Source organism: Hesperophylax consimilis, chromosome 26 (genome assembly GCF_061612785.1).
Source record: "Hesperophylax consimilis isolate HC1 chromosome 26, BYU_Hcon_1.0, whole genome shotgun sequence".
NCBI lineage: Eukaryota > Metazoa > Arthropoda > Insecta > Trichoptera > Limnephilidae > Hesperophylax > Hesperophylax consimilis.
Genome location: NC_142861.1, coordinates 15,238,362 through 15,382,540, shown reverse-complemented (window position 1 = coordinate 15,382,540; position 144,179 = coordinate 15,238,362). Strand labels below are relative to the sequence as shown.

Sequence of the window (144,179 nt, the reverse complement as noted above, 5' to 3'; positions counted from 1 at the left end):
CAAGACGGCGCTACGTGCCACACAATCAATGAAACCATTGATCTTTTAGGATTGAATATCAAAATAACACCTCTTATTGGAAAACCCTGTATTATCATTTAACTCAAATTTAGTGTATTTGGAGATGTCTGACTGATGAACTGGACGATCAATGTATGCAAGTTTTCGTCTACTTAATAATGATTTTAGTTGAATTTATCAGACCTTTTGGTGAACTTTCGTCAACTGCCTCTACTACTGAATCCAAAATAATCTTGCTTTTTCCTTTTCGAGAATTTTTTTTTTTGATTTTTGTTTTCTTCTGTAAATTTTTTTTAACTGAAAAATAGTTCAAAATGTATCGATGAAGACTTGAATAATATTAAGTAAATTTTATAGAAACATCGGAAGCCAGTGGGGCTATGATATCCCCAATGTAGGATGAGACAGGGAAGAGGAAAGTGAGGCTTCTGGGGGGGTCACGTGGAAGCGATTTTATTTATTTATTACTAAAAGGAGTAAAGGATTACTTTAAATGTTTTAAAAATGCTGGGTTAGACAAATAAAGACAGTTAAAAAAATGAAGATATCAGTTTTTTGAGTGTTCTGGTTGTTTCTTACCTCCTCCTTCCTCCTTGAGGACGTGGTGAGATCCGATGGAACGGGAGCTATTGGAGGCCGTTCGGATGGTGGAGTAGAGCATGCAGAGGATCCAGATGATGAGGCCGATGATGGCCTCCTTGCCAAAGGACACCTGGCTCTGTGTGGCCAGGTCCCGCTTGTCGATCATATCCACAAAGGCCGAGTTGCATTCGTGTCCTAAACACAACACAACAATTTTTACATTAGAAAAGGTTTGAACTGGCGACATTTTAAGCTAGGCATGCTAGATAGTAGTACTGGGCGCTGACGACAATTTTAAAAATCGCCAATGCCGCTATCGCTGGAGATTGTCAACTGTTGAATGTAACCGTTGACGGGAACACAACAAAAATAATAAATAACAATCTTAATACAGTAGAACCCCGTTATTTCGAAAAAACGCATATTTAGAAATTTTCACCAAAAAAATATTCTGAGAAAATTTATTTCATACAAAATGGTTTTTTAATTCAAATTCGTTAATACTTAATTTAAAATTTATTTTTGTCCGCGCACACAAATTTGTTCATGTAATTCGAAATAAATTCGATTTTTGCAAAATTAAATCATAAAATGTCGTAAATCGGAATCTAAAAGACAGCCGTCGTGGTAAAATGCCGAAAAATGTATTTTTACGAGGTTATACATGGTATTAATTAATATTATTATTTTTTAAATACATAATTTATTTCAATTAGGCGGAGATTTACGAATTTATACCAAATATCTGAATTTAAAGGGTCGGCCGCGACGGAAATCTGCCGAGAAAATTTGAATGACGACGGAAATATATAATATTTTTACGAATACCAAATATTTTAATTTACAGGTCGGCACCGAAATCGGCCGCGAGATTTCGATGCAAATATGTATATGTGAAAGCATTCCGACTTTATCCCTATTATTGTATATATATTTATTATTTTTGTTTTTGTATTACAATATGTATTACCATTTGTATAACAATATACGTACAACATTGTATTATTGTTTTTATATTTTATTATTTTTGTTACCACCATAATAAGGGCATTTGCCTAGTTTGGGGTGTTAATAATAAATAAATAAAAATTTTACAAATTTATTTTGAATATCTGAATTTTACGATAATCGGCCGCGAAAATTTAATTTATGCAGAAATGTGTGGTATTTTTACGAATTTTCTTTGAATAACAGAAATTGAAGTTTACTCCAAAGATACTACCTGAATTTGAAGGGGCGGCCGAGGAACTCGATTTTCAGAATCTTTTTGTTTTTTTCGTAAACTTTCGAATTATGTGCTTGGTAATTTGAATTCGAAATTTGATTTTTGATGTCCCGTGAATTTCGAATTAACGAGGTTCTACTGTAATATTAAGAAAACCCTAACATGAGGAATTTACAACTGTTGGGACATTGAGATTGTTATAACAGCTACATGTATTTTACTTGCCACCAGCAAAATCGCTATCACCATGCTATGACTGTACTATGCTATGACTAAACTATGCTATGCTGTGACTATACTATGTATACTACATTACGATGTGTTGAATTACATTCGCTTAATTACAGGTGCTAAAGAAGGTACCAAAAAAAGTCAATTTTCTTAGAAGAAATAAACTAAATGGAAACACTACAGAGCTCATTTGTAAAACTATAGTTGCTCCACATTTAGATTATTGCTCAACTATGTTATATTTGGCCAATGAAGGGAATTCAAACAAACTAGATGTTATACAGAATAGAGCTAAGAGATGTATACTGGGAAAAGGCAAATACGCAAGCATTAATCAAATGAGAGAGCAGCTAAATTGGATTCCAATAAAAAAGAGATTAATGTGTTAATTTTTGTGCATAAAGTCATGAACAACCAAATGCCAAATTATTTGGATGAAATTGTTTTTATAGAGATTTTCATAATTACGAAACCAGAAATGTAAATAGAATTAGATTGCCACATATGAAGAAATCAAAATCACAGAACTGCCTAATGTACAAAGGACTAAAGATGTATGATGAAATGCCTGAAAGTCTGAAGAATGAAGGCAGAATGAATGTATTTAAAAAGAAATGTTATGTTTATTGTACAAATATTTATAGTTACAAAATGAAATATTATCTTGTTTATACATATTAGTTTATATTCAAATGTTGTATAAACTAACTAAATAAATAAAAAATCTACCAATATTATCGACTGTTGATGAAAATTTTCATCAATCGCATTGCACGTTGACAACATCCAGCTATTATTTGTAACGGTTAGTTATATTTGTATAAAGTGCACAGAGATATAATAAAGGTTGGATTAATGATCATACCCGAGTTGCTGAGCGCCGACCAGGTGAGGAAGATGATGTAGACACTGACCACCGAGGACTGCAGCAGGCCGCTGCGGGGAAGCTGCTCCTGCACCGCCGGGAGGATGGACAATCCGCTGATGATGACGCAGAAGATCAGGTTGATGGAGATGAAGAACTTGCTCAGGTCACAGCCGTCCGACTGATAAACAAATAATTAAAAATTTCATTCATAAATCCCCATCTTAAATGTGTGAGTAGCAGGTGTTTCGTGATGGCCTGTTGGTATGATTTGTTCTGTACGATGACAGAGCTTCCTAACTCTAGACCCCGGTCAACTCCGTACTTGAAGTGTTCTGTCGCCACCTGCATTCTGTTTTAAATTACCTTTGGTTCTGTAGCAACCTTGCTAAGTTGCTCAGTTCGACGAAGGGACAGAATCTTAGAAGGCCTTCCCTCCGAGCCGCCATAATTTAAGCCTCTCGACAAAATAGAGACGAACTATCTTCTATCTATACAGGGTGTATCGGCAAATACCCGACAAACTTTAACAAGCTATTCCTCAGCACATTTGGAGTAAAAAATGTTATGGGCGCTTTGCTGTCCGGTAACATTTTTTTTCCATTAAAAACAAAAAATAAATAAAAAATCCACACTCCGTCACTGTCATTTGAATTGTTTTTCGTGTTCAACAGCTGTTATTAGCAAGTGGGTCAAAAAGTGTCCTCGCTCTTTCGTACACACTAAATAATAATAGTTGAAAATGAGACAAATGGTGCCGTGCCATTTCGTTGTGCTTGTAAAAGCGCGCTAACGTAGGTACGTACGTACATTATTCAACGAAACTCGAACAAAATATTGCCAGACGGGTTTTCAAACTTTGACAAAGGATAAAACATTGGTGACATGTGGTGAAAATATGAATAAATTTTTTATTAAAAAAAAATGTAACCAGACAGCAAGGTGCCAATAACATTTTTTACTCCAAATGTGCTAAGGAATAGCTGGTTAAAGTTTGTCGGGTACGTGCCGATACACCCTGTATAAATAAAAATGTAAATGTTCGTTGGTTCAAAATCTTACCGATTGCTTTGAAATTTTGACACAACGTTGCGTCCGAATACGCATGTGTTTTTATGTACCTATATTATCATCGGTCGGTGGCCGAGTTACATCGCGCTTGGGTCCCACTCAGGCGTAGTGTGTTCAATTCCTCGGCTGGCTAAGTCCTCCATCACAACACAAGCAACATTTTCAGCTTACTGTGGTGGGTGGTAGTAGGAGATTTTCAAATATTGTCAGGTTATTCATAACCCGGGAATGTTTGTCTTTCTTTAAAAAAATGTCACCTGTGACAGGTAAAAACATCCATAGCAAGCGCCATCTGTTGGATAAACATGCTTTTTATGAAAAACAGCGCCATCTGTTGGACGTAAAAGCAACATGCGCTATTGTTTCTCTATCTGCACAGACCAAAGATATTAGAAGAACGAGATGTGCTATGAGCAGTTCATACTGTGTGGAATTGTTTTGCCCAGTGTCGCCGGTTTTGTTCACCAATACTACTGCACACCTTCTCTTACGCTAAGGTATCCGCACTAATACATAGAACAGATTTCTGTGCGTACACGTCCCGATAGTATTCAAAGTACCCTAATTAGGTAGTACTCCGCCTACGGTCCGGCGGCCAACATAGCATATCTCGTTCTTCTAATATCTTTGGCACAGACAGACTGAGCAACAGCTATGCATTGCAGGGTACAACTAGTATTAAATATAAAAAGGTAGTGTTATTTTTACTAGATCAACAAATTCAGGTCATGTTCGCACAATAATGAATTTAGTTGCTGAGGTCAGTTTCAGTGAAAATAGCTTTGGATGGTATAGGTTAAGAAGTGCCTGTGATCCTTTACCAACAGTTGTTATGGTTCAAGTCAACTATACGAGTGTAGGGCTCTACCGAATGCATTATAGACTTTCTTCGGAGAAGTACACTTTCTAGTGTAATGCTCTCATTTTTGTGTGGGACATTTAAGTTTGTATCGCTATTTAAAGAGAGGAGAAAGGATTCCTTCTCTCTGAACCAAGGTAATCACGTCATCTTACAGCATGAGTTACAAAATGGGATCAAATATGAAGCAACGAAGTAGGAGTTAATATGTCACCTTAGTATAGTAGACGAAAAGTAGGACTACTCCCGTTATGGAGAGGGCGTAGTTCACGAAGGTTGCCATCATCAGGGCCACGTACCAGCTCTTCGATTCGGACTCCTCATAGTTACCTGGAACAATAAGAAAAGATATCAACAAAGGTTTTATTAGCTGATATACCTGGAGAATGCATATGGAACCAGGAGGAGTGGCGGCCGGTGGTCAAAATATGTGGGCGCTCACCAGAGTATAGCATTACATATCTATTTATAAAGAAACTCTACTCTCCGCTCCTTTTGCCTCGTGATAATCTCTATGATCCTCTTATTGATATATGGCCATTCCCTTTATCCCATGAAAATTCAAAACCCAGATCTGGGGACTTTTCCCTAGACCATCACCGCGAACTAATCACTCATATCATAATGACTTGTTGGATTTTGTGTCGAAGAAAGCTGTAACCGGAACATTGATTGAACAAGAGTAGATGTTAAATTGAAGACACGGTATCGACAACAATATGACACACACGCATTCCCATTAAACACGCTACCGAACAAATCATGCCTTCCGATATGGTGGTAAAAGTTCGGACAATTGGGTAACAATTGTATGAATCCACACTTTTGACTATTCATAGAATGTTAAAAAAGTGATGCTCACTGCCATGTAGTGTCCAACCTAGTAGATAAAACAGGCCCTATTTTTCGCACCTGCTGGTAAAGTGATAAACGCTACTGGCCGATAAAACAGATTCCATGTTCATACCAATTGTATGAGACCTTTGTGAGCATCGAGCTGAGTTTTGTATTGTCGGTGCAATGTTACAAGTGCTCGGGAGCAATTATTAACTAGCCGCTACTGACCAGGAGACATAGCCAAATATCTGGACAGAGTCGTGGAACCAGGAGACGGCCAAATACTCAATAACAATCTGATGATCTTCTTCGTCAAGACTGACTGGTTGATGTTATAATTATAAAGGAGCTAATAGTAACTGGCAGAATTTAGCAAGAGAAGTAGAGGAAGATCACCGATGAGTTGGACTGAAGTGTCACAGGAATCTGGAACGTGTCCACGACACTCCGTGCAGCGCCACGCCGCTTAATATTTACAAGGTGGTGAGAGTTGATGTCTTAATTTTTTTTTTTAATTAAATTAATAAAGAAAGATTCCTTACTGATCCAGGACTCAGCCCAGGTGAAGGCAAAGTCCACAATCTGCACCAACTGGATGAGAATGAAGAGAAAGCCGCCGATCATCCCGAAGTACATCCAGGTCACCCCGAAGTCTCCCTCGGGGATGAAGAAGGCTCCAATCACACCGCCAATCACAATCAGGTATTTCAGACCCCAGAAACTGGAAATAGTAAATTTTCATTATTTAAAAGTTTGGGGAATAGTCATCTAACACGCTGGGTCCATATTCTTCGAATGATCTGCCATGTAGTCTGAGGTGGAGACATTGAGAACTTTAATAATAAATCGAAAACATATTTATTTAGATAATATGTTATCTAAATATCTTATATTAACCCTTTGCACGCGGCCGTATCAACTGTTGTTACGGCAAAAAGTCCACACTCAGACGCGGCTGTATCAACAGTTGATACGGAAACTTTGAATGCCGATATTCCAGCGGTCTTTTGACATAAATTTATTTCCCGCTCGCTTGAACATTCGTAGAACTATCACGATGCTGACATCTACAAGAATTTCTCGAAAATAAAATTGTATTTCATTAAAAAACATCGATAATCAAGTGAGCCTCTTTGCGCCTTCGAGTGCCATAGTTTACAATTTTGTCAACGGATGACGTTAGTTTAATTTTGTTTTTATATTAAGTGACATAAAATTTAAGTGTCCAGTTTTAGAAAAAGTTTTCATAACAAAAAATGGTAAGTGCTCATGGTGTCCCTCTTGTGTCTATCAACGCAGTGGCCTAAGTACACACACGCCGAGTGAGTGGCGGGAACACATTCAAAAGATACGGTACGTCTTTGTATGAAATTTTATGTTTTTGTTTTTATAAACATCCAAGAGTGTTGACACACGAGGATTTGTTATCATATTGTGGAGAATAATCTGTTCTGTCTATATAGTCCAATAAATCATGCCAGAATGCTATAATTTGACATTTAATTGCGTGCATAGGTATTTGAAAATATGTACCGCGTACGGGTATAGATAAAACGGAGCAAATTAACGCGTTCAAAAGGTTAAGGCGACAATATGTTATCTCGTACACCGCTCATAAAATAAGACATCCACCGTGTGAGGCTCTATTTGATATTCTTTATGTATTTGTGTTTCAAGTGCAAGCGATCCTGTTAAAAAAAAATTATGCACTTTTCTCATGGCATACAGGTTTAAATCGCATATCAAAAAATTCCAGTTACGGCAAAATTACCAGCAGCGCATGAATGGTTTGTCGGCGGGAAAAAAATTCTTGTCACTGGCGCATGAGCGGTTTTCCAAAGGTTAATGTATAAATGACCACAAAACGCATTAAAACGCAAGCTTCACAATCTTGGTGATACACTGTGAAGGAGTAAAATAAAAAAAGTACACGAAAAAACAAATAAAAATAAACTAAAGTTCTTTTAATGTACATAACATACCCATTTTGGATTCCCGCTCTCCCATCTTTAGAAGATTTCACTCCAATTGTGAGTATGGCCATTAGTGCAAAGAATAAAAACAATATGAGGTAGATTCTGCAAGAAAGAAAAAATACATTTATCAACATCCTGGCTCGAAATATCATTTGAAAAATAGCTAATTATAGTACTCCCAGAGAGAGGTCGTAGGAACATCATTGACAAAAAATCTTCTTTCTCAAAATGATATAAAATAAAAACAAACAAAAAAACAGAAGATACTAAAACGATGATGTCACTTAACATGTATTTAATTTTAAGAAAAAAATTCCATTCATGTTTGAATAACACGATACAGGTAAGTTTTTGACGAACCTGTAAACAGCTAAGTATCCCACGGCACCCTGGCAGTCAAAAGTCGCGGAACTAGGAACAAACCCATTCTTCGTGCTGTTTGCACAAAACGGCAACTGAAAAAATAGTGAGAATTAAAAAAATATTATTAAGAATGACTAAAGTGAAATGTTAAAATCACCAAACCGTTCTACTTCTAAAAAACTGAAAAGAAATAGGAATTTTCTCCTTGTGCAGCTTGTTCTCGAAGGTTTTAGCTTATGAAGTACGCTTTGCAAAGAATCTTATATTGAATACTGCATCTTTCGCAACATATATCTAACTGCATACTGTTCTTCACCCCATCAAGGGGGTGGACTAGACCCAGTCCCGGCATTAACCGAGGACATTAACCTTATTCAGCATGCAGTAGTAGCAATCTTACTGTACTGTGTTAGGTACCATTGCTTATGAAACATGTTGTGCAAAATAATCTTATAGTATTAGTATGCACTGAATGTTTCGCTAGAAATCCTTACCTTGTGCAGGGTGTCCTGCAATCCGGGAGACAAGGAGATGCAGGCGACGGCGGTGGCCACCAGCAGCATGATGGCGTACATGAGGTGAGTGGAGGTGGAATTGCGGCATGATGGGCACGCCTTGCAGCAGAGCGAGCACGCCGCGGTACCGCAGCAGCATGCCAGCTGAAAATACAATAATTTTTTTTAATCATTGTCACACCAGGCAGTCTACGCCTAATATTATAACGCAGAAAAATCTAAATTTTGAGGACTTTGACGAACCAACAGAAAATACAGAAAGCTAAAGGATATATTGGGCAACATAACAATAACCTAGCAGTCGAAATCATTGTAAATATTAAACATAATTTCGACTGCTAGGTCTAACCGCCGCACTTTTAATAGGCACAGATTATGGAAATTACACTTTGTTTCAATTACTACAAGAAACGACTATTTACTCCGGGAGAGATGGTAAAAGATACATTTTATTTATGGTTTTTATCCATTTTGAATAAATGATTTTATTCAAAGTTCAAAATTTCCCTTGTAAAATGATCTTATGCCGCCATTTTGTTTTTTTAGTACAGAGTGACGTTTGCGAAAGGTTTAAGAAAGAAATAACCCAAACTAAGAACCTAGTAACCTTTTCTGTGCGTGCCCCTCGACGTAAATAGTTATTTCATGTACTAAATGCATTGAAATGAAGTGTAATTTCCATAATCTGTGGCTATTTAAAGTGCAGCGGAAGTAAATATTTACCAAAATCATTATAGTATGTCTGTTTAATGTCTCACATTATACCATGAATTTGATGGCGGAATAATAGTCAATATACTAACTAACCCAAAGTATTGTAACAGGTAATTAAGAAGAGACAATGGACAACCGTTCACACTCTTTTATACTTTTATAGACCTTCCTTCTCGCTCTCTTATGCTGTCCTTTTTCATACTAGATTTGGAGGATTGTTAATTATCGCCAATTTAAACAGATTGTTGGATGGATGATTCTGTGGTTCTCCGATCCGCAGAACCCAAGGCTGCGTAGTTACTCTCGTTGTGTAAAATCAGAATTCGAATATTTTAAATTTAATTATATTTTAACAAACTCACGTTACAATAATTTTATGAACAAAAGTAGATCGCGTACGTTAGAGGGGATTTAGGGCTTAACCGGCGGCTGAGACCACTGGAGAGAATGAAATATTTGCCGCGCGAGTTTACAATGATACCAGTCTCACATAAATGTAGGGAAAAGTAAACGTTGTTATTATTTTCGAGAAATGTAAACTCACTATAATTTACCCTACAAGACGTCAGTCAAACGGTAATTACAATTATTGTATTTGTTACTTGTGAAAACAACATAAAATGCAGTTAATTCTAACAAAAGTTAAACAAATATTTGATTGAAATAAAATGAACAAAAGATTAAGATTGGAAGACAGCAAATAAAATATTTTTGAATTATTTATAAACGTATCTCCTTCAACAATCGTTTACGCAGTTTCCAACATGTTTGTAATTCTTACCCTTAGGTGAAACTAGCAATTAAGTAATCTTCATGTAATGTGAAATTTCTGATAGATACTAAGGTCGTACAATGTAAATAAATAACAGAGGACATTGATAGGACGAAAAAATACATTTTTTGGTATTTTCGCAAGCCTAATCTTATTTACACAATACGACTACATAAGCTTTGCATTAACGCCATGTTATTGTCGTGTCCTGAGTGGTTTTCTATTTACAGGGCTAACTGCGCAATGAGTCATAGAATATCAATATTTTTTAGCACACAAAGGGCATTGAGAAATTGGGAAAACATTTAAATTTAAATTACCTGGGCCGCTGAACACACGCCCAATACTGCTCCCATGTTTGTTAAAGCTAATTACTGTATTTACTAATCAGGAGACCTCCAAATAAAAGATTTATACTGATAATGATGATAACGATTTATAGACACTAGGCGATCCTCCGTCTTCTACTGTCAGTGAAATTTTGTGATTTGTGATTTTTGTGAATTAGCGTAGAAAAGTATACATAGACAATTTTACTTAAAACAAAGATTTTATTATTGTCGATGCTCAGTAGCTAAAAACATAATGGGACATGGACACGGTCAAGCGGCTTGATCGCAAGCACGTAGTTTATTGTCTATGGCACTTTGTGTCAAGCATTTTGACCGTGTACCGAAGCTGGCTTGCAAGCATTGCGCAATTCTACGTGCTTGCGGCGAGGCTTGATGCGAATTTATGGGACTGGGACACGGTCAAGCGGCTTGATCGCAAGCACGTAGTTTTTTTGTCTATTGTTGTCTATTGTTGTCTATTATTGTCTATGCTTAGCGGCTTGACAGCCCGCATCAAGCCTCTCCGTCAAGCATGGCCACGCCTTCCTGTGATTTCGTGGTGGTCTATGTATATGTACTTCTATGCCTTCCTGTCATTTCGTGACTCGCGGCAAAATGGAATCTGTCAAAGACAAAGCGTTCTTGGCTCTTACGTTAGCTTTATGTTTGAATAAAATAATAAAAAGAAACGAATTTGGTGTCAAGAATGGTACAAGTTAAGGTACCGCTTTACCCATGAGCATTTGCAAAGTGTATTACAGGCTACAGCTATTTTTTGTATGAATATCTTGTGCGGTATTCATACAAAAAATATGTTTTCTCCATTGAAAATTCAGAAAATTATTTATTCTACAGTTTGATTATTAATGACCTTGAAAACCGCTGTCATAATTATTAAAAAATACTAAAATACTTCCAGAATTTTTAAATTAGATGGATTTCTACAAATTGAACACAAAAACAATAACTAAGTACCTATTTTATAACAATTTTATTCAATTTATATCATTGTTTATGATACGTGATATTTATTTGTCTATTGTCGTTTGTCTATTCCCACAAAAATATAAATTCGCATCAAGCCTCGCCGCAAGCACGTAGAATTGCGCAATGCTTGCAAGCCAGCTTCGGTACACGGTCAAAATGCTTGACACAAAGTGCCATAGACAATAAACTACGTGCTTGCGATCAAGCCGCTTGACCGTGTCCAAGTCCCATTATATTTTTGTGGGAATAGACAAACGACAATAGACAAATAAATATCACGTATCATAAACAATGATATAAATTGAATAAAATTGTTATAAAATAGGTACTTAGTTATTGTTTTTGTGTTCAATTTGTAGAAATCCATCTAATTTAAAATTTTTGGAAGTATTTTAGTATTTTTTAATAATTATGACAGCGGTTTTCAAGGTCATTAATAATCAAACTGTAGAATAAATAATTTTCTGAATTTTCAATGGAGAAAACATATTTTTTGTATGAATACCGCACAAGATATTCATACAAAAAATAGCTGTAGCCTGTAATACACTTTGCAAATGCTCATGGGTAAAGCGGTACCTTAACTTGTACCATTCTTGACACCAAATTCGTTTCTTTTTATTATTTTATTCAAACATAAAGCTAACGTAAGAGCCAAGAACGCGTCTTTGACAGATTCCATTTTGCCGCGAGTCACGAAATGACAGGAAGGCATAGAAGTACATATACATAGACCACCACGAAATCACAGGAAGGCGTGGCCATGCTTGACGGAGAGGCTTGATGCGGGCTGTCAAGCCGCTAAGCATAGACAATAATAGACAACAATAGACAAAAAAACTACGTGCTTGCGATCAAGCCGCTTGACCGTGTCCACGTCCCTTAACATTACAAGTAGACAAAAAAATAAATTAAGTGAACGTCTCACAAAAGTTCCAACTAGCATGTGCTTACTGTTGTGAGGCTGAGCAAGTGGGGATGAGAAGGAGAATAATTCAGGAGCAGATTTTGGTTCTTTATGGTTGTCTTACACCATTGAGATACAAAGTGTGTCTACTACTCAAATATACCTTACATTAAATGTGAAAATCCTTCTTTATTCGAGCATTTTGTCAACATTGAACAGATCACAAAGGTCACTTAGTTTCTTTAATTCCTACATTTATTAAAAATTGGTCCTCCTTTGACTATTTTCAAACCGTGTTGTTTTTAATTTTTGTGATGTTTACGGTATTTTTTTATAAAATCTTGCAAAATGAAAGATTGTCTTAGAACAATTTTTTTTCAAAAAACCTTACTGCTCTTTTTGTTTTATTTTCCATAAGTCGGCCACGAACCATAATGTTATTTGTAATTCTGTTGATATTTGACTCTAAAATAACAGATGTTTTGTCGCTAATACTGGCAGCACTGGTACTGTTACCATTCTGGAAACAATTCAACACAACGTCAAATAGCTAGCAAGGTGTGGGAAATGGATGACGGATGTCAGTTTGCGTGGTGAAAGTCATATTTTTTTCTTGAAAACAGTGTCAGCCAGTTTATTTCTCCGCCTAAACGGGTGGTTTTCTAAACATTGTTTTGTTTGTTCAATATCAAGTGCATTCTCACAAGTTTCATTTTTGCGAACGATGTTCGAGTTATATGTGTCAACTTTTGATGTCATCCTAAATAAATATTTCGTTCGGTATTTTTCCGAATAATTTGCGTGGACATGAAGGACAGGATGCCGGGAGAGAGTCGGCCCAGCCTGTTGCTGGCCCGGGAGGAAAACGATTTTATTTTCAAACTAATCGGACCAAGATGTGTCGTAAGTGGAAATAAACAATTAAAACGAATCTAAACTAACATCGTCAATAAAAAAACTATTTTAACAATATCATGTGAAAATAAGTCACCAAACAGGCTTTTGTTTCCATCAAATAACTTTCAAGTGTTTCCTTTTAAGTACCTATTTACTTTCATATTCATTTTCTCGTGCGATATTATATCTATTTCTGTAAATACTTAGTGAACTTGAAACTACTTTCCAATCTTATTTGTTGTGTTCAAAACCACATTTCAGGTTCAGGATGTACACCATTATAATTGCGTTAATTTTCTCCGAATTAATTTCAACAATTCAATTGACTTTATTATTGTAAAGCTAATGTTTGTTGCTTGTAATTCTTTATTGACATAACTGGTTTTTTGTTATTTTTAATTAGTATGCCAACTAATTAAAGCGTTTTTGCCATGAAATGAGGCATTGCTCGGAATAAGTCAATTTAATAAACGCCATTAAAGAGGGGACAAAAAATATGTGAAAGAGTGAAAGGACTATTAAATTAATCTCGCCAAGATAAAGAAAGTTAACGACTCTTTTTTAAACTTAAATGTTACGAGTTCAGAGTGATAGATATCCACCTGGTAAAAGAGTACCATTCAGAATCAAAACGTTGCTTGAAATGGCTTTAGCCTTGTTTAGTGACCAGATTTGAATAGCCAAGTACTTCTTAAGACCCCATCTCCTTCCCCTCCACTCCTGTCAGGTTCTCAACATATTCAGTTGGGGATTCTATTGTCATACTGGCCCAGACATTTGGACTCTAGTGCAGTTTTTACATAAAATCACAACCATGTAGGATGTTTTTCAATGTGGGATAAATCCTAAAAAAATTGTGTTAGAAAGAGCTACCCACTCTTTTGAGACGTCCTCGTGGAATATACCACACAAATAACTTTAACACCCACAATAAAATTGTTTATAACTTATTAAATTTCTTATTCAATTTTTCTGTAGGCCTTTTTAAGATATACAATATGTAGAACATTATTTTGATGTATCTCATAAGGTTTAGCCAGTTTTAGCTATGAAAGCTCCCAAAAATATTTTTTTTACTACTTGATTACAAAATATCGACTCTTCTCTATTTTCTATAAATATGATATGCATGTATTATACATATATAAACCTTTCGGAAGAAATTGTCAAAATGATACCAAAAATCCTATCAAAGTAGGAGCGTAGTTTAAAAGAACTAATTTATTTATTTATTGGATAATTTGCATAACGCCGCTTTTGTGAGATATCACCTCAGGGGCGCTTTACAGTTGACGCAGGTATTACAAAAAATATAAATATTACAAAAATGAAAGAAATTAAGTTAAATAAAATGAAGTACAGGAACAGGTGACACGAAGATAGAAGATGGAGACTCTGCAGCAAGAATCCTAGGTGGTGAGGAAACTGGACCAGCTGCTGCAGCGAAAGAGTGCACCGCGTCCACCAACAGTGCCAGCACGAGGTTCGTCATCCGTCCAGGTATGTGTCTGCTGCTAATTAAGCGCTGACACAGTATCCTCAGATAGATAACAGACCTTGGCAGCACCACTGTGACATTCGACGAAAAAATTAAGTTCACAAACAGACAGACGCATTTATATTTTCTATCTATACATCTATCTATCCATATAAATGAAAATGTTAATATTCGTTTGTTCAAAATCTTAAATCTCCGAAAGTTCTTCATTGATTGCTTTCAAATTTCGACACAACGTTGCATTCAAATACGCGTGTGTTTTTTTGTATATCTATATTATATAGGGTGACCCACAGACATAGGAATTAATAGACGAGAAGATAATGGCGAGGGGTAAAATCAACTGTTGAAGAACGAAGGGAGTGAAGCTGACTGTGATTCGTCAATAAATCAATCTGACAGTAAATAGGCATCTCGCATTATAATATCACCATTTAGTTCTTAAAAGTAAAATCTGCTTTTGAATGAATAGACATTTTTACATTGGAGCGCAAATTACTCGCCACGTTATGAACTAATTTGCGAAGTCCAAATTCGGCAAAGTAAATTTCTTCTGTTTGCAGAGTCGTAGTTAGTTTCAGAGTATTTAGTTAAGACACTTTTACAAATGTTTCATAATTTACTTACCCCAGTAAACAACGATGAGCACACTTGAGAATCGCTACATTGTGATGTGATAGTATATGTTTCTAAAACTGATCCATATAATACGGTGTGAATAAGCTTAAAATAAAGTAAAATAATGCTTACTTATGGAATGTAATACGACAATTGGGTTTATTCTCTTTTTCACATCTATTTTTACAAGTTTTCATAGCACAAGTCAACATTTTGCCGTGTTATTTCGTAAAATGAACCGATGATGCCTCGACCATAGTTCGCACAAGAATGATGACGTCACGTTTTCAAATTTCACTTGAGGCCATACGCGAGCACAGCCGGCTCCAATGGAACCAGTATGGGGAGTGTGGATAATACGCTTTTAATCACTTAGGGCAGGTCTACTAATATTCATATGTCTATGGGGTGACCGGATAAATCATCACAATGATAATTCATCACATCTTTAAAAAGTTATATAAAGTCATGGAAAGTGATGAAACAAAAACTTTATTAACTGGGCTTAGTAGTTTAGGTTAGGTTAATTTTTTTTTTTCATCGTTTCTAAACACTTTATATCACTTTTTAAAAGTGTCTTTTTAAAATTGTCACTGTGTTGAGTTATCATGGAACCATTATACAGGGTGTATCGGCAAGTAACCGACAAACTTTAACCAGCTATTCCTTAGCACATTTGGAGTACAAAATGTTATGGGCACTTTGCTGTCCGGTAACATTTTTTTTCCATTAAAAACAATAATAAATACAAAATCCACACTCCGTCACTGTCATTTGCATTGTTTCTCGTGTTCAACAGCTGTCATTAGCAAGTGTCCTCGCTCTTTCGTACACACTAAATAATAATAGTTAAAAATGAGACGAATGGTGCCGTGCCATTTCGTTGTGATTGTAAAAGTGCGCCAACGTAGGTACGTATGTACATTATTCAACGAAACTCGAACAAAATATTGCCAGACGGGTTTTCAAACTTTGACAAAGGATAAAACATTGGTGACATGTGGTGAAAATACGAATAATACATTTTTTATTAAAAAAAAATGTTATCGAACAGCAAAGTGCCCTTAACATTTTGTACTCCAAATGTGCTAAGGAATAGCTGGTTAAAGTTTGTCGGGTACGTGCCGATACACCCTGTATAGATGTCACCTGTGACAAGTAAAAACATGCTTTTTAAAAAAAAAATGCATCATCTGTAGGATGTAAAAGCAATACGCGCTATTGTTTATCTTTCAGCATAGACAATCTGAGACACAGAAACGCGTGGCGGGGTACAGCTAGTCTATCTATATTAATAAATATAATCTATCTGCACAGATTGACTGAGCCGCAGCAACGCGTGACGTGGTACAGCTAGTTATTATGATAAAGTTGTCGAATTCCGCCTCACGCTGAATCAAGCGGGCGAAAATAGGTTCTCGTTCGTGTATTTTGCTTTAATCTGCTATACCTATGAAAATAATGCATTTATCAAATACATTTGAATGATATATTTTTTTCTTAGTAGTTACCAAACCCCAACTATAACTGTACTTTATATCCAATTCAAAACTGAAGTTAAAGTCAGTTTGGGCTATTTAGTGATATTTTTTGTGTAAAAAAATGTATGTATCACAGACATAGGAATTAATAGACGAGAAGATAATGGCGAGGGGTAAAATCAACTGTTGAAGAACGAAGGGGGTTAAGCTGACTGTGATTCGTCAATAAATCAATCTGACAGTAAATAGGCATCTCGCATTATAATATCACCATTTAGTTCTTAAAAGTAAAATCTGCTTTTGAATGAATAGACATTTTTACATGAGAGCGCAAATTACTCGCCACGTTATGAACTAATTTGCGAAGTCCAAATTCGGCAAAGTAAATTTCTTCTGTTTGCAGAGTCGTAGTTAGTTTCAGAGTATTTAGTTAAGACACTTTTACAAATGTTTCATAATTTACTTACCCCAGTAAACAATGATGAGCACACTTGAGAATCGCTACATTGTGATGTGATAGTATATGTTTCTAAAACTGATCCATATAATACGGTGTGAATAAGCTTAAAATAAAGTAAAATAATGCTTACTTATGGAATGTAATACGACAATTGGGTTTATTCTCTTTTTCACATCTATTTTTACAAGTTTTCATAGTACAAGTCAACATTTTGCCGTGTTATTTCGTAAAATGAACCGATGATGCCTCGACCATAGTTCGCACAAGAATGATGACGTCACGTTTTCAAATTTCACTTGAGGCCATACGCGAGCCCAGCCGGCTCCAATGGAACCGGTATGGGGAGTGGGGATAATACGCTTTTAATCACTTAGGGCAGGTCTACTAATATTCATATGTCTATGGTATGTATTTTATTACATTTAAAAAAAAATAGTTTTCACTTTCGCACAAATAATTACATAAAAATAATGATTTCCGAATCTCCAGTGCTTCAAGTGCAAGGATTTATTACCCATTCTACAGGTTTAGTAGTTTCTTTTTGATTTAATATTCTCACATTTTTTATACATATACATATTTATAGTTGGGACCTGCACAAAAACATTGGTATACAATAGTCACATAGAATTATCGGACAGCAACAAGTAGGACCGGGGTAAAAGGTAGAACTACCCTTCCCTTAGGAAGTGGTTTCAACTTAATTATTACAAGAAACAACTATTTATGTGGGGGAAGATAGTAAAAGATGGATTAAAGTTCCATTCTTTCTTAAAGTTAGAAAGTTTGAAGGTTAGGAAAAATGCATAAATTATTAAAATAACCCAATCTAAGAACCTAAAACCTATTTTGTGCGTGTTTTACATCTCCCCCAACTTAAATAGTTGTTTCCATTAGTAATTAACACACTTTGGACGGGAAAGGTATTTCTACCCGTTTGGTCGATTGTTGCGGACGGGAAGGGTATTTTTACCTTTTGCGCCGGCTTCATTTCAATGGCAGAAAAGAATAAATTATCCAATGTTTTTGTTTGAATATTATATGCCAATCTCTTTCTAAAAGTCCCAACTATATGTACATAATTATCAAATCGCAATACAATTCTTCTCTTTATATTTATATTCGAGTCTTTCGTGTACATCGGTATTTCAACAAAGTGACCTTTTATTATTGAATACCTGATACTTGATAAGCAATGCGTTTGAAGATTGACGAAATAAGTAATTTTATAGCTTGGGTATGCTGAGTTAGTATGTAGAAATTTTTATTAAAATATTTTCAGTATTTTTAATAAAATAGTGATTTCAAAAAAATTAAAATAATTCGCACGGGACCTTTATTTTCGCCCTTCGCCAGCGGGCGGCCGGCGCAAAAGATACCCGCCTGAAGTGTGTTAAGTTGAAATTGAATGTTATTTTTTTTTTTCATTGCGTGCCTGAGGCGGAATTTGGCATTACTGTTACTAATATAAAAAAGAGAGCCTGTGGGATGGGGTTTTTTTAAATACAAATCTTCAGTTTTATTCCAAAATGTTACCTTAACCAAAACAAGAGGAAGATCACTGTCTACATGAAATTTTTTGTAAAACCACCCCATCCCCTTTTCACACCCCTAAAAACAGAATAAAACCCAGTTACTGGTTTAGTGAATACTTCAGTTAGTCTAATTTATAATTTGGATTGTTTTCGGAATTTATTGGCTATTGATAACAATTGTTTATTGATGCTTTCCCTGTTTATATATACATAATATAATCTTCCATCCATCACCATTTTAAATAACGTGACTGACAAATGATTATATTGTTTTATTGGAAGTTTCTTGAATTCGGTTGACTCTGGAGTAACTGCAAATGACATAGACAGTGGAAACAAAGAGACAAATGGCATGGAAGCTTGCTTGACTGTGGCCAACTGCACAAACTGTCAAATCTGCAGAACCAATGAAAGTTACGTGTTTGGTGTGTATTTACAAACAACGGCGTGGTGCCGCTGTGCGTAGGTTAGAGGTGAGGCGTATTTATCGTACCCAGTAAAAGTACCGGGTATTTCCATGCGATACTTTGTACTTGTGACAGATCTCTAAAATACCTGGTTCCAAAATACTCACAAGTATTTTATACCGAGACTAAATATTTTTAATAGGTACTTTTACCAGGTATTTTTGGTAGGTATTTTTGACAAGTATTTTTAATAGGTATTTTTGATGGGTATTTTTAGTAGGTATTTTTGATGGGTATTTTCAGTAGGTATTTTTGATAGGTATTTTCGATGGGTATTTTCAGTAGGTATTTAGGATGGGTATTTTTGATGGGTATTTTTGAGGATATTTTTAGTAGGTATTTCTGATAGGTATTTTCGATGGGTATTTTTAGTAGGTTAATTTCTTGGGTAGTATTTGTGTCTGGTATTTGATCTGATAGCAAAAATGTGGGGAATTTTTTTGAAACGGAATTCCGTAGCTACCCCCCCCCCCCATGGATTTCAAACTTTTGTGGGGAGTACTTATTTGAAATTTTTTTGTGGGGAATTATGGATCACAGAAATTCTTTTCGAGTATTTTGTCACCGGTATTTTATTGTACCTGTACTCATTGTACCCAGTAACGAAAAGTACTCACATAGGACCCACCTCTAGCGTAGGTTCGTTTTGAAGTTGTATGGGTGAACGATGTTGGCGACACTTTTATGCCCGCAGTTTCATGGCCCATCTCTCGGCATTCTGAATAGCGTTCTTTCATTTGTGGCAAGCGAATTTTTATCCCCTTCAACGAGCGAAGAGTCAGACACATTTGTCGGGCTCACCAATTAATAGGTGTTAAAGTTGTTTGTAAATATAAATTATATAATAGGATAGCTATATAAAATTATTTGTTTTATAAACAATCTTTAACACCTGTACATTGTTTGGTTGATTTCAGAACTCTATTGTGGACTGCCAGTAGCCTCTCTTCCTTTCACAACTTTTATTATTGGCACAGGTCCGCCTGATTGAATTTCCTGTATTCACCCTTCTGTTAATGTCCTTATTGGCCTTCCCGTCTCTACTGAACGTCCTAAATATAAAAACGTTATGTTTTCTCATTTGATTTTCTATCACTTGAGCGGAATCGACTGTATTATGTATCATGATTTGGATTTGCACAAACATACTTACACTTATATATAACATACATTTTTTGTGTTGTATCTTTTATTTTTACCTCAAATCATTCCTTAGCATGTACGAGGCATATCCAGAAAGTAAGTGTACTGAGGCTCTCACGACCGAATGAATTTTATTTTCGATATGTTGGACTCTTCCCCTCCGCAACGAGACCTGTTCAAGGTCAGTACGTTGAGAAGTGTCAACGCGACAACGTGAAAAATGTCAATCCAATCTCCCGCCAAATGCGAAATACGCGGCGTCATCCGTTATCTCGTTTGGAAGGAAAAACCACCGTTTGAGGTTTATAATGAGGTTAAAACTGCATATGGTGATAAAGCTATGAATTGTACGAGTGTGTACAAGTGGTATCGCGAGTTTAAAAACGGTTCTCACCTCTTCACCCTCCACCAAAAAGTTCAAAACCACAATTTCATCCAAGAAAATCGTGGCATCCGTGTTTTGGGACTGTCAAGGCATAATTTTGATTGAATATCTGCCTCAAGTGGAGACCATCAACTCTGCAAGATACTGTGAGACCCTAAAAAAATTGCGGAAGGTGATTCATAACAAGAGGAGAGGCATGCTGACAAAGGGAGTCAGCCTGCTGCACGACAATGCCAGACCACACACGGCCAACGCCACGAAGGAACTGCTTGCTTCGTTTAAATGGGATATCCTGAACCACCCCGCGCATTCCCTTAACCTAGCACCTTCAGATTATTATCTCTTTACCTCCCTGAAGCTGTACATGGGTGGAAAAAGGTTTTTAACCGACGAGGAGGTAAAGGAGGAGGTGGAAAAGTGGACGAAGGTGTTGGCGGGAAACTACTTCGAGGAAGGCATCAAAAAGTTGATCCCCCGCTTCACCACCTGCATTGAGAGGAATGGCGACTATGTCGAAAAATAGCTTACATATGTACTACGGTAACCATGTAATTTTTTTGTTTCAATAAAAAGATTTGTAACCTACAAAAATTCAGTACACTTACTTTCTGGATATGCCTCGTACTAACCCCGCCTGGTAAAATGTATGTAATCAATCACCAGGTATTTCATAGAGACAAGTCACTGTTACCGTTCCTTGTAATAATTTGTAAAACCTTGTAATCTGTTAACCACTCATTTTAATTATGTACAATTTGTTTCTAAAATAATAAAATTTCTGCATTAATCATAATTTAATAATGGCGTAGCAAAATGGTCGGAATAACTAGCCATTACTTTAGTACTTTTAGTGTATTGCGTAACTCAATTGATAGCTCATTCCTCAAGAAGTGCTGTGACTTATACGCGCCTGAAATCTTCGGCCGTAGTCGTCACCACAACTTGTTCAAGATTCCACTCTGCGGAACAGACGTTCACAGAACAATTGAAATTATGAATGAAAATCATAAAGTAGATATTATTAATTACTCTTTAACTTATCGTGTGCCGAAACAAAATTTTTTCAGCGAGTCAGCTGATTATTTATTTTTTTTTTTAGTTAACCCCAAAAAGATAACTTACGCTGCAGAAGTGCCCGCCAAAATAAAATATCGCTGTCTCTCGCGTGTATGCTTCTATACTTGTGCTTCTCAGCCAACTCAGTCGTCGGTTAGTACTCTCACGGGACGACCGTGTTGATGCGGCAGGTACACTGGTTTCGCTGTTATGACGAGCTGCACTCAAGAAACCTAAACTAAAATATCGTTTTATAATTGCTCATTATAGCCGTGAACTCGCTATTTTCATGATCGTTATAACCAGGTTGGACTGTATATATAAAATGAGTATATAATTTACCATAAGTAGTTACCCCAGAATAAGAGGGAAATAAATATAAATATTGCGCGGCGCACAAAAGGTTAAATAACTTTTTTATATATCTATCTTCCCAAATGTTAAGAATATTAAAATAAGAAATTTTGTACTGGGATGATTAATCTGTCGTACAATCATTTAAATTAAATAAAAATTGAAGCAAAATCATTATGCTTTTTGATGAAATTGTGCATTAGTGTTATTCAACTGGATTCATTAACTTTTGTCAAAAAGTCCTCGGTAAGACAGGATTTGAATTAAATGATTTTGATAATTTTCGATTGACGTGTAGTATGGAAGAGAGAGTGAGGAAAGGACTAAAAAAGAGTGTAACCGATTGTCCAAAGTCTCTTCTTCATTACTTGTTACTCGAGATAACAGCTTATGCGTTAATTACATCACTCGTTGATCCTTGTTAAATGACGGGGGACTGATGACTGACTGACTGACTGCTCGCTGCGTCGGGCTTATTTATACTGTACAGCCGGCGGCAACAGTAGGTAGGTGGAATTGCAAATAAATCGGAGCCACTCGCTCAGTCTGGGCCTTTCGGGAACTTTCGGCGGCGCTGCAATTATGCATAGGCGATAGGCTCGAACCTTCTAGCGAGTTGGCGTAATGTGCCAGACCGATTGCGACGTATTGTCGTAGGTAGGCCGCGTTGTTTACGATTTGTTCTTGTTAGTAATTTGCAAGTACCTAAGTAGGTCGAGCTGTTTACTATTAATGAGTTAGTCTGGATTCTTCTCTCAACGCCACACATTTTATTGACTACTACTACACCCTCCTGATTCATAGTATATATCAATGTTTGGATGTGTTATATGTTGCAGAGTCTGGCGACGGCCGTGGTGCAATTGTTCACAACGGAGGGGCCGACGCACAACCAGTGGATCAAGCGCGACACGGGCATCCTATGCCTGGTCAAGGACAACCAGAAGCGCTCCTACTTCTTCCGCATCTACTGCATGCAGCGGCGTGCCGTCATCTGGGAGCATGAGGTCTACAATCAGATACAGTACAAGACTCCCTGTCCGTTCCTGCACACATTTGAAGCTGAGGTAAATATACAAAATCATATATAGATGTCAGTGAGCCTCCTCAGACATGGTTGGGAGAAACAACTCGGAAGTTGTGCAAGGAGAGGTTGGTCCTGCTATGTGCGGAGGCTGCTGAAGTAGCGCAAGTAGCCTGGAGGCCCCTTTCAATCGACAAGGGGAAGAAGATATATATACGAGGGTTGTGTTGGGCTATAAATAAAATACCTTAACAGATACAAATAATTTATTACATTCCTTTTAAAAGTATTACAAACTGTGATGAAATAGATTTCCCCCAAAAGAAAATGGATTGAAGGAAAGTTAAACCTCAATTACGTAGAAATCATTACACTAGAGACACCTAGCGAATATTATTGAACTAACTACAGGAAACTGTAATTAGAAAAAGGGGCGTTTTAGTGGGATGTGTCTATCCAGATTTATGATTAAAATTAACCAATCATGGAGGGCTTTTGACAGGACAAAGGAGTAAGCTACGTTATTTATTACATGTGGACCGGGTAGGTGGTATTTCCACTCCCCACCCAAGCTCACGTTCGAAGCCTTCTAAAAACCTCAAAAGAAGATAAAAGATTTATATACACCAAAAAAGATGAAACATTACAAAATCCAAGCACAAGTCCATAGTGTTTTACCAATTTGCAAATTCCTGCTGCATAGAACAAATTCCCTTTGCAAGTAAAATCATTATTTGAAGATTCAGTCAAAATGCCAATGTTTTTTGTACTGATTTCGAAAAATTACTTCTGCGTTTTTGAAGGTTATTGGCTTACTAAGGCTATTAAGGCTATTGCCCTTTACAACCGAGATGACATCTTGACAGAAAATAAATCTATTTTTGGGAACGGAACCGGTGTCAATCGGTACCTTCACGACAATGTGTTCAACCGGTAAGTTGCCCAAATCTATGAGATCATAACCAAGAGCTAGTGTGGCCCGTTACATTTCATAGTTTTTTTTACGGGTTGCAAAGGGATAGACAAATAGTAAACAGTAATAGCAATTAGGTATTACAAAATAAAATAATTCATTAATAAAATAGGTCGGTAGTTTTAAAGTATGGTCATGTTACTTATCTGTACCTACATGACTGTAAGATCCAGATTCTTCGAGGTCGGTACTGAATTTCGTGGGCCCATGTGGTTCCCGTCACAATCCCTCGAGCCACGTTGCGTCTTTATTTATTTATTAGGAGCTTTTTCATATGAATAGTAAACATTATACAATATTTTTTTAATCAATAACTAAACTGCCTCAGTAACATCTTTTGTATTTATTTAGTGATAAATTAATGATGTCCACTGACTCAGTATAATTATTTTCCTCCGTAAGTATTCTGGGCAATGAGGAATACATATGGTAGTTAGTCCCAGAATTTCTGCACTGAAATAAATCCCGACTTCTAGTATTACTTAATTTGGTAGGCGGGAATGGGTACCGCCGCCCTGGGAACCATTTATTGGATGACCAACACCTCTGCCACAGGTCACCCCAAGTGGTTCGCTACGTTTGGTGACTTAGCAGGGGTGCCCGGGTTCATGGGTTAAGGTTTGCCCAGGTCTTGGTGGCGGGTGCGTCGGCCCACCTTCTGCGTGGCGGGCCGGTTGGGAGATGCTGGTTGAGGGAGACCCTTTACAACCGGTTACCGCTGTCCGGGCCGCTCGATAGTACAGGGGCCCGACCCTCAGGCTCACGACTAAGGGTGGGCTGCCCCATCAGCGAGTGAAAAAACCCTGCCACTGCTGTTGTGCCGGTTCGTGACCGGAGGGGACCCAGCAGCAGCGTTTGGGGCGCATTGGATGCCCTCTCCAGCCGGACTCTCCCAGCCTATCGCCTAGCACCGCAGTGAGTGGGCTGGAACCAAACGCTCATCACTCCTGGACAGCCTGATCCCCAGATTCCTACCCACCCCTCATACCTTTCCATTCCAGACCTTCCTTTCCCCTCATACCCTTAAAAAAGAAAATATTAAAATCATGAATATACAAAAAACCAAACTTAACATCATTACAGCGGCGAGTAGCAGGCGTCCCCGGTGCGGGCCAAAACTGTTGGTAAATTTTGCCAACATTCGCGGCCTGCACACAAATTTAAATTCCGTCCATCACCATCTTTTGTCCCAACGTCCCAACCTTCTTTTCCTATCCAAAACTCAGATAGCCGAGCCGCCAGACTCCTCCTATCTGGACTGCCCGGGCTTTACCCTCGCAAGCAAATTTCGACTCAAAAGAGGAGTCTGCCTCTATAGTCGAGCTGACGTCAACTGTGTACGACTATTGAGTCTGGAAAATTCCAGATTCGACGTAATGTGGGTGCGCGTCAATCTTGCCAGTACGGCAAGATTCTACGCATGTTTATACCGCTCACCGAACCAAAGCGAATCAGACACTTCCGAGCTCTTCAAACATTTGAGCGATACTATTGATGATCTCTTGCCCCGCTACCCTTCGGCCGAGTTTGTTGTTCTGGGGGACTTCAATGTTCATAACGAACCATGGTTGAAGTTCTCAGGCCCAACGGACTCGGCTGGCCGACAGGCGGAATCCTTTGCCATTTGCTACGGATTAGAGCAATTAGTTCAGGAGCCTACAAGGGTTCCTGATGTCCAGACTCACCGCTCCAATCTGTTAGACCTATTCTTAACTACTGTGCCACACGGTTATAAGATTGACGTCACAGCGCCTCTGGGATCATCTGACCACTGCCTAGTGACGACATCAATCCCTGTTAGCTTCAGACCAACCAATGAGAGACTGAGGAGAAAAGTGTGGCACTATAGGTCAGCAGATTGGTTCGGTATGCGGGCCCATTTCAACGCTTTTCCGTGGTCAGCTGTTTGTTTTCGGACTTCGGACCCTTCAAGATGTGCCCAGGAGATTGGTGAAGTCATCAAATCGGCGATGGATGGCTTCATTCAATCGACTACTAAAGAAACTGGTGTGGGCTCAAAGCCGTGGTTCAGTCGACAATGCTCCGAAGCAGTTCGACGAAAAAACGCGGCTTACCGAGCCTACAACACATCTCGAACGCCCGAAAGCAGATTAGCATACAACAAATCGGCAAAGGAATGCAAGAGAATCATTAATAGGTCAAAATTCGAACACGACCTGCAGACCAGCAAAAAGCTGGCTGCCTGCCCGCATGGCAGCAGAGCATTCTGGTCGCTTGCGGGCTCAATAGGTCGAAATTTTTGCAAACCCAGTTTGCCACCTCTTACCAGACCTGACGGCTCACTAGCAAACACCGCCACCGAAAAGGCTAACTTATTAGGGAAAATGTTTGCGGAAAACTCGACCCTCGACGACGGGGGTGCTGTTCCGCCGTCGGTTCCTCACTGCGGCTTCTATATGAAGAAGCTGAGGATCCGGCATCGGGATGTACTCCACGTCATACGGGGGCTCGATGTTAACAAAGCTAGTGGACCTGATGGAATACCTGCCCTGGTATTGCAGAGGTGTGCTGCGGAAATAGTTCCGGTTTTGACAAAGCTCTTCAAAATGTCCCTGAAGTGTGGCACTGTGCCCTCTGGTTGGAAAAAAGCGGTAATTCACCCTATTCCCAAGAAAGGTGACCGCTCCAACCCGGCCAACTACCGCCCCATAGCGATCACATCAGTTCTGTCCAAAGTGATGGAACGTGTGATCAACGACAAACTGCTCACATACCTCGAGAAGAACAAAATTATCAACGACCGTCAATACGGATTCCGGCGGAACCGCTCGTGCGGTGATCTTCTCGCGTATGTGACGCATGTTTGGGGGCGGTGCCTGGAACGTCACGGTGAGACCCAAACGGTCGCACTAGACATATCCAAGGCCTTTGACCGGGTCTGGCACCGAGGACTTGTCAACAAATTGCATTCTTACGGACTTCCCGCATCCCTGTGTACGTGGATTGCTAACTTTTTAAGGGATAGGTCGATTCAGGCGGTTGCTGACGGTTTCACCTCTTCCTCGCACTCCATAAATGCTGGCGTCCCACAGGGATCGGTTCTGTCTCCGACTTTGTTTTTGTTGCACATCAATGACCTTTTGACATGTGCACCGATTCATTGTTACGCGGATGACAGTACAGTTCATGATAGCTTTTTGTTTGATAAGCCCCCAAAGGGCACACAAACTCCAACGGCTCGGAGGGCTTTGAAGCAGAGAATGGACGGTTATCTCGAGAGTATTTCCTCCTGGGGTAAAAATAATCTCGTCGAATTTAATGTTTCAAAGACCCAATCCTGTCTGATTACGTCTAAAAGGGATCCAAATGATAATCTAGTCTCCTTCAACGGAAGCAATCTTCCGAACAGGCCTTCCATTGATATGCTTGGTGTAACTATAAGTGACCAGCTCAGGTACGGGGGCTCCATCGAAGCCAGAGTAAAGTTGGCCTCTCAGAAGCTGGGCGTACTGTACAGGGCCCGCAGATACTTTAATAGTACACAACTGCTCACCCTGTACAAATCGCAAGTGCGCCCTACGGTCGAATTTGGCAGCCATCTCTGGTCTGGAGCCCCTAAATACCTGAAAAAAACCCTTGACTCTGTGCAGAAACGGGAGGTCCGTTTGATAGATTCCCCAATCTTAACAAACGGACTGCAATCTTTAGAGCACAGGCGTCAGGTAGGTATGCTGTCCTTGTTCTATCGGTATTACAATGGAAGATGCTCTGAGGAACTAGCGTCATTGATCCCTTCGGCACCGGTGCGTAGTCGGGATACACGCCAAACGCGCGCCCAACATTTGTACACAGTTGACACTTGTCACATGAGAACGGGTCGCTTCTACGATTCGTTCTTAAGTTCAACAGCTCGGCTGTGGAACGAACTGCCGGCCTCTGTGTTTCCTCCCTCCTACAACATGGGACTCTTCAAGACCCATGTTCACTCCTTCCTCTCCACAAAAAGACCCTCCACACAGCATCCCCAAAGATGACATAGGCCCTGAGGGAAATTATTTTCTTCAGGGCCTCCTGTGTGGAGTAAATATAAAAAAAAAAAAAAAAATTACAAAATGGAATCCGAGAGCTTATTCTTGACTATCAAATGAATCATTTAGAATAAATTTTATATAGAAATACCAAGTCAGTGAAAATCCTTCGGTCTGATAATTTAAGCATATTCAGATCATTTAAAATTGTACCGTAGTTCAACAAAATTAAGCGACTGGGATTAAGGATACTGTTCACTGACGATAACCAGTGCGGTAAAACGCAATTGCATAAAGTTACCGCCTTTTTTTTTAGAATAGTGCGGTTAATTTTCCTCGCACGCGCATGCCCGAGGTTTATTAAAGTTTACCAGGATTGTCATTGGCTGATAAAATACAAGTCGTGAAGGATGCACTAAAATACATGGCCCATTTGTATACTTTCTTTAAAGACTACCGGATCTTAGTGGAAGAAGATACCTCAGATAACCAGCATCCTTTATCTCTTACATCACATCTTAAACTGAATACCTACTCTTTCTTCTCTCGTAATAGCGTTATCAGTGAAAACAAACAAAATGTAAGGAGATCACGCAAAAGATTATGACGCAAGCACAACTTTGTTTACTCTTTGAATAAGGCAAACTTATATTATCTTTGCGACATTTGGCAAATGTGATTTCAGTCTCGCGGAATTATTTATGTCTAAAACTGGGAATGCAAAAGTTTTCGTTACCAAGTTACATGTGATCTTGTGATGGGGGGATGTTTTTCAAGAAAAGTAATTAAAAAAATTGTGTTTTAAAGTTACATTATAATTCACGTAACAAAGTTGGTCAAACTCAAAAGTGACATTTGATATTTTTACAAAGTTATGATTTGAAATTTTCACGGCCAATAGTATTATAGTGATTTATTTTTGGGGTATCATGCCGTGTTGCGCAACCTCCTTCTTTAGCCGACGTTTCCGACAGCATTACAGTTAACATCATCATCATCAGAGGTGGCTCTAGGAGTCCAGGAGTAGAAGGTCAATCGAAAAAAAAAAAAAGAATATGAAACGTTGATACATATTGCTAATGCGTATTGAATATTATAAACAAGCCAATGTATGTAATTAATTTACCGGTTTTCACATATTCAGAAGCCGGTAGTACAATATTCACTGATTTAAGGTTATTTATCTAATTATTTGCACATATAACTAATTTATTTATTTTTTCTTTTGAAAGTTCTTTTCCTCCTAAAAGAATTTAAATCTTTTATTTTTCGTAATAACTTTATTGAGTAAAACCTCAAATTGTAATATTGAAGACAATATTAGCGATTTCTAAACGAAAATTTGAAACAGAAAAATCAGAAAAGGATACGGTCACATCTAGGACTCAAACCCAGGCCCCTTGTCTTTCCGGGACACCGCTCTACCAACTGAGCTAATGGGACCCTATTCCCCTCGGTCACTTTTAACTGTATCATACTTCGAATAAGAACTACCAACATTGTCTTCATTTTTTCACCGCACATTTTTATTGGCAACTATCTTTATGTATGATCGCAAGATTCAACCCGAACTAAATGCAATCTAGACAATTCTCTTTAGATAAATCTATCTTATTTTTTATTTTTAATGTGCGACATCTATTGACTTTTCTGCAAGTCTAGAATAAATATTTTATTTTTCGTGATAACTTTATGACCGTATCCTTTTCTGATTTTTCTGTTTCAGATTTTCGTTTAGAAATCGCTAATATTGTCTTCAATAATTAGAATTTAAATCACTAACTCCCACCTAAGTCCATTGTTTATAAGTAGATTTAAAAAGTAAACATTGAAAGCAAAAGTACTTATACATCATTTTATTGCACCCGCAAAACCACTGACAAAAATTATAACTTTTCGTTTTAAAATATAAAATATTTAACCTCTTTATTTTTCTCTCTTGTAACATAACCTAATTGTCACTTTATTTGAAAATGTTTGTCATGATACAATGAATTGTTTGCGATTTATTTCAATACGATATCCGCAGAATTTAAATTATTCCATGCAAATTACGTCAACTTACAAAAAAATTGTCAAATTAAACCGTTTATCACACAAAAAACATTCGACTGACATTTTTTCACATCTCCTCTAATACCTTAACCTTTAAATGCATGATTTATTTATTTTTCTGAAAAAAAAATATTTTTCTGATATTTACATGCATATGCAAGGAAATATAAAGAATTTTATTTTTTTGTAATTTTTTAATGATATTTGATTAAAAAAAAATTGTTGCAGGTTTACAACACCATGTATTTAATAAAAATTAATATGAATAATTTACGTATGAAAAAAAAAAATAAAAAATCTAAAAAAAATTTTCAAAACTAATAAGAGTACCGGAAAAATATGAGTTATTACATATAAGTATTGTATTATTGTATCTACTTACCTAAGAAAATCAAAATAATAACAGCAAAACTAAACTGTAATTCTAACCTCCAACCAATTTTCGAGAATCTTCACTTTGTTAAAGAAAAAGTGACATTTGACATTCGCGAAAGAAAAATAAGGTGATGCCACTCGATAAAATATATTACCGTGAACTTGATAATTCTAAAACGGCATGCATTAAGTATACACCAAAGAGTTAAAGGTGGTTTGAACGGTATGTTGCCGTTTTGCAACAGTATGCATTTATGGGATAATAATCCTAGGTCGTAGATATTTCTATCTCACCGCGGTCATGTCCGAAATCACCTTAAAAATAAATTTTGTACAATACTAAGCATACGTCAGACATGATAGTGTTTACCTCCTTTGTCTCTATAGCTAAGAGATAGAAAGGAGATTGGTTTGGGACAAATTTTAAAGTGACCCACTCTAGGTAGGACATGCAATAGCTTCTCATTTGGATGCTAGATTGCACTGGAACGAATCGAAAAAACGTAAAAATCTGCACAAATAAAAACTAAATTAATAATCGGGTAGTTTGTTAAATCCTTTTTTTGTATTAATACTATTGTAGCATATTTTTACGAGGTCACTGCCCAAATCACCTTCTTAGAAGAGTAGAGAAAAAGGTAGTGTAACACGGCATAATACCCCAAAAATAAATCACTATTTATTAAAGTTCTTCTTATTAAATGCTAAGAATTCAAACATTTTCCCATACGTGTCAATAGTGTTTAATTAACTTTAAAATTGAACTTCTAACCATAAAATTATGAGAATTTTATATATTAGAACTAACTTATAATATATTGAACTCAATAAAATTTGAACAGATTTTTTTTCTTATCAAGTCAGGTAACAAAGTGCTAGATGAAATTTTAAATTAGTTGACTGAGCGTAGAAGTACTTTTAACTCTACCATTTTGCATTTCGTCTGTCTGTAAATTTGTTTGTATGTTCCATTTCCGGTTCAAGATGGCGAACGTTTTAATTCTAATTCATTAGGGGTTCTTTTTTTCAAATGCGAAATCGTCTCATTTATTTGGACACTTTTCAATATTATTTATTGTACCTACCTGAAGAAAGTTTGAAAAAAGAATTACGTCATTGGGATTGTGATGTTTCTTTGAACAAATTTTATAATTTTCCTTATTTGAAAATTTTTATTTTTTTTACATAAAATATACACGGTGTCCGGAAACTCGTAGTACAAGCGGGAAACTGGAGAATCTACACCACATGGGGAACCCAAAAAAACATAAAGTTTTTTGATTTGAGCATTTTCAAAAAAAAAAAAAAACCAAAAAAAATATTTTTCGGCTATTTTAGGGTTAAAGTTTTTTCTGGTGTTTAGGGTTGAATAACAGATGTTTTAACCCTGCAGAGCAGAAATATTTTATGATTACACCGGGTTAAATGAAAGGTGATTTCAAAATAATGCTTCAAATCCGAGTTTCTTCATTTGTTTTACTTTCAAATAGTTTTAATTAGATTTTTTAGATTTAATTAATTTTTTGATCTTCAGTAATAATTTATAAGAATTTGAGAAAAAAAAAAAAAAAAATCAACTTCAAACTCGATTTACTCGATAACGAAAGCTCAAATAAAAAAAAAAATATACTACAAAATCGACCAAATGTGATGTAGATTCACCAGTTTCCCGCTTGTACTACGAGTTTCCGGACACCCTGTATAGTTTATAATATTTAAAGTACCTACTTACAAATCTTATGATTTCAGAGGAAATTTTGTATTTGATTTATTAATAAGAGAACATACTTTTTTGGATGTGAGGTTTACTGTTCACAGAACTACTACTGCGTTGCATTGAATTATATTCATATTATGTATGTAGTTACTGACACATTTTATCAATTTTATCCGACTCTAGAGGCAAAATTTCGTATCTAGTATTTTATGTTTTCATATCCTGTCGAGTGACAAAGTATATTTTCGCTAGGCAATTAACTTTATTAGAAATTAGAAACATGCATGCATTTGGTCAACATAATGATTACTGATTTCATTCAATGATGATGATTGAAAAGTACGCAACCTGTTAGTGGGTTAACTGATGTTGTGTGAAATGTCATTAGGTTTTTGTTATGACTTAAACCCCCTACAGATGACTTGACGTAGTTGGTTCGACCGTTGTTTGTCAACCGTTGAGTATTGGGTACAGACGATGTGATGGTTGGTTCGATTTGATTACCAGGATGATCCTTTCGTATAGTGATGTCCAGCGGGCCCGCACTTGCGAGGTCATTTTTATAGATGAATTGATGCACGCACAATCGGCGATCATGTGCTGCGAATAATTATATTTAACGGCGGTATCTTTCGGCGGTTTAATATCTGTAGGTACATCATATTGGGATGAGTTTTACGGCGATATATCTAATTCACGTATAGAGGAGACGGAAGTTGATCAATAACACATTTAAAACACTTCACAATAGAATTAATCATTGCCTCAAACGGCGGACGATTAATGGATTTTACAGTGTTTTACTGCGGTTTTCTCTCCGGTAAATAACTCTTCGATCTTGAGTCGATGACGGTTGATTCCTTACTTCGCTAGCTTCGTTCAGTTGCATGTACAAAAATCAAGCGAGGAGTTTGAATTTCTGCTCTATTGTTGTCGGGAGCATAACAAAGCTAATAATGTAGTGTAGTCTGAAAAATGACTAACGTCGTAACGGAACATACCTCCCACCAAAATACAGTAGTGTATTTTTTTTAATAACTATAACCTTAACCAAGTATGCAATACTGAAACGTTGCTTGAATGAAGAAAAACTAAAACAACATACATTAAATAGGAAGTGACTCTATCTTAGAATGACATTAGGGAAACGTAGTTAGATCATTATGATCCTTATTATTCCCTAGCTGGTTGCATATCTGCACGTTTTGGTATGTTCTAAAATGGTATGTATACGTCCTTTTTAAATATTGACCTTCGACACCTCATATCTCAGAACAGGGTAAAGTGAAGTTAGAACCCTGTGCAACCGAGGTGATGACATGCAGCAATATTTAAAATATAAATAAAAAAAGCAATATTTAAAATATTGCTTTGGTTTTAATCGTTGCATCCGTTTCAATACATGAACTGCTCCAAAAGATTCGTTCCTGGCGTCTCTATCAGAGTACATCTTGCTTGTAGTAAATTATGTTAATCCTTACATAGTGCCAAAAAATCCATTCAAACTTCACGTTCATTTGTCCTGCCTGGCATTATATTTATCTTTATTAGTTAAATGTTCGCTCGTACACAACTACGCAGACCTAGCAAAGTTAGTTCAACGCTTCAACCGCGCTTTAGACGCTTCAACTCGGTGCTCTGACTGTATAACCATTCAAATTGGTAGCCATGCCTCAATACATATAACACACCTCCACACGGTTCAATTCATCCAGATTGATACAACTGCTCAATCAAATTGAGTTGTCTGTAGGGGCCATTAACCACTTAATGCTAGGGTTTTTTAACAATTATTATTTTTTTTTTTTAAATCAAAAAGTATTTAAAATAATTCAAAAATGTTTTATTCAAAGTATAAAACAATATAGTAGAAACGAAATAAGCAGCTCAAAAACACGACCGACCTCAACTGCAGGCAAATTCAAACTGAGTAAAATGCTTAATTTCACGAGCGTTACTCGTGTTAGCTAAAAATAGAACGCTGCAAGTCGAACTCGGGCTAGCAGAAATTGGAACGCATTAAGCGCGCGAGTGTGGCTCATTTAAAAGCATGATGTGGTTAATGTCATTCAATTATGTAGATGCATTAGAAAAGTGAGTTAAATGAACATATTAAAACTTCCGTATTTCCATCACTTTTGTACAGTTTGCAATGTTTCAAATGCGCTATATGTTATATTTGTAGGTTTCTTCAGTTAGAATATTTGTTGTTTGAAGACACTGATTTATTTTATAAAATGTTACAATATATTCACTTGCAAATTTTAATATATTTACTACCCGGTTCAAATAGATTCCCCCAGATTATCACAGAACTTGCTGTTTTATTAAATTTGGTTAAGAATGACTCGCAATAACAAAAACATGCATTTATATAAAAGGCCAACTGACACAAGCAACAAAAATGACCCCCTCCTGAGCCTTCTGTCAGCGAATTTGGGTAACAGGGAATCTACTTCACCGACTGTCAGTGTTGCCAGAAAATAAAAACTAATTACCTCAGTAAATAATTACTTGAAAAATAAACACTATATACATCTTATTTTTTTACTTTCCATTATAACTAATACTGTTTTAGAAACTAGATGATATTATCTTTCCGCTGTATGCATTTAAAACAAACATTATTATTTGTAAATTATAAAATTTTAATATCAAACGTGAAAAATTTTACTTAAATTTTTACTCCAATCATAGAAAAATTGAAAGACCTCGATATTTCGAAAACACATTCATTTTGTTTGGGGAATTTGTAAGAAATCTGTAACTTCACCTTTATCTCGTTCATATAATAAAAAATGATTTTTAAAGTCAAACCGATTGTTACGATAGCGGCGCAAAATATGATTTTTTTTTTTTATATTAACTCCACACAGGAGGCCCTGAAAAAAATAATTTCCCTCAGGGCCTATGTCATCTTTGGGGATGCTTTGTGGAGGGTCTTTTTGTGGAGAGGAAGGAGTGAACATGGGTCTTGAAGAGTCCCATATTGTAGGAGGGAGGAAACGCAGAGGCCGGCAGCTTGTTCCACAGCCGAGCTGTTGAACTTAAGAATGAATCGTAGAAGCGGGAATACAAGAAGGCGCTGCAAAAAAGCGCAATACCTCCACACGAAGATGTCGTCTCCCACCCGGCATGCCGCTTGAAGTCCCGAAAGCCCTTCTGGGCGGAAGGAGAGAGGCTCCTCCGACTACCTCTCACCCCAGAAGATAGGTGGAAACTTGAGCGGCAAACGGCCAACGTGGAAAATGCCCATCTCATACAGGACCCCACCGAGAGACAGCCTGGGTTCTCACTGCCTCGCAAAACCTGGTCCGCCATCAATAGGTTAAGGCGCTCCCATAGCCGCTGTGCCCACATGATGCACAGATGGGGCCTTAAAGAGTCGGCGATGTGTGAATGTGGTGCGGTGCAGACTACCGAACATGTGGTCAACGAATGCCCGCTCCATTCATTCCCCGGCGGGATTGATGAGGTCCACATGGCGACGCCTGAGGCCCTAAAATGGCTCGCAGATCTAGATGTCCCCCTCTGACCCCCCACCATACGAAAGAAGAAGAAGAATCGTAGAAGCGACCCGTTCTCATGTGACAAATGTGATTTATTAATTTTGGCTATTTTTAGGATTTTATTAAAGGATTCCAGTATAAATATTGGAGGCAAACTGGAAAGAATTATTATTTCTCTTTCTAACGTCAAAAAGTATTTCCGCATGATAGAAAAAAAGATAAAAATATTTTTATAAAATATGGACACTGCCCGGTCATATGTGACCCTCAAATGCTAGAGGGGTTAAAAGAGAAAAGTTTGCACATTTGATTAGAAAATGTGACAATTTATTGCTTGCTAATATAACATTTTTATAAATTAAAATCTCATTTTTTCATTCTGATAAGATTTTCGTGCAATTCACTATCCACTTATTCCACTATGCTATTTTCAGTATATATTGGGAGTATGGCAGGAAATGAACAATTGAATGATAAACACTCCATTAAGTTCATTGTATTCCTATTACTAATTATCCGCCATTACTCATAATGGTTAAATATTATTTTTTTAGCAACAATTATTGATTGTACCATTTGTTTTTGATGACTATCGATAGTTACGGTGAAATGATTCACAAAATTCAATGTAATTTATTTATAAATTTTCGGGAAATCGACAGTTTACATTTATTTCAGTCTGTACATAAGTACAGGGTTTTCCAATAAGAGGTGTTATTTTGAATAGCCTGCTATTTCAGTAGATGTTACTTTTGAAGCTAAGTAGAAACTACTCCATTAATACAAATGGAACGATACACGCTTCAAAAACGCATTAAAATTATTAAAATTCACTTGAGTGAATCAAATGCAAATCATCTTGAGTGATGAGGCCCATTTCTACCTCGGTGGCTTCGTCAACAAGCAAAATTGTCGCATCTGGGGCTCGGAAAACCCAAGAGTTATTGTTGAAAAGCCTCTCTATCCTCAACGTGTGACTGTTTGGTGCGGTTTATGATCCGGCGGAGTAATTCGACCTTACTTTATTTTTTTGAAAATGAGGCTGGAGCTACAGTTACGGTGAATGGATTGCGCTATCGAGAGATGATTAATGATTTTTTATGGCCGGAATTGGATGGTATTGATCTGGACAACGTTTACTTTCAACAAGACGGCGCTAGGTGCCACACAAGCAACGAAACCATTGATCTTTTACGATTGAATATCAAAATAACACCTCTTATTGGAAAACCCTGTATTATATAGCCAAAATAAAACCAATTATGGATTTCCTCCTTGTGACTTTACCTTTTACTATTTAGTTCTGTAAGGTCATGTTTAGGTATTTAATAAACTAATGGTATGTATGACGTGGAAGTAAATGGTGGAAGAAGTTGGTAACGTCCAAAGAATCAAATACTCGAGTCAGACCATGTAAGAGTCAAGCAAGGTTCTGAGTACCTAGTGTGATGGTTAATTAGTTACTGTATCGCTCTTGTAAAAGATAAATTATTTCTCTTTGAAGTGGCTTTAGCTATGTTCAGTAAGCGAATGTTTAGTTGCCAGATTCTCCCAATCTTCCTCTTTCATAGTAATGTTTCCCAATATTGGGGTTGGCATAATGTAATTTCGTAAGTGAAATATAATTTTAATGTGATTTATATTAAAATGTAATAAGCGATTACTTAATAATGAAAGTAAATAAAGGGTTATAGACCACACGTCAGGTTTGAAATAAACAAATGAAAGAAAAAAAATGGTTTCCTAAACAAAATGTTTAAGAATTTTTTTCAAATTATTGTCTTTACTGTTAGTGATCTGTTTGTCTATTTGCTCTCAAACAGCAAAACTATGAACAGTGAGCTCTGGCGTCATGAATCTTACACAGCTTCTCTGTTAAAATTTTCTAAATCAACGCAATCATATCAATTTGAGAAGTGTTCCGTCATGAGATATGCATTTATTACATATATCATACACAAGCAAATGCTTTCAAAGGAAGAGTAGTAAAAAGACCCAAGATGTAAAATGAATTATGTAAGTACCATGTGAACATATTATTAAAAATAAAAAATAATTTATAAAAAAAATTAAAAAAAAATTTGACAAAAAATAAAATTAGTTAACTCAGGCAAAGGTAAATTAACAGTTTCAAGAGCTTAAATTTCTGTTGTTGTTGTTCCCAAGGTCCGGATGCAAAGCCTAACCTAACCTAACCTGGAAATTGTTTAGTATTTCTATTACCTCTCATTTGTTATCTTATCAGAACTGTATCAACAAAAGGGTCCCATCAATATTAATTAACCTCTCTTGGAATGTGCAGTCAGGAAGGCAATATAATAGCACTGTATGGATAATACACACTAGAAATGCATTCCATCTTCCAGATTTGAATGGAAGCCAATTTCGCCACTGATTTGACCTTTTTGATCCTAGCCTATTCAGCATGCGCTGTCTTTCTTACACTTGCCTGACATTGTATATCACTGTCCCATTTGAATTTTATGATGATGAAACACAGTTTTGTATTAAAAATCTAAGGCCTGATTGACCAGACTTTGTATAACGAAACACGTCCACATTGCATTTTTTTCATTTGTGATTTGAAAAAATGTATTGGGACAAGGAATCTGTAGATCTGCCGACAGAGTAATCAAGCCAAGAGCCTTGTAAGCAGTGGCAGCCCGTGACTTTTGAGTGTGATAGAGTGCTAAGTTTGAAAACTTCGACAATGTTGTTTAGTCCAAAACTTTTTTTTCACTGATTTGCTGAAAATGTACATACAAAAAAAAAACAAATGAAAATTAAAAAAAACGTTTTAGGGTTCAACAACATCAATAATGCCATTTTAAAAATAAATTTTTAATAAATGCAAAACTGCGTTTAATTTTTTTTTTTTTAAATTTAAATGCACTTGTACCAGACGGTGTGTACCGCTCCCGGCGGCCGCCATTTCATAACGGTCGAACAACCGAGCGGGAGCGTGTTTTTAGAACTTACGTGGGGCTTCGATACCTCGAGTCCCGCTCGCCCCCGCATCGCTTCCCCTCACCGCAAGCGCCCGGCCGGCCCAGGCGACCGCCCGGGACCAATCAACGCGCCCCTAAGCAACGCTGTACGGGGAAATATTTTGAATTGACGATGTATTGAAATGTTTAGACTAAGTTTGAGAGAGTTCGGCCGTAGATATTACGAAATAAAAGACATTGATAAAACGGCCGGACTCTCCTTAGCATAATTAGTTAATAGAAATTAGAATTAAGAAAATTAAATAAGATTTCCCCTGAATATGTTGGGGACCCCCACGCTGAATGAATGTATGTACAACTGATTGATAAATAAAAATGGTAGAGATGAGTGGTTAGGATCGATTAAAAGAGCATAAAGAGTAGAGTAGTTCTAAAGGTTGTGACCTCCGCTAATTAAATCTTAGCGGACGTCACAGCCCGCGGACCATCAACAATCCGCGAATGAAGGCAGCGCGTCGACCCCGCCCTCCCCAAAGTCGGGAGAGGTTGATTGCCCAATAAATACGGCGCGTCAGCCTTCAGCTCGCTCTCTCTGCCTTGGACCGCCACCAGCTACTCTACTCTGCTCTTCCTGACTGCTTCTCTCTGGATCTCAACTTGGATCTTCTTTGACCTGGCTTCCCCCTGGATTCCTGCCTCTTCTGCCTCCTCCCGCACCGAGGATAAAGCAGATTTCAGCCCCAAACTGAGCAAGGATAAAAACAGATTCCTGTACCGACCGGAGCAAGGATAAAAGTAGATTCCTTTACCGACCCGAGCAAGGGTAAAGCAGATTTCTACCCAGACCTAGCGGCTAACTACGGACTGACCAGCCCCCTATCATACAGTCTGTGTAAAAGACCTAGCTGGTCGATTACAGCACTCTAGTACACTCGAAATTCACATGCCGCCACTGCTTGTAAGAGCATATACAAATTTGGTTATAGTAGCAAGCTATAGTTATTTGGTTATAGTAACAAGCTGCTACAAGCAGTAGCAAGGACGGTGATAAGTAGCAACTAAATCATTTAGTTAACTGTCCGCGTGTGGAGTCGCCTCGATTGGAATCTTTTCTATTATTTCAGTTAACCGTTTCAATGCCAGCTAATCCCTAGCGGATATCCAAAATTTGTACCCGTGGAGTTCCGACGTATCCCTAACGGATATGCTAGCCGCTCGACCGCTCTTGACTCTGTTTTTTATGTTATTTTGAACCTCGATGCTCCTGGCATATATTTTATTCGCTTGGTAAGGAAATTATATTTCTTAATCTATTTTCTATGTGGAAGCAATTTGCGAATTGGCGAAACGCTATGACAAGTGCTTGAATTCAAATGGCAACTAAGTAAAACTAACAGTGGAAAGCATTATTTTAACCCCTAGTGCGCCAAGAGTCCATAGTGGGTTAGCTAATAGCTCACCAAACTTGCCTCGATTTTATGCTATTTTGAACCTTAAAACTGCTCCAAGACTACTGAAATATATATTGTATTCGCTTGACAGGGAAATAATGTATCTTAATATTATTCTAACTTGTAGTTTCGTCACTTGCAAACAATGTTTATTTTATCTTTATTTTCAAAAGTCTTAGTACTGTATTTATTCACAGGAAAGCCTTGTATGTTTAAAAGCCTGTACTTATTTTTATTGTTAAGAACGCTTATTTAGCTGGAAAATATAATAAAAGTACGTCTTCATTATATGATATTTTTTTATAACTTTAGAGAGAGAAAAAAAAAACATTTCTCTGAATATAAGTAGCTATCCTGGAGAAACTACATTGGAAATATGTAAAAAAAAAATTATAAATATTTAAATACGATATTTAATTTATAAAAACATCATCACAAGTTACGATAATAGTGTCAGTCAGGCGTACGGCAGGCGATCGGCATTTTACCCCTTGCATTCTAAGGGTTAAGAGATGCGTAATAAAATATTTGTTTCTATGCGTATTTTTATTTATAGCTAAACCGCAATTACATTCTGAACAGCCCTCTTAATATGTATTTATTATAAAACATTTGACTGGCTTGAAATTTCAGTAAGTATGTATTTGAAATAATAATATTTAGTTACATTTCTCTTTTCAGGAATACATGACAGCCTTCAACTTTGCGAGTGAAGAAGAGGCGGTTATTCTCAAGGATAACCTCTTTGAGAAGATAGAGTTGAAGAAACAGAGAAGAGAAGGTTTGTTTTCATCCCTAATAAATCTCATTTGCAAATATTCTTAAGGGTATTTCACCACCTTCAAGTAAAGTTTAGAGGTGCTTAACACAGATGGCACTTATAGCGGTAAAGTAGAACTGTTGCTATTCACGGTCGTGAGCTCAGAATTATTTATACCGCCTGCTAATTTAGGACATTGGCCTACTGGTTGTCCAAGCTTCGTTTATTGTCTTTCAAACAGCATTGAAGAGTAGACCTGACTCCAAAAGTTATTTTTAATCCTTTATTTTTTTATTTTTTATATTAACTCCACACAGGAGGCCCTGAAGAAAATAATTTCCCTCAGGGCCTATGTCGTCTTTGGGGATGCTGTGTGGAGGGTCTTTTTGTGGAGAGGAAGGAGTGAACATGGGTCTTGAAGAGTCCCATGTTGTAGGAGGGAGGAAACACAGAGGCCGGCAGTTCGTTCCACAGCCGAGCTGTTGAACTTAAGAACGAATCGTAGAAGCGACCCGTTCTCATGTGACAAATGTCAACCGTGTAGAAATGTTGGGCGCGCGTTTGGCGTGTATCCCGACTACGCACCGGTGCCGAAGGGATCAATGACGCTAGTTCCTCAGAGCATCTTCCATTGTAATACCGATAGAACAAGGACAGCATACCTACCTGACGCCTGTGCTCTAAAGATTGCAGTCCATTTGTTAAAAAAAAAGGGGAAAAAAATAGATTGAAAAATAAACAAAAAAAATTGGGATCTCTATGTGATGTTAGTCATAACTTTCCCGTATATTTTGTTATTTGCATGTAATGTATAGTAAATAATTTGTATACAAAATATGTTGTTTTGTAAGTCTGTATAGAAGCGATGTAATGACATATCTGTTGACAAACTACCATGAAAGATATTTATGATACGTAAATCAAGATTGTTCAGGATACTTCAGCAATCAAATAGAAATTTTGTATTTCCAGAGCGCCGTCAGAAGGCGCTACAGCTCAACAACCGCAACTCGACGAGCAACGATGTGTCGCGGGGCTCTTCGCTCTCGGGCAAGGCGGCGGCAGGTCCGGCGCGCCATCATCACCACCACCACCAGCCCACCGCCCCCCTGCCCGCCACGCCGCAAGCCCCCCTCCCTGCCACGCCCACCGTCAACGGTGGACAGAAAGTGCCGCCTATGAATAGTAAGTTTGATACAAATACATTCAAACTCTTTAAAATAATTTGCCTGTACTTCTTCTTAACCAATAAATGTTCTTTTGCTCACCGGTGAGTGTCTTTTTTTAACGATCGTGCATTCTGATACCATCCGTGCTGTAATTTTTAGGGATGCGATTTTAACCTTTAGGCTTTGAAAACTGTATGGAGGACAGTATCAGAATTGCTTGCGCTAATAATAACTGTAGTTGCTTTCTTGTTTCATGAATGTAGCCTCTCTGACTATTCGTCTAGGAAAGATTTTATCTATGCATGTCATAATTCATTTTCATTCAACATCGTCCCAAAAATTAATATATTTGAATTTTAAAGTAGGTATAAAGGACATTATTTATTTGAAAACACCTTTTGATTATTGTTTTTCTTGTAAGAAATGTGTTCAGGTTTATGTAGAAATAATAAAACCATTTTATATGTTTGTATAAATTTAGTTTTTTTGACAGTTGCTTCTGGGGAAATATATTACGATATTAACATGAAACATATATGAACATATATTATCTGGTTAAAAGAAAACAATCGTAAAAAAATACTTTACACAAGATTGACCTCACAATCAGAAATTGTTAAAATATGAGAATTCGTCTTTGCAAACTTTGACACCTCAAAACAAAAGACGAAGTTAGAACCGTAGTCAACCAAAGTGATGAACTACACGGCGCCTCGTAAAAATGATCAACTCTCAGATACAAATAAAATGGCGATTGCAAAAGGTTCAAAGTGATGTTAGAACCTTGTTAAATAAATGGAATCTTGATGTTAGAACGTTGTTGTACAAGTATCTTCAGAAATACAAAACAGATGGCTCTGAAAATTATTTTGGTTATTATGGAAATGAGCAGTGGCGGTTCTTCCCTTAGGTCAATTGGTGTTTGGCCTGTCAAAATTATAAGACAACAATAATAATCAATTACGAAATGAGTACAAGAAATGATGTTGCATTCAAAGGTAATTTTTGAAAAAATGTTAGTTAGAACTTTGTCCAATCAAGGTGATGTATTGTGGATGTCTAGCTCTTTCAGAATGGATACATTTTTGAGTCTGGCTGTACACAGTACCCTGATCTTTTTTTTGCTGTAATATATACTTGTGTTGATCATAGTCTATTGATTATCATTCCGCCATCCCAATATCGTTTCAAACTTCTACCAAAAGGGTCATTTAGAAGTGGCAAAGAAATTACACTTGCCCATTGCAAAAATTTACAATTTCTTGTCCGCAATATGAAATAATTGAAATTCTCTCTTTCAGATTCAAATTCTGCAAATTCTAAATACCCCGCCAAGAAAAACAAGTCAAGAAAGTTGACTAAAGCGGACATTGGTCTGCCGCAAGACTTCAAACATGTCTCCCACGTTGGTTGGGATGCTAATAAAGGTAATTCACTTTAATATCATTGCAAATAGAGTAGTAGTGGATGCATGGAACAAACTTCCACAACATGTCATCGATGCTACAAATATAAATTTTAAGCCCGATTCTTATTTGGCGAGAAGAAACAGGCTAGGTAAGGCTAGACACGTTTTGCAAAGTAACGAGAATGCAACGCCCTCTGTAATCTGTGTCTAGTTCTCTTTCCATCTGCTGCATCGTCATCATCATCACGGCACTACATCTCGGGGTAGGATTTGACCTCAACAAATGTTCTCCACTGACCCTGTCTTTCCAGTTCTGCTCCAATCCTCTTCCACGAAGTTTATCCATCTCTTCCTGGACCTGCCTCTGGGTCGCTTCACCTGTAATGAGGTTGTCTCGTACAACGAAATTTCATGTTTTTTACAAAAGTATCATATTAGCATGCTGAGGACAGAACTTTTAGAATAAGCTGTTAAAAGTTTATTTTTTAAGCTGACTGGAAAGCATGTGACTTCACGGGACACCATTGCATGTAAGCGTTCGAAAATATATTTTTACGACTTCATTACAAAACATCGACTTTTCTCTACTTTCTTACAAACATAATTTACATGTATTATATATATAAACCTTTCGGAAGAAATTCTCTAAAGGATAGTGAAAATCCTATCAAAATCCGTTGCGTAGTTTAGAAGAACTAAGTGCACAAAGAGAGAGACAAACATATAGAGCGACTTTATTTTATACTATTTAGAGATTTTCATAAAAAGAATTAGGAAACAACTTCATTATAAAATCTGTAGGTTCTTCTTGCATCGTTCTAAATAATGTGTTCTTCTAATACGTGTTGCAGGGTTCGATATCGATATTGACAACCTCCCTGAGAAGGTGATGAAGGAGTTCTTCACACAGGCGGGCGTGTCGGAGACGCAGCTGCGGGACAAGGACACGCGCGAGTTCATCTACGACTTCATCAACAGCCACGGGGGTGTAGACGCCGTCAAGGAGGCGCTTGTGGAGACGGATGACGTGGACGTACCCAACGCTCCCAGATGTAAGTCCCAACCAGTAGTGTAATGTTAAATAAAACTTCAAAAATAACCACTTTAGCGAAAGTGTATTTAAAAAAAAGGCCTTAACCACTCAGAACATTAGAACGTCAAAAGACGTAAATATGATAATAGCGGTCAAGACATTAGAACGTCTTTTCACGTAAACGCGCGAGATTTTACAAAAATCGATTTATTTCCATCACTAGTATACGGATTGCCATGATTTAAAAAACAGAGTATCGATAATGATTAACGCTACGCGTCTGTATTCAAGAATATCTATGGAATGTAGAGGTGCATTATCTAAGTCGATTGGATCTGTCATCTTGTTCGTTCATAATTTATTGCGTTTCTAAATAATTTATTAAAAATATTTTAGTTTGGACGGTTAATATTTTGAGGTGACTAATAGTTTCTAATTATATTTCTTCAATATATAAAGTGTTATTTCTTTATGATACTCAGAAAAAAGTACATTTTTCACAGCTTTGAAATAATGGTAAGCGATTTTTAGATATTTTTGACGTTTTCATAAAATGTATATTTAGAAACGCAAATATTTACGTATTACAACACAATGCCATAGTGAATTTCATAATCTTTCCAAAACATTTTTTAGAATGAGGCTACGTTTCCCAAAACGTGAGTTATGAAGCTTTTAGCAAAACTCGTAAATAACACAAAAATTATCACGTTTTGACAGTTCGCAAAGGAACACATAGTAAATAAAAGTCTTTGTCTGAGAGGTTAAGCATTAAATTTCTCGGTGTTCTGTTTTGTTTTCGGTTTTGAAATCAAACCTCGGAATATTATTACCGAAATATGTAAACTGCTTACTGTGGTTGAAAGCTAATGAATCCATCTACATTTCACCATTTATCCCATGTTTTTATGGAAGAAAATTTATAAATGCGTGAATTCTGTATGTACTTACCAAAATTGTCCTAACATTTACTTAATTGGCGCAATATGGATTATTACTATTACTATATGTTGTCTATGGTCTACTAGAAATGTCTATAGTTACAAACATTAAAAAAAGCAATTTTTGATACGCAGACTACACGATACAAAATATTATTTAGAATATTCTATTATTAAACTTTTGTGACATCTTTTGTTATTCGATAGAAACACTAAACATATTAGCTGACGGCCGTATATACATATTTGACGGCCGGCATAGTCCAGTGGTAACGCATTGGACTGCCATTCCAAAGGTCGCGGGTTCGAACCCGGCGTGCGCAAATAAATTTTATTTGATTAATTTGTGTTATTTCACAATTAATTAATTAAAATAATATATAGTATATTTGCGGCACGTTCCAGAGTGGAAGATACTACCAGTATCGCCCTGGTGTAAGACCACCATTCAGAATTGAAACGTTGCTCCAAATGGCTTTAGCCGTGTTTAGTGACTAGATCTGAATAGCCAGGTACTTCCCCACCTTCCTCTTTCCCTTCCCCACTTACCTTCAGCCTCACAACATCCCCCAATTGGGGATGCCATAGTCTCACTGGCTCCAGACGGGAGCAGTTGGGACTCTTGTGAGGTATTCACTATAAAAAAAAAATAAAAAATAAAAAAAAACTGATACCGGGAACTTAAGAATAAATAAATTTTAATTCATAACAATCGCCTACCTATAGCTTTCGCTCGAGTGGATACGTTCCCTACTCCGAAAGGTCCCTATTAAATGCAGATTCTAGATTCGTTTCTCAGAAGAAAAGCACAGCCATCGTGTTCTGATGCTTATCAGTTGATCACAATTTAATAGAGAGCTGAAACGAACCCAAAATCTGCGTTTAACGGGGGTCGAAAAAAAAAGATGGTGTTTGATGATAATACTTACTACATTTTAATTTCTGCCATACACCCCAAAGAAGCATTTTATTGTTGAATGATATGAATATTAGTTTAATTATTTTGTTTGTTTTTGACCCAGCACTGAATCTGGCCCTGATTAACCGAGCGCAGATGCCACCGCCAGTACCCGCTAGAACTCCTGTGCCCCTGGTCACTAATCCCCTTACTGCAGGTAAATTTCATTATTACCTTTATATCTCATTATTCAAATATTATTTACGTCCCAACGACAATGTCGGATGTGTAAATTGGTAACTAGCTTTGCATTAGACCTGTTAAAAGTTTCATATCATTTTTATATTAACTCCGGTTGTGGGGAGGTTCTTTTTGAGCAAAGGAAGTAGTGAACCTAGGTCTTGAAAACATCAATGTTGAAGGAGGAAGGAAACACAGAGGCTGAATAATCAGTCCGCAACCGAGCTGTTGAACACAATAACACGTCATAGAAGCGACCCGTTCCCATGTGACAAATGTCAACTTTGTACAAGTGCTTGGCACACATTTGGTGTGTTTCCCGTCTGTGCACCGGTTGGATCTATAGCGCTTGTTACTCGGAGCATCTTCCATTGAAATACCAGTAGAATTCCCACCGGACAGCCTGTGCCAAAAGATTGCAATTTGTTTTTTTTAAGATAGGGGAATCTCTCGCCCGTTTCTGTGTAGGATCGAGGATTTAAAAAAAAAAAAAAAAATTTACCACTACTATGAACAAAAAGTCATAATAGTACATAAAATAAATATATTTTGGCACTTGCGTCAATTAACGCTGTCGGTCTCCCAATCGGGCAATAACAGTAAAAAAATCTTCTGTTAGACGTCATATATAATATACATGGTGTCCGGAAACTCGTAGTACAAGCGGGAAACTGGAGAATCTACACCACATGGGGAACCCAAAAAAACATAAAGTTTTTTGATTTGAGCATTTTCAAAAAAAAAAAAAAAAAACCAAAAAAAAAAATTTTTCGGCTATTTTAGGGTTAAAGTTTTTTCTGGTGTTTAGGGTTGAATAACAGATGTTTTAACCCTGCAGAGCAGAAATATTTTATGATTACACCGGGTTAAATGAAGGGTGATTTCAAAATAATGCTTCAAATCCGAGTTTCTTCATTTGTTTTACTTTCAAATAGTTTTAATTAGTTGGGTACTTTGATCTTCAGTAATAATTTATAAGAATTTGATTAAAAAAAAAAAAAAAAAATCAACTTCAAACTCGATTTACTCGATAACGAAAGCTCAAATAAAAAAAAAATATACTACAAAATCGACTCCAAATGTGATGTAGATTCACCAGTTTCCCGCTTGTACTACGAGTTTCCGGACACCCTGTATAGCTGTCGTATAGGTGATTCATCAGCGACTATCCCCGTACACGGATGTCGCGAATGTGATCTATGAATTAATAAATTTAATAAAACACGTACAACTGTGTCAAAACGTGCTGCATGATGTGGTAGAATGCAGAGAAAAAACCTGCTTGTAAAAGTAAAATTTGTATTTACTCTGCTTAAGTTTAATTAAACTTTTATGTTTTATTTATTTTCCAGCGCTTGCCGTGAGAGAGACCCGTCTAGCACCCCCTCCCCCCGCACGAGCCCCGCCACCCCCGCCTCCCCCTCCACTAAGGACAATGCCCGCCCCACAGCTACAGCAAGGTTAGTCATCACACCATACTACCATAATTAGTTGTCATAACCATCGATAGTTGAAACAAGGGAGATGGGCCATGAACCATTATTAGTATGAAACTGCGTGCTTTGATAGTTTGTTCGGTTTTGTCATAGCAACAACAGTCGACACGCTTCCATGTCGTATCTCCATGTGTTTCTATTATCCATGATTTGAACACATAGAAGTATTCTTAACCTTTTTAAGTAATTGTATGACTGTTCGGTAGTTATCGTCAAATTTTATTTTGTTTCTAAGATAAATTAATATAAGAGTAATAATATTGAATATTTAGCTAATTTATATAGCGCCGTTTTCGTGAGAAATCACCTCAAAGGCGCTGGAGTGATTAAACATATTTACTGTTGAAATTTCATGTTATCATGTGTGTCAGCTGATGTGTGCCTAACATGTATAATACCAAGGTTTAAATTAAAATTGTAATTATGCATTTTTCTATTCCCGCATGCGTAGCAGCCAGTGCAGCGCCCCCACCGCCTCCGCCCCCTCCCCCTGCGCCACCTGCCCCGCCCCCGCCGCCCGCTATGGAGCCCTGCGCCACCCAGGCGCCTCCCGCTTCACAGTTGGGGGCTCAGAGGACCCCCAGCAATGCGGGTGGTGCCCCCGACATGAGATCCGCCCTCATGGAGAGCATCAGAGGCGGGGCTTCTACTTTGAAGGTGAGAACTTATCTTTATACTGATTCAGATATGATTTGGATATGTAATTTATGTTTTTTTTATAATCTCGTCAGTCTCACTCTTTAACCTTTCCGGGAGTAAGTTACGTAATGCTGGCCGTGCTCTGGGGAGTGAGTTTTTTTTTCATAAATAAAAATATATATTTTTTGATTAAATGTGTGCTTTATGCAAAATAAACAACGTCCGATATCTCTGTCGATAATGATGTCAAATGTTTAAAATTGGTGTAAAGTTACAGGAATATGCCCATAGATTGCAATACAATGCATATTTACAGAATCGAGGTGCGAAATTTAACTATGCGACGTCTGTCGTCCATAGCCGTCCATACTCCTTTGGCGAAAGTGTGTACCGTCGTTCATTAGCGTCCATACTCCTGGAAAGGTTAATGTAATTGATTATTTTATTCCTTAGGGTCAACACTAACAGTGTTAACTTCTACAACAAATGATTAACAATTTATACCAACGTAAATTCTGTAAGGGTACTTTATTTTTTATTAATTACAAAGTATAGTAGATCATTCGCAGTCCTCCTCGCTAGGTATATCTGTACCGAGGTGGACTGTAGGTTGTTGTATGGGTGCTATGTAATAGGTATCTGAATGAGTAAAGAGCTGTAGCGCAATGTTAATGGTCAGCCAGATGCAAATCGCAATGCGCACGAGGACCATCGATCCAGCTCGTCAGTGCTACGTCGTCAGTCGACCGACACACTTACTATCAGTATGAGAGCTTTCAGTGTGGCGCTGATCATATTATCTGATGAGCGTGCATGTGTACAATCTTATATAATAAATATTAGAACTGAGCGGGTTATTACCGAGGTGCATCTTCGCCCTCCTATCCCAGTACTTTTTATACAAATCTGTTATTTATACAAAGAACTGGATGCTAAGCCAACATGTTGGCTTGAAGTATGTGAGGCATTGTTTCGAGAGTTTGATGAATACGATATTAATAACAGTTCTTACATTAATATAACCAGTGGGTATATCAACTATACTAGTAATAATAGAGCTTGCCTTTTAAAGGCAGCTTCATTGATGCTAAAAATGTCGAATTCCGGCATGACCATTGGCAAGTTAGTCCTGCAGGCTGGGAGATAGAATAGTCTATGTAGACAGACGGTGACGGAGATAACCATCGGGAACATAGAAAAGAATGCTCTCCATGATGACAAAGTTTTCAAACCATCCACGAATCAGTCTGAAGATCCCTCCTGACCCGTAGATGGTTCATTCCGAGCATACCCAAAAGAAAGTCGGTAGCATAGAGCACGGGTAGTAGCCATACTTCCTCATGTAGAGAAATCTCAATAATTTCTTCTGAACCCTCTCCAACATGAGAGAATACTTTACCTGGTGTGGACTCCAAATTACCGACCCACTTTCAAGTCTATTCCTTACTAAGGAATTAAATAAAACTATAAGAGCCCGGGTTATATTATTATGTATAAAAAGTCTTGACATACATATTTCTGATTAATTGTGTTTATTTATCAATTAATTATCTGTTTGTTTTATTTTCTAGCATGTTGAAGTGGAAAGAAAGCCCTCAGTAGAAGGCAAAAGAGGAAATCTACTGCAGGAGATCAGACAAGGGATCGAACTACGATCAGTAAGTCAAAACATTTTTTAATTAACTTTTTAAATTTTTTTTTGACCCGCTGACAACCTTGTTTCTTTTTTAATAAAATAATATGTCCCAACCATCTCCTTCTGCTTATCCAATAAGAGCAGCGCGACAGTCCCACTGTGGATCTTGGACCCTCGTTTGGTGTCACATCATCAAACATACTAATTTAGGTTGTGGGTCTCTCTCTGAGTTATTGTAATTCTGGTTCCATGAACTCGGATTTGTTTTGAATTTATGTTTAATTCAGACAAGTGATGAAGTACTTATAATATGATATTTTAACTTTGGTCGAGTGCTTTACCCCTCAACCACATCAAGTGATTTAATCACCTCAACGGCACTTTACATTGGTTTGTACACAACAGAAACAAGGGAGATGGGCCAAGAACCATTATTAGTATGAAACAGCGCGCACAACACGTGTCGTCGACATCGCTCAACCAAACTACTTTTTTATTGAAAGACAAACATTCCCGGGTTACGAATAACCTGACAATATTTGAAAATCTCCTACTACCACCACAGTAAGCTGAAAATGTTGCTTGTGTTGTGATGGAGGACTTAGCCAGCCGAGGAATTGAACACACTACGCCTGGGTGGGCCCAAACGCGATGTCAACTCGGCCACCGACCAGTCAACACTGAATGCATAACTTTCGTTACGTAGCCGCTTTGTCCGTGCAGCTTGGTCGTAGCCCAGCTGACAATTGATACGCTTCCATGCCATATCTCCTCTTCTAATCTCAGATTAAATGGCAGGTCATTGCAAGATGATGTCTAAGTGCTCTGTAATTGCATAACCTTTTTTTTAATGAATGTGGTTTGTTTTCTTCAGGTACCGGTGAATGCAAACCCAGAGAACCGAGTGTCCGTGAACCAAGCAGGCCTGGCGGGAGCGCTGGCACGCGCCCTCGAAGAGCGCTCCAAAGCCATGCACTCTGACTCCTCGGACTCGGAGCAGGACGACACCACCAGCGACGGCGAAGAGTGGGAGGAATAACAATCTTCATTCTCGTCTGAGAAGACCAACTGAATCTTAAGTTATTGTGATTTCTGGAGCTAAACGTTGATCCATTGGTGTCCAACTCTGAAAATGAAGCAAAATGTTTTTTTTTAATGTGAAACCACACAAGAGTCTGCTCCTAACCATCTGGAGCTAGTGAGACTATCCCCAATTGGGGTATGTTGTGAGGCTGAAGATAGTGGAGATGGGAAGGATATAGGAAAGAGGAAGGTGGAGAAGTACCTGGCTAATCAGATCTGGTCACCAAACACGGCCAAACCATTTCAAGCAACGTTTCAATTCTGATTGGAATTTAGAAGCAGTAGAAATTATTATGCTGTTCAAATATTGAAACAATTTTCCACAGAAAACAATATGTTCTGTCTGTACAGACATGGATTTAAAGCAGCTATAAAAAAGTGATGATTTACCTATCTTTTGTCTTTACAATTCTACCCTCTTCGACCAGGGGTTCTACCACAGTGAGATCGATAACTGTACAATATTAGATCGATATGGAAAACTACTAATAATTTTATACCGATTTCCCAAGCGCGGTCGCGCTGTTGATATCCAGACCGATATTGATAATGCAATAAATACGAAACCGACATACGCTGGCAATACTAGCGCATCTGTCTATGAATTGACATTCCTAAACGTCAAATAGCTACATAAAATATAAAAATACTAATAAATTGACGATGTCGAATTGAAATATTAACTTTAATATAAGTTGGCAGTCCGCGTATACTTTTTGACACTAAAAAGGGAATTAATTAGTTAATGAGGTCTTTAGTCATAACTAACAACTTTTGTTTCTCCAAGTTAGAACTCAATCAATTGATAGCATTTTAGATGAATTAATTAAGTCTTTGGATTGTGTATATGATTTATTTTATTTCTAAGAGCTTAGTTAGTTCAACTCCATTCATTAATAATCCAGTTATTTTGTCAATAATTTATTTTTTCTTGCGACAAATATTTTTTAAATCAATATTAATATTACTCTTGGTTAGAATAAATTTTAGTGGAGATGTTTTAAACTGAATAAATCTCTGTCTCTTTCCGTTCTCCCATTTCACCTAACAACATTCCCCAACTTTGGGGGATAGCACCCCCAATATTGAATATTGGGAGGTATATGGTCAAAAGGTGAAAGGATTTGGGAAAAAAAATTAATGAATGTGAATTAAGCAAATGTTGTGCATCAGAATCTCTGCATTTTTCCACTCTGCCTACCCTAGCTAATATGGTACAACAGTATTGAAGAATCTATTTAAGCAACTTTAATAAATAAAAATAAAATTTTGTTAAAGCAAACCCGTAGACAAAACCAAACTTGATAAAGTAAAAAAAAATTATTTGTCTTTAACTAACCTAGTAGAGATAATATTCTAAAGCAAAATTAATGTCCAAGGTCAACACTGCATTTGCAGTGCTTCGTACCGTGGGTACGATTTTTCAACACTGCAAATGCAGGTGTCCGACCCCTAAGGGTTACATATGCCTTACGAGTTTAGGAGGAACAAAGATCTGTGGCTTTTATCATAATATTGCTTCGTACTTATTCTGTAACTAGCTGACGTGTACCCGGTGTTGCTCCACTTTTCTCACCTTTCAATAAATATAATATCCATGTACAGTAGAACCCCGATAATTCGAAAAAACGCGTAATTCGAAATTTTCGCCAAAAAAATTTCCGCAGAAAAATTTTTTTATACAAAAATTTTTTTAATTCGAAATTCGTTAATTCCTTATTCGAAATTTATTTTTGTCCCGCACGAAAATTTGTTTGTGTAATTCAAAAAAATTTGATTTTTGCGAAAATAAATCATAATATTTCGTAAATCTGAATCTAAAAGTCAGCCGTGGCGGTAAAACGCCGAAAAATGTATTTTTACGTGGTTATACATCGTCCTAATAAGTATTATTATTTTGTAAATCTGAATCGATTTACACTGGAATGTCGTACTTTTTCAAATTTATTTCGAATATCCGAGTTTGAAGGGCCGAGAAAATACATTTTACGCGGATATATGTCGTAGTTTTACGAGTTTACACCAAATATCTAAATTTAAAGGGTCGGCCGCGACGAAACTCAGCCGCGAAATTTCGATTTACACGTAAATGTATCGTATATTTACGAATTTATTTCGTATATTTGAATTTAAATGGCACGCTGCGACGGAAATCGGCCGCGAAATCTCGATTTACGCGTAAATATATAGCATTTTTACGAATTTATTGCGAATATCTGAATTTAAAGGGCCCGCCGCTATGGTAATCGGTCGCGAAAATAAAGAAATAATTGGTATTAATACGAATTTACAACTAAAATACCACCCGGATTTAAAGAGGCGGCCGAGAAAATCGATTTTCGGGGTATTTTTTTATTTTATTTTTACATAAAATTTCGAATTACGTGGGAATTTGTTAATTCGAAATTTGATTTTTGATGTCCCGTGGATTTCGAATTAACGAGGTTCTACTGTATTATGTATATAAATCTTCCGGAAGGAATTCTCTAAATGCTAGTGAAAACCCTGTCAAAATCCGTTGCGTAGTAGTACTAAGCGCACAGGCAAACGCTGATAGCGTTATTGTTTTATACTATTTATAGACTAGCTGAAGTTCCCGGCGTTGCCCGGGCTTTACACAGTTTTTCGAAATCCCATGTAGACCTTGAGAAAGTTCACAAAACAAAGCACGACAATATCTATTAATTCTCCAGCGCTGCGAATATAGCCAGCCGTCCTCTAGGCCCGAATTCTCCAGGCTGCAAATGTAGCCAGCCGCACAATAGGAGTTAAGTTCTTTAAATTATGCTCGGAAAACATTTAAATATTTGTGTCTGAATTTCACAAAATAAAACAGGCGATAAGCGGATAATTTCAACTGCGTCGCCTTCCGCGTAAGGAATATGTGATTTTGTCCGAGTCCGAATGTTGAACATCGAGGTGAAACGCCTTAAGTTTCACTAAAAAGCATATTTTGTGTCAAACGTGCCGTGCGGTGGGATTGATTACATTGAAACGGCCAGTTTAATAAATTTAACATTTCGATAAACATTGATTTTTTATGTGCCAAAAAGAATTTCAACTATGTATTAAGTTTTCTAAATGGAATAAGCTCACGTTTATTGCTCTTTGTTAAAATTTTCAATGATTGCTCCATTTTTTAATCTATATATAGGTACTATTTTACACACCACCCAAATTCCTTCTGTCAAAGTCCTCGCATGACTTTTTATGAAAAGCCAACGTTTGTGCAGCTTGACAATAATATGTAATAACTTTGCAACATAATGGCTACAAAATAATTTGTGAATTTTAAAAAGTTTGATCGTTAGTTCCTCCGTTGGCCACCTGCTAAGTGAAGTGTGTCAAGCAGGGGGGGTATAACTCCGATCGAAAATTGGAACCGTGAATATTGTGATGTCATATTGTTGCCTAACTATATCCACCAATGAAAAACTCTGAAAGTCTATGGAATGTACTTTCAGAGTATTTCATTGGTGTAGAGCAGAATAAGTAGGCTCCGAATGAAAATTGTACTGTTTATATATTGGCATTTCTGTGGTTTTGTAGGACCAATTTGTTTCATACAAAAAGCCCGAAGATCTAGTGAGTGGTTTATTTATTGTGTCAAGCTGTACAAGTATTTGAAGACAGGACAAAGTCTGCAACACAAATTAAAAGCTCTTTTCTGCTCAATTAATACTTGCTTATAGTGTTGCTAGAATGAAAAATAGTAGGTACTATTTAGAGGTCCCTACCCAATGTTTAAGGTTTTTTTTTTTTACAATTTCATTTCCCCCTAAAGGGCACTAGAGAGTTTGAATATCTCACTGAACTGATTGTAGAAGAAATAATAGTGTAATTTGATACTAAATATAGCAGGATGTTTGTATTTTTTCATTAATTGACACTCATTATTTTACTTAAACTGAATTATTGAATCTTATTTTACAAGAGCTAGTTTTATCACATTGTTGGTTGATTGTTTTTTCCTTCTCATCACAGAAAATAGATTTATTTTTTTAATATTTTATTTAACGGATGACAAAATGAGTACGCCATGAAAAAGCATTTTTATTTATTTCACCTACAAATTATTATAATGTGCTGATAATTTATTATTGAATAAGTAATAATCATAATCGTAATGATTTGGTCATAATTTATGTTTGCAAGTTAAGATTTATTTAAAAATTATACTACTGAACTAATTCCTCTCACACTGCATTATTTTTAGGATGTATTTAAATATTTAATTAAAAACAAATTCGTTAATAACTTACCCCTTGTTTAATAATTCTCATATTATTACTAATGGCAACACTTGTTAGAATTCGAATTTTAAATGTTTTTCTTGTGTTGCTGCACCGCCATCTTTAAAGATTGCGGTGGTTGCTGTCATAACTTTTATATAAAATCTCACAAATAATGTAACGTATTTAACACCCCTCCCAGCTTTTACAAATAATGTTATCAATATTGTTAATAAATACTTACTTTGTTATTATGTATTACCTAATTGTATATTTACACAAAAGACAGTTATGTATGTTAAACAATAAATTTAATATTAAATGATTTGCTTTGTTATTAAGTTCATTAGAGCTATAAATACTCCTTATTCTAACTGCTTTTTAAAATGTTTTTGGTAAACTTGTTGAATTCCGCTGCACGCTTCATACACAAAAGAAATTATAAGCAGCACTTGGTTTCAACTTAATTACTACAAGAAATAACTATTTATGTGGTGAGAGATGGTAAAAGATGCATTTAAGTTCAATTTTTTCTCAATCAAAGTTATATTTGAAGGTTAGGAAATATGCATAAATTATTAAAATAACCCAAACAACCTATTTTGGGCATATTTACTTATACCCCTGACTTAATGGTTGTTGTCTCCATTAGATATTTAAGTTGAAATCAAGTGTTGTTTTTTTAAAAAGTCTATTGACTAGTTTGCCACCATCTTTTTAGTTGAATACCACTCGAGAGTCCCAACTAAGGCGTCCCATATCGGGTATGTTGTAAAACTAAACGAAGTAGGAAGATGCTGCAGATTTGGTCATCACAGGTAAAGCTGATGGACACTAATGCTGTCCGAAACATACCCATTACATACCCTAAGCGAAACGGCACTTGGCGCAAGTAAAATTTTAGTGCCCCTTGTCAAAATCAGAAAACTCCTAGCACTGTATCAATAATATTCGGATGATTTGTATTTGTATGTAGCGCTGTTTTTATGAAAAATAATCTCAAGGGCGATGTGTTACGACTGTTAGGTATTATCAGCGCCTTTGCAATTCGGCGCCCGTAGCGGACTGCTCCAATTGGCCGGCCCTGATTACGTAAGTAAAAAAATGTCTCGGTAATATCGTCTGGGATAAAAATTATTGTTCTTAACCTTTTAAATGCCAGTAGGTAGAAGTGTAGATGTGCACAGCAGGCCAAGAATGCGAGTTAACTCGCTCTTGGCACAGAAGCGGTTAATCCTTACCAATGATGTCGGTATGAGTAATAATAACAAAAAATACTAAATAGGAAGAAAGTGTGAGGAGAGATGAAGAGAATTTTTTTTTAATTAATAAGTACGCTGAACTCACAAATTGTAACCAACTTTTAATAAAAGTTTATTGAAAAATGAAGTGCAAATTGTTTCAAAATTATTTACACCACAGGCTAATTTGTTCGCTTTTGGGAACAACTCACATGGTCTCACAGAAACCGTTGTCTCCCTTACTGTTGTGGTGATAAATATGATCTAAACAGTGTTAGAAAGAGAAAACATCACGCTTTATATATAAATCCAGAAGTTAACCACAGATAATTAAAATGTGCACATTTATGAAACCAAATGTTCCAACTGCAATTTGAAAAAAACTTATGAGACTGATTTTTGTATTAATTATTATTATATAAAATGACAAAAAAGTGATATGACATTAGTAAAGTGAGCATTAAAAATTTTAACATTTCAAAAAATATGTTTATTTCAAATAATATAATTTGAAAGCATATTTCATCTACTTTTAAAAACAGTTATCATTAAATATTCCATTTATTTGGATTTTATGACAATGCGGAAATATTCCAACCTTCTGACAGAATAGGCCTGGGGCCTGAGGAGACAACAAATTGGTTTAATATGTTAGCAAACAAAGGGTAGCAATTGTTTGCAGTGAGTATAAGTTGTGATCATGCAAGTAATATGTGAGTTATCTGCTGCATTAGTGTTGTTGGCTTCTATAAGAAAAAGAACAGTGTGTCTGGTACATTTAAATTGATTAATTTACCTGGTACTCGTCGGAACATTTAAACCAATGACAGACAGCAATTGGGGACTATTAATTTTATTATTTAGTAAATTATCTAGAAACAATAGATCTGACAATGTACACATTTTTTGTAAAGTTGACATATCATCTGTATTTGTATACTAGCTGACGTGTTCCCAGCGTTGCTCGACTTTTCTCTACTTTCCATAAATATAATATGCATGTATTATATATATAAACCTTTCGGAAGAAATTCTCTAAATGATGGTGAAAACCATATCAAAATCCGTTGTGTAGTTTAAAAGAACTAAGCGCACAAACAGACAGACGAAAATTGTGACTTTATTTTATACTATTTCGAGATTATCAAACCACTGAAAAGAAACATTCCCAAAAAATTTGGCTTGAAGAGTTTTACCAATTTACAGTCGAAATGTAATTGTCTGGCTCGTGGGTGTCAAATAATCATCAATATTTTTTATTAACCTTTTGAACGCGTTAATTTGCTCCGTTTTATCTATACCCGTACGCGGTACATATTTTCAAATACCTATGCACGCAATTAAATGTCAAATTGTTGCATTCTGGCATGATTTATTGGACTATATAGACAGAACAGATTATTCTCCACAATATGATAACAAATCCTTGTGTGTCAACACTCTTAGATGTTTATAAAAACAAAAACATAAAATTTCATACAAAGACGTACCGTATCTTTTGAATGTGGTCCCGCCATTCAATCGGCGTGTGTGTACTTAGGTGATAGACACAAGTGGGACACCATGATCACTTATCATTTTTAGTTATGAAAACTGAACACTTAAATTTTATGTCACTTAATATGATAACAAAATTGAACTAACGCCATCCGTTGACAAAATTGTAAACCATAGCACTCGAAGGCGCAAAGAGGCTCACTTGATTATCGATGTTTTTTAATGAAATACAATTTTATTTTCGAGAAATTCTTGTAGATGTCAGCATCGTGATAGTTCTACGAATGTTCAAGCGAGCGGGAAATAAATTTATCTCGAAAGACCGCTGGAATATCGGCATTCAAAGTTTCCGTATCAACAGTTGATACAGCCGCGTGTGAGTATGGACTTTTTGCCGTAACAACAGTTGATACGGCCGCGTGCAAAGAGTTAAAGACTTATTCGTATCGATATTGGCTTTTTCAGTGTGGATTCCAACTAGTTACTTACAATAGTCTTCTATAAGAGAATAATAAAATCAGGATTAAATAACACACTTTATTTTACAAATCTATTAACAATTTATACATCGCTTGAATTGACATCATAATACACAGATATTTAAATAATACAGCCATATATTTATTTCAATGAGAAAATAATGACAAAGACAGACAATCAGTTATGCAAATCAGTCATTTTTCTTTATTTCAGTTCTTAACCTTATCTGCGTGGCTGTCACATATGTGACTCTTCTATCCCTGTATGCGGATGTCGCATATTTGATCCATGACGTTTCACTAAAGCACGTGGGTACATTGTGTCATAACGTGCCGCGTGGTGGGATATAAAAGACCAGCATGTTGTAAAGAGTAACTGACTGGCTTTCGTTCATCATAGAAAAATTAAATGCTGTTTGGAAGAGTTAGCCAAGTGAATTCTTGATTCCGTGTCAGTGGCAGTGCTTTAGGATTCCTGCGGGGTGGTTCCTCCATCGACGCGTGCCAAGAATGCATAATTATCGCCTTTGCGGAAAAACTTGCATTTTGTTATTGAGATATCTTTGCACCTGGAAAAAAAAGTTCTTATTAAAAAAAACACCCTTCATAAATGTCCCGCCCTAATGGGAACAAGGCTCAGCTATCTGGGAAAATACATTGTGGAACTAGTAGAGCCTGGTGAAATTTATCAAAGACCGCACTTCTGTCAAAGGAATGAAGTAAAATGGGAGATATAATAACATAATGGGTGTATTGCCTGAGTGCTCACAGAAACTATGTAAACCGTCTCCGTTTTATTAAAATAATAATAAATTACACTAGTTCTTGCATAAGAGCACCTTCCTGCATTCCTGCAAAATATCAGTAGAAGAAACACAGCATTCCCACCCGAATGTTTCAAAGATTTCGATCGGTTGGTTAAAATATGAGAATCTATATAGAAGAGTTTTTTCTGGTTATAATACATATGGGAGCTCCCGTAGAGTAAAGAATAAAACGAGAAGTGCCTTTTGAGCGTGTTTCGTGATACAAGTATAAGCCCAATTTGGGCCTGTAATCCCACACAAAACTGTGTTTCACCACGTTTACGAAATTCAAATGGGATAGCGATATACAATGTCAGGAATGTGTAAGAGAGACAGACCGCATGCTTAACAGTCTAGAACCAAAAGGTACTAAGTCAGTGGCACATTTGTTTCCATTGTTAATTATATGAATGGCGCTTCTGGTTTTCTTCTTTACTCTGAGGAGCTTCATATCAGAAATAGGATTACCTGTTCCATTTTTATTTGTTTAAAAGTGGAATAGGGTTACAGTTCCAGCAAGTAGGATTACCTAACTGCAATATTTAAAAATCAAATTTCAGTGAATATAACTTTTAGTTTGATATTTCATGATAACAATCATAGATACTAAAAACGAGGAAAATGGACCATAAACCATTATTATTATGAAACAGCGTGTACAAAAGTTTTGCTAACATCGTTCACCCAAACTACTGCTGCCAGCAACTACGCACAGCGGCTCCCCACCTTTGCTTTTACCTACACACCAAATGCATAACTTTCATTGACTCCGCCACTTTCATCGTCCGTGCAGTTTGGTCGTAGCTCGGCGAGAGTCAGCATGCTTTCATACTTTCTCCTTTTGTTTCTCTATGATTACAATAAAAAAATAATATAATTATTTACCCCAGCAGCGAGTTGTTTCCCTCGCCAACTGGGTCCAGTTCGCCGCTGGTCTCGTAGATGATGGCCGCCTGCGCAAACTCCTTGATGCGGCAGCGCACCAGCGACACAGTGGCGCCCTCATACACTTGCAGCGCCACGCTGCAACCCGTCAGCGTGCAGTCTTCCAGGCGAACCTGCAAAGTTACATCACAATCATCAATTTGTCATACAGGCTGACATAATTAGGGCCAGAAATTCAAATCGATCAAATTCAAACGCCGATTGTAGGTGTGTTTCAGATTTCTATCAATTATATGATAGTTGTTCCCTTCTGCTGATCACAAATTGTTCAACCTTTCAACTGTCAAAAAAAACAAAATGGCTATTTGATAACTTTATCATCCGTGAATTTCTGCAAAAAACTGGGTCCTAGATTGGATCAGAAATTCAAACGTAATGTTGTTGCCCGGTCTCGGGTCCCGGCCAATCATAGCCATCTTCTTTTTTCGACATTTGAAAGGTCCCCGTTAAAAGCCAATTCTAGATCCATTTTAGCTTTTTTGTGATCAGCTGATAAGCACAACACAATGTAACAGTTGTACAGTATTCATGACAGTATTTTATTCACTTGGTCGTGCCATGTCTTCTTCTACCATTAACTTTTGTGTCATATATATTATCCCTGCACTTCAGTCTTTGTTTATTCTTTCCACATGTCAAACCATCTAAGAGTCCCTTTCTTGATGTTGTTCACCAAGCTTTCTTCAGCCCTGCGTTCTTTCCAAAAATCAACATTGTAACCTGTTTTCACCACACATATGCCATAGGGATCTCATTTCATTGGGATTCAGTCTACTTTCATCCTTCTTCCGCTAGTTCCATGCCTAACTACCATACATCAGGGTTAGCATCAGCACTCCATTGTGGACTGCTAGCCTCCATGTTTTAGCTAAGCCTAGCTAGGTTTTTTTTCTCTGTGCTAATGGTGAGACATGCATCAATATTCAATTTATTATTTTAAAACATTACAAAATTTTAATGGGTTTTTAAATATATTTGTAAAGGATAATTATATAAATACAAAAAATGTGTATCAACTATACTAGCATCAACAGCGCTTGCCTTTTAAAGGCAGCTTCATTGACCGTAGGCAAGTTAGTCCTGCAGACTGGGAGATAGAACAGTTTATGCTGTCGGTGATGGAGATAACCATCGGGAACATAGAAATGAATGCTCTGCATGATAGTCGAGTTTTCAAACCATCCAAAAATGGCTGCTTTTAAAATTCCCACGGCAACGGCACAGCGACAGCAATGGCATGCGGCATCTCATTTCCTGATTACGTGTAAGAGAGTAATGAAGTATTATTGTATAATTCTAGTATGTTTATTGCCTTTTTTGTGCCGTTGCCGTCAAATCACTCTTAAGAAATGTGTACATCACTTCTGACCTGTAGATGTTTCATTCAGAACATACCCAAAAAAAGGCGATAAGGTTGATCCACGGGTAATAGCAATACTCCCCCATGTAGAGAAAGCTCCGAAATTTCTTCTGAACTATGTCCAACATGAGGAAATACTTTACCTGGTGTGGACTCTAAATGAGAACTCGGATATCTCTAAAATTCCTTGCAGTGCGTAGAACAAGGCCCAGCATAATAAAGTGTTACAAGCCATCACAATAAAAGCTTGAAATGTCAGCCTACTATTAGTCTAGGATCCCGAAACCTCAAACCCCACATCATCAAGTACACAGATGAAACTACTTATTAGTGAGAATAGACATTTAGTAAGCCTTGAAAAAGTTGGTCTGGCGGTGCGCCTCTTGGAGGATTCCGCGCAGTCTTTTAACTTTTTTAAGGCAGACATTTGCAATCTACGTACTCGATGACGTAGGGTTTGTTGTACCGGAACCCTAGGCTATATCAAACATGATATACACTCACATTGCTTCCTGCGTGCGCAATGATGCCAGTAGAGAATCCTCCAATAGTGCAATTCTTCAGCACAATCTCCGTGTCGTCATAAACTACCACGGCCTGCGCTTGGACTTTGGTCTTGGCCGCTTCCGCTACGAAGAGACAGAAGTTGGCCTCCACGCTGCCCGAGATCACGGAGAGCGCCGTGCTGCACTTGGAGCTGTCGAAGGTCACGCTGTAGAGCACCTGGTTGCCCGTGGCTGCCAGTGTGGATCGGGGACTGGAGCATGTGAAGGTGGCGTCGCCCTTCGGAGATACTATCTAAAAGATGAGCCTTTATCAGATGCAATTACTATTAAACAAAATAATATATACTATAAACATTAACTAAAAATACTCTCACTGACTTCATATACCTAAACTTGTCTACAAGTGACAAAGGAGGCTGTGAATCAGAAGTGAAAAGAAGGATTTGCATGACAAAAGAAGTCATGAGCAAAATGCAAAAAACATGGAGTGACAGAGGCATAAAGAAGACCACCAAGATGTGACTCATCCGGGTGTCCATTTTTCCCATATTTTTATACGGTGTAGTACAAACATGAATACTTAGAGCCAGCTAAAGGTAGCAGATAGACGGATAGTGGAGAAAAATGCTCAGGATGGACGGCCATATGCACAAATTTGTCCACTCTGGAAGAGCTTGGCATCCACAATAGACTTTCAACTGTCTGCCTACAACGTAAATTAAGATTCTTTGGATGCATTGCTCGACAAAGTGAGGACTCCAACTTGGAGAAACTCATAGTCACTGGCAAAGTATTTAGCAGGAGAAGCAGAGGAAGTTCACCATAAGCTGGAGTGATCGAGTATCACTAACTTCCGGTACGTTGGTGTCCTTAGCTCACGCAGCGCAGAACCGCAAGGAGTGGAGGAACTTTGTCCCCCGTGGAAATTGGAGTGGGGGTCACAATCCTCAGCAGTTAGGGACCAACTTAAGATGAAGAACCATTAATATTTAATTTATTTTTGGGTGTAAATTTATTGAGTTAACCCTCAAATTGTAATATTTAATTATTGAAGACAATATTAGCGATTTCTAAACGAAAATCTGAAACAGAAAAATCAGAAAAGGATACGGTCACGTCTAGGATATAAATCTGTTAGAGAGAGTACAGAGACGTTTCACTAAAATACCAAGAGCTCTGAAAGATCTACGATACGAAGATAGACTCAAGGAACTAAGATTACCAACCTTACAAGAAAGAAGAGAAAGGGGTGACTTGATCGAGACTTTCAAAATTTTATCTGGACATTACAGTTGCCCTAGCCAGAGGCGGATTTGCAGTCTTGGCCGCCCGAGGCCCCAGACCATGTAGCCGCCCCTTTCTCAGTACCCATCATATTGACCAGGAGTATCCAAACTTTTAAGTAAGTTCCTAGGGTCAAAACCGTTTTAATTTTCCTGCCATTATCATTCATGGTTCACGGGGTGAGATTTGTCCAGGTCTTGGCGGCGGATACGTCTGCCCACCTGCTGCGTGGCGGGCCGGATCGAGAGAGACTGGGTGAGGGAGGCCTTTTGACCTTTCCAGCCGGACTATCTTGACCCATCGCCTTGCACCGCAGTTGGAGGGATGTATTCATACGTATGTCACTCCTGGACACACTAATCCCCAGATTCCTACCCACCCCTCATACATTTTCCTTTTCAGAACTTCCTATCCTTCCTTCGCTTCGCTGTGTGCTGTGTGTGAACACGCTCTTGCATATCGCTATTTCGTACGTAGAATATTTAGGTACTTAGGAAGTAATTTCTTGTTATCATCTGTGACTTTTTTGTCACGATTGGCCGCCCCTAATATCTGGCCACCCTAGGCCCGGGCCTACATAGGCCTAAGGGCAAATCCGCCTCTGGCTCTAGCATCCAAGAAATCTTCACTACTAATAAAAATATAAATCTCCGTGGACACTCAAAAAAAATTACCAAAACGCCTTTTGCATCTAATCCTAGAAAACACTTCCTTGCAAATAGAGTAGTGGATGCTTGGAACAAACTCCCACAACATGTCATCGATGCAACAAATATAAATCAATTCAAAGCTCTATTGGATTCACATTTGGAGAGAAGAAAGGACTTAGTTCAAACTTAAAACAACTCAATTACTGTCAAACTTGTTGCGAAATCAGATATGAGCGCATCAGCAGAATGCTGCCTGCTCATTACATAATAATAATAATAAAAAATAACAAATAACACACAGGGCAGTGTTAACCCTCAATCCGATTGATGTAGATATAATTTTAATAAAAAGACAAATAACTTTGTTTACATCACTTTATTTGTACACAATCAACATGTTTCGTGAACAATGTTCACTTCTTCAAGATCAAATGTATACTAAACTTAAATAATAATAATAATTGTTCATTTATTCCGCCAATAGGAAGCTAGTTACATTTTCTACGCTTCACAAAATTTGGAGATGAAACTTAACAAGCAAACTTCATTCACAACTCTTTTGTACAACGTACAGCGCAAAAACAATCGTTGAGCGTGAATGACAAAACTACTATTGTTACATGAATACATTCACACACAACAGTGCCTTTTTTTGTTTTGAGGAAATTTAACACTTTAACAATGCATCTTTTCGAGACACAAATTTTCTTGTTACCATTATTGCACATAACATAGTATTATTAGGTGCATATTTCGTAAATCTAATATCTTTCCACCTGTGTAGAACGGATGTAATCGGCTTATGTAAGTTACAAAATGTTAACTGAATAGTCACCGTTCATCTGAGCGACTGCACAATAAGCATTATGTTACATAGACGTCCATAGATAATAGAAATAAAGGGAGATATGGAATGTTGCTGACCAAACTACACAGACTGTGATCAAAGCAGCATAGCCAATGAAACTTATATATTTGGTTTGTAGTTAGAAACAAAGGCAGAGGCGCTGTTGTACGAAGAAGCGATTTCCAGATACTTTAGTATGCTTTAATAATGCTTCATGGCTCATCTCCTTTGTGTCTATTATCAATGATATAATTATCCTATACAGCAGTGATGACTAATCTTTTTAACCGGAGGGCTAATTTTCAATTTATTTGCAGGCCACAGGGAATAAATAGGGTACATACAGCTTGACAAGATGAACTTTGCAGTCGGTGTTGTCGCAAACCTATTTATATTTTCAAAAAGCGTAATGTTTTAATAAAACAACGCGTCGCAGGCGAAAACGCCATATCTCCAAAGCCAAACTAATAAAAAGTACTCTCAAATTGCAAGTAACAATTTTGGACGGCTGATTCATAATATAATAATTGAAAGACAAAAGTTTGTGGTGAAATCCTTTTTGAAAACGTCAAATATTTGGTCATAGCACACAAAAAGTGCAGCAAATAGCACAGAAAAATCAAAACTATCTTCTGTTATTTGCCTACATCATTCACGCACTATATAAATGGTCTTGAGGGCTGCATCGAGTGTTTCTCATCACTGCTATAGAAGAAGAGTAGGAATACACAATTATCAAAAAATCTCTCACCGTATAATCATCGCTGATTCCCATATCATGTGGCACCTCATGCGGCCCGGGGCAGAGGAATATCTTGGTATACCGCTTGTACTTCTTGTAATCGAGCACGGAGGTAAGGGAGGAAGCCACGTGCACTACGGGGTTGGTGCTGTTCAGGTAGTCGCCCACCAGCTTCAGGTGGGACATAAGAGCATTGGTGTTGCCGCCTGTCCATACTATCACATTCTGGAAAAGAATTATGTTAGGTAAGCTTTTCAATAGTAGTGCAGGTAGGTAACACTGCGCAGAGTTATGAATTGTTGAGTTTTAATAGATAATAGATGTTTTCCACCAGCTGCGTGGCAGGTCGGATCAAGAGGCCGGTTGAGGGAAAGATCCTTTGTCTCCAGCCGGACCCTCTTGACATACTAAGTCTCCCCGAGACACACTGAACCACAGTTTCCTAACCCATCATATCTTTTTAATTCCCAGAACTTCCTCTTCTTCCTTAAAAACTTTCTCTCCGTCTCTTAAAAAGGAGTCCAGGAGGCCAGGAGGCCCTGAGGGAAATGCAGTCCTGTGTGGAGTTTATTTGTAACAAAACCTTCGCCGAGCTATGAGAAAACCGCACAAACTATGAAAGCGGCGGAGCCAATGAAAGTTATGCGTTTGGTGTGTAGGTAGAGATCGTAGAAAGTCGGGGCACCGCTGTGTGCAGATGCGATATGCAGTAGTATGCATGAGTGATGTTGACAACACTTTTGTAAGCATAGTTTGATACTAATAATGGTTCATGTCCATCTCCCTTATTTTTTATTATCTGCGGAAACGATCCAACACCAACATTACTATGAAAGGGTATTTGTGTAAACTGATTTATAATTTGTTTTTATACTGTATACTGACCTCAGGATCATTTGATGCATTGTTACTAAAGATATTAATCAGTTCCAGACCCTTGATTGCCTTTTCCAGTTGCTTTTCATCTTCCAAATTATCGTTTTCTTCATTGATAGTCGCTTCAGCAATTTTTTCATTGATTTTTCCAAGACTATACCTAAACATGCACAATAATAACAATTTATACAGAGCCTTTTAGTCATAACCTCAAACGCTTTACTCTAAATAGCTTAACCAGGCTATCTAGCATGGTCGTTCGATAAAGGATTTATCGATAATGTCGATAACTTGTCAACTTTACCAAGCACGACTGCAGATCGCTAACAAACAAATAACAGTACACGTCAAATGAATTAAGACTACATTGTTTGTTCGTTGGCGACCTTCAGCCAAGCTTGGGAACGATGACAAGTTACCGACATTATCGATAAAACCTTTATCAATCGAACGCGCTAGCTACCCTGTATCGATAATGATCAATGATACAGTCAATTCTGTTTTTACACAGTCCCGTGCTTTCAATATCTTAGTTTTAGTACTAAACTGTCACTCGTCTCGCAAATCTAACTATCTCTTCCATCTAACTTTAACTAAATTGCATGAAAAGTGTCAAAATGCCCTTGTGTGTGATGAGAAAGTGTTTGCATCACTCGACAAACACTAGACTTGAGCGAACGCTTGTCACATTGTACCAAATTGGTAGAACCTAAAAACGTGGGATAAACGATGAAATCTAGTTGGATTCATTAGCTTTAAATTGCAGTAAGCAATGTTAATATGTTTCCCTATTAATTGCCAAATCGAAAACCAAACACCCATCACTCGAGTAGCAACACATAACAAGGAAAGATAACCAACTAGCAGCAGGTCATCTCATACAATATTTGTCTTAGTGAAAGCGAGTAAGCATATCTTGTCATCTCAGTCATGCATGTGATGTAGAATTTAGTATCCACGCAACTTATAAATACAAAAACGCTACCCGGTAATATTGTTTATTTCGTTAGTACATACAAATTTTTTGTCACACATGATAACTTTTGAATTAAAAATTTACTGGAAATGTTGAGTGTTTATTACTTGCCACATTTGTCTTAATATTGTGAGACATTAATAAGGACGGGTTGTTTCAGAGAATTTGAACAATTCTTCAAATATCAAAGTTAATTTTCAAGTTCTGTGAAAGTTCTTTTCAATTTCTGTTATTACTCGAGTTCTGTCAAGTAACTGGCCTACAATAATATAATACCAGAACTTGAATAGAACATTCACAGAACCCGAAAATGAATGTTGAATTTTGATGAATTATTCAAATTCTATGAATCAAACCTTCCTCAGGACAGGTTGTTTCGGAGAATCTAAACAATTCAAATTTCAACGTTCATTTTCGGGTTCTGTGAAAGACTTATTCAAGTTCTGTTTTTGTATCATTGTAAGGCTAGTTGCTTGACAAATCTGAAATAAAAAGAGAACTTGAAAAAATCTTTCACAGAACTTGAAAATGAACGTTGAAATTTGATGAATTGTTCAGATTCTCCGAAACAACCCGTCCTTTTTTTATTTTTATAGTGAATACCTCACAAGAGTCCCAACTGCTCCCGTCTGGAGCCAGTGAGACTATGGCATCCCCAATTGGGGGATGTTGTGAGGCTGAAGGTAAGTGGGTAAGGGAAAGAGGAAGGTGGGGAAGGCGTCCTTAGTCTAGTTGTATTGTAACGTCAGTGATGCATTCATTATCTGACAATGACTTATACATTATACAATGCAATATAGAAATGAATTGTTTATCAATAATAATCAACGATTAATACTCCGTCATATAAAAAGGAATTAAATATTACATTCCTTCATTTATTTGGGAAATTTAAATAAATATAAACATCAACTATGTTATGTTATCTGTCAATTTTTACTATCAGAAGATACCAAATTTTATGAAAATTAAAAATTCTTAGATCAATATCTTATATCAATAAAAGTGAGCAGAAATTTCAATAATGGCCTGATGTTTTTTTGTTGATTTTATGCAATATTGGGCTTAGTTATGTCATCATCAAAGGAACGAAGCAATCGCAATACACAGAATTAGGAGTCAGGTATTATCAGCACCTTGGCTCCTTGGTAAGTTGGAGCACGGAGCAGACTGCTCCAATTGGGCATATACAGGGCCGGCCCTGCTTCTACTCCATGTTCCTTAACTCTTGGTGTGCCGATGCTAAATTTTATTCTGATTCTATTTTGTTGTTTTTTTCAAAATGATGTTTAGTAAATTGTATTGTCTAAACTGATAATCTGTTTATATAGAGTTTTCCAATAAGAGGTGTTATTTTGAATATTAATTAAGGAATTAATGATTTTTTATGGCCGGAATTGGATGGTATTGATCTGGACAACGTTTACTTTCAACAAGACGGCGCTACGTGCCACACAAGCAACAAAACCATTGATCTTTTACGATTGAATATCAAAATAACACCTCTTATTGGAAAACCCTATATTTAGAGATAAAAAATTGAATATAATCATAAATTAAATTAAAAAATAAAGATGCTATCCGCATCTGTCTGTTTGTGCGCTTAGTTCTTCTAAACTAAGCAACGGATTTTGATACGGTTTTCACAATCATTAAGAGAATTTCTTCCGGAAGGTTACATATATGATAGATGCATATTATATTTACAAAAAGCAGAGAAAAGGTGATGTTTTATAATCGAGTCGAAAAATTATATTTCAGGCACTATATTGCTAACGCTGGCTAAACCTTATGAGATACATCAAAATAATGTACTACGGAATTGTATATCTAAAAAGGTCTAATTTTTTTATTCATCTATTAACTTTTTAATACGCTCAGGGAGCTTTTAAATTGGGTACATGAAATGTTTTGCAATTTTTTTACACAAGGGTTAGTAAAAAATTTGACATGGTTTTAACCATCAGCTCCACAGAAGCGTATGTGTATTACTTACTTACATAATAACGAAATGTCATTGTTTTCCAAAGAATTCATAATCAGATTATGCCTATCAATTAACTTACAGATAAAAAAATTATTGTTTAAGAAATTGCTAAATATAGAAATTAAAATTTGAATTATATTGATTATATATTTTATTTTGCTTTAGAATATGCATTAAATCAGAATTCTATAACAATTAAAATATTAATACTATTTTATCATTTATCAAAACTCCCAAATAGAGAGCCAAGGCATCATCAAATTTGCGCATGTTTTTGAAATTATGTGGTCAAAACAATGATCATGTATTTAACTCGCAACTTCATTTCCATTACGAGCTATAAAGAGAAATATGCATTTAACTATCGAAAGATATAAGACAAGATGACATATTGTGTATTCCATATTTTTCTATTGTTCAATAAGAAAAAATATTTTGAAGTCAATTAAATTGATACTGAATAAGAAATATGTATATTTAAATTAAAATAAAATAGTGACTTTGAAATAAGACGATTCTGATATGACAATGGTCAAAACATCCATTATGATGTCCAAAGCTAATAACAGATGGCGTTAATGTCACATTCATCAAGGCATACACTCCATTTTAACATAATACATACATATGTTTACATCTCTCATTTACAATTATAATTTGACTTGTTTCAAAAATAATGTTGTGTTATGTTACCTTCTAGGGACTATTTTCTTTGGAGTCGATCCGTTCGAAGCTGTCGAAACAGTCAAACTAGTCGATTTTGATAATCCTGACGAAGCTGTCGAAACAGTCAAACTAGTCGATTTTGATAATCCTGACGAAGCTGTCGAACTAGTCGATTTTGATAATCCTGACGAAGCTGTCGAAACAGTCGAACTAGTCGATTTTGATAATCCTGACGAAGCTGTCGAACTAGTCGATTTTGATAATCCTGACGAAGCTGTCGAAACAGTCGAACTAGTCGATTTTGATAATCCTGACGAACTCAAAGATTTCTTCATATTTTTCTTTTCATCACTATTTTTTGAAACTACCTTAAAGGACAACTCGTCTTCACCGAATGTAGATTTTTCTGTATTGAATACTATCCGTCAAAGATAAGGGGACTTATCTGTTATTATTCTATGATAAAAGATAACAAGCTTTATCACAATTCAATTATTTGTAACTTTGTTTTGATAAAAATGTCTTAGATTATTTAATTGGATTAAGCAAAATGCAGTCAAATCTGGGCTTAATTTAAATTTTGTTTTTTAAATACAACAAATATTCCCGTATTACGAAAAACCTAACAATATTTTAAAATCTCCTGCTACCATCATTATATGCGGAAAATATTGCTTGTGCAATGATGAAGGACTTAGGTAGCAGAGCATTGAACCCGTGACACCTAAGTGGGAACTCAACTCCTCTGACCGCTCGCAATGGTCTATTAACCACTCAGAACATTAGAACGTCAAAAAACGTAAATATGATAATAGCGGTCAAGACATTAGAACGTCTTTTCACGTAAACGCGCGAGATTTTACAAAAATCGATTTATTTCCATCACTAGTATACGGATTGCCATGATTTAAAAAACAGAATATCGATAATGAATAACGCTACGCGTCTGTATTCAAGAATATCTATGGAACGTAGAAGTGCATTATCTAAGCCGATTGGATCTGTCATCTTGTTCGTTCATAATTTATTGCGTTTCTAAATAATTTATTAAAAATATTTTAGTTTGGACGGTTAATATTTTGAGGTGACTAATAGTTTTTAATTATATTTCTTCAATATATAAAGTGTTATTTATTTATGATACTCAGAAAAAAGTACATTTTTCACGGCTTTGAAATAATGGTCAGCGATATGATTTAAGATTTTCACGGCCAAAAGAATTTTTGTTATTTGTTTTTGCGGTATTATGCCGTGTTGCGGTAACTCCTTCTTTAGCCAACGTTTCGGACAGCATTGCAGTGTCCATCATCAGGGCAGATGTGTTATTTGTAATTTGTTATTTGTAAATAACACATCTGCCCTGATGATGGACACTGCAATGCTGTCCGAAACGTTGGCTAAAGAAGGAGTTAGCGCAACACGGCATAATACCCCAAAAACAAATAACAAAAATGGTCAGCGATTTTTACATATTTTTGACGTTTTCATAAAATGTATATTTAGAAACGCAAATATTTACGTACAACAACACAATACGATAGTGAATTTCATAATCTTTCCAAAACATTTTTTAGAATGAGGCTACGTTTCCCAAAACGTGAGTTATGAAGCTTTTAGCAAAACTCCTAAATAACACAAAAATTTTCATGTTTTGACAGTTCTCAAAGGAACACACAGTAAATAAAAGTCTTTGTCTGAGAGGTTAAGGTACTAGATTTTTTTTTAATGTGTCATCTCACAAGAGCGCCCCTGTCTATACAGTGTGAAAGGAGGGCAGCTGTGATGCTACCCGGTTGGGCAGCGTTGTGAGGTGGGTTAAGGCAGCGGTAGTAGGAAGGGATTTATTAATGCGGGTCTTAAGGATTGAATGAACGAGGAAAACCATATGCAGGTAGCTCGTTCCACATACGAGCCGTCTTACTCAAAAACGAGTCGAAGAAGCGACCCGTTCTCATGAAACAAAATCAAATTTGAACGGGTGTTCCGCTCGTGTACGTTAAGTTTCACGCGCTCCTTAGAGCAGACTCCATTAAAATACCTGTAGAACAGACTCAACTTGCCCACATTGCGTCTGTGCATTAGAGATGGCAATCCATCATTATGATTGGGCAAGATGGATTGTCAATCAGACGGAATGAAACCTTTGCACAGAATCAAGTAGGTATATCACGAATTTTGTGGCTCCAGCCCAGAGGTGGCTCCCAAATTGAATTGTTGGGCGCACTCGAGATTAGCAGCAACTTTATCACTTTTATGGATATGATTTTCAGAGGAGATGAATAATAATTGTACATAATAATACTCTAAATTCTGTTTGAGTTTTGTATCTGTCTCAGGTCATTTGGGGAGATTGATATTCTAGTAAAAAGTTTAAAAAAGTTCAATGACACATATTATTATTTTATAATGCATATATTTATTTATCTCGTTTATAAATTATCTTTTAGTATCATAACAAACTACAACTAAACAAGTAATATTAATCTTTGTATATTTACATTAGAACTAAATTAAGATAAGTATTTAATGCCCAGACCTCAGAACAGAAACGGGCTAGAAGTCTCATGTGGAAATATCTGTCTGATATTGCTTTTGAATGAGCAATATGTATTCAATATAACTTTTCACATACCAACAAAACTTACTACTAGTGTAAACACGCTGCAATGCGTTATAAAAAATAAAATAAAAAATAAATTTCCCAATTTATAACAATTGACAAAAAATTATTATGTAGTATCACTTGTACTAACATGGCTGATAAATTATATTCCAACAGAAAAAAAAAAATTAATTGGAGAAAAAATTAATAATAATCTAGATAAGGTTAGACATAGATAATAGAAACAAGGAAGATGGGTTGTGAATCACATTAGTATGAAACCGCAAACACAAATGTTACCAACTTTACCAGATGTTAACAGCAGCAGGTCGAGGCTTAGGTGAAGGTTGCAGTTTCAAATCCCGGCGGGCATGAGTAAATTTTATTTAATTATTTCGTATTATTTAACAAATTACTCATTTAAAATAATATAGAGTACGTTTGCGGCACATTCCAGAGTGGGAGATACTCTCAGTATCGCCCTGCTGTAAGACCACCATTCGGAATTGAAAAGTTGCTTGAAATGGCTTTGGCCGTGTCTGGTCAACATATCTGAATAGCCAGGTATTTCCCTTTCTCTTCCCTTTCCCATTACCGTCAGCCTCTCAATATACACCCAATTGGGGATGCCGTAGTCCCACTGGCTCTTAACACATTGTAGTCGGGCGCTTCAAACAATAGACTCTAGCCTATAGCGGGTTTTTTTCGCGATTAGCGCATAAATATATCGCTTTCCTAAAATTGACACAATTTCTAAGCCAAATAATATTTTCAATTGAAATTTTCAAAGAAATCATATATGACATTTGATCATAAAAATAAATTATAATTGCTTTGATTACATCATAATTTCACCACATTGCAAAGCTGAATATAAAAACCTGATATTAATTCAGTAAATAGCATTCAATATTCAATATTTGAAAATTCCAAGTAAAAGATTAATAATAATAATTGAAAAAAAAAAAAATTAAAAAAATTAATTAATTTTTATAAAAAAAAAAAATTTAATTTTTAAAATTTTTTTTTAATTATTTTTAATTTTTTTTTTTTTTTTAAAGAAAGACAAACATTCTCGGGTTACGAATAACCCAACAATGTTTGAAAATCTCCTACTACCACCACAGAAAGCCGAAATTGTGATGGAGGACTTAGCCAGCCGAGGAATCGAACACGCGACGCTCGGGTGAGACCCAAGCGCTATGCCCACTCAACCACTGACCGGTCAAGATAACATGTTTATTCATATCATATAGTTATATAATAAATAATAATATATATTTGCCATGCCCGCAATTTTACAATCGCTGGATGTGTGAAATCTGATCGCGTAAATTGAACAGTGTCGCCTAAGGCCGAAGGCGAACACTCAATAACTCATAAGTTTAATTGCTTCTTGTCAAAAAAGAGTCTTTAAAAGACATGCGGTTGCCTCGCCTAATTAAAGAGCCCATTCCACTTATGAATCATAGTTTTTCACGCTGATAAAAAACCCGTATAGTGCCGTTTCCCGCCAAAAACCGACAGTCGACAAAAACGGCATTTGTTAACTTATAAATTGCAGGCAGAACCCTGTGTTCTTCAATTCTAAATTCTACCCATATATGAGAATCTTTCTTTCCCGCCTTACTCTTCCCCCCACACTGCCTTCAGCCTCGTAACATACTATATCGATTGGGGATGTCATAGTCTCACTGGCTCCAGATGGTTGGAAGCAGTTAGGACTCTTGTGCAGTTTTACATAAACCAAACGGATAACTTTAATTGGCTCCACCGCTTTAGTAGTCGACTCGTTTCCATGCCATATCTCCCTTTGTTTCTATTATCTGAGGTTAGGTCTATATTAACGTGGAGATGGTTTGGTCTAGTTAGTAGCGACGTCTCCCTCCCATTCGGGGCAGGCATTTTCGTCCAGGCGGGCTATAAACACTTCGTTCACTCCGTTATTGAAGAACTTGCACTCGGTCAAGGTGATGTCGGAATATCTGCAAAAATAGTAAAGGAACCAATCACTTTTAACATTTTTTTATCTTCAAGTAAAACCCAAAATTATTTTAATGCCTTTTAAATAATAATCTTTTACATTTAACCCTTTGGGTTAATTTGTTTGGTTTTGGGAACAGTAACCGGATGACTCAATTAGTGATAAAATAAAAACTAGGTTAAGGCGATGCCATACGTAGTAATGCAAAATCATGTGTTTTTGGTTCAAAAATTTGGTCGCCTAGAAATGTTTCAGATGCTTTAATTAAATACTGCGAGTAGAATACATCTTGGCCTTTGAAATAATCGAGTAATTTTTAGATAAGTCTTTTTATAAGCCCAGAAAAAAATAATGTATAGGCCTATGAAAACTGCTTTAAAGTTAAAAATCTCCTACTTATGAACCCATTTTTGGTTATGATTTTATTGTATAATGTGGCAAATTAAGTTATTTATAAAATTATAGTAAAAAAATTAAATATTTATGCCTGAACATCCACAAAATAAAATAAAAGGCACTTTTTGGCCATGTTTTTTTCTTGCATAAATCAAAACAGGCGGATGGTGTTAAGCGAGAATTTAAACCTTATCGCCATCTACGTAAGGGTTGTTATTGATAGCGGCTCAATTTAAAATGTTACACGACGTAGTGCATCGCCTTAAATAGGTTAGGTTAATCATTTTTAATAGCTTTATATCACTTTTTAAAGGTGTGTTGAATCGTCATTGTGGTGATTTATCATGTAACCTTTGGAAACAGCTCATATGGTCTCACAGAAATCGTTGCATCTCCCTTAATTTTGTGGTGATAAATATGATATAAACGGTGTTAGAAAGAGAAAACACCACACTTTATATTCAAATCTAGAAGTCAACCACAGAATAATTGAAATGTGCACATTTATGAAATATTTTATGAATAATTTCCCTAAATTTGTAAGTGCAAATATCTCGAAAACTAGCGACTTTTTATTGTGGTCATATTTAGATATTCTGATGGCGTCGAATTTTGGGACACGTTGTATACATTGAAAACTCAATATTGTTTGTCTAGAAAAATTAACTTACAAGTATGGCCACTCAAGGTGGGAAATGGTGCTAATGTCCAAAGCTAATAAAATACTAAGTGGAGAAATTTATTGCATGATCTACAAGCTGTCATGTAGGATTTCTTATGGTAATGCGTAGATGAGAAGATGGATGGTTTTAGAATATTATTATTACCTGTGAAGCAGATTACTGCCTCCCCCCTCGGAAGCGTCAATTCCGCTGGTCTCGTATCGAATGGCCGCCTCCGCGTATTCTTTAAACACGCAGCGAACCAGCGTCACAGAGGCGCCCGCGTACACCTGCAGGGCCACACCACAGCCTGTGAGCGTGCAGTCCTCCAAACGCACCTGAAATTTTATTTATTTATTTATTTATACATTACTATAGATAAGTCGAACAAAAGAGTATTATAATAGGTGTATAGTACATGACATATTGAGCAGGCAGCATTTTTCTGATGTGCTCATGTCATGTATGATTTTGCGATAAGTATAACAGTTGAGTTATTTTAAAATAAGTTAATCCTTTCTTCTTTTCAAATACAAATCCAATCGAGGTTTAAATTGGTATCTAAGTATGACATATTGTGGAAGTTTATTCCATACAACTCTTACGGTCTTTTTAATTGATAAACGACCGTATATGTGAAACCTCACTAATTAAAACATCAAATCGAAACTAACATAAAATAGTTCATGGAAAAATACGTAAGATATATACATTGCTTATTGCTCACAGGGAGTTGTTTATCTGTCGTGTAAACTTGAAATAATGATAATTTCTCATTGAATTGCCAAGGTATTTTAAATGTACTATATATTTCTTCATCTTGAAGATGTCGTAAAAACGAATACCATTTTAGAAACTAGATAAAATTACCTATTAGATTTTTGTATTCGAAATATACTTTAATAATTAAAAAGTGTAATATTTTAATAATCAAACATGAAAAAATAAGTCACTTCCCACAAACATTTTTGATCAAAACGTCGCAAAATTTCAGAGAAATCAAAATTTATAAAGTCATTTTATTTAGGAAGTTTGCAAGAAAGCCGTTACCTCACTTTTCATCTCGTTCATACAAAAAACAATATTTAAAAAATTTTGAACTTGCTTTTAATTTCCTGGAAACAAAAAGCTGAAATGTTTTAACGCATTGCTTGTACATTTTAAAAGGTTTATTTCTTCGATACATGGTTACCAACATATGCATTAGACATTTATGTTATAAAAAAACATCACTTTAAATAAGTTCTTGTAAAATATAGACCATGAAATTCAATTTGAATAATGGCATAACCGTTTTAACCTAACCTTATGACATAACATTTACAAATATTATATTATTATAGAATTACTTCTAAAATAAAACAAATAGGTTGTAAATATGTTGAATAACACAAATATAATAGTAAATTGATTATTTTATGAACAAAATACGATCTGTGAAGATACTTCAATGGACATAAAAACAACTGTCAACCGTGGCTTTCGCGCTTGAAGAATATTTTAATGCGTATACGTGAAATCGCAAAAAAAATTGTTGGGAAATTTAAAAAACCGAGTTAAAGATATTTTTAATTGGTACCAACTCGAATCTTAACTATCACATTCTTTATACACTGTGTAACAAAAACACCGTTTAAAGAATGTGAAGTGGTTTTTCTTTCTGCATGTATCTTATTATGCAGGAGAATGTAAAATAATAGTCTGTATATCTGTATATAACCGTTTATTCGTGACTCAAACACAAGTTGACATAACTCGCAGTTCAGTTATAAGTTTTCTTCCTCAATGGATAGGCGGAAGTACCGTTGCCATAACAACCATAAACCCTACCTCGTCTTATATATTTGCTAGGCTGCTAATTGCGCCCCATTGCTTGCCATGCACAAATAAATGGGCGTTACAGTATATTATGTATAAACGTAACGTATATCATGAATTTATTTACAGCTTGGCAGGCCGCAGTTTGAGTATGACTGGCATAGATTGTTTTATCTCCCGGCCTGCAAGACACATAATATAAAATCACTTCGGATATGATATATTTACCATCAATGCAGCACAGTATAATCGGCAAACTTTTCATGCTTTTCTTCTTCTTATATATCTTTAAAAATGATTTGAAATTTAATTTTGAAATATTTTTTAAAAGATTTAAGTGAATAACATTGTGACTAACCTTGCTGCCAGCATGCGCCACGATCCCCGTAAAGAACCCTTCGACGCTGCAGTTACTCAGCAGCAACGACGTGCCGCTGTAGACCACGGCAGCCTGAACGTCCGTGTGGCGCGGCGAGGGACACAACAGGCGACAGCGTTGCGCCTCGGTCCGGCCGGCACGCACTGCAAGCGCGGTGCTGCAGCGGGCCGCCTCCAGCGTCAAGTGCGATAGGCGGGTGTTGCCGGTGACAGCCAGTGCGGTGGTGCGCTGTTCGGGGCAGGTGAGGGAGGCGTCGCCTTCTACGGACGCCAGCTGAAATCATTCATTGATTCATGATGATAATTTCAATGCGTTGTTGAAGCGTGTATCGTTCCATTTTTATTAATGGCGTAGTTTCTACTTGTCAAATGTCAAAAAATGACAGCTTCAAAAGTAACATCTACCGAAATAGCGGGCTATTTGAAATAACACCTCTTATTGGAAAACCCTATATTGTAGGGAACTTGCATTTTATCTAGGCTTCCGAAGCGAGGCATCAGAATTCAACGGGAGTTGTATTTTGAAATATCTATTAGGTGGTTTTATTTTTCAATTGGAATTATGTATAAGAGGGCTAATCGATTGTTATTATACATCGATGGCAAAAAGGCACAAAAATACACAAGGGGTAAAAAACGAATGCTTCATTGTGCAAATATTCATAGCAATCTAGGCAGTATGTTCTACAGCCTTTAGTGCAAACAGTATGCGGATTCATGGCTTTGAATTATGTTACCGTATAGTCATCTCCTATGGTCATGTCATGGGGCACATGGTGCTCGCCGGGGCAGAGGATGAGAATGGAGTGGGGCGGGGGCCGCGCCTGGAGGGCATCCCCGAGGGAAGGGGACACATGCACCACCGCATTGCCGGACTTCAGCCACTCCTCCGTCATCTTCAAGTGCGACATCAGCGAGTTGGTGCTGCCGCCCATCCATATTATTATGTTCTGGAACAAAAACATTTATATTGTAACCGTCAACGAGTAAACTATCCAAACAAGCGAAGCAGCAGTACACAAGGGAGTTTTGATACCAATGCTTATGTATGGCAGTGAGGCATGAACTGACAGAGGAAGGATGAGGGTAGATCAATTTCTGTACAAATGAGTGGTAAAACTATGCATGACCTTATCATGATTTATTTTTGGGGTATTTTGCCATGTTCCGCTTACCTCCATATTTAGTCAACATTTTGGATAACGTTACAGTGTTCATCATCACGGCAGAAGTGTGATTGAAGATGTTGCCTGCAATGTATGTAGATGCAATACCGTGTTGCGCACTCCGTATTTTCAAGGGATAAAGTGATTAGGATGCGCTCTTGGGAATAGTGTTTCGGTATAATTAGTTAATTTAGAATGGTTTTCAACGTTTAGTTTTGAGCAGAGATGTACTTTATTTCAAATAAATCCATTTCAAATGGAAATGCAAAATGCAAAATGGGTTCAATGCATTTTCCATTTTAAATGCTTTTTTGCAACATTCTTCCTACTATCTCCACTCATCTTTTTTTCATAAGGCCCAAATATCAGTCGGTCCTCAACCTCGCTATGAGAGATAATTTACATTTGTCAAGTTGCTCCCTGGTAGGAGACCTGGCATTGAGTGATACCATTACAAAAAATACTGATTCAAATACTGAACATGGAGCCATGACGCTGTAATATTAAATGTTAGATAGCAGTTTCTATGTTTTTACTTTGGCAAAATTTGTCCCGCGCAAATTTTTTGTGGTTCATAATCCGTAGTCGTGGCATTTTTGATTTACCATCATGTAATATGTTTGTTCTACATTAATGTAAATTATTAAATGACAAAACTGTTTAAAAATTCTATGATTATTTTAATTGTTTGACCTGAGAAACCATTTTGCCTTTTCAACGCATTTTGAAAATAGGTATTTTGCATTTTGCATTTGAAATGCTTTTCTAAAAACCATTTTGCATTTTCAAATGGAAAAGTTTTGACCCATTTCCATTTCAAATGGTTTTGGGTACCCATTTTGCACATCTCTGGTTTTGAGGTAGCCATCAAGCATCGGATACGAAGAACTATTAAGCTTAGCCCTATCGCTCTATTAATATTAATAGGTTTTGTGGATTTCAATCGCCTCAGAAATTAGGCGTTCTCGATGCGTTTCGAGTCTTCCCACAATTTCAAGAATAAATCCATGTAACACCCCAAAATAAATCACGATAATACTTTTGGGCCGTGAAAATCTCATATCATAATGATCGTGTTAAAGATGTGGAGATTTGGCAATAAAGCAAGGCTGATGAAAGTGTAACGAATATGAATAAGAAAGGGACGCTACCTTAGGCGGCAGGTTGTCTTCAGACTGAGGAGCGGCCCTCATGGCGGGGTTCTGCAGGGCCTCCCATTGGGAGCGCACATGAAGGAGGCGGCTGTGCAGCATCACCAGCTCCGACATCTGCTCTCCAGAACAATCTGCACAGGCAAAATAATGTGTCACTAAAGAGATCTGCAAAGAACGTCTAAATAATAACGATCAAGAACTTATGTATTTCTATTCCGTATTCATCATCATATTCACATTGGGTGGGATTTGGACTTTGGGACTTCTTCCACAAATACTCTCTACTGGCTCTAGTTCTTTGTCACTCGCCAAGACCTTTAAATTAACTCCATACAGGAGACCCTGAGAGAAATCATTTCCATTCTATGTCATATTACATGCAGTGGCGGCCGGTGGTCCAAATATGTGGGGTTCACCAAAGTACAGCATTGCATGTCTGCATATAAAGAAACTCTACTCCCCGCTCCTTTTGTCTTGCAAAAACCTCTATTACCCTCTTAAGGATATATGGCCATTGTACAAAATATATGACAATACTATAGCTCAAAATATATGATTATAAAAGTCCCTTTATCCCTTTAAAATACAAACACCCAGATCTGGGGACTTCTCCCTAGACATAGCTTCACTGCAAACTAATCACTCATATCATAATGACATGTTGGATTTTGTTTCGAAGAAAGCTGTAACCGGAACATTGGTTGAACAAGAGTAGATGTTAAATTGAAGACACAGGGGATATTTCACTATCTCTGATTATGTTCTGACCAAGCACTAAACCGCGGATTAGTCATTTTTCGTTTTCACTATATCTGAATAACGCTAACGCTCGGGTTAAAGTTAGATTTGACTAATCAGTGCTCGAACTTCACGTTAGGCGCTATTCCTCGAATCAAAGATGGCGTCAAAACATTCCGAGTTTAACAGCTGAGAAGTGAGTCGAATTTTGTAGAATGAATTTGAATGCTCGTATGATCCATCCTGAATTATTTGATTGTGTTCAAAATAAGAAACAATGTATTAATTCGACACGAATCTATCTAAAATGACCTGATAATCAACATAACATAACCAAAAAAATGCACACTTCGCGGTGTGTGGACTGTGACGCATGACAGCCGTGGCAGTAGATGGACTAACTGCAAACATTTTGCGATGTTGCCAGACTATTTCGAGTGTTATCTATCTGGAAGCTCGAAACAATGGTGAAACGGTCGCCGTTGAATAACGGAGTTATTCTGATCTTTAAAGCCAGCCAACGGATAGCTAGTCAGATATTTAGCCCGATATAGTGAAATACCCCCACAGTATGGACAACAATATGACACATACGTGTTCCCATTAAACATGCTACTGAACAAATCGTTCCTTCCGATGTGGTGGTAAAAGTTCGGACGCTGTCTGTGATATGCTAATATTGAGAAAGAATTGTATGTACCCACGCTTTCGAATGCTCACAGAATAGGCAAACAAAGTAGTAAAATTCTGGATCGCAATCGAAAACGAACTGGCACAGTCGCTCTGCAAGTTATGCACGCTTAGTAGGCACCTATTATATGAGATCTTTGTGAAATGTTATAACCGAACTGAGTTGCTTATTGTGGTTAGCCATGATGGAAATTTTGTAGGTTGTTCAGCACTAGGGAGCACTTATTAACTGGCCGCTACTGATTCAATGCTGTGTTGAGGGTTTCTTTGAGGAACGGAAAGAGCGAACCAGTGTAAATAACGTTTTAGTCTGCCTCAAAACAAGATGTACCCACACAATAAAATAAAGAATAATAAACCAAACCAATCCAAAAGCAATATCATTTATGTACATAACATATATAATTCTGGGAGTTGATGCTAGAAAAGTGTCAGTTTTGGTAATTTGATTTAGGTACCAGAAAGTACTCTAAAAGTCCATTATTTGAATCCTGGAAGAATAATATGTATAGAGAGATAGCTAAATAAATTACCAAACATTAGTGAAATTTCTCTTTCTCCAAGGAATTCACGCAGTATTCTGTAAGAGCGATAGAGCTGACAAAATGTTTCAAACAACCGCCTGTGGAAACCATGGTTTGAAGGCAGTTTTCAAATTGGAAACTAACTTCATTTTGGGCGTTAATGTCAACTGTCAGTGAAAGTGTCAGAATAATTTCTTTCGTCTCAGGTTTTGAAACATTTGCAGTGTTATTATACAAAAAAAAATTATCCGACAATATGGTTCATATGATATACTCACTTTAAAAATCGTTTAAATGCCATTCGGATAATCAACATTTACTTGAAATCAGGTATAAAAAAATTAACTGTTTAAATTCAAATTAGTATTCTCATTAGCTGATATAAAAATCAAAATCATCTTATTGAATAACAAAAATACGCCACCATCTGAAATGTTTAAGATGGTGACGGGCTTGGAGGAAATTATTCCTGCAAGGACACAAGTCCCGCACAGTCTCAACTATTGCTTTAAAAATGCCTTCAATTTTAGCAATAGGACTCCCTCCATGCATACATTTCCTCAAAAATTTTAATGCTATGAAAACCTTTGCCAGGTGCTCAAGATTGATTGAATTGATGAAATCGATAAACAGTCTTCATTCCTGGGCGATTTACATATTTGCACTTCTAGCATTGAGCCCCAGAATTAATATCTGTATTTTGTTGTAATTCAGGGTTGCTCTAGTTACCTAGGGAGTTGTCCTCCGCGTCGCTGGGTAGCTCCTGCTCCATGCGCGTTATCCTGCGCGCCAACAGGGCGGCCTCCTCGCGAAGGGCCTTGAGGGCGGAGGCAGCGGGAGCACCTGGCGCGCGCCCCAGTGCCCCTGCCCACAGCGCGCAGCGAACCGGCACGTTGCGCTCGAACCAGCCGCACTCCTCGTCTGAGTCCAGGTCCCAGGGCATCCAGATAAGGGTGTAGAAGTGTCTGCAGAGGAATGTTAGAAAAAATATATTTCATGAAATTGAAAATCACTGCATTCAAAATCGTTGCTTTTGGCAAAGTCATTTTTTTCTTCATATTTGCAGAATCTCAAAAATGTGTGTTGCGATTTGGTGACTTTCGCCTGAACCATGATGATATAATGTTATTTGAATTTAGATCCGAAGTAAAAGATCTTAACCATTCAACCACGGAGGTCATCGGGCTACTATCAAGGGAGTAAGGTGGAATATGGCATATGAATATGGCCTGAGGAGTTAAGAAGATTGTCTCTTCATCGATAATAATAATTAGTAGAACAAGCGAGACATTGGGACTGACTGACCTGTACAAGTCAATAAACTGCGCCGTGGGGCGGACGTGCATGGCGCTGTTGGGCTGAGCCCGCAGCGGCCACAGCTGCTCAAGAGGCACGCGCTGGTGATGCGCCGGCAGGTGCACGCCATCGTCCTGCACGCCCAGCACCTCCAGCGAGGCACAGAGGCCGCCTCCCGCTTCTGCCTCGCCGCCGCCCTCCAGGTCCAGCCCGTCCACAGTCACGTAGACGACGAGCGGGAAACGCACGCCTGGGGAAATGATAACATACAGATTTCAAGGCTTCTAGTGTTTTCAGCAATTCCATTACTTAACAAAACATTGAAGAAACAAGAAAAAAAATGATATTCAGGATGTAACAAGACGTACCTGAAAGACTTAGACAGAATCATGAGCATGTGAGCTCTTCAAAAAAATTTATATTCTTGATGTTCGACAAAAACTACATAAAAAGGGTTATTATCCACGTATACAAAACCCTAGAAAATCTTAATAAAATTGATCATAAATATATTACAAGAAGTCACACCAGAAAGGATCTCACGGTCCCAAGGAGTTATACGGCCAAGTATCAAAAAACATATACATATCTGGTATCGAAATTATATAATAAAACCCTTCCAGAATGCCAAATGTCCAACAACAGCGGTTCAATAATAACTAAATGGTTGATTGGTTTGGATAGAGGGGAGTCAGAGAAACTGTTAAATAATGTCACTTAAAATTACACATTGCTACAAAAACTGGATAGTTTTAATAAAAACAATATTTTTTCAAGCATTTGGTTTTTTAGAACAGGCAATCTGCCTAGATGAGATCTTATATCGACCTGACAAGATGCAATAACACTTGAACATGTTTAATTAAAATAAAATAATAAATATGGTGATAGAACACAGCAAGTAGAAATTAATAAAATGTTAAGCAATATTAAATCATCTCCTTTGGAGTCCCACAAGGTAGTGTGCTCGGACCAATATTATTTCTAATTTATCTAAACCATTTATGCGGTCTAAAAATTCCAGGTAACATTGTTAGTTTTGCAGATGACCCTGCCTTAATGTTTGAAGGTTAAACTTGGAGTGAAACTTTAAAAAAAATGTGATACAGGTTTAAGAATAATTAATATCTTATCTGAGTAATAATATTCTAACTTTAAATACACAAAAACCAAATACATCACTTGTAGCATTTCTTATAAAGTCAGCCATCTATCTACCTCTCATGACTTGATTATTCGCAATTGTGTGCAAACGTGTAACTGCAACCCATTAGAAAATGTAGACAACATCAAATACCTAGGGGTAAAAATAGATAAATTTTTGAGATGGAATGATCATGTTGGTAAATAATATTAGGAGACTTTTCTATATTTTTAAAGATCTCAAACGTGTACTAGACAAGGACAAATTAAAAACAGTTTATTTTGCAATAATTCAGTGTCTACTTTTGTATAATATAGTGTGCTGGGGTTCCTGCCTGAAGACTAATAGAACCACTTAATATTGCCCAAAGTTATTATTATTATTATTATGTAATGAGCAGGCAGCATTCTGCTGATGCGCTCATATCTGATTTCACAACAAGTTTGACAGTAATTGAGTTGTTTTAAGTTTGAACTAAGTCCTTTCTTCTCTCCAAATGTGAATCCAATAGAGCTTTGAATTGATTTATATTTGTTGCATCGATGACATGTTGTGGGAGTTTGTTCCAAGCATCCACTACTCTATTTGCAAGGAAGTGTTTTCTAGGATTAGATGCAAAAGGCGTTTTGGTAATTTTTTTTGAGTGTCCACGGAGATTTATATTTTTATTAGTAGTGAAGATTTCTTGGATGCTAGGGCAACTGTAATGTCCAGATAAAATTTTGAAAGTCTCGATCAAGTCACCCCTTTCTCTTCTTTCTTGTAAGGTTGGTAATCTTAGTTCCTTGAGTCTATCTTCGTATCGTAGATCTTTCAGAGCTCTTGGTATTTTAGTGAAACGTCTCTGTACTCTCTCTAACAGATTTATATCCTTTGCGAAGTAAGGACTCCATATTTGGAAAGCATGTACAAGATGTTATGTACAAGAAGAAATTCAGATATCCTACACAGTTACTTTATAAGGAATGTAATATCATGAATTTAAAACAACTATTTATCACACAAACGCTTTGCAGATTTTTTAACAATATTAGTTTTGCGAAAAAAATGCAGCAAATTCGCACTACAAGAATTGGCTCTGGTCTGAACTTTATGGCAATTCACATTAAATCTTCATTTGGGCAAAGACATTATTTGTATCGGGCTCCACTTCTATTTAATAGCCTTCCAGAACACATTAGTCGACTAATTCCTTGTGCACTTTTAAAAAGAATATTAAATTATTCGTGCTAGCCGAGGATTGCCAACATTTCATCTTCTCATCTTTGTCCTTTTAAATTAATGGCATAATATGTTTATATGTTTATTTTTTCATCCTTTTCCTTTTATAATATAATTCTTTTTTTTCTTCTTTCTTTTTTAACCTTTACCTTACTGTGCTAAAAAAATCAATGCGTTCCGGTGCTGTGTAGTCAATACAGATCTCAAAATAAGCAATTTAATATCATAAAAATATGAATATTCATAGCAAATCGCTTATGTTTATTATATTTTAAAACTATGTAAAAATTTTATATTTTAATTCAGTGCATAAATGTATAACGGAGGAATACCTAAAATCTGAACCCAGAATTTATTATATTTATAGAGTTATTAAAGTTATTAGAAGCAATGTGTAGTAAATACACACCACAGATAAGGAAAGGTTAAAATAATAGTTTACTATAATTTTTTGCATGTTTACTACATTACACTGTAATGAATTGGTTGAAATTAGCTTATTAGGTACCATGTAGGTACTAAATTCGTAGAAACATTAATGTAACAATATTGTTCTCTCAATATATAAGCTTTATGTTATTTTTATTATTTTGTAAAATTATTAACCTCAACACAGACTTGTCCTAGTGAGGTTAAAAATTCCAATGAAAAAAAAAGATAAAAAAAAAAAAATAAAAAAAAAATAAAACGCATTGTGCACTTTATTGAAAAATTGTATCTTTGAAGTGAAAAGTTAGAAAGATTCATATTTACCATTCTCTATATAGTCTCACACTAATCAGGGCTGAACTACACCGTAACTATAAAAACTGTGTATTTCATCAAAAACTATATTCAGAAATCATAATTTTTTTTTTTTTTTTTTTTTAAAAGAAAGACAAACATTCCCAGGTTACGAATAACCCAACAATGTTTGAAAATCTCCTACTACCACCACAGAAAGCCGAAAATGTTGCTTGTGTTGTGATGGAGGACTTAGCCAGCCGAGGAATCGAACACGCGACGCTCGGGTGAGACCCAAGCGCTATGCCCACTCAACCACTGACCGGTCTCTATTATAATATTAATGATTTTTTGGTGTAATCTGTCATTGCTTAATTCAGGTGTAGCTAGGTACCTACATTCTTTTCAATTAAAAATTACCAGGGTAAGTTATATGGGTATAGTAGCCTTGGTTTCGGAATTCATCCCACTCGCGTTGGCAGCATCCCGCCAGCGGGAAAGAAGCATTTTAATGGGATCTCGCTCACAAGAATATATGGGTGTCTACAGATGCGGTTCCGATGACAGCGTGGCACGTCGACTGCATGCAAGAGACACACCATACCACCGATGTGCCACGCTCATCTCGTCCCGCTGTGCAGTCGCTAGTTGATACCTGCATGTTGCGGTGAAAGCAGGTTGCAACGAATTCCCTATATTCAAAATTTGTTAATAATTTATGCTGTGTAGAGTAATGAAAGGGGAAACAAGAATAAGATTGCAAAAGAGAATGGATGCATTGCATGGATGGAAATATTTTTTCAATAGATGTCAAAAACTGTTGGACGGAACTGGAATGAAGCAGATGGCACGGCCAAATCTTAAAACGTCCAAAAATTCCCGTGGGAAGTAATTCACGTTAGCGTGAGCTAGATGAATTCCGAACCAAGGCTTTAGAATGCACACGCAATTTAAGTAATTTAGAAACAATTTTTCTCTAAAAGAACCCACCCAATGCTTGACAAGTCTCCCTCGGCAATCTCCACAGGGCATCCCAACCGGCGGGCTCCAACAGTAATTGGGCCCTGTAAGCCCACTCCCCCCGCACTTGAGAAGCCCTGATGTCATCATCCCGCTGGATTATGTCTCTTAATTCCTCGATAGTCTCCTGCACGGTGCGTTCGAACCTCCAAACAGCTTGAGACATTTTGTTTTAAACTGAAAACAAAATAATTCTACGCTGAAAATATATTTTTATTTGGAAGTTGGTGAATAAAATACTATTTACGGATTAAAAATAGTCAGAAATCCATAAATATTAGAGCTCAATAGTATTTTCAAAACAAAAAATATTGACAATATTATTAATTGTGTCTAGGAATTGCCTGGTAAATTTTTTTCCAGTTGAAAACGAAAGCCATGAAAGTTGGTTTGAAAGTGCTGTGTAAACTTCTAAGGCTTATTTTTTTACTAAAACTAATTACTTTCATTCATATTTATATCCAGCCATCCTCGCAAGAACAAAAAAGTTGGGTTTTCTGAAATCAGCAATCATCAGAATCGTATTGAGGATTCTTACAAGAATTTGGCGAAAAAGATATGACGAATTGGTATTTTTTCGGTAATAATATTAAACTATGAAGTTCCACGACTATGATTGCATGTTTTAAATTTACACATTCTTTGTCAAGAATGTGTTATAATCTTTGATAATTTCTGGAATGGATTTATGCAAATCGGAATCCCAACACCCTACAACAGCCTTCGGACGTGACATTTGATAAATTGTGCAAAACTCGTAAACAACACGACTTACTAAGAATAGAAACTGATATTATTAGAAATATACGTAATACACTTACAATATAGATGAAGATGGGATAATCACAAAAAAATAAAGCAAATTCAGAAAATTCTCGCCGACTGACTTTACGGATCTTTATTTTGAAATTCAAAATTACGGATTTTTCTATACGCTATAATGTAAAATAGTTGGTGGCCAGCTTAATAGCACAAGTAGTATTTCTCGTAATTGCTGTTTTTGATTTCGGTTAAATTGAAACAAACTACGGACTATCGAAAAAACATAAATATTTTTGTCAGAAACCAAGTTTTCAATAACTAACTAACTCAGTTGATTATTTTTCCAATTTATTAACTCTTTAAAGTAAGAACTGTTTCACTTTTGAAATATATTTTCAATAGCGGCCACACTAAATATCTCAACGAATGACTAGAAGTTACCTCCATATTGTAAACTTGCAAAAATAAGCTTTAGAGTAAAGAAGAGGAAAGCTTGTTTTGCACATTTTTAATCGTTTTATTTTTAATAAAATATTTCCATTTTTGCAAATCCTTATTAGGAGACAGTCCCTTGTTAAACTTCATGTAAATATGGCGGCTTTTACACGTATGTCAATGTAGAACTGTCATCAATATATCGATAACATTCAGATTTAAGATAGTAGAAATGTTTAAAAAACTCAAAGATAAAATTGCGGAAGAAGTCAAGTCTTCTCCGCAGAGAATCCAACAATTTGCCCAGGCTGCTCAGGTAACATCTGTATAATTTTTAAGATAAATATTCCGTAAAGAGGTGTGTCGAAACATTAACTAGGGCATATTAATACTAAGAATCAGAACAATAAGTCATTGTCATCACTAAAAAGAATAATACACAAGTATTTTTTTATTCGCTTTCTCAATTTAGAGGTTAATTATCTTGTCTGTAAGAATTCTATGAACTTTGCAGCTCGAAGCCATTCATAGTTGTTAAACTCGTATTATTTCTTATCTATGTTTGTAATGTATACGCTATCTCTTAATCTATTATCTAAACTGGGGTATAAAAAAGTTATGTTAGATTCCTTCTAAATAATATGGCCTAATTAAAGTTTGATAGAGTAGTGTCTTATAATCAGTTTGATAGTACATGATTTAATTAAATTAGGCCCATTGCTTACTTTATGATACATTTAAATCAAATGTCTCGGTACTCCACTCAAAGGTTGACCATTAATTTGCTATATTCTGTTTTCACGCAATATACAGGGTGTCCCAGGGTAAAGTGCGCCAACTTCAGGGGGTGATTCAACGTGATTTTGGAAATAGAAAAGACACACAACTTTTTTCAAAATTCTAACGTTTCAAGGTAGTTTTCAGGTAAAAAAGTTGAATTGTTTGTATGGGGATAGTAAATATTTTTCTAGGAAAAATATGTGCTAATTATTTGGGATCGCTGGCCACACTTAATACGATTTTTTTTTAAATAAAACCTTTTGATTCATCTTAATTACTATAAAAGGAAAATATCTGCATTTGGGAAATTTTTAATTTTCTTAGTTTTCTTTACTTTTGGTTATGTTTGGTTGGGTTAGGTTAGGTCAGATCAGATCAGGTCAGGAGAGGTTAGGTTAGGTTAAGTTAGGTTTTTTTTCATACAAAAATATTGAAAACTTGCTAAAACCCTAATTTTATTTTATTTTATATCCAGTGTTTCACCAAAATAGTTTCTACCTAATATGCATGAATTAAACGGTACTAATGTTTCGTCTAGCGCCGATATCGGGAATACCAACATATGAAAATATCGTTCACAGAAATTATTGGATATGGTTGTCATCCCATACAATTTTCATTTTACGTAAATAAAAATTAAAATGCCAAAATTAAAAATTTCCAAAATGCAGACAGTTTCCTTTTATAGCACAGACATATGAATATATAGACTAGAAATTAAAGGTGAGGGGTAAAATCAACTGTTGAAGAACGAAGGGGGTAAAGCTGACTGTGATTCGTCAATAAATCAATCTGACAGTATATAGGCATCTCGCATTATAATATCACCATTTAGTTCTTAAAAGTAAAATCTGCTTTTAAATGAATAGACATTTTTACATGGGAGCGCAAATTACTCGCCACGTTATGAACAAATTTGCGAAGTCCAAATCGGCAAAAAAAAATTTCTTCTATTTTCAGAGTCGAATATTTTGTTTACGTATTTAGTTAAGACACTTTTATAAGTGTTCATAATTTACTTCCCAGTAACAACGATGCGCACACTTGAGAATCGCTACATTCGACCAATGTTGGCTCGATGTGATAGTATATGTTTCTACAACTAATTCATATTATACGACGTGAATAAGCTTAAAATGATGCTTACATATGGAATGTAATACGACAATTGGGTTTATTCTCTTTTTCACATCTATTTTTACAAGTTTTCATTTCACAAGCCACTATTTTGCCGTGTTATTTCATAAAATACCTCGACCATAGCTCGACGCTAGTTCGAACAAGAATGATGACGTCACATTCTCAAGTTTCACGGGATGCCATACGCGAGCCCAGCCGGCTCCAATGGAACCGGTATGGGGTGTGGGGAATAATACGCTTTTAATCACTTAGAGCAGGTCTACTAATATTCATATGTCTATGTTTTATAGTAATTAAGTTAAATCAAAAAAAAATATTATCTAGCGTGGCCAGCGATCCCGAATAATAACCAAATATTTTAGTATTGTTAAAAAAAAGTTGGAATTTCGAAAAATGTTATTTACCTTTTTTACTTCTAACATCATTTAGAATCACTTCCCGAAGTTAGTGCACTTTACCCCCTGACACCCTGTATACATTTTTAAACAATGGATCTTTGATAGAATGAAGGGAGAATTGGAGAAAAAAAACAATTCTTTTCAAACGGTGATAAATATTTTGAATATTTTTTTTTATTCCAAATACAAAATAACTATCAATCAGTGTTGCATGATGTGATCCCATGCACTTTTTTTATATTCCGAAAGCGAGTACTTCTGTCTATCAGAACGCGCCAATCAAAAGAGCGACTCAACTGCCAACGATTCTGCAATGACAGTCGACATGTTTTAACATAACTTACAGACAATTCAACTTATTAACTAACTATCTTTTGATGTAATTCACAAAATAATAGGTACTTTATATAATAATGTATTTTTTATGATTTTGCAGGCGGCAGTAACTTCAGCATCTAGCAGCATATCCGATATATCAAACAATGATTTGTTTTCAATAGCAGACGATGGTAAGCATTCACTTTGTTTATTCATTAATTAGAATAAACAAAGATCATTGGCTGAACAAACAAAAATCTATTAGCAAATTCTGATAATACATAGAATAGATGCCATATTCTTGCAATCACTTAATAAACAGAAAATCTCTACAAGTTTGATTTAAACCTATTTGACTATATAATAACATAGAGTGTGCTGAAGTAGACATTTTCAGAAAAAAATGTTCTGCTTTTGGGCTAATTATACAGGGTGTTAAGGGACGTACTTGACTTACTTTAGCCAGTGATTCCTACTGACATTTTTTTTTACATAAAAAATCAGTATGTGTTGGACAGTTAGGATCGTGGAGAGGGGTTGGTCAGTTGCTAGGCTGAGTCAGTGAAGACAAAAAAAAGTGTCACTTATTCCAAAATTTCATTCAAATTTTTTACTCCAAATAATATCAGGAATCACTGGTTAAAGTAAGTCAAGAACGTCCCTTAACACCCTGTATTATAATAATACTTGGATGACTTGTATAGCGCCGTTTTTGTGCAAAAACACCTCAAGGGCGCTGTACAAACTTATAATACATTTCTACAGTGATCTATGTACTTATTACTTTTGTCTGTTGCTTCTTTTTGAATTATTTGTCATTCGAGTGAGCTTATATATAATTTTTATTTGTTTTATTTTGAATCTTTATTTATGTTTTCAGATTTATGCATCCTATGTCTGAGTAGATTTTTGTAATTGCATGTGAATATTGTGAATTCTTAGTTTTTACAACTGGATTGTGACAAGTGAGATCATCTGTAAAAACCCAGATTAAATAAATAAATAAAACCGGATTTGAATGAAAACTGATGTCACCAGTTTACATGAGACCTTTCGACTTCTAGGCTACAGACAGGCCAATGAAATTCATTATCTCTTTTAGGAAAAAAAATAGATTTTTGAAAAAGTGCTAAATTTCACAGAAGTAAAGAAACATTGATCTCACTTCGGGCACAAACACTCATCTATTTTATCGTGTTTTATTTTTGGGGTATTATGCCGTGTGGCGATACCTCCGTGTGTCCGATACTTTAGAATTACTCAATTGTAATTAGATACATAATTTTACATGCGCAGATCAACAGAGTGCAATTTTCACCTATATACGCAGGTCACAACATCTAATACCAGCGCATAGAGTTAATTGTTGCGTAAAGACAGGAAAATTTCACAACACAAACGATATTTCGAGTTGTGAAAACATTATACAGGCTGTCTGTATGTACATCCTGAACGCCATTTACTAAAGTCAGTTGCTACTTCTGATGACGGTTAATACTAATTATTCTATTCCAGAGACGCCGCAAAACTCCCCGCATCGCCCCACAGTCGCCCGAACCTCCGGCTTCCACGACGTGTCTCTGGTCAGCACCCCGTCCCCCCTTCGCACCGCTGACGAGACTGCAGACTCGCTGGGCCCGCTGTCCATGAACAACCACAGTCCACCTGGGCCCCCCAGTGAAGGGGTCATCCACAACACGGCCGTGTACCCCCCTCCATCCAGGCTGAGGAAGCTGTCGAACAGCTCCAATGCGAGTGACGTGTCCTTCAGGTTGCCGAGCTACGAGTCACCTGGGGCCATGTATCATTTACAAGTAACTAATCTGTTTATTGACGCCCTGGCTTTGATAATTATTACAAGGTATAGTGAAAACCTCGTAGAAGGTTCCAACGTTAACCCCTCGGGCGTTAACGTTGTTAAGCAAATTATGTGAGACTTTGAAACTAGGTTAACAAACCTTCTTAACCTGTTAACCGGGGAGTTCAGTTTTGAATTACGCAGCATATAACGGGCGCGAACTCCTTCACTAGGACGTATCAATACGTCACGCCCAGTGGACGTTAATTTTTTTAAAATTATTTATGCATCAAAGAAAGTGAAAACATCAAATTAAAAAAATAGAATATTTACAAACAAAAATAAAGATTACAAATAATATAAAAAAGGTTATAATTACAGAACAATAAATAAAAGCACACAGATAAAAGAGAAACATTCAGTTTAAAAAATTAAAATATGTAAAAATTAAAAACTCAATTTCCGTGTGATATGTTCGGAAATATACGTCCCGCTCGTTCCAGGGCGCAACATATATTTCAAGGACGTATTTATATGTCCTACCCGTACCCGATATTGTTTACGTTTGACGTATTTATACGTCCCGCCCGGTTAACAGGTTAACAAGGCAAAGGCTGAATGCATCACAATAATAAAAATGACTACAATATGGGTAAGTACTTGAAATTAGATCTAAAACAATAAAAACTCGATAATGCTTCATAATATTATTATATTTGAATAACTGTTTATACCATCAGAAGTGTAAAAAGTAACATTAAAACAGATTTAAAGAAGAAGTGTAAACTGAATTTAGATTGCTTAATAATTTACGATTTGAATGACATGTATACGACCAGTGACGTCATGACATCATTCATCATCATTACTCACTATATTGAAATTAAAATATGAAAAATTTTAGGTCACGTAAATTAAGCATGCGAATTTCGGCAGCCGCGTGTGCATTCAAGTCCTGTCACTTTACACGCAAAATTGTATTAGACAGTTATTTTTGTGCCGTTTTCGAAAGAAAAGAGAATTTTACAAACACGCCATATAAATGCACATATTACATAATATAGGGTTTTCCAATAAGAGGTGTTATTTTGATATCCAATCGTAAAAGATCAATGGTTTCGTTGCTTGTGTGGCACGTAGCGCCGTCTTGTTGATAGTAAACGTTGTCCAGATCAATATCATCCAATTCCGGCCATAAAAAATCATGAATCATCTCTCGATAGCGCAATCTATTCACCGTAACTGTTGCTCCAGCCTCATTTTCGAAAAAGTAAGGTGCAATGACTCCGCCGGACCATAAACCGCACCAAACAGTCACACGTTGAAGATAGAGAGGCTTTTCAAGAATAACTCTAGGGTTTTCCAAGCCCCAAATGCGACAATTTTGCTTGTTGACGAAGCCACCGAGGTGGAAATGGGCCTCATCACTCAAGATGATTTGCATTTGATTCACTCAAGTGAATTTTAACAATTTCAATGCATTGTTGAAGCGTGTATTGTTCCATTTTTATTAATGGCGTAGTTTCTACTTGTCAAATGTCAAAAAATGACAGCTTAAAAAAAAACATCTACCGAAATAGCGAGCTATTGAAAATAACACCTCTTATTGGAAAACTCTATACTAGTAACAAAATGAGATAGCATGACTTTCACGAGTCCATGTCAGGTTGAGAGAAATATCTCCCAAAGACTCTTAAGAGTCAGTATATAATATTATTTATTTGATAATTTATTTTTATCATGTTTGGTTTAGGGTCAGCACTCAAAAATACGCACTGAGTAAATTTGTAACGAAACTATAAACGATTTATCCGTAAATTCTTTACGAGCAGTTAGGAAAATGTCTAACCCCGCTTCCTCACGGGTCAGTAAGGAATCGATATCAATGGGGTGCAATACAAATGGGGGCAATAGACTTGCATTGCCGTACTTACGCAAGAACGCTCCCGTGCCGCATTGACCCGTATACCGGCGCCAATAGAAATATATTGGGCGGGGCGCTCTCGGTATCACGCTTTCTTATTGCACTCGGTTTATGTCGATTCCTTACAGACCCGTGAGGGAGCCTGCTGAGGTTTCTTGTAGTCTTTCACATCAAAAAAACGTTCAAAAATGTTTTCAAACTGCACCTATTATAGACAGTTATTGAAACAATTTGTAATTAGTATAATTATTCATAATGGTACATAATTGTGACCTCCCACCCCGACAGTCGGACCTGGACGTGTCTGAGAGCGAGATGGAAGGGGGAGCGTCTATCCCAACGCAGCTGGAAAAGGTGAGCAAGGAGCAGCTATTCGCAGCTTACCGCCGCTCCAACGAGAAGTACAACAAGTATCGTGGCCGCTACACCGACCTGGCGAGACACTACCGCAACCTGGAGAGGGAGAACGCTAAAGCCAGGGTAGGTTTACAGTAGTCTTCAATTTCATTAGTTGTCATTTGTGTCTATAGGTATTTTTACACATTGATATTTCCATTAATCTTTTTCTTTATATTATCTGGAGTTCCACACGTGTCGTCTTTGTCAGGATATGTCAGCTTTGACAGGATATGACATCTTATCAGGATATATCTGATATGATATGTCAGCTTTGTCAGAACATGTCATCTTATCACGATATGTCAACTTTGGCAGGATACCTCATCTTTGACAGGAAATATTGGGATCTTCTTGAGAAAACATACGGAGTGAACCCGAGTCCTGAAAAGACTTATGCTGTTGGAGGGAGGAAACACAGAGGCTGGCAAATTATTCCACACATGGGTATCTAGCATGATCGATAAAGGTTTTGTCGATAATGTCGGTAACTTGTCATTGTTCCTGAGCATGACTGTAAATCGCCAACGAACAACAACAGTTTACATGAACTGTTGTTTGTATGTTAGCAATCTGCAGTTGTGCTCAATTATCAACAAATTATTGAAATTATCGATAAATCGATTGCGCAGTGAAAGCCTTTCTCCCACCAATTGTAAAATAGTAACATTAACTCCTCAGGCTAATTTGTTCGGTTTTGGGAACAAACCGCTACTACCCTCGGAGCCAAATTGTTCGCTTTTCAGAACAGCTCATATGGTCTCATAGAAATCGTTGTATCTCCCTTACCATCAGGGTTAGAAAGGGAAAACACCAAGCTTTATATTCAAATATAGAAGTTAACCATAGCGTAATTAACACATTTCGGCTGGGTATTTTTTACGCTGCGTCTGGGCGAAAATAAAGGTCCTGTGTGAATTTCTTTAATTTGTTTTAAATCGCTATATCTTCGAAAATAATTAAAATATTTTAATAAAAATTTCTAAAAGGGTTTTCCAAAAAGAGGTGTTATTTTGATATTCAATTGTAAAAGATCAATGGTTTCGTTGCTCGTGTGGCACGTAGCGCCGTCTTGTTGAAAGTAAACGTTGTCCAGATCAATACCATCCAATTCCGGCCATAAAAAATCATTAATCATCTCTCGATAGCGCAATCCATTCACCTTAACTGTTGCTCCAGCCTCATTTTCGAAAAAGTAAGGTCCAATGACTCCGCCGGACCATAAACCGCACCAAACAGTCACATGTTGAGGATAGAGAGGCTTTTCAACAATAACTCTTGGGTATTCCGAGCCCCAGATGCGACAATTTTGCTTGTTGACGAAGCCACCGAGGTGGAAATGGGCCTCATCACTCAAGAAGATTTGCATTTGATTCACTCAAGTGAATTTTAATAATTTCAATGCGTTGTTGAAGTGTGTATCGTTCCATTTTTATTAATGGCGTAGTTTCTACTTGTCAAATGTAAAAAAATGACAGCTTCAAAAGTAACATCTACCGAAATAGCGGGCTATTCAAAATAACACCTCTTATTGGAAAACCCTGTTCTAAATGAAAATCGAATATTATTTGAAATGCAACTCAATTAACCGTGTAATATGTTTATTACGGTCTGCCTTTCGGTATTAGCCCATACCTGCTTTCTTTAAATACACCCGACATCTCTCGCTTGCTTGCACATAAGAGTTGAGTGGGTGCGGGACGGAGAAAGAGATTCGAATCAGGTGTCACGGTCATAAAAACCCTCATTCCAGGAATTGAATTATTTCAGTAACACATAATGTACTATCCTTTTGTTGAAATACTTTAATTTAAATTTAAAAAAAGACTTGCATTACGACTCAATAATTATGTACATATAGTTTGGACCTTTACAAAGAGATTGGTGTATAATGTTCATATAAAAACATTGATTAATTCCATCTTTTCTGCCATTGAAATGAGGCCGGCGCAAAAGGTAAAAATACCCTTCCCGTGCCAGCAACAATCGACTGAATTAACTAACTAACTTGAACTACATTTTTCTAATAAAATATTGTTATCAGTAATTTTATTTTACTGTACACGTACTCCCGACGTATCTAAATTGTGCAACATATTTCTTATTTTTAAGTTGTCGTACAAAGAAATACTATTTTAGAATCTACTTAAATTAACCTTTGAAATCTTTGTATTTGAAATAAACATTAATGTTAAAAAAAAAAAAAATTAATATTAAACATTAAAATGTTAACAAAAATACTTACGGGGACATTTACAAACGTCCACAATTTTGAAACTATTCGATATTTAGAAAATACATTGCTTTAGTAAGAAAACTGTCACTTCATTTTTCTTGCCATTTATACAATAAAAAAATATAAATAATTATGTATTTAACTTTCAACTGTCGATCATAAAAAAACTGCCAATTTATAATCATACACTTTTTTGGATTTTATTGACGTCATCAGGTAAAAATATTTGAGACAAACCGAAAAGAATAATTATTTATCTTTCCAACGACAAACAAATGACAAATCTACGCATTTTACTAAAAAAGATGTCTAGTATTATCCTTCCGAGGTTTAAAGAGTTGGAGCCATTTTTAAAACTTTTTTTTTTGATTTCAATATTTTAATATTTTAAAAATTTATGTTTATTTCTTATAACAAAATTTGAAAGCATATTTCATCACCTTTCAAAAACAGTTTTTAGTTGAAAACTATACCATTTATTTTGATTTTATTGAGAAGCGGAAATATACACAAATTCTCCGACTTTCTGACAGCATCTTTAAGGAATACAACGTTCAATATGCCAGAGGCCTGAATGGTTAACTATTTCGACAGGACATCGTCTTATCAAGTTTTTCACAACCTTTGAATAAATTCTTCACTAGCTCTACTCGTTGAGTAGATAGCATACATTATGCCCTTTATAAGAAAGTGCTGGTTTTTACTGCTTTGTTAATCCTGTGACTGAAGTTACTTGACGAGTAGTTACTAGTTACAAGTTACTTGGCGAGTATTTACTCAAAAATTTTCTCAGAGGTGGTGAAAAATCTGATTCTATGATATTTCATCAAAATGACAATTAAACAAACCATTAAAAAGTGATATAGAGTCATTAAAACTGAAGAAACAAAAACTAGGTTAAATAGTTTAACCACTTTTTTCATCACTTTTTGTAGGTGTGTTGAACTGTCATTTTGATCAGATAAACATAATACGTTTATTTTTTCATCCTTTTCCTTTTATAATGTAATTCTTTTTTTTCTTCTCTCCTTTTTAACCTTTCCCTTACTGTGCTAAAAAAATCCATGCGTTCCGGTGCTGTGTAATCAATACACATCTCTAAATAAGCGATTTAATATGGGAAAAATATTAATATTCATAGCTAATCGCTTATGTTTATTATATTTTATATAAAAAGTGATAATAATTGTAATTTAATTGCTGAAAACATGAAAAAACCATAGGCAAATGCTAAAAAAACGTGCAAGGGGTCTACATCTAGCGACGGTCCGCGACCGACTAACGGCCGGCTGGCACAACAGGCGCTGGACTGCACACACACAGCTATGCGGTCGTAGGTATCGATGATCTAAATCAAAATACAACAGCGGACGTGTGGATTTCTCGTGTTCCTGCATAGCGAACTAAAGCGGGACATCAATAGCGTGTCATTTCCTCGCACACTCTTCGGTTGATTGTTGTTCCCGATTTTTAACAAAAATCTCTGATTTTTAATTGAATCTGAAAACTATGTAAAATATTTTTTTTAATTCAGTGCATAACGGTGTATAACGGAGGAATACCTAAAATCTGAACCCAGAATTTATTATATTAATAGAGTTATTAAAGTTATTAGAAGCAATGTGTAGTAAATACAGACCACAGATGAGGAAAGGTTAACCCCTCCGACTTTTCGCGAACTTGAAGCTAAAATGTCTTTATCGAAATGTCAATTTCACGAAAACGTTGTGTTATTACCGCCTCACAATCAAAGCTCTATAAATGAAACATTACTGAACGGAGCCGAATAGTAAAAACTGTTTTAGAAAGGTTACAAAATAGGCTTTCAAATTGTTGTATCATAAATAAATATTAACATTTGTAAATATTTAAATTTAGAATGGAAACATGAAAAAATTGTAAAAATGACTCACCTGTAATGTTTTATGTAAAAACGATACTAAAATCACGGATAATGTAAAAAAAAAACACTTATTTCATCGTACAAATGTGAGTAGGTCTTTTTACGGGTTTCTATGGATAACTTTGAATAGAGATGTGAAGCTTCATTCAATACGAATATTCTACTTTTTGTTTTAGGGATGTCACTAGAAGAATAACGGAGTTATGACGATTTTTGTGGAAACACACGCGTTGACGTGTAAACACGCTTATTGTACTTGACTGCTATCGTTATTTTATCGTGTATATCTGCTTACGTTGCTGACCGGTTAAATACACAAACTGCACATTAAAATTTCTACCATTTTTGTATTGCAGGCCGTACTGGTTGAAACACAAGACAAAGCCTTGAGAAGGATATCAGAACTCCGGGAGCAGTGTTCCTTAGAACAAAGTGCTAAGGTAATTATCATATCATTATTAATAACTGGTAAAATGCATATGTAATAGAAACAAGTGGGATCATTATTACAATGAAAGTATCACCAACATCGTTCACCCTTTTACTGCAAATCGCATCTACGCTCAGTTTCTTTGTTTCTACCTACACACCAAAGGATAACTTTCATTGCGTAGCCGCTTTGATAATCCACACACTTTGGTGGTATCTTGGTGACAGTTGGCATGCTTCCATTCCATATCTCCCTTTGTTTCTATATATGAGAGAATGTGATGAAATACAAAAAACGATAAAATTCATTTTTATTTTATTTATTTATAAAATACATGATACTACATTAAAAACATTTATTTATATATGAGACATTAAATCACCATACTAGGCGACTGTCTGTTTCATGGTGACCAATGGAATATAGTTATGTAAGGTCTAGCGTGAACATATGAACTAAATATATAAACGTGTTGAAAATAGGAAGGATTACAGTAGAAAATTTATAACGGAAATAGAAAATATAGAATAAAATATAATAGAAAACAGAAAAACGATAATAAAAAGTCTTTATTGTTGTGGTATTATTAAGTTTGACTTTAATAATACCACAACAATAGCTAGCATATACAATGAGCCAAAAAGAATTTACTGCGAAGCAATTGAAATTCATAAACATAAAAATAATATGAATACCAGAAATGACTCAATTAGAATTCCCAACACCTGGAAAGTTATAATTGACCAAAATAACCCAAAACCGGCATTTCCAAAATTCTCAGAAACACTTCCAACAAGTTCAAAGCAACCCAATCAGGTCGCTACACACATACTGCTTGATATTGCCAACCCCGCCCCCAACCCCTCTACCGTCAAATCGCTATCAACACGCATACTTCGTCCTAGACATAAGAATTGATAAGCACCCACTTGTATCTTGACTTCTGGACCGAACAGACACGCGAAAGCGTTCAGTTTGAGACGAAATTCAGGACATAAGGCCTCTGAAGATGGACAGTGAGATCTGTCCGAAACGTCAGAAATTAAAAAGTCCTTTTAAGGACTACTTTACGCGGGTAAACCGAGAACATTATTCTACATCTTACACCCGTGAAAACCTTAACCATAACATATATATATATATACTCACATATATAAACATAGATACATATACTTACTATGTACATACTTATTTATTCACACATTTTAGTTTTTGGGTTAATAAGGAATTCCAATCAATTTTTTTTTTAATTTTCCACCTAACTTACCAGTAATTTAAACTACCAGATTTTTTAACAAAGATTTTCATAGTTAAAACAATTTTAGAAGCCCATCAAAACGATCGAAACCTGACAGGGTTTTATTTAGGGACGTATAACGTCACGCGTACCCTGTCAGGTTTCGATCCACCCCACTCGGGATGACCCATATATCGGGTCGGGTATAAAATCAACAAATCCCTATTTAAATATTTGACAAGATTTCCAAAAACCATGAATTCTTTTGAAATAATTTGTATACCACAGTGGTAACCCATGCGCAAGTCTACGCAGCGCAACCTTGTACAAAATTGTCCGATTCTAATGCATGCGGTTGACCGACCCATGAGGTAGCAGTATAAGATCTGTCAGAACCCGCCAATCACAGGGCATTTATGAGTTTTACGGCTCTAATCGTTTTTAAATGATGATTTATTAATTCTGCATATAATTATATAAGACTTATGTATTTAGTATCAGCGTTTGTTGATGTATATTAATGTAAGTTTTTTTAAACCATATTATTTTTCGCTCAAGTTCCCTTATTTAGTTTTTTTAAATCATATTATTTTTCACTCAAGTTCCCTTATTTAGTTTTTTTAAATCATATTATTTTTCGCTCAAGTTCCCTTATTTAGTTTTTTTAAATCATATTATTTTTCACTCAAGTTCCCTTATTTAGTTTTTTTTAAATCATATTATTTTTCACTCAAGTTCCCTTATTTAGTTTTTTCAAACCATATTAATTTTCACTCATGTTCCCTTAGTTTTTTTAAACCATATTATTTTTCACTCGAGTTCCCCTATTTAGTTTTTTTAAACCATATTATTTTTCACTCAAGTTCCCCTATTTAGTTTTTTTAAACCATATTATTTTTCACTCAAGTTCCCCTATTTAGTTTTTTTAAACCATATTATTTTTCACTCAAGTTCCCTTATTTAGTTTTTTTAAACCATATTATTTTTCACTCAAGTTCCCCTATTGTTGCCTTACGCAGTCCACCCTAGTCTTACAGCTGTTTTATTTCACCCCCTAAGTTTTTGGGCAGTAAAATAAATTGTAGGTCTTCTGGATTATTATAACACCCGCCCTAATTCTCATAACTTAAATTGTTTATATTGAGGTACGTATATGTACTTACATATTTATGTAATTATAAATTATTATGATTTTTCTTTAATTCATTGATTTTTTAATAATTGTAGGCTCATCTCGAGAGTGCTCTGAGAATGGAGTTGGACGAACGAAGTCTTAAGATAGAATCTCTCAACACCAAGATTAAACTCCTGCAGTCTTACGGCGGCCAGAACACGGACTCTAAGGCAGACCCTAATCATGATGCCGCTATTGAAGGTACACATGCTCATTCTGTACATTTCAGACATACATACTATTAAAACTCACAAAGAGCTATTGGCACAACCGGACCATCCTCTATCAATTATAATTAGAAAAATTAGTCAGTTATTTAAAATTAACTAATTAGTTTTCATTGCAGTTACCCAAAGTACACCGAGCAACGGAGAATCCTTGAGTTCTGATCAGCAAAAGCCCCTGATAGATTTCTCGTCAGACCACAAGGAAGCTACGGAACCCGAGCGGTCACCTTCTACCGAAGAGTTAGAAAATAAACATTCCACCGAAATATTAAGACTTAACGACAAAATACAAAAATTAGATCAACTAGTCATCAAATGCAAGGAGACCATCAAAACACACAAGGAAAAAAACTCCCAGCTCAGTACAGAACTGCAAATAGCTTCCACACAAGTTGAGAAGAAAAAAGCGGAAACAGAGCAGTTAGAAAGCAAAGTATCAGAAATGGAAAGCATTAGCAATCAACTCAAACAATCACGGGACCAGCAAAGAATTCTAAAGGAGCAGTTGGAGTCTTTCGAGGAAAGAAAAGCCAGCGACATATTAGTGGTTCAAAAGGACCTGGACTTAGCCAAATTAGAAATAACCTCTCTGAAGGGTAAGGTGGACATTCTCAACAAAAGGGAAGAAGAGAATGTCATCTCGCTGGCAGAAAACAAACTCAGCGTTCACAAGGAATTAGAATCCAAGGAAAAAGAAATAAAAATTCTAAAAGACAACATCAACTCCACTAATGCTAAGGTCAAATCCAACGAAGCTGTCATTGAAAATTTGAAGATGGAAGTCAAAGACTTGGAGCAAGATAGATTAAAGATGAGCGAACAACTTGCCAACTTCGACGCCGCCAAAGAACAGGTCGGAAATCTGGAAGGAAAACTCAACGAATTGAGATCGCATTGCACCGATGTCGAAAGCCGATGCTCCTCCTTGTCAGAAAACATGAAATGCACCGAACTCCAGCTAAAACAAGAAGTCAGCGAGAAAATGGCCGTCATCGACAGGAACAACTTCTTGGAAGGGCGCAACAAACATCTCGGAGACGAAAACGCCAAGAAAAATAAACAAATTGCCGATTTAGAAAAAGAAATTATGGACATGAATAAAAGCAGCGATGCTAAAGATGATCTGGCTGTTAAATACGAACATTTGTTAAAAGAGAAAATTAATTTGAAGGCTGAGCTTGAGGGAATATTAGGAAGCAAAGAGGCATTAGAGAATGAACTCAACACTGTCAATTCCAAGTGTAAAGATATAGAAAATAAATTACAACTGTTGTCTGAAGAAAACGGTGCTCTCAAAACCCAGTTGGAGGCTTTTACTCATCAGGTAGAAGGTTTGCAAATTGAAAAAGAAACAATTGAAAATTTGCTAAAGAACGCAACGGAACATGTTGAGAAATTGCAGTTAGAGTATTCTCAATCCATAGAAGCATTGCGTGCTAAGGTTACGGAACTTGAACACGAACTGGTAAATGCGTCTCAAAGCAATGAAACTCAGGAATCTATCCAACAGTTACACAATGAAATGAAACTTAAGATGGAAGAAAAGGAAAGAGACATGATCAAGTCATATGAAGAAAAGGTTTCCGGCTTTGAAGACTTAAAAATTAAATATAATGATCTAAGTGCTGTGTGCAAAGACTTAAACCATAAGCAATCTGAGAGTGTAGAATTAGCATCCAGTTACGACAAGTTAAAGGCTGTGTACAAAGATTTAATTGATAAACAGTCAGAGTACGAAGGAAAGATATCTAGTTACGAGGAATTGAAAGTTCAGTACAAAGATCTTAATGATCAGCAAGCGGGAAATGATGAAGTCTCGTCAAACTATGAGAATTTAAAAGATTTGCACCAAGTTTTAATTAATAAACAAACTGAATGTGAAGCAAACCTATGTTTCGTATCAAATGAGATCTCTCAATTGAAACAGGACAAGGATAAATTATTACAAGAAAAGATTGAACTGATTTCTAAAATAGAAAGCCAAGCTTCTGAATCAGACAAGTTGAAAAGTGATTGCGAAACTCTTCAATCAGATAAATGTAAATTAGAAGAAACGGTTGCTAGCTTGGAAAGTAAAAATGCTAAAACTAAAGACAGAACTGAAGCATTGATAGCCGACCTCAAACTGTTACAGGAGGAAATCACAGCAGTGCAAGAATCCCATTCCCAGATTGTTTCCCAAAAAAATCTCATTGAAGAGAAGATATCTCTCATGGAGAAATCTGATTCCAATAGAAAGGTCGAAGCTGATGAAGTCATCAATCAGCACATCGCCGAGATCGAAGAACTCAAAAACAAAACTATTCAATTGCAATCTCAAGTTGAAAAACTTACGCAGGAGAAGTCCAAACTTGCCAGCGATTTAACCGAATCACAATCAGTGTTCTATGCCAATGAAATTAAATTGAAAGAACTGACTGAAAACAGCGAAGTTTGGAATGTCAAACTGTCGAATATCCTGGATGAAAATAATTCCTTGCAAGAAAAGTGCACTCGCTTAAAACAAGAAAAGGAATCCGTCGCCGAGAAGATCACCGGTCTCGAATACAAAATAACCGAGTTTGAGATCATGAAGACCCAATACGAAGAATCCAAACTCGAAACAGAATTCTTGAATATGAGGGTTTCACAACTAGAAAATGACTTCTCACAAGCCAGCAGTGATAAAAACAAATATATCACAGAAAAGGAAGCGTTGCAAAAGGAACTTGCCCACGTTACTAATGCTAAGAAGTCTGAGATAGATTCACTTAAAGAGGATCTCGCCAAATTAAAGGCTGATCTTAAAATGCTCCACGAAGAAAGAAATTCCCTACAATCGCAAAAAGACAACGAACATTCTGAGAAATCACAATTAATTGCGCAGCTTCAAACTTACGAAGAAAAGGTTAAAACTAACGATACATTAGAATTAGAAAAGAAAAAGTTGGAACAGCGCCTAGCGGAAGTCCAAGAAAAATATAGAATTATAGAAAGCACTACTAATGAAGAACTCTCAAGTTTACAAGACGCTAATAGTGTGCTAAGAAATCATTGTGACAAGTTGGAATTGAAATGCGCAGATTTCGATAACCTGACACAGTCATTTGCAAGCCTAGAATCTGACAGTGAACGCATGATCATAAAAATTAAAGTTTTGGAAAAGATCGAGTTTGAGCATAAAACGATGCTCGAAGAGTTGCACGCTCTGAAAAGCGAAAAGAACAAGTTGCAAGCGGATATCGAAGGTTTACAAGCTCATCTTACTAAAGTTTCTAAAGACAACAGCCAACTTAACGACAGAATAAGAGAGCTGGAAGCCAACGGAGAAGTCATGCAGATCAACTTCCAACAGAATCTTGGGTCTTCGCCACCTGATGCGGAAAAAATGCAATCTCAAATCACCAAACTATCAGAAGTCAACTCTCAATTGATAGAGGACTTAAAAACCAATGAGAATCTATCAAGCAAGTTACTAGATCTCGAAAGACAGAATTCAATACTGATTGAAGAAAAGCTGGAACTACAAGATCAGATAAATTCTTCGATGGATAGACACGATCGTATAGTCGTGGGAGGTGCGACAAATTCAGACAATGATTACGAGCTAAACAGTTTACGGACGCAATTGCGAGATATAATCAACGAAAAGATGGATTTAGAAGGTCGATTAGCGGATGTGGAATTGATCAGCCGTTCGGGAGATAGTAATTTGAAAGCGCTAGAACAGAGGAATGACAAACTGCGGACAACGAATGAGAAGTTGGAGAGGAGGTTGGACGAAGCTTTGGTGTCCTTGAACCACATCCGGACTATGGAGGAGAACACGGAGTTGGAGTACCTTAGGAATATCCTGTACGAGTATCTGACGGGACCCTCCAACAACAATATGGTGTTAGCCAAGGTTCTGGCGGCCGTGGTCAAGTTTGACCAAAGACAAACGCAGCTCGTTATGGAGAGGGAAAAAGAAAAACAAGGAGTTGTAAGTAGCTAAAGTAGTAATTTTGTTCGCTCATTCCAAAAATCATCATCCGAATATTAATACGGAAACATATAAACTGCTTACTGGCCACGTCCGGCCAATGAATCCTTCTACAGGATTTTCCAATAAGAGGTGTTATTTTGATATTCAATCGTAAAAGATCATTGGTTTCGTTGCTTGTGTGGCACGTAGAGCCGTCTTGTTGAAAGTAAAAGTTGTCCAGATTAATACCATCCAATTCCGGCCGTAAAAATCATTAATCATCTCTCAATAGCGCAATCCATTCACCGTAACTGTTGCTCCAACCTCATTTTCGAAAAAGTAAGGTCCAATGACTCCGCCGGACCATAAACCGCACCAAACAGTCACACGTTGAGGATAGAGAGGCTTTTCAACAATAACTCTTGGGTTTTCCGAGCCCCAGATGCGAAAATTTTGCTTGTTGACGAAGCCACCGAGGTGGAAATGGGCCTATCACTCAAGATGATTTGCATTTGATTCACTCAATTTTAATAATTTCAATGAGTAGTTGAAGCGTGTATCGCTCCATTTTTATTAATGGCGTAGTTTCTACTTGTCAAATGTAAAAAAATGACAGCTTCAAAAGTAACATCTACCGAAATAGCAGGCTATTCAAAATAACACCTCTTATTGGAAAACCCTGTATATTTTAAGCTTTTATAAAAAAATATTGTTAGATTTATAAATGCGTGGATTCTTTATACATATGTTGTTTATGGTCTACAGTGCAATTTTTAACATGTTTTAAATTTTTATAAAACAATTCAAAATGGCGACTTCACGGTACAAAACATTATCTAGAATATTTAATGGGGCAATAGTGACATTGTTTGGTATTCGATAGAAGCTTAATCAAACTAGCCACTAAACATATTTGCTGATTGCGGGAACTTCTAAATAAATTGATGAAATCACCTTCCTACGCTATACAAATTTGGGTAGCTATCGCTCGAATGGATAAAGTTCTCATCGTTGGAGTTTTTTGCCGAAAAGTTTGGTTTCTCTTTGGCTTCTCGTCAAATAAAATTTTTCCTGTATAAGTTAATTCTCTTATACCGCTAAAGAATCACAACTGCTCGGAGCAAGTGGGATTATGGCATCCTCAATTTGTGGCTTTCTAAAGTTCTGAAGTATGATCGAAGGAGATGGGGCAGTGGAAGGTTGAGAAATGTCTGGCTGTTGGAATCTGGTCACTAAAAACATATAAAGCAGTTTCGAGCAATGTTTGGTTTCTGAATCATCAAGTCAATTCTCATCAGAGCAATTCTGAGAGTACCTAAGCATTCTGACGGCTAAGTTCTCTCTATTTTCCGCTAACCTTTAACCTTAATACCACTGGCTCCAAAAAGTTGATACCTGTTAGGACAGTTGTACGGTATTAAACAAAAAAATTGTGTGGAGGCACATACACCAAAAATTAAATTGATTAATGAGTTTTTTTTTTCTTTCAGCTTGGACAACTGGGTCTGCTATAATGACCAACAATGTACTAACAATCACTAACCATTAACTTTTATAAATTTAATGTTACTTTATATTAACATGTTAACTTTGAAGCAATTTACTATGAATTCCATTTAAACCAAGCCCTTTTTGTATAGAAAGAATCAATCCTAGTGAAACTTTATACTGCGACCATTCTTATATTGCATTGTAATACTTTTATAAATTGTATAATAAAATAATAATGTAAATTTAAAACTAATGTAAATAGCCTAATTTTTATTATTTTATTGCCTAGTTATTTATTTTATAAATATAAATTAATTTTATGAAATTGTTTTTTTTATGTGAAACCTCAAAATTCTCTACCTTGACAGCGTTGTGTACCTGTAGTCAATATAGATAAACGAATAGTAATAGAAGTGTGATGATTCTGTACTTTGACAGGGGCGTTGAATGTGTAGTCCATATAGATAAACGAATAGTAATAGAAGTGTGATGATTCTGTACTTTGACAGGGGCGTTGTACGTGTAGTCCATATAGATAAACGAATAGTAATAGAAGTGTGATGATTCTGTACTTTGACAGGGGCGTTGAATGTGTAGACCAAATAGATAAACGAATAGTAATAGAAGTGTGATGATTCTGTACTTTGACAGGGGCGTTGTACGTGTAGTCCATATAGATAAACGAATAGTAATAGAAGTGTGATGATTCTGTACTTTGACAGGGGCGTTGTACGTGTAGTCCATATAGATAAACGAATAGTAATAGAAGTGTGATGATTCTGTACTTTGACAGGGGCGTTGTTCGTGTAGTCCATATAGATAAACGAATAGTAATAGAAGTGTGATGATTCTGTACTTTGACAGGGGCGTTGAATGTGTAGACCAAATAGATAAACGAATAGTAATAGAAGTGTGATGATTCTGTACTTTGACAGGGGCGTTGTACGTGTAGTCCATATAGATAAACGAATAGTAATAGAAGTGTGATGATTCTGTACTTTGACAGGGGCGTTGTACGTGTAGTCCATATAGATAAACGAATAGTAATAGAAGTGTGATGATTCTGTACTTTGACAGGGGCGTTGTTCGTGTAGTCCATATAGATAAACGAATAGTAATAGAAGTGTGATGATTCTGTACTTTGACAGGGGCGTTGTACGTGTAGTCCATATAGATAAACGAATAGTAATAGAAGTGTGATGATTCTGTACTTTGACAGGGGCGTTGTACGTGTAGTCCATATAGATAAACGAATAGTAATAGAAGTGTGATGATTCTGTACTTTGACAGGGGCGTTGTACGTGTAGTCCATATAGATAAACGAATAGTAATAGAAGTGTGATGATTCTGTAGTTTGACAGGGGCGTTGTTCGTGTAGTCCATATAGATAAACGAATAGTAATAGAAGTGTGATGATTCTGTAGTTTGACAGGGGCGTTGTTCGTGTAGTCCATATAGATAAACGAATAGTAATAGAAGTGTGATGATTTTGTACTTTGACAGGGGCGTTGTACGTGTAGTCCATATAGATAAACGAATAGTAATAGAAGTGTGATGATTCTGTACTTTGACAGGGGCGTTGTACGTGTAGTCCATATAGATAAACGAATAGTAATAGAAGTGTGATGATTCTGTACTTTGACAGGGGCGTTGTACGTGTAGTCCATATAGATAAACGAATAGTAATAGAAGTGTGATGATTCTGTACTTTGACAGGGGCGTTGTACGTGTAGTCCATATAGATAAACGAATAGTAATAGAAGTGTGATGATTCTGTACTTTGACAGGGGCGTTGTACGTGTAGTCCATATAGATAAACAAATAGTAATAGAAGTGTGATGATTCTGTACTTTGACAGGGGCGTTGTACGTGTAGTCCATATAGATAAACGAATAGTAATAGAAGTGTGATGATTCTGTACTTTGACAGGGGCGTTGTACGTGTAGTCCATATAGATAAACGAATAGTAATAGAAGTGTGATGATTTTGTACTTTGACAGGGGCGTTGTACGTGTAGTCCATATAGATAAACGAATAGTAATAGAAGTGTGATGATTCTGTAGTTTGACAGGGGCGTTGTTCGTGTAGTCCATATAGATAAACGAATAGTAATTTTTTTTTTTTTTTTTTTTTATTGTGTTTATTTCTTGCTAGAGCAATCCCGATGAGTAACAGAACTCATTTTAGGACAGGAGGAACTTACAATTCATATGTAGGAGGTAGTAGGAACAATTTTACAACGGTATTTTGATATCAAATATAAGATTCACATTCAATACAGCATAAAAATTAAAAATTAAAATAATGACATGTTAAGTAGAACAAACAACAATAGAAAACAAGTACAGAAAGAAGAAAAAAAACATGGATAAGATACAACAAGAAATGACAACACAGTTACATATTTTCATTTTTAAATGTAGTTAAAAAATATTCTTTTAAAGCATTGCTTTGCAATTTTTTATTGTGGTGGATGTGTTTGTACATATCTGGAAGCGAATTATATAGTGTATAGGCAATATAGTTCAGTGATTTTAACCCATATTTTGTAGTGTGTGTTTGAGGAATGCGGATTTTATTGTTATTTCGAGTATTGTGGTTGTGGATGTCTTGATTGTAAAGTGGCTTGATGTTGGTGTGAGTTGATTTTTGGGTAATTTGTAGGATGGTGCTTGTGATTTCATATTTAGGAAGGATTGTAATTGGAAGGATACCAGAAACTGAATAGATGTCCCTAACATGAGTGTCCCATGGAAGTTCAAACACATTTCTGAGAGCTCGGTTTTGAGCCACCTGCAGGTCAGCTATCAATTTCTTTGAGGCAAAACCCCAGATACAGCAGAGATAGGAAAGGTGTGAATGTACCATGGCATAGTATACTGAAGTTAGTAAAGGAATGGGTAGTAACCCTTGAAGCCTATATAGTACACCAGTTATAGGGGTAATTTTCTCTTTTATATGATTTATATGGAGATCCCACGTGAGTTGGGAATCTACGATCAGACCCAAATATTTTGTGTTCATTTTCTTTTCGAGGCAGTTGTCTCCAATTTTAATATCGAGGCTGAAATTTTTCTTGTTACCGAAAAGTATATAATGGGTTTTTTTTACGTTAAGAGTTAGTTTGTTTATTCTCAACCAGTTTGTGAGATGGGAAATATCAGCATTCATCTCCGTTTCAAGCTCCGCTAGGTTCAGTTTATTGTAAAAAATTACCGTATCGTCAGCATAAAGTTGTATAGTTCCTTTAATACCCCACTTTGTTATGTCATTCACGTAGATTAGGAATAGCAACGGTCCAAGAATTGATCCCTGTGGTACTCCACATGTTATTTTACCTAATTCACTCATTTCTCCTCCAAATTCTACTGCCGAAAAGCGATTTGATAAATAAGATCGGAAAAGCTCCAGAGGTGTACCAACAATACCCAAATGCTTCAGTTTTTCGATCAATACGTTATGATCCACCGTGTCAAACGCCTTCTTTAGATCAATAAATATTGCCGCCGTAAAATCACCGTCATCTATATGTTTCTGCAGATTTGATATAAAATCGAAGGCTGCACATTTAGTGTTAGATCGTCGTCTGAAACCATATTGTTTTGACGTGAGAATTTTGTTGTTTTCGAGATATTTCAATAGTCTTTCTTTAATGACACTTTCAAAAATTTTAGAGATAGCTGGAAGTATAGAGATTGGACGATAATTTTGGACATTTTTTTTACATTCATCTTTATGTACAGGAATAATTTTTGCAATTTTTAGTTTATCTGGAAATATACCCTTTGATAAAGAGAGATTTATTAAGTAAACGAGGTCATCCACCAGTTCACCCTTGCAGTTTTTGAGAAGGAGAGAGGTTACACCATCGGAACCAGCTGCTGCTTTAGACTTAAGGTTAGATATGATCCGTAAGATTTCCTTTTTATTTGTCCTGATCATGTTAAAAGATTGTTTTGCTTGAGGTTCCGTGTAGATCGTATTTACATCAGTTTTTGAAGATTTTATGACTGATGCTAAACTTTCCCCAACTGAGAGAAAAAATGTGTTAAATGCAGTTGCAATCTCTTTTGGTCCCTTTACTTCTTTGTCATTTATGACTAGAGATTTACAAGCTATTGTTGGGTTTCGCGAGCTATTTGATAGAATGGAATTGATTGTTTTCCATGTTCGTTGTGGCTTATTAATGTTTTCATTAATCAATTTCGTATAATATTTAGATTTAATGTATCTTCTATAGTTGGTGACAGTATTACGAGCTTTATTTTTTTCTATTGTCAAAGGAATACTTTCTTGATTTTGTTTCCAAAGTTTAAATATACTATTTCGTTTTTTAATAAGTGTATCAAGTTCAGCATCAAACCATGGAGTATTGTTCAGTCTTTTGTCGCCTGTATTTGTTTTTACTTTTGTTTTGCTTGAATTTATAGCATTCTGGAGATAGTCAGCGAAATTATTATAATTTTTGTTTGCATCATCAGACGAATGATCAAATTTACAAGTTTTAAGTGAAGTATTTAATTTTTGATAATTTATTTTGTAAGCATTTGTGAGGTTTATTGCGGATCTGTTATTGGAAAGGTTTTTCAAGGAATTTTCATAATCCAATATAAGTATATTGTGGTCACTAAGGGGATCATCAATGTTTGAAATTGTGCCGGAAACATTTGTCCTATTTGTAATGATGTGATCTATCAACGAGCTAGTGTTATTAGTTACCCTTGTGGGAAACATTGTGTTACATAGATAAAAGTTATATGATTTCAAGGTGTGAATATATCTTCGTGTAGTATCAGTGTCTTTTGAGATATCGATATTGAAATCTCCAAAAAGTAATGTGTCTTGTTTGTTATTGTTTAATATTATTTCGAAAGATTCAAAGAAATCTGTTATATTTGAGTTCGGCCTACGGTAAAAAACATACAAATTTAGAGGTTTAATACTTTTTGACGTGACTGTAATTCCTAGAAAGGTATTTTCGCTGCAGCATTTTTCGATCTTCTTACTGTTGAGTGTATTATGCATGTAGATGGCGACCCCTCCTCCTCGGTCCATCTCGCGGGAAGCAAAGATTCCAGAATAGTCAGCAATATTGAAAAAAGTTTCCTCTCCTTTACGTAGCCAGGTTTCCGTAATCACGAGAATATGTACTGTTTGTGTAATGTTTTTGAGGGTTTCTTCGATTTCGTCTATTTTGTTTCTGATGCTTCTAGCGTTCATGTACATAATACGCATACAGGAATTTATAGTAGTGTATTATTGTATACTGAAACATTTTTTTTCCTTTATGTTGCCTTTAACAGTGGCCCACGTAGTCTACCCTTTCTCTGAAGCGCTCATCCATTAGCTTCCAGAGTGGGCACTCTGGATTTGTTGCCCGGTGGTTTCTCGTACCTCCACGAGAAACTAATAGAAGTGTGATGATTCTGTAGTTTGACAGGGGCGTTGTATGTGTAGTCCATATAGATAAACGAATACATAGTAATAGAAGTGTGATGATTCTATACTTTGACAGGGGTTTTAATATGACAGAAAACTGATGACACCAATTGAGGAGCATTTTCACAAAGAGAATATATCTGCAAAACCTTTTCTTCTCATTCGGGGATATTTTATGATAATCTTTAAATGCACATTCAATTAACTGTTATACAAGATTATTGATAAGAAAACTAAATGCATTTCTGAATAGCCATCTTTATTATAAAAGAAGTCGAGAATTGCGATTTTCTACAAAAGAATCTATATTTTCTACATATATTTGCAAACAAAAAGTTTTCACACAGTGAAATATCCTACGTCTTACTTCAACAATAAAATTATCGTTGTTAATAATTTTTTTTTTAAATGTTTTTTAATGTCTTTCAAAGTACCTACACTCATCGCAAATTATTCTAAAAAGGAAAATATTAGAATGCTCCACAGACATAGGAATTAATAGACGAGAAGATAATGGCGAGGGGTAAAATCAACTGTTGAAGAACGAAGGGCGTAAGGCTGACTGTGATTCGTCAATAAATCAATCTGACAGTAAATAGGCATCTCGCATTATAATATCACCATTTACTTCTTAAAAGTAAAATCTGCTTTTGAATGAATAGACATTTTTACATGGGAGCGCAAATTACTCGCCACGTTATGAACAAATTTGCGAAGTCCAAATTCGGCAAAAAAATTCGGTTCTATTTTCAGAGTCGAATATTTCGTTTAAGTATTTAGTTAAGACACTTTTATAAATGTTCATAATTTACTTCCCAGCAACCAACCAGCTTTGTGTTTCGCGTCCAGACGTTTCTCAATGTGATAGTATATGTTTCTAAAACTGATCTATATTATACGATGTGAATATGCTTAAAATAAAGTAAAATAATGCTTACTTATGGAATGTAATACGACAATTGGGTTAATTCTCTTTTTCAAATCTATTTTTACAAGTTTTCATAGTACAAGTCAACATTTTGCCGTGTTATTTCGTAAAATGAACCGATGATGCCTCGACCATAGTTCGCACAAGAATGATGACGTCACGTTTTCAAATTTCACTTGAGGCCATACGCGAGCACAGTCGGCTCCAATGGAACCGGTATGGGGAGTGGGGATAATACGCTTTTAATCACTTAGGGCAGGTCTACTAATATTCATATGTCTATGGAATGCTCGCATATTCTCCAGAAACCCATCAGAATTCCACTGCTTAAAGCATAACTTGCAAAAAGTATATTTTAATAAAGTTAATGCCATTTACGAATGTGTAGATTATAATGTACTGTTTTGCGTAAACCCGCTGTTTTCCTACAAATTCATCACCTTAAATGTGTTTTTGAAGCTGACAATTGATGGGGTCTACTCTAGAGTGGAAAATCAATATAAATAAAAAACTTAATATTCGTTTGTTTAAAATCCCAAATCTCCGAAAGTGCTTCACCAATTTATTGCTTTGAAATTTTGACACAACGTTGCAATTGAATATGCATGTGTTTTCATATACCGATATTTTATAGATGTCACCTGTGACAGGTAAAAACATGCTTTTTTGAAAAACAGTTTCATTTGTTGGACAAACATGTTGTTTTTTTTTTTTTTTAAACAGCGCCATCTATAGGACGTATAAGCAACACACGCTATTTTTTCTCTCTCTGTACAGACTGACTGATATTACAGCTAGTTTTAAAATAAAACAAAATTTATTGTTTTACAGTAGCGATGCGTACTAGAATATTCTGGAATGTTCGTCCATGCAAAGTGCATCGTATCAGAACCTGCTAGCGAAGCATCGTAAGTACGGCGCATCTAACTACTCACCGGATTATTCTCGATGCACGCGCGCCTATATAATGTGGCATCGAGAGGTACTTAGTCAGTCAGCCAATAATCAGCTGTTAAGCTAAGTGAGCAACCTCCGAGCCCTATGAGTGCTCACTGCCAACTGATCGGCCGCTATGGTCAGCCCTCGCGCCGTGCCTTGCTTCCTACCTTACCACGCCGCTACAGGCCACGGACCTACCCACTACGCCCAGCGTTACACGGACCTTAAAGGAGAGGCTACGGATTATCAACTCCGCTGAATTATAGTTAGCTCCCTGGCCTTGGGTATCATCCCTGGCCTGCGCTCTCCACCCACCTAGACCCTGCGACATCTGGGCCGGTCTGCACCTCGGCCCTGCGACATTTTCGCCGACCTGCATCTCCGACCATGTCAATAATACCTTCAGCTATCCTGCTTCACACTGGAGTACCCGGAAGACTCAACGTCATCCCCAGTGCTGAACACATCTACAAGTCCGGTCTCCACCAACTAGGGTGTCTAGCCACCGACTTTATCGCCTCGACCACTCCACTGCCGTCAACGCCAGTGTTGATAATTGCTGACAATATCCACCGACGCGGTGTCGATCTTCAGCCCGGGGAATTCACAATAGATCTACATCCACCACAATCTGGTTCACAGACGGGTCCAAGATGGAGGAAGGAACAGGGGCCGGGGTCTGTCTACAGGGATCTAAGAGGGAACTCAGTATACCTCTAGGAATGCACTGCACTGTGTTTCAAGCTGAGATGAAAGCCATCTTAGCCTGCGCACAGGAGAATATGAGTATCGGGTACAGAAATAAGTACATAAACATATGTTCGGATAGCCAGGCGGCCTTAATGGCACTGGAAAGTAACCGATGCCACTCCAGACTGGTGATGGAATGCAGGACTATCCTAATAGAACTGGCGACCATCAATAAAGTAACCCTGCTCTGGGTACCAGGACATAAAGGTATCGAGGGAAACGAGCGGGCTGACGAACTAGCAAGGAAAGGGGCGAAAGCACCACTTGCGGGATCCGAGCCGGCCGTAGGAGTAGCAGCTTGCCACACCAAACTACATATCAAGAGGTGGTTCAAATCCCAACACTGGAAGGAATGGAAGAAGGCACCCGGAATGAGGCAATCTAAAGTACTCATAAACGGACCGGACCCTAACCGAACCAGGCAACTACTCGATATGGACAGAAACTCACTGAGGGAACTGGTAGGACTATTAACGGGACACTGCCATCTCAGGAGACACATGCAACTGTTGGGAGTGGAAAACACCAACATCTGTAGGAAATGTGAAGAGGAGGAAGAGACTCCAATTCACCTATGGTGCCAATGTCCCGCTCTGCTGGGAATAAGGCTCAGATACCTGGGAAGACACAGTGTGGAACCAGAAGACATCGCCACATATCCAATGACAGCCCTGGTGAACTTCATAAAAGGGACCGGGTTACTGGCAAGGGAATGAGGTAAAATGCAGATAGTACAATGGGCCTATGGCCTAAGTGCTCGCGGGGAACGTAAGTAAACCGCCTCCGACTTTAAAAAAAAAAAAAAAATACATCCACCAACTACGTCATCGGTCGGCAGTCATCTCACAACTGCGCTACTGTCTCAAATAAAAGCTGTGACCTCACAACCTACACATTTCATTTGACTCCTTACCATATCCTAAAACATTTATTAAGTAAAAGATAAAATACAAACCTAGTAAAAATACACAAAAAAATGTTTCAATGAGATGGATGAGCCTAATTTGATATCAAAATTTCAATATTTCAATCAGCTAAAATTGCTTTACCATATTGTACATTGAAAGCTATTCCATATGAAACCATTGAAAAGTGACATTCCCAAAAAATTGGCTTGAAAAATTGATTTAGTAATTAGAAAATGTATGTAGATTATAATAATATCACGTAAATAACTACATAAGTACTATCTGTGTTTGATTAATACATTTACGGGAAGCCGAAATTCATAAATCCACTCACGGACCCCCATATACATCTCATGCACCCCCCTGCAGGTTGGAGTCGATACCTAAAAAGTTATTTATCTATTTTACTTCCACCGTAATATAAAATCACCTCTCGAAGTATGTGCACTTTACCCCCCCCCCCCCCCCGGACAACCTGTATAGATACCAAAAATGCATAATTAATACCTAAGGCTACAAATTAGATAGGGAATCAGAAATATGTTTAGAGTGGAACCTGTTTGTGTCGAATACTTTCTTCGATCATAAAGGTATCCACCAATATACGTGGGAAAGAGGAAATGAGAGGTCAATTATTGATTTTGTAGTAATTGACTCTAGGTTGAGAGCTGTTACCGAGGACACAAGAGTTTTCAGAGGGGCTGAGGTCGAAACTGACCACTTTCTTGTAGTGTCGAGAGTAAACCTCTTTCGCGGTTGGCGCTCTAAAGTGAAAACGGTACCAGCTCCGACAAGAGTCAAAATAGAAAAACTGCAAAACGATAATGTGAGAAGTAAGTATGTGAATTGTGCAGAGATAAGATTGAATGCGAAGGAAATGGATGGTCTAAGCATAGACGAAACATGGAACCAAATAAAAGTGTGTCTTTGTGAATCTGCTAGGGAGGTTTGTGGAATAAGTACGCAAGGTAGGAAGAAAGGTGATGCATGGTGGGATGATGAGATTAAAGCACTGGTCTCAGAAAAGAAGAAAGCATGGTTGTGTCTGATTGCGGCTGGCAGTGCTTCCAGCGAAGAGAAGTATCGAGCGAAAGAAGTATATAAGGAATGTAAGAAAAAAGTAAGAGTTGGAGTGAAAGAACGAAAGAAACGCCTGGAAGAGGAAGAAGGAATGAAAATGACAAACCATTTCCAAGAAAACATTAAGTTGTTTTGGAAAGAAGTCAAAAGGTCCCGGAGTGGCCCAGAAAACGGAAGCATGAAAGTGATAAAATCAAAAGATGGAAAAATGTTGACGAATGAGGAAAAAATAAAAGAGAGATGGATGAATTATTTCGAGGAAGTCTTCGAAAGCGAAGTGAATGACAGTGATTCCAGTGGCGAATCAGATATGAATGACGATGGAGTGAATGTTACCGAAATTAGCATGGATGAGATAGAAAGCTCGATTAAATGTATGAAGAATGGTAAGGCTGTTGGGTTTGACAATATTGCTGCTGAATATTTTAAAGGAGGTAGCCGTGTAATTCTCACATGGTTGTGCAATCTTTTTAACCAATGTTTAAAGGAAGGTTACACGCCTTTAGATTGGAGAAGGGCTGTGATCATGCCATTATACAAAGGTAAAGGGTCACGTATGGAATGTGGGAATCATAGGGCTATTAGCCTGCTTAGTTCAGTTGGCAAGCTGTATGGTAGAATTTTGATTGAAAGAGTAAGAAAGGAAACAAAGGATAAAATATGGGATGTGCAAGGTGCTTTCATGAGTGGAAGGGGGTGCATGGACCAGATATTCTCATTGCGTATGCTCACTGAGAAGTTTCTGGCAAAAAACCAGAAACTTTTCTGTGCCTTTGTAGATTTACAAAAAGCATACGACCGAGTCGACAGGAAAAAGCTATGGAAGGTGTTGTCCAAGTATGGAGTGAATACGAATCTGATTCAGGCAATTGCGTCTCTGTATGAGGGAAGCGTTGCATGTGTTAGGGTAAACGGTGGTTTTACGGGGTGGTTTGATATCACAAAAGGTGTTAAACAAGGCTGCGTAATGTCACCGTGGTTATTCAATCTATACATGGATAATTGTATGCAAGAATTGAAAGAGGTGGGATTGGGCGCGAATTTGAATAATTTGAAAGTATGTTGCCTGTTGTATGCTGATGATGCGGTGCTGATTGCTAATAGTATAGATGATCTACAGTCTCTCGTGTCTAGGATGAACGAAGTATGCATGAAGAATGAGTTAATGATGAATGTAAGTAAGTCTAAAGTAATGGTGTTTGAAAGAGAGAGTACGAAAACAGTGTGCAATATAATTGTGAATGGGGAATACTTGGAGCAGGTGGATGAGTTTGTGTATTTAGGAAGTATGTTTACGAGAGATGGGAAGGCTGACAGAGATATCGAAAGAAGGGTAAATGCAGGTAATTCCGTTAATGGAGGACTAAACGCCGTAGGCGCTAACAAAAAATTGTCCAAAGAAGCGAAGTTAGCAGTCCACAACGGAGTGCTGGTACCTACCTTGATGTATGGAAGTGAGGCATGGAACTGGCAAAGAAAGGATGAAAGTAGATTAAATGCTGTTGAAATGAGATCCCTGAGGCGTATGTGTGGTAAAACCATGTTTGATCGTGTGAGGAATGTGGAGATCCGCAAAGAGTGCAAGGCTGATGTAAGCGTAATGAGTAAGATTAAGAAAGGGACGCTTAGATGGTTTGGGCATGTAGAGCGAATGAGCGAAGATAGGAGTGTAAGGAGGATATATGATGCAAATGTGAATGGTAGCAGAAGTCGGGGACGCCCGAGGAAGACATGGCACGATCAAGTGAATCAGATACTCGAGTCGGGCCATGTCAAGAGTCAGAATAATAGAAGAGTATGTATGAGACGATGTATGAATGTGAATGAGGCAAGGAGTGTGTGCCAAGACCGAGTTGTTTGGCGGTCCGTCCTCTCTGCCTACCCCTGCGGGGAAACGGCGTGATGGTTAGTTAGTTAGTTAGTTAGTCTACATCAATACCATCCAATTCCGGCCATAAAAAATCATTTATCATCTCTCGATAGCGCAATCCATTCACCGTAACTGTTGCTCCAGCCTTATTTTCGAAAAAGTAAGGTCCAATGACTCCGCCGGACCATAAACCGCACCAAACAGTCACACGGATAGAGAGGCTTTTCAACAAGAACTCTTGGGTTTTCTGAGCCCCAGATGTGACAATTTTGCTTGTTGACGAAGCCACCGATGTGGAAATGGGCCTCATCACTCAAGATGATTTGCATTTGATTCACTCAAGTGAATTTTAATAATTTCAATGCATTGAAGCGTGTATCGTTCCATTTTTATTAATGGCGTAGTTTCTACTTGTCAAATGTCGAAAAATGACAGCTTCAAAAGTAACATCTACCGAAATAAAAGGTGGCTATTGAAAATAACACCTTTTATTGGAAAACCCTGTAAGATAACTACCCGGCATCTACCCGGTTATTTTACTTTTAGATAAACATACGTAGACACGTGGTTCACTTTGTTAAAATAATATATTTTTAGTACACATAATATAATATAATAAATGTATAGTTTTTTGGAAATCTGATTTAGCTTTTTCGAAGACCTAGAGAATAAGAATATAAAAAACCTGATTGGGGTCGAAATTTCTTTTTGCAAAAATGCTCCTCAATTTACATAATAATTTTCAAGAAAGAATTCAGACTGTAATTTCCAATTTATCTATGGTCCAAACAGCCATGCGCAAAAAAAGGGAACCTTGATGATCATTGATGATGTTGTTGTGACTTGGGAAAAATCTTTGTCTGCCATATTTGTTCACTTGTCAACGATCAGTGTGGGCATAAATAAACCACTCTGTGTGTGTGGGTGACCTATTGCACATAATCTCATCAGCTGCTAACTTTAACATTCTCGAATTTATGATACTTTATAGATTTATTAAAGGACTAATATATATACCTATGTATAGATAACAAAAGTATTTGTAATTTTCCAATCCTTCATGTACTGTTAGCTGCATATTTCAATATTGGCGCCACACTAATTTGGTTCGCTATTATGCCGCCAGAGGTGCGCTCTGTCGGCCAACAGGGAAACTACAAACAGCTGCCGCGCCGCGCCGTAATGGCGCCGTGTAAACAGAGTAAGTAAGCAGTGTTACCAACGAAGGCGATTTATCGCCATTTAGGCTACTCAGAACGAGAATCTGCGACGAAAAAATCCAAAAGACGACTGGTCGCCTATTAGGCTACTTCAGAGACAAGTTATTGAAATCAGCTAAATCACAAAATAATAATTTTAAAAAAGACATAACAAAAACCTCTTGAACTTACCTTTTAAACAAAAATACACCGGTATTTGAAATAATATTTTGATGTTTTTGGCTGTGCGGAATGTTTTTTCAGCGAAGTTCTGTAACAACCCCCCCCCCCATGGATTTCGAATAATAAAAGGGGGAATCAAGCTCACGTAGAATATTTGTGGGGAATATGTGGGCAGAATTTATGCGAGTTCATTAGAATTACTGCAACTGAAATTCGGCTACATTAGGCTACTCAATGTTTGAAAAACGGCGACATTAGGCCTAGATCCGTTGGCAACACTGTAAGTAAGTAAACAGAGAGTGATTTGTGGTTTATTTATGAACAGGGGATTGACAGGACTTGGTGGACGAGAGTTGTTTGTTTATGTTATGATTAATGTGCTGGACACTGGACCTGCCAAAAGAGACAGCCCGGGTGAGTTGTTTATTTATGCTTGGCATTATGAAGTTTCATCTAGTTTTAATAAACTAGATGAAGAAACCTTCGAATTAAAATGTTAGTCATTATAATCCAAAGATTACGATATGAAACTTATACCTAATTTAATTTGACGCTTGTACAACATACTACGACTAACTTCAAAATGGTGATTTTCACTGATCAAGGACAACGACTTCTTAAAAATAAATTCATCTGTTCTTCATAAGAGGCTCTACGATGTAGATTTTAAAACTATCTTCGCTAACTCATATCTACGCCGTGTTCAACTTATTTCATCAGCAACGCCCAGACATTTTATTTCGTTAAGAAATATTCCCTTTGAAATGTACCACCTTTGGGTAAATATTCGGAATCGCTGGACAAGGATTATATGAAATATTTTTAAATAAAACCTTCTGATTTACCTTAATTACTATAAAAGGAATCTGACTGCATTTGGGATATTTTTAATTTTAGCATTTTAATTTTTAATTACGTAAATCGAAAATTCACTTTCGTTGTATGGGATGACAGCTGGAATGATTTCTGTTGATGACATTTTCTCTGGTTGGTATTCCTGATACGAGTAGCTAGAATTTGAATCATTTCAGAATGCAAATTCTAGTTAGGTACTGTTTTGGCCAAACTCGAAAAATAAAATATTTTTATGTTAAACTTAAAAAACTTAAATTATTTATATTTAGGTATTATTATAATTATTGTTTTATTTAACCTAAACTATAGTAACCTAACCTATAATAATCAACCTAAACTAACCTTACCTAAATCCTAACCTAACCTATATCCTAACCTAACCCATAATAATCCAACCTAACCTAACCTATATCCTAACCTAACCCAACACACCTAACTTAACTTTCAGCGTGAACGAGGTAGCCGAAGGTGCGATGGACCTGGTCGGCAGATGAGTGGGAGTCGCAGGCTGGCGACGTTGGTCGCGGAGCCGAGGCGCAGACGGCGATGAGCTGGCGCAGGGTCTAGGCGCGTGAGGTTAGCGCTGGCCAGGAATGATAGCCTGGGCCAGGGCGTTGAGGTGAAGAAGGATCGAAGCGTGACGCGGGGGGAACCGGCCATAATGGCCGATTCCTCCGTTACGCCGAGTCGGACTTCTCGAGTGGGATGATGTCGCGAACTTGTTGAGTGGAACGATGTGGAATGATCATGTACTTAATGATATGATGACCCTAGGAGCGGTGACGTAACCGCTACGGGGTTCGCCCCCAGTGAGGTGGAACCTCACCATTCGGTAGGATGTCCTCTGGAATACCCTTGCGCTGGTCCGCCGCTGACCCTCAGTTCCTCCAATGCTTGACTTCTGTAATGCTTCCTGCATCTCCTCCAAATGTAGAATATCCCAGCAAGTAGGACTGCTGCAGATAGTATGCTGAGAGTTGCCCATTGCAATCGGTTTGTTTCCACATGGACGTCTCCTGCCTGGGCAATGATGACTTCTTCTTTGCTTGATGCTTATCCCATGATGAAGGTGCACTGATTGTCAACTGAAGTATTTGTCGACTTGTAGGTTCTTTTATAATACGATTGTTTCGAAATAATTTTATTTTTCAATTTAAAATTTTGCTGACGGAATCATCCTGTCTGTGCCCTACTTTTGCGCTTTGTTTAAAATAGCTGTGTGCATTATTTAGCTCTTGCTCTGATGTTTGCGTTGAATGTGTCGTATTGCTGGTTAATGAACTGTCATTGTGTTGGTCAGCGATTTGTTTTATTATTTATCACCCTCGATCGTTTCGGGTTTCGCTTATGCAATCGTATTGTTATTCATAACAATATTTCTGTTTGTGTTTTAATATTTGATTATTAAAATTTGTTATTCTTGAACTAGATTCTTGATTCGTTATTCTTATCGCTGTATTCTTATCTGGGTCTGACTCAGCTGATGGCGTTGTTGAAGGTATTTTAGCTGATTTCTCTTCCTCGATAATGTATGCTGGTTTCATACGGTCTATGGTAACCGTTTTTTCTCCTTCCTTTTTATGAGATGGTATGGTGCTTGCTGCTCTGTCGTGTCTCTACCAATCACCCATTTTCGAGACGGAGTTACTGGTAAGTCGAGGTAACACGTCACGTCAGGCTGCAGATCGTATTGTATTGCGGTACCTATATTTTAATTGAAGTTTCATAAGACTGATTGCTGTCTCAGCTTTTTAACTCGTGCAGTCTGGTTATGATATGATGACCCTTGGAGCGGTGACGTAACCGCTACATATAATTTTCCTTCTCATTTAAAATGTATACACGCCATATTTACTTTGATACTTCACCAACCGTTATGTGAATATTTGTTTTGGCTAAACGTAAATCTTTTTCGCGATGTTTTACGCTTCGTCAGAAATCAGGGATTTTCCTTATTTTTGGATTTACCATTTCCTATTGATCAGGGGGGTATAACTTTTTGGTTTTTTCATGACGTCTTCCGGAAACTATGCAATGAAAAGCCGTCGTGGTTTGGTCTCTCACTCTCTCCAGCATAAGACCCGTGTAACAGAAAGAGAGGCCATGCGACGCCATTGTAGCGTCCATCTGACAGATTCAGTCAGATGGACGTGAATTGTCGTGAATTCATGAGTTGTTGTTGTGTGAAAATGCCTGAAGATAAAATTATCAAGCTCTGTTGTGTGAAGGACTGTACTGACAGACAGTCCACACTACGTTACAGGACGGTGTGATGTCACCAAAGACCATGATTACGTCTTTCAACATTTAAATTCTTCTTCCAAAAGGATTAAGGAAGATTATGAAGGTAAACATCTGCTCTATGTTACTTGAAAAGGAATAATATTCTTATATTAGTACACAAAATTTAGTTAAAGCAATAAATATGTTTATTCCAGAACGTAATATCATCCCATGTACCAGCGGTGTGGTTCCTTCTACTAAAAGGTCAAGAAGATTACGAAGGTAAACATCTGTTCTATGTTACTTAAAAATATTCTAAAATTTCTTCATCAATTATGCAGATCTTTAATTCCTTTCCTTCCTGGTTCCTGTAGGATCCAGCGGCAGTAATTCAGTCGCCACATGGAAAAACGATGCATCCTTGTGTAAGAATATTTTTAGTTTCTTGTTTGATAATCATTATTTTATTCCTTTTGTTTTGAATAATGTAATCATTGGCTTGAAATATTTAGTGAAATATTGTAAATCATCTTGCATTGGTGATCCATATGATCCTATGAATTCTTACATTTTATCGCTTGAATACAGTGTTACATTACAGAGAGACTGCCTTAATTACCCGACTAAAAACTTCTCTATCAATGCTCTGGAAATTCATTCTGTTGTTGAGTGTGTACTTAATCATAATTGTGAAAATTTACATCTTGTCTCCTTAATTAACGAAACTATTGCCAAATATGTGTATTTTGATTGAATTAATTGTAGGACACAAAACAAAAATTGGTCGATGCAATTATTAAATTCACTGTCATCTGTTGCTTGGTGTGCAGATATCAATAAAAAAAATTGTGGCAAAGACACAAGACCGTATAATAGACCAGACTCAATGAGGATAATGGCCATCCTACGTCGTTTAAAATATATAAAGAAATGGTTGTCAAAATTATGGTATATTGATTTTTTTTATTACTTACTCAACGTCCTAATGAATGTCTTTCAACATCTCCTTTAAAATGTATGTTGTTTCTAAATATTCTTGTATTTCTTGTTCTGTGTTCTTTATCGTCTTGGGTACACATTTGAAATGTGTTTTGTGCTTATACAGGGTGTATCGGCACTAACCCGACAAACTTTAACCAGCTATTCCTTAGCACATTTGGAGTAAAAAATGTTATGGGCAATTTTGCTGTCCGGTAGCATTTTTTTTTCAATTAAAAACAAAAAAATTAAAAATTTCCACACTCCATCACTGTCATTGGCATTGCTTTTCGTGTTCAACAGCTGTTATTAGCAAGTATGTCGAAAAGCGTCTTCGCTCTTTCGCACACACTAAATAATAATAGTTAAAAATGAGACGAATGGTGCCGTGCCATTTCGTTGTGATTGTAAAAGTGCGCCAATATAGATACACACGTACATTATTCAACGAAATTCGAATAAAATATTGCCAGATGGGTTTTCAAACTTTGACAAAGGATAAAACAGTGGTGACATGTGGTGAAAATATGAATAATAAATTTTTTATTAAAAAAAAACGTTACCGGACAGCAAAGTGCACATAAGATTTTTTACTCCAAATATGCTAAGGAATAGCTGGTTAAAGTTTGTCAGGTACGTGCCGATACACCCTGTATATCCTAGCATTTCCTGTTTCTGTGCTATTTATCTTATTTTTGGATTAACTTTAGGACTAAAACCTCAATTTGAAATATTTAATCATTTAAAACAATATTAGCAACTCTAAAATGAATATTTAAAACAGAAAAAGATTTAGTTGCAGCCTCATACACATATAAAATGTATTTTGTGCTCATAAATTCTGTAATCATATTAATTTTGGAATAATTTTATGACTAAAACGTCAAATTGAAATATTTAATCATTTAAAACAATATTAGCGACTCAAATAAATATTTAAACCAGAAAACGATTTAGTTGCAGTCTTGGTATACATTTGAAATGTGTTTTGTGCTTATTTATCCAAGCATTTCCTGTTTCTGTGCTATCCATATTATTTTTGAATTAACTTTATAACTAAAACCTCAAATTGAAATATTTAATCATTTTTAACAATATTAGCGACCCAAATGAATATTTAAACCAGAAAAAGATTCATTCGCAGTCTTGGTATGCCATTTAAAATGTGTTTTGTGCTTATAAATTTATTTGTGTTTCCTGTTTCTGTTATCTTAGTGAAATAAAATAAAAATACTTCACAACATGTAACAAAGTTTTTCATTTTTCTGATAAACAGAGAAATGTTAACATTCAATACTGTCGTAGAAAAGCACAATCATTGTTTGAAAATGTTTTTCCTTTTAAAGTAAAGGAATTCAAATTTCAAGCACAGACATATGAATATATAGACTAGAAATTAAAGGTGAGTGGTAAAATCAACTGTTGAAGAACGAAGGGGGTAAAGCTGACTGTGATTCGTTAATAAATCAATCTGACAGTATATAGGCATCTCGCATTATAATATCACCATTTAGTTCTTAAAACTAAAATCTGATTTTGAATGAATAGACATTTTTACATGGGAGCGCAAATTACTCGCCACATTATGAACAAATTTGCGAAGTCCAAATTCGGCAAAAAAAAATTCTTCTATTTTCAGAGTCGAATATTTTGTTTACGTATTTAGTTAAGACACTTTTATAAGTGTTCATAATTTACTTCCCAGTAACAACGATATGCACACTTGAGAATCGCTACATTCGACCAATGTTGGCTCGATGTGATAGTATATGTTTCTACAACTGATTCATATTATACGACGTGAATAAGCTTAAAATGATGCTTACATATGGAATGTAATACGACAATTGGGTTTATTCTCTTTTTCACATCTATTTTTACAAGTTTTCATATCACAAGCCACTATTTTGCCGTGTTATTTCATAAAATTCCTCGACCATAGTTCGACGCTAGTTCGAACAAGAATGATGACGTCACATTCTCAAGATTCACGGGAAGCCATACGCGAGCCCAGCCGGCTCCAATGGAACCGGTATGGGGAGTGGGGAATAATACGCTTTTAATCACTTAGGGCAGGTCTACTAATATTCATATGTCTATGATTTCAAGCTATTTTTACGACGGCCTCGGGACTACAGATTTTCAACTTACAAAGCGCCGTCCTGAGAAAGTGTGCCGTAAGGAAAGATACCTTATAGCTCATTTTCGCAGGACCTCACTTTGTGAGTTGGAGCCTTGTCGTCCTGAGAGAATTTGTTAACATTTCTAACATTTATTTTTAAAAAATATTTTAGGCTGATGAATGGCACAATATGACCTTCCCTAGGTGCCTACCTAGGGAAGATCATATTGTCTATGGCCACGGTTTTTTTTTGTTGTTTCCTCTACTTTGCTGAGTGGTTTGTTTATGACTCAAATCTTGTCATGACAAAATTTCTCCCTACAAAAGGCCGAAGTTATTAATCTAGTGAGTTGTTTATTTATGCCATTGATTAAAATAAACAATAAATAGAAATGCGAACGTCATAATAGTTTAATATTTTAATATTGAATAGTTTTTGCTTTTGTCGGCAACTTCATCGCTACGTTGAAAATAATATTTTTAAACCTGGTCTCAACGAAAACGTCTGGTCTGTCAAAATAGTAAAACTCCAACGACGAGAGTGGTGTATTTATGCCAACGACGAAATGGGTTCTTCTTTTTCATTACGATGTGAGTGGTTTATTTATGATTACGATGTAGTCGAACTAGTATATGTGTGCGGTAATTGTGTATCGTTGTTGCTTAGAGTGAAGATGCGTGCATTCATTATAAATAAAGCATCCCGTTGTTGTTAGTGCATCGATCTCGAGATTAATCTTTACTCGCAGAAAAATGATTGTGTCAGTTTCGTTGCACTTTTCCTATGAACGAGATAAATTGTTGATATATCGTCGCATTAATTCGTAGACTGCGTAACTCCAAATTTTTCGAAAATACGTTTTTAATGCCATCTGGTGTTAAAATTAGACCCGCATCGACTAGTAAAACTATTAGATAAACACAAATTAGAAAACTGCGTAAAATTATGGTGCCATTTTTACTCGCGAATACTTCGTAACTCCTTAATTCAGTATTGGCCGGTGAGCCGTGCACGCTTGTTGTGTTTTTGACTGAGGAAATTTATTTACGGTGTAATAGTTTTACCGTGAAATTAACTGAGATAAGTTGATTAATCAATTTTGAACATTTTATAACCTTAATTTTAATTGTGAAGTCACGAATAGTGTTTTGTATCTGTAGTCTAAACTGACGTCTTCTGCACCGTGTGACGCTCTGCCGTAGCTCTCTTGTTTTATGTGCCTCTGCGGTTTCGTAAATACCTAATAGATCCTTGTTCTGTGATTATCTCTTCTTCAAGGTCACCATCTCTTTGCAATTGGATCTCCTCCTGATGCATATCCGGATCCGGTTCTTCACTGTCCTCTTCAAACAAACCCAAAATATTTACGGTGGAACGTGCGGCAATTCCATCTCGTCTCTCCTCAGACACAGTCCGTTCTCTGTCAGGCATCTTCCGCGGGTCAAGCACATGTCTTAGTATGCCATCTACTTCGATGTTGTTGACTGAAGTAAGTCCTGTCACCCTTCCATGCACGATGTGCATCTCCCATCTACTGGTTTAACCGCAAGAAGATCGCCCACTTAGAGCTCAGTCAATACTTCCTCTTCTATATTCACTTGCGCAGAAGGGTGTCTCCACGAGTGTGAAGTGTGAACTATACTAGACAGCGCAATACCTCGATCATCCTGACTTTTTGCAGCCAAAGATTGTACCGAAACACTGCCTGCAGGGGATCGCTTCCACTTCTGGCTGCAGTTCTCTTTATTGTTTGATGATGTCGTTCAACTATACCGTTTCCAGCTGGTCGGTATGCCGCGCAAAATCTTTGACGAACATTCCATCTCTTACACTTATCTGTAACACTGTAGGAACAAAATGCAGTACCATTGTCCATGAGAACTACTTTGGGCGGGCCTCTTTCCCGAAACACTTCTTCCAAATGTCTGATAACACTGGTCAACACGTTTTTTGTCCCTTTAACGAAAGTAGCCAAATCTGACAGGAAATTTCACGCTGATTTCAGATATGTGATTAGTTTTTTTCTATCACGTCAGGTTTTTATGGGTTTTAAGTTTTACTAAAATGTGTATTAATTCATATTTATTCGTGAGTTATCATTGATTTTTTTTATAATGTGGCAAAACTAGGCTTGAATGTCATTTGAATCTCACAAACATGAAAGAGAACTATGACAACATGAAGCTGCTGTTAACAAAAATTAAATATGTATAATACGAATGGAAAATATGTGGTTATATAAAAGTAATAGGGCTCCTACTAGGACTGCAAGCTGTTTTCTGTGCGAGTGGGACAACAGAGACAGGAAAGACCAAGGACTGACCTACTAGAAAGCACCTTAAACCTGGCACGAAGAATGTTCAACATGCTCCCTTAGTAAAATCTAAAAATATCTTACTTCCACCCTTACACATTAAATTGGGTTTGATGAAATTTTTTAAAGGCTTGTCTGAGGATGGAAATGGCATGATTTACTTACAGCAAAAGTTTCCTAAGATCAGCGACGCAAAAATCAAAGAGGGAATATTCGTGGGACCACAAATAAGGGAGATCTTGACTGATCCGAATTTTATAACAGTGTTGAGAACAGTCGAGCTAGCCACTTGGTCAGCCTTCAAGAATGTTGTCGAGAACTTTCTTAGAAGTCATAAAAGTGAAGACTATATCAGCATTGTGTCTGAAATTCTCATGGCCTATAAAATATGGGATGTAACATGTCACTAAAAATACACTTCCTTCACTCTCATTTGAATTTTTTCCCCGAAAATATGGGAGATGTCAGTGACGAGCACGGCGAACGATTTCACCAGGACATTGCGGCTATGGAAAAGCGAAACCAAGGAAAGTGGAGTCCATCTATGCTAGCAGACTATTGCTGAACCCTGCAGAGAGACTCTCAAGATACTCACAAGCGCAAATCAGGAGCAAAAAAAATTAAATTGAATTAGTTTTGAAATTTTGTTAAGTAAGTACCCGTCATACTATGGAAGAATTATGTAAAAAAACATTGTTAAATAATAAAAAAACCTGACCAATAAAAAATTTTTTTTGTTTCATTTCGTGTTTATGGATACTAAATACACATAAAAAAATTAGCTATGCTTAAGGGACTGCACTTAAAAAAATAAATGTCGACCAGTGTAATCGAAGCTGCATTATCTGACTCGATTTCCCGCCACACGGCAAATCTACTTGGACCGCAATCGATAAATGTGAGTAAACATTTCCTACCGAAATGAGTAACATCAACTGCCAAGCGACTCCAGGTTGTCACAACATTAAGATTACCCGCTTCATGGGATGATGGTGGAGGGTCAATTGTCCTGCATTGTACGCAGGAACGCACGCATCTATCGACGTCCTTTCTTCTCGCCTCGGGATCGACCAGCCGGGCAAGATGAAGCGTTCACTTTACTCCAAAGTGATGCTGAGCATGAAGAGTTTCTACGCTTAAAGCACATGTTTGCTCACCAGTTCCACTTTCAAGTCTCTCCCACCTATCTTCACACTCTGAGGAGTCTCTTTCACAACGTTTCCTGTCATGGCTACTCTTTGCCCGGGTCTTGCAAACCCTAGTAAGTACATCAGTTTTATTTCTACAGGACAACAAGGGTGATCGACAATGTCAGATCAAATTCTTCTACAATCTCCTTCATCAACTCCAAGCGTCACTTAACGGTCATCTCTGACACGACTACTCCCGGTCAGTGTAGATCTCACCCAGCACAAAACTGTCGCCGAATCTGTAATGATCTCCAGAGTTCGAAGATTTCACTTGAGAGTCAGATTTAATCCCTTAAGGAAGGAAAAGTACCAGCATTTACAAGACTTAAAACAGACATTAGAAAAGGATTACCACTCCTTTAACGATAACATTCCGCATCATTAAAATCATTAAAATGCATCTAAATAGACTGCCTCGACATACACATACATTGTTGTGTTTTATTTTGTAAATGTAAAATTCCTATCTCCCAAATTTTCCGCTAGGTTGTTCATAAAACTGTTCGCAGAAAAGTATGTATCTTTTGTAAAATGCGTATCTCCATTCTCGGTTTTTACGTAAACTTCGTAACTCCGATTTGAAATAGAAAGCCTTAACTTACAAAAGTTTAATGATTGAAAATAAATTTCCAAATATATTATATGTTCGAAACATAAATAAAAAGAATAAGCCTTTTTCATTTTTTTTCACTAAGAGGTTTTTTGTGCCTCCTGTAAAATTTTACATTTGGGAGTTACGCATTCTACGAATTAATGCGACGATATATTATCTGAAAGCTCTTTCTTAGGACTATTTTATACTTATTCACCAAAGATAATGTTTTTATCTTTTCCTACTTACCTTTTCTGGTGTAAAAGCTTAAAATTATTAATTTCAGACCATCTTAAATATTGGCAATGCAGATTAAAATAGTAACGACTGAAACTAAAATTATTGGTACTTCAAATTGAGGAGCGTTTTTACAAAGAGAAATATGTAGGTTTTTTTTATATAAGTCGAGCGCCTATTCATATCATTAAAATAAGTTAGTATTGGCTCTTTCCCATTATACATGTTATATTGTTTTACTTAGCGAAAATTTATCATTTTTTATTATTATCCTCAATTACACTTTCTGAATTTGATATGTTTTAACGGCGAAAGATTAATATTTATGTTTTTTTTAAATATCTTTGTAGTTGAATGTTGAAAGTGCATCAGCGTAGAAAAACTTGTTACCACTGCACTGTGCCAGATACCAAGCAGGCCAATCCTCAGGATTCCCTTTCCATCCAACGTTGCATACAGTCCTTGGCAGCGAAGAAGGATGAACAGCCGTGGGCCGGCTCCCGAGGGTCCCTGCTCGCCCCCTTCACCTCCTCTCCAGCAGAACAATCCACAGCAGGTTTGTGCATAATGTCGATTTTGAAATTCCAATACTAATCCGTCCAGGTGAGTGAGTGGAATTGGTGTGGGTATGGGAGGTCCCGCACTGCACCAAAAGGCCTTGCAGCAGGTGATGGTCACCCTGCGCTCACCCACCTCCCCCGACCATCAGGCGCAGGTCCTGCAGATACTCAAGGCCATTCCACCACTCACGGCGGCCTTCCTCAAACAGACACAGTTATATCTGGTCATCATAGTTAAACTTAGATATTTCAGAAAGTATTTCACCCCTGAATGGTAGTGCAATCTAACTTACTTAACGTATTGTATCTCTTTTGTAACTAAGTTGTCTATTGACTTCTTATTACCAATAGATAAATATCATCCACCCCACTAATTATTTCGTTATCAAAATGATTAGTTAAAATCAACAGTCCCATACCACTACAAATTTAATGATGGTGACTATACTGGCATGAACCATGGATGTATTATACTAGATTTGCCCTGTCTAGTTAATTTCATTTAAACAAAAACACCACTTAGGAGTAATTTCATAATGCAACTCTCCATCGAATTCCGCCGCCTCGCTTAGAAAGCCTAGATAATATAAACACATGTTTCATACAATATAAAACAGAGCACAAAGTTATTCCTCAAGTCCCATAATGTAGTTTGCACATTTGTCAGCCAATAGAGAAGCCCCAACAGCGTACGTCACAAATATTGAGATGAACTTAACAATCCAACTCTGTTTAAACTCGTTTTACAAAGAGTTCCAACTCGTAGGCGAAACGATATATTATTATTACTTAAATATTGAAGACAATATTAGTGATTTCTAAACGAAAATCTGAAACAGAAAAATCAGAAAAGGATACGGTCACATCTAGGACAATTACGATTATTAAACAATTATACTTCTATTATTTTATAAGCAATAATTATTAGCCTGAAACACTCATCCACATTGAAAAATCTCCTGATAAAAAATACTGGATTATCTCAAAGGCCAGGATGTATTCTACTCGCATTATTTAATTAAAGCATCGGAAACATTTCTAGGTGACCAAATTTTCAAACCGAAAACACGTGATTTTGCATTACTACGTAGTGCATTGCCTTAAACTAGATACATTAAGAACTCAAAATTGCCATTAGTTTACGTAGGAAGAGTCGATATCTGTTTTCTTAACCCCATTTTCGAAAAATCTTTTCAAAAATCCCTTTACAAAATGTATATTTTTTCAATTTTGGAATCCAATACAGTACTTTAGTGTGAATTTTCTGCTTGCATTAGTAACGAATATGTTTGTTTGTCCCACAGTTGCAGGGAGGAGGCCAGGTGACAGCAACTCCTGTGTCGGGAAGTAAAGAATGGCACCAATCTATTACCTCTGATTTAAGAAATCATGTAGTTCACAAATTGTAAGTAGCATTCTACCTACACTATTGGTGTTTTGCGTATATTGTACACATGATTTAGTTTGCATATTCTTATAACATACATGCGTTTCTTTTACAGAGTTCAAGCGATATTTCCTGCACCAGATCCAACAGCGATGCTAGATAAACGAATGCACAATTTGGTGGCTTATGCTCGAACAGTGGAAGGCGATATGTACGAGAGAGCTGGAACTCGTTCCGAATACTATCGTCTCCTAGATGAGAAAATTTGTAAAATTCAAAAAGAACTAGAAGAAAAACGGCAAAAAAGAAAAGAACAACAACAGCAGCAGCTGCAGCAGCACCAGCAGCAGCAGCAGCAGCAGCAGCAGCAGCAGCAGCAGCAGCAGCAGCAGCAGCAAGCTCAGATATTTGTAAAAATATGATATATTTCCATTTAATTCATTATTCGCGGCAAAAAATATGACATTCCAGTGTTAATTGATTCGGATTTTCTAAAAAATTATAATACCAATTATTCTAAGTGTGTGGTAACGTTTGGTCTATATTATAGAGGTATTCCCTGGTATTTATATATAAGTTAAAAAATAAAATGTTACCAGATTATATTTAAAAAGTGTTAGTATTAATAGTACAGTCCATGGCTATCCTACGAGAAGCTGCAACGATTTTAGGCTTCCTAAGACAAATTTATCGGCAACACAAAACAGTATTTATTATTTTTTCAAATTTCTTCAAATGTTAAGGAAGCAGTTTTTTTTTTTTTTGCAGTTTTTCGTGGGTTATGAATCAATGTTGTGAAGTCTAAATACTAGTACGTAAGTCATAGAATATTTTAGAATAGATGTACACTAGATATAAAATGTTAAATTTTACAACGTAAAAAGACATTTTACGCAACAGCTGTCTGTCGGATTCAGATTTACGAAATTATAAGATTTATTTTTGCAAAAATCGTATTTCTTCAAATTACACAAACAAATTTTAGTGAGCAGACAAAAATAAATTTCGAATTACTAAATAACAAATTTCAAATTAAAAAACCCTTTGGTTGTTTTTTTGCGAAAATTTTGAGTTTTCTATTTCAATTTAACGGGGTTCTACTGCATCACTTTTTTGCCACCTACTATTTTCCACTACATATTGACCCCTCCCAAGTGAACAGTTTTTTTTGGCCATACAGCACAAAGGAGTTACAGTAAATGACAGTGTAAAAAAACCTGTTTACATATCTTTTTTGTTTATTCCCACATAAAATTTGTATAGTATCTAAACTAGATATTAAAAACTCAAAATTTCCATTAGTTTACTTGGTGACCGGATAAATCATCAAAATGATAATTCATCACATCTTTAAAAAGTTATATAGAGACATGGAAAGTGATGAAACAAAAAAAATTATTAACTGGGTTATGTAGGTTAGGTTTAAATTTTATTTTTTTTTCCTCGTTTCTAATAACTTTATATCAATTTTTAAAGGTGTGTTGAATTGTCACTGTGTTGAGTTATCATGGAACCAGTTTACTTAGGAGGGGTCGATATCTGTTTTCTTAACACGTTCACGGGCAGTGAACACCCTACTTTGGCACTATTTTTTTGTATTAGATTTTTGCGATTGCTCTCATTTCCGTCATGATACGTACCAACCAACAGCATCAAGTGCAACGCGAATGCTCTAGCAGACGTATCTCAATACATTTGACGCATGCTATAGCATACGCCACCACGCGGGGTACGCCGGGCGAGCTGTAGGGGAAGGGGTAAACACTGTTTTATCTTTGTGTGCAGAAAAGGTCTCATGTGACAGTAAGCGATCTGTGGTTGTGTCAGCAGTGACAGTAAGAAATAGACTACCTATATTTTATAAGGATAAAGCAACTGCTCAAGCATATCTGACAAAAAAACTCAATAAACTTCGAATGCTATAGCATCCACGACATAATTAAACTATCCAATGCGAATGCTATAGCATCTACGACATAATTAAACTATCCAATGCGAATGCTATAGCATCCACGACATAATTAAACTATCCAATGCGAATGCTATAGCATCCACGACATAATTAAACTATCCAATGCGAATGCTATAGCATCCACGACATAATTAAACTATCCAATGCGAATGCTATAGCATCCACGACATAATTAAACTATCCAATGCGAATGCTATAGCATCCACGACATAATTAAACTATCCAATGCGAATGCTATAGCATCCACGACATAATTAAACTATCCAATGCGAATGCTATAGCATCCACGACATAATTAAACTATCCAATGCGAATGCTATAGCATCCACGACATAATTAAACTATCCAATGCGAATGCTATAGCATCCACGACATAATTAAACTATCCAATGCGAATGCTATAGCATCCACGACATAATTAAACTATCCAATGCGAATGCTATAGCATCCACGACATAATTAAACTATCCAATGCGAATGCTATAGCATGCTCGTCCGGGAACGTGTTAACCCCATTTTTGGAAAATCTCTTTCCCTTTACAAAATGTATATTTTGTCAATTTTGGAATCCAATACGGTACTGTACGAGTAGTGTGAATGTTTTGCTTGCATTAGTAATGAATATGATTGTTTGTCCCACAGTTGCAGAGAGGAGACCAGGTGACAGCAACTCCTGTGTCGGGAAGTAAAGAATGGCACCAATCTATTACCTCTGATTTAAGAAATCATGTAATTCACAAATTGTAAGTAGCATTCTATCTCCACTATTGGTGTTTTGCGTATATTGTACACATGATTTAGTTTGCATATTCTTATAACATACATGCGTTTGATACTTTTACAGAGTTCAAGCGATATTTCCTACAGCAGATCCAACAGAGATGCTAGATAAACGAATGCGCAATTTGGTAGCTTATGTTCGAACAGTGGAAGGCGATGTGTACGAGAGAGCTGGAACTCGTTCCGAATACTATCATCTCCTAGATGAGAAAATTTGTAAAATTCAAAAAGAACTAGAAAAAAAACGTCAAAAAAGAAAAGAACAACAACAGCAGCAGCAGCAGCAGCAGCAGCCGCAGCAGCAGCAGCAGCAGCAGCCGCAGCCGCAGCAGCAGCAGCAGCCGCAGCAGCAGCAGCAGCCGCAGCCGCAGCAGCAGCAGCAGCAGCCGCAGCAATAGCAAACTCAGATATTTGTAAAAATATGATATATTTCCATTTAATTCATTCTTCGCGGCAAAAAATATGACATTCCAGTGTAAATTGTACACAGATTTTCTAAAAAATTATAATATCAATTATTCCAAGTGTGTGGTAACCAAAGATATTAGAAGAACGAGATGTGCTATGAGCAGTTCATACTGTGTGGAATTGTTTGGCCGAGTGTCGCCGGTTTTGTTCACCAATACTACTGCAAACCTTCGCTTATGCTAAGGTATCCGCACTAATACATAGAACAGATTTCTGTACGTACACGTCCCGATACCGTTCAAAGTACCCTAATTAGGTAGTACTCCGGCTACGGTCCGGCGACCAACATAGCATATCTCGTTCTTCTAATATCTTTGGTGGTAACGTTTGGTTTATAATACCCTAGTATTTATATACAAGTTAAAAAATAAAATGTTACCAGATTATATGTTAAAAAGTGTTAGTATTAATAGTACAGTCCATGGCTATCCTACGAGAAGCTGCAACGATTTGAGGTTTCTTAAGACAAATTTATCAACAGCATAAAACAATATTTATTATATTTTCAAATTTCTTTATGTTAAGGAAGCAAAAAGTCTTGCAGTTTTTCGTGGGTTATGTCTAAATCAGTGTTTCCCACGGTGGGGCATAATGCCTCAAAGGTGGGGCATCATGCTACAGAGATGAGACACGTAGGCATTCCACATATAAAGGGGAATACTCATCGGTCATACAAAAAAATGCCTGAGATGTACAAAATTGAAATATACGCCAAATTGTACATAAAATAAAATGAAACCCGCTACAATTTCAATAATTATCTAAAAACACAGAAACTTGAAACCTTTTGTCTGCTGTATGAGAAATCCTTTACCAATGAAACGAGGTCGTTTTGAAGCATATTTGAGGGCAAAACATAGTATGTACTCATATTAATTCGGGTATTTTATTTCAAAATCTTAAAAGGAAAAATTTGGAAAACGAACAACATTAACAAATCTATTTTCTATTTAAACTTAACGAAAATTATTATTATCCTTTCCGTCATCTTAATTGGTGGAATGTGGTTTTAGTAGCGCCATAAGCGATTTACTCATCGATTGGATGTAACTAATAGAGGTGACCTAAGGCTAGCTTTAGACTTGTAAGTTTTTTCGTAAATTTACGACTTCTAGCCAATGGGCATATTGGATTTTTAAAATGCAATATGCCCATTGGCTAGAAGTCGTAAATTTACGAAAAAACTTACAAGTCTAAAGCTAGCCTAAGACTGAAATTAACTTAGATCCGGACATAAAATTTCTTTGTAGCAAGAGTAACTGAATTTAATAATGAATTAGGCATCAAGATATGTGTGTGTTTGTACTAAATTTCAATTGTCACTTTTTTTTAATTCTAATTAATTACATTTTCAATTTGTGTTTTGTAATAAGTTCAGTTATAATATGTGTATTAAAATAGGTTTTATTTAATTTCATTAGGGGCTTATATGTTTACAAATATATTACAATATGATTTGAAAATTTACCTGCTGTTTAATTAAAAAAGATGCCGCTGCGGCATCTGACTTTTGAACAGACTACGGTGGGGCATGGTATAAAGAAGGCTGGGAAGCACTGGTCTAAATACTAGTACATAGGTAATGGAATAATTTGTAAGTAGTTTTAGAATTATTATTTATTTATCTATTCACTTATACATACAGTTTATAGGTATACATATTGACATTGGGTGCAAGTAATACAGATAGAAGTTCCATATATATATAACATGGTAGTAGAACGAAATGTGATATGCAACAGTATATACATGATTGAAGCTTAGATAGTAATGTTATGTGAACACCTCACTAGGAGAACCTGTGCCGAGGTGTTCACATGGGTGTTATTCTGCCGTCATAGGTGGAAACACAATATCCTCCTTGGGAGTCTGAAGTCTGACACAATGTAGTAATTTGAGGTAAGTATCATTATTGTATGTTATTTGCATACATTTCGCGTCAATAATGTATATTTCCGTTAGAATGGAGTTTAGATCATTTTTTGTGTATACCACGACTCCATCGTTCTGGCTATCATGTTTTGTCGAATTGAAGGAAGAGATGATTTATTAATTTTGGAGTATAAATATTTGACAGCCAACATTCCATGAGAATAATTATATCAAAGTCTATATTTAGGTAGTTAAGCTGTATCTGGAGTTCATTAAAGTTTTTATTAATTGATCTTATATTTTGGTGCATAAAAGTAGTGTTTTTTTACCTCTGCTGTAAGATATTTGCAAATTTTGACATCTGATGTAGTAAAGCACATCTCAGATTATTTCAAATAAATCCATTTCAAATGGAAATGCAAAATGGGTATTTTCCATTTTGCATTTTAAATGCTTTTCTCAATGCATTTTCCATTTTAAATGCTTTTTTGCAACATTCTTCCTACTATCTCCACTCATCTTTTTTTCATAAGTCCCAAATATCAGTCGGTCCTCAACCTCGCTATGAGAGATAATTTACATTTGTCAAGTTGCTCCCTGGTAGGAGCCCTGGCAATTGAGTGATACCATTACAAAAAATATTGAACACGGGGCCATGACGCTGTAATATTAAATGTTAGATAGCAGTTTCTATGTTTTTACGTTGGCAACATTAGTCCCGCGCAAATTTTTTGTGGTTTCATAATCTGTAGTCGTGGTGTTTTTGGATTTACCATCATCACATGGATGGTTCTACATTGATGTCCATTATTAAATGATAAAATTGTTTAAAAATTCTATAATTAGTTTAATTGTTTGAACTGAGAAACCATTTTGCATTTTCAATGCATTTTGAAAATAGGTATTTTGCATTTGAAATGCTTTTCTAAAAACCATTTTGCATTTTCAAATGGAAAAGTTTTGACCCATTTCCATTTTGCATTTCAAATGGTTTTAGGTACCCATTTTGCACATCTCTGGATTTAGTAAGAGGGTTGATTTGATCACCTTGTTCTTCATATACAAGATTAATGTTAGTAGCCATTTTATAATTTATACTACACAAAAAAATGTTTATTTCCCTTGAATGAGAGCTCCACTAATCCGTGGCCATCACTGAGGGTTTCAACCTTCTATTGAAAGTGTAGGAGGTGATTATTGTCACAGTGCGAAAATAAGCATATAAGATATGAGTCACCAATATTGGGGGAATCGGCCCAGTGAATGACCGGTAAGAGTGGGGCTCTCAATCAAAGAAACTAATCCATTTATTAAGGTCAACCGAATGTTTAATGTAGTGTATTTGCCAGTCACCTTCATTTTTCCTAATCATTATTTTGGCACGATTAAGTGAATCAGATACTCGAGTCGGGCCATGTCAAGAGTCAGAATAATAGAAGAGTATGTATGAGACGATGTATGAATGTGAATAAGGCAAGAAGTGTCTGCCAAGACCGAGTTGTTTGGCGATCCGTCCTCTCTGCCTACCCCTGCGAGAAACGGCGTCATGGTTAGTTAGTTATTTTACAGTCTTTGTACCAGACATATTTGAAGCCCATTTCTTTTGCCTTTGTTTTAGACCTCCACAGAAGATCTTTGAAATATGGAAATATTAAGGCGATGCACTACGTCATGTAATATTTTCAATTGATCAGCTATCAATAACAACCCTTACGTAGATGGCGATAAGGTTTAAATTCTCGCTCAACACCTGTTTTAATTTTTGCAAGAAAAAAACATGGCGAAAAAGTGCCTTTTTGCCACATTGCCACATTATACAATAAAATCATAACCGAAAATGGGTTCGTAAGTAGGATATTTTGAACTTTAAAGCAGTTTTCATAGGCCTTATACATTATTTTTTTTCTGGGCTTATATAAATATCTAATAACTACTTGATTATTTCAAAGGCCAATATGTATTCTACTCACAGTATTTAATTAAAGCATCTGAAATATTTCTTGGCGACCATATTTTCAAACCAAAAACAAATGATTTTGCATTACTACGTATGGCATCGCCTTAAGAAATATCCTTAAGTTAGATAATTTTAAAAAAGTATATTACGCGCTAGTCCTGTCATAAATTCAGTATGCCATTATTGGATGGGGAGGTGCATGTGAAAAATTATTAACTCTGTAAAGGTGGTAAAATTTAATTATCAAAGTTATTTTGAAAAAACAACTTACATTCCCTTCAGCAAACGGTTCCATGATAAATCAATGACAATTCAACACACTTTTAAAAAGTTATATAAAGTCATTAGAAACGATGAAAATGATTCTTTTTAAACCTAACCTAAGCCACTTAATAAAGTTTTTGTTTCATCACTTTCCATGACTTTATATAACTTTTGAAATATGTGATGAATTATGATTTTGATGATTTATCCGGTCACCGTTAGCGGAATATAAGATGTCGATAATTAATTTTAATCAATTTCTAGTGTATATAAATAAAACAAAAATAAATTTTAATAGATTTTTTATTAAAGTAATAAAGTAATTAAATATAGAATCGCATTTGCACTAGGTTTTAACATATTAAGAGATTTGAATACAACTCTTCCATGGAATTTACAGGAGTGGTAGCATTGGGTTAATGGATCACAATCCTCTAGTTTTTTTTTTCTTCAAATTCAAAAAAATGTTTATTGCACAAAAAGAGTACAAAGGGTATAGCTTATAGGTTACATCCTATTTCTTCCAGCTCACCCAACAAATACACATTATATTACATAACCCAACAATTACATGTTAACAAATGTATGTAAATAAAAAATAAAAAAACAGATGTATTTAATTTATGTAAGGTATTCATTTAAGGTGAAGTGACATTTGTTAAAAGAAATTTTGTTAGTGTTGATTTAAATTTAAGTATGTCGGTTATTTGTTTGATGCTACGTGGTAGGTTGTTATATACTTTAATTGTCATGTAGTGTGGTCCTCTTTGAAATATAGTTTTGTTTGCTTTTGGGATTAATAAGTTTGCTGTGAACCTTGTAGCGTGTTTATGTGTTGGGTATTTTTGTGGGAACTTTTCTGGAGATGATCGAACTAACAGGCATAACTCCATTATAGATATATATGTCCGTCACTGTCAGAAGATTGAGATTTTTTTAATTGGTCTACATGAATCCCGTTGAACAGAGTTTGTTATTTTCGTGGGCACCTCTTTTGGATGATAAAAACATCTTTGGCGTTTACTGAGTTTCCCAAAAAAACTATTCCGTATTTTATCATTGAGTATACGTATCCATAGTACGCGGTGATTACTGACTCGATGTTTAAGATATTTTTAAGGGTGCTTGCGTATTCTTATTTTGGGCATGATATGATTATTTGTTTTCCGTAAACCATTTATTCTTATTTTTAGTTGGTATAATTTTACATCTTTCTGGATCTTGTTGCTTATTTTTTCAGCTTTTGTTGTTTTCTTTGTAGATGCTGTGTAATTGTATTGACGCGTGATAGCTATTTCGCCCTTAGGCATTATAAACCTGTTGGATAAAATGGAATTTTACAAATTAAACTTGATAACAATCTACATAAGAACATAAAAAATAATGTTTTTTTTCGTACCTTTTATACTCGAAATGAAAATTTCAAAGATTGTTTTTATTAGTGCCAGGAGTATTTATGCATTATTTCTGCATGGGAATTAGGGACGCAGTCAAATCAAAGACGATTTTTAATAGCCATAGCAACTAGAATGTTTGGGAATGTTCTTCACCTTATATAATTGACAGCGGGAAGAAATTCAGGCCAGCCATCAATTGGCAGTTCTACAGTGACCAACCTGTGAGCCCTGGACTGCTTGCTGCCTACCGAGGCGGCCGGCCGCTATGGCCGGTTCCCCCACGTCGCACCCTGCCGTTAATCCACTGCGCCGCTACACGGGCCTACCATACCTACGCCCCGGCTCTGCACGGACTACGGATTACCATGGACTCCTCGGAATCGGGGTGCCTACCATGGTTTTGCCGATAAAAAATTAAGGTAAATATTCGGAATCACTGGACAAGGATTATATGAAATATTTTTAAATAAAACCTTCTGATTTACCTTAATTACTATAAAAGGAAACTGACTGCATTTGGGATATTTTTAATTTTAGCATTTTAATTTTTAATTACGTGAATCGAAAATTCACTTTCGTTGTATGGGATGACAGCTGGAATGATTTCTGTTGATGACATTTTCTCTGGTTGGTATTCCTGATACGAGTAGCTAGAATTTGAATCATTTCAGAATGCAAATTCTAGTTAGGTACTGTTTTGGCCAAACTCGAAAAATAAAATATTTTTATGTTACTTAATAAATTAAATTAGAAATAATTTAGGTATTATTATAATGATTGTTTTATTAAACCTAAACTATAGTAACCCAACCTATAATAATCAAACCTAAACTAACCTAACCTAAACCAACACACCTAACTTAACCGATAATAATCCAACCTAACCTAACCTATAATAATCCAACCTTACCTAACCTAACGTATATCCTAATAATAATCGAACCTAACCTATAATAATCGAACCTAACCTACAATAATCCAACCTAACCTATAATAATCCAACCTAACCTAACCTAT

At 36.4% G+C, this 144,179-nt stretch overlaps 6 protein-coding genes across 11 annotated transcripts in view; 3 read left to right on the top strand and 3 right to left on the bottom strand.

The window, feature by feature from the left end:
- Serinc (serine incorporator TMS1) overlaps positions 1–10,541 on the bottom strand; it is a 16,019-nt gene extending 5,478 nt beyond the window's left edge. For all 4 annotated transcript variants that reach the window (XM_089647509.1, XM_089647510.1, XM_089647511.1 and 1 more), the window contains exons 1-8: positions 10,352–10,541; positions 8,525–8,689; positions 8,028–8,122; positions 7,674–7,769; positions 6,234–6,412; positions 5,069–5,184; positions 2,925–3,105; positions 601–798 (exon numbers count right to left, since the gene is read on the bottom strand). In XM_089647509.1, the coding sequence (XP_089503635.1) occupies positions 601–798; positions 2,925–3,105; positions 5,069–5,184; positions 6,234–6,412; positions 7,674–7,769; positions 8,028–8,122; positions 8,525–8,689; positions 10,352–10,387 (1,066 nt within the window). In that variant the 5' untranslated portion in view covers positions 10,388–10,541. The remainder of the gene's footprint in view (positions 1–600; positions 799–2,924; positions 3,106–5,068; positions 5,185–6,233; positions 6,413–7,673; positions 7,770–8,027; positions 8,123–8,524; positions 8,690–10,351) is intronic.
- Positions 10,542–12,814: 2,273 nt separating this feature from the next.
- WASp (WASP actin nucleation promoting factor) lies at positions 12,815–56,052 on the top strand. The gene is made up of 11 exons (XM_089647121.1): positions 12,815–13,160; positions 22,991–23,218; positions 40,874–40,973; positions 41,925–42,137; positions 43,423–43,548; positions 44,381–44,581; positions 46,526–46,618; positions 47,994–48,101; positions 48,592–48,794; positions 50,348–50,434; positions 51,287–56,052. The coding sequence occupies exons 1-11, from the start codon at positions 13,065–13,067 to the stop codon at positions 51,449–51,451; spliced, it is 1,620 nt and encodes a 539-aa protein (XP_089503247.1). The 5' UTR covers positions 12,815–13,064; the 3' UTR covers positions 51,452–56,052.
- A 2,989-nt stretch (positions 56,053–59,041) lies between these two features.
- Positions 59,042–71,353, bottom strand: LOC149411181 (uncharacterized). The gene is made up of 6 exons (XM_089647316.1): positions 70,617–71,353; positions 66,970–67,120; positions 66,094–66,309; positions 62,560–62,853; positions 60,636–60,808; positions 59,042–59,513 (listed from the first exon to the last, which is right to left on the bottom strand). Exons 1-6 carry the CDS (start codon positions 70,922–70,924, stop codon positions 59,411–59,413), a joined length of 1,245 nt encoding a protein of 414 aa, XP_089503442.1. The 5' UTR covers positions 70,925–71,353; the 3' UTR covers positions 59,042–59,410.
- Positions 71,354–74,742: 3,389 nt separating this feature from the next.
- Positions 74,743–89,006, bottom strand: nesd (SHC binding and spindle associated nessun dorma). The gene is made up of 9 exons (XM_089647209.1): positions 88,927–89,006; positions 88,076–88,282; positions 84,007–84,247; positions 83,431–83,666; positions 80,747–80,880; positions 79,167–79,379; positions 78,410–78,703; positions 76,399–76,571; positions 74,743–75,176 (listed from the first exon to the last, which is right to left on the bottom strand). The coding sequence occupies exons 2-9, from the start codon at positions 88,269–88,271 to the stop codon at positions 75,056–75,058; spliced, it is 1,608 nt and encodes a 535-aa protein (XP_089503335.1). The 5' UTR covers positions 88,272–88,282; positions 88,927–89,006; the 3' UTR covers positions 74,743–75,055.
- Positions 89,007–89,452: 446 nt separating this feature from the next.
- Positions 89,453–108,980, top strand: LOC149411179 (uncharacterized). Its single transcript, XM_089647515.1, has 8 exons — positions 89,453–89,618; positions 92,057–92,129; positions 93,454–93,752; positions 95,949–96,140; positions 100,552–100,635; positions 103,090–103,237; positions 103,383–107,224; positions 108,697–108,980. The coding sequence occupies exons 1-8, from the start codon at positions 89,535–89,537 to the stop codon at positions 108,718–108,720; spliced, it is 4,746 nt and encodes a 1,581-aa protein (XP_089503641.1). The 5' UTR covers positions 89,453–89,534; the 3' UTR covers positions 108,721–108,980.
- Positions 108,981–122,279: 13,299 nt separating this feature from the next.
- On the top strand, positions 122,280–139,133 carry LOC149411178 (uncharacterized). 3 transcript variants are annotated; one of them, XM_089647336.1, is made up of 7 exons: positions 122,317–122,407; positions 123,297–123,467; positions 132,856–133,061; positions 134,370–134,470; positions 134,568–134,862; positions 137,067–137,167; positions 137,269–139,133. In XM_089647336.1, the coding sequence occupies exons 3-7, from the start codon at positions 132,984–132,986 to the stop codon at positions 137,600–137,602; spliced, it is 909 nt and encodes a 302-aa protein (XP_089503462.1). In that variant the 5' UTR covers positions 122,317–122,407; positions 123,297–123,467; positions 132,856–132,983; the 3' UTR covers positions 137,603–139,133. The 3 variants fall into 3 exon arrangements, with proteins under 3 accessions (XP_089503461.1, XP_089503462.1, XP_089503463.1); XM_089647335.1 differs by lacking the exon at positions 123,297–123,467 and having other exon boundaries at positions 122,280–122,407; positions 137,269–139,132; XM_089647337.1 differs by lacking the exons at positions 122,317–122,407; positions 123,297–123,467 and adding an exon at positions 123,565–124,498.
- Positions 139,134–144,179: the final 5,046 nt, after the last annotated feature.

Excerpts from the sequence above, each read along its gene's own strand:
- LOC149411181 (XM_089647316.1), bottom strand. The coding sequence starts at position 70,924 with ATGAAGAAATCTTTGAGTTCGTCAGGATTATCAAAATCGACTAGTTCG. Across the intron at positions 66,310-66,969 it reads ATGCATCAAATGATCCTGAG|AATGTGATAGTATGGACAGG; the intron begins GTCAGTATACAG and ends ATTCTTTTCCAG. Across the intron at positions 59,514-60,635 it reads GGAAACAACTCGCTGCTGGG|GTGCAAAGATATCTCAATAA; the intron begins GTAAATAATTAT and ends TTTTTTTTCCAG.
- WASp (XM_089647121.1), top strand. The coding sequence starts at position 13,065 with ATGAAGGACAGGATGCCGGGAGAGAGTCGGCCCAGCCTGTTGCTGGCC. Across the intron at positions 48,102-48,591 it reads CGCCCCACAGCTACAGCAAG|CCAGTGCAGCGCCCCCACCG; the intron begins GTTAGTCATCAC and ends CATGCGTAGCAG. Across the intron at positions 48,795-50,347 it reads GCGGGGCTTCTACTTTGAAG|CATGTTGAAGTGGAAAGAAA; the intron begins GTGAGAACTTAT and ends TTTATTTTCTAG.
- LOC149411179 (XM_089647515.1), top strand. The coding sequence starts at position 89,535 with ATGTTTAAAAAACTCAAAGATAAAATTGCGGAAGAAGTCAAGTCTTCT. Across the intron at positions 89,619-92,056 it reads AATTTGCCCAGGCTGCTCAG|GCGGCAGTAACTTCAGCATC; the intron begins GTAACATCTGTA and ends ATGATTTTGCAG. Across the intron at positions 107,225-108,696 it reads AAAAAGAAAAACAAGGAGTT|CTTGGACAACTGGGTCTGCT; the intron begins GTAAGTAGCTAA and ends TTTTTCTTTCAG.
- nesd (XM_089647209.1), bottom strand. The coding sequence starts at position 88,271 with ATGTCTCAAGCTGTTTGGAGGTTCGAACGCACCGTGCAGGAGACTATC. Across the intron at positions 76,572-78,409 it reads TGGCGCATGCTGGCAGCAAG|GTGCGTTTGGAGGACTGCAC; the intron begins GTTAGTCACAAT and ends ATAAAATTTCAG. Across the intron at positions 75,177-76,398 it reads GGCAGTAATCTGCTTCACAG|ATATTCCGACATCACCTTGA; the intron begins GTAATAATAATA and ends CTATTTTTGCAG.
- LOC149411178 (XM_089647336.1), top strand. The coding sequence starts at position 132,984 with ATGAACAGCCGTGGGCCGGCTCCCGAGGGTCCCTGCTCGCCCCCTTCA. Across the intron at positions 133,062-134,369 it reads AGCAGAACAATCCACAGCAG|TTGCAGGGAGGAGGCCAGGT; the intron begins GTTTGTGCATAA and ends TTTGTCCCACAG. Across the intron at positions 134,863-137,066 it reads AGCAGCAAGCTCAGATATTT|TTGCAGAGAGGAGACCAGGT; the intron begins GTAAAAATATGA and ends TTTGTCCCACAG.